We start from the raw sequence: 121779 nt of genomic DNA, 5'->3' as shown, positions 1-121779 counted from the left end.
ATACGTAAAATTTTCAAATGTGCACATCTTTTTAACTATAAGTCTGATTTTAATGATTGAATAGTCGTTGAAAGCATCTTTAAAAGACAAACAAATTTGTTTCATGAAAAATTATTCTTTAATTTGAAATATCAAAGATATTGGTCAAAAGCTAAAAATTTTGGCCAACTTTGGCCTGCGTAACTGAAAAAGTCCTAGTAGTTTTCAAATGAGACTAAATCTAAATATTTTAAAGATTATTCTTTAAGTTTTCAAATGAGCTTGGTCAAATATGCATAGGGCTTTGGATGACAAACAATCTTGGTGAACAAAACCTGTGTAATAATAAACTTGAATTTTCTACCTTTTATTTGCTATATGTTTTACCCATACAATTGCCCATCCATACAGAGATAAACATTTTTTAAAACTATCATTAAAATTTCGATAAATTTTCGATAATTTCGATCGGTATTTTTATAATGGAATGTGCCAAATAATAATATCATAATTTAATAATAATTGTTATATATATATATATATATATATTTAACACGTTAATATATTGTATATAATATATTGTATATATAATAACATATAATAACGTGTATATGGGTCATTTTACGAGGAATCACGGAAAATCACAACTTCGCCAAATCAAAAATCTAAGAAACTTTCCATCTAGAGCATGAAAAAATAAGAAACTTTTGTTCTACCGAAACTCTCTGGCGGTTGATTTTCCAAGTTTTTCTTCAGAAACCAAATTTGAAAAATGGGGTTAAAAACTCACATTTTTGGGTGTCCTGACGCAACGGTTCATTTGCGATCATATGTTTCATGGAGAAAAATGATGTACTCGAGACGACAAACAATCCTAGTGAAAAAAATTTCAAAAAAATTGACATTCAAATTTTGACGATTTGCTCACGTGAAAATCTGACAATTTTCATAGGTTCAGGTCGAATTTTTTCGAAAAAATTTTTTTCACTGGAATTGCTTGTCATGTCGAGTAGATCATTTTTCTTCATGAAACATATGGTCGGAAACGAACCATTGCTCCGAGAAACCCAAAAATGTGTCGATTTTCATACATTTTACTCTACGGTAAAATCGGTTTTTGAAGAAAAACTCGGAAAATCCACTGCCAGAAAATTTCGCTAGAACAAAAGTTTCTTAATTTTTCATGCTCTAGATGGAAAGTTTCTTAGATTTTTGATTTGGCGAAGTTGTGATTTTCTGTGATTCGTCGTGAAATGACCCATATATATATATATATATATATTTTCTTGTTTTTAGAATTCAACTTAAAATTTAAATACTAGTTAAGTATTACAAGTATCAATAATAAAATAATCGTGCAAATTAAATTGAATTGAATAAAATTAAATAAATTTTTAACCAAAATATTTTTAGTACCTATTTTTTAAATATTATTTTATTGAAAAAGAAAATTGAAACAGTAAGTATTGTAATATTTAAACAAATACTGTTTCAATCATGAAACGGTATTTAATTTTTCATTTCCTGGAACATTAGACATTGACATGATTATACAATATTTATGTATATAACCAAAAAAATTACAACATATATGTGAGTCAATAACCTTACTTAACCGCAATATGTACGTTGTCTGATCTGAGTGCTAAAAGATGTAACTTTATTTCAGTACATGTATATTAAACCTTGTATAGTATGACAATACTGAAATTATAACTGGATATAAAGAAAAGAAAACATTTCTACTACTTTTTATTTTTTCTTCATGATTTGTATTGTTACGGACCCAATACACCTTCACAAACTATATGATCTTTTCTTTTCCTGTACAGTTGTTTCTTTCATACTGTTTTTTGTAATACAAGTTACAAAATTCACTGTTATATTACAGTTATGTATGCATTTTTTTCTTTCATTTCCTTTTCTAAGTTTATTTTTTTCACTATATACCTAAATACTGTTGGAAAATAAAATTTGAGTGAATAATAACGTACGTACGTAAGAAAATTTAGTTAAAATAAATATTATTATAGTATTATTATTCTTATTTTTATATAATTATAAATATCTGAATATTATTTTTAAAATTATTTCACTAGGTTGAAAGGTTAGATTTGTAAATTTTTACAAATCTAAATCAATAGTTAAAAATAGTTAATAAATAGTTAAAAAAAATATTGAATACTGATTCGGTACTTTAACAAAAATGCGTTTATTTCTAGAAATGTGTATATTTTTTCCTCAAAAAAAGCTTCATAAAAATTAACCAAATGCCTTCTTTCTAAAGCTTAGGACGAAACTAATGAACCAAAATTACTATGCTTATTGGGAACTACTGAAATACGAATTAAATTTAAAAGATGTTAATATTTTTTAATTACTATTGATTATATTTTGATTACTATTATTAATTATTTCATTTTTAATTGAAATCCCAATGTTTTATGCCTGTCATTCTATCATCTTGTCACGCTCTTAGTTACATTCAAAAAGATGTTTTTTTTTTATGAAGGGCCCTAAAAAGTTAAAAATAAACGAAAATTTTAAGTAAAAGAAAAAGCATGAGAGGCCAAAACCTTTTCATAAAAGTAAGAAGTAATTAAAATAAACTGTTGGACTCGAAGGTTTTTTTATTTTCTTTATTTTTTTTTTACTCAGCCTTTTAGTTTAGGGCCCTTAATAAAAAAAGCATCTTTTTATTTTTTTTTTTATATTTTTTTATTTTCATTATATAAGGCCGCTCCAAATGAAAATCAAAAATAAAGTCCAAAATTTTTGAAAATAAAAAAATAAAAAAAAATTTTTTGAAATACTTATTTTCATACAAAATGACAAAATTTTAGCAATTTTTGACCGTTGATCAACATTTTTGTTGTTTTTTAATAATCTTCTTTGAAATTTTCAAATTAAAAATTGATTTAAGATCATCTTAAGTTAAAAATTTCATAAAAAATAACTGTCAAAAAAATTTGAAAAAAAAATTCAGTAATTTTATGAAAAATTTTTTTAGAGAAGAAAATTCAAGTTAAAATATGCTTTTCAAAACAAAAATTAAAATAATTGAAAATTTTTTATAATTTTTTTGAAAATGTCTTGAAAAAGTATAAAAACGTATAAACGATCAATTTTGATGAAATTTTTAACTTTTTTTTTTATTTTGCACCATTGGATTTTTGACTTTTAAAATGGGGCATCGGACTTTATTTTTGATTTTCGTTTGGAGCGGCCTAAACAATAAAAAAATATAACTCAATGAACGATGGTGAACTTGAGAAAAATCGTGAACTCTTATAAATCGCTTTACATTTCTTATACAGCTTAATTTTGCCGTGTAGAATAAACTAGTAGTATTAGTAATGTTTAAAAGCGAATGTGGTAAACTATTTTTTTCTGTATAAATATACAAGGTATAAATATACATTTGCATCACAAACCATCACATAGTATATTGTATTTAAAGTAATCTTATTAAAACAAATTCGTGTGCTACCAAAACAGGTAGGTACAAAAATTCGGAAGGTGATTGAACTCTACCAACAAAAATGAGCGAAAGAGTTTATAATCGCAGTTTTATAAAATTTTGAAAAAAAACGATACAACTCGAAATATTTTTTCAAAAAAGTTTTGTTACACTTATTTTTATTTTAAAACAAAACAACTTAGTTTTAAATATAATATAATAAGTAAACTAATGTGTTAACACAAATACATAAAAGTTGAGACAAAATGCTGAAGTTCATTTATGATTATTAATTTATTTATTTAAAATGGAAGTGAGTAAGAGTATATTTTTTGTAACGGTATATAAACGAAACTTTTTTGGTATTTTTATATCACACATCTTATTTATTTAATAATATTGTTAATATGTGATGTATACATTTATATTTGTTCCGATTTTATTTTTCGAGGTCGTTGAACTCGTGCTTGGTCAGCAGTGGTCTGTTAAGAAAGAAAGTGATAAGTAAATTAACTTTGTATTAAAATTTGTTTTCAACCATCTTTAAACTGTAACTTGTACTTTAATAAAACCATGTGTAAAACAAATAACTAAATCTTTTCTCTAAAAAGAATTGCATATTATACCACACTTTAAAAATTAGGTCAAACAACTGTTATTCCTTCTAAACTTTTATAGCACATAAGTTGCATTGTGTGCCAATACTTAACGCTGAAATATCATTGAAAGGAACCGGAGGCAAACTGAGATAATTTACCTTAAATTTACATTTTCAAATAGTTGCGATTTAAACTAAAGTTATAGTAAATCATCTCAAACGATGTACTTACAGTAGACATAGGCTGTTGAATCAAAACTTGTTTGTTCTAACACTACAAAACAAAAAGCATATACATTACTCAGAATAATTGCAAAATAAAGTCTAGGTCAAAAGTTCATCTTTAAGTACATATTTTCACAGCATTGATGAGTATAAGTGTAGAAGAAAAATGGTAATTCGAGTAAACTAACATGTTTTTTTAGTGACAAGCGTGACTTTTGTAGTAATAATCAAAACAAATGCATAAATTTTTAAAATTAAATTTCACGTAAAAATATCTACTCAGAAATAAAAGTGAATGATCGCTGTACAGTTAATGAATGGTTTGATTATTACAGAACATGCAATACTTGCATGCTTCATATACAAAAGTGTTATTTTATGATTACTCTAGTATTTACTAGAATTCGACATCAGTGAAAACTTCTTTCTCTTTTGTTACAATTTCACTGCTGCTTTTATAAAAATCACGCAAAAATAATTGCATTTAATTATCCAAACAAGTAATAGGAACCTAGATTTTTTCCATATAATCAGTATATCTGTTACAAGTTTACTAGTGTTGTTTGTAATACCACATTTAATCATAAAGATTTTCTTTTTCCTTATTTATTTTAAAAATGCGATATACTTGTTTCGATACACTTGCTTGATTTTTTCTATGTCTATATCATTATCAATTGACGCTTTAAATACTCAACATTGCAAAAAGCACTATGAAAAAACGTATAAAATATGAGCGTTCAATGAACTTGTATCTAGTCTGCTATACAACATTTATTACTGTGTTTTTCTAGGGCAACAAATAATGAATGAATATTTTACATGTTAAGCAAATTGATTTCTCATTTTTTTTTTGACAAGGGTTGTATGTATATTTTAACAAAAAACAATTCGATAATATTTTTAAAGTTTTATTTAAAGTTTTGAAATAATCAGTTTACATAATCAAATAATACTACATACAAAAACAATCCATTTTACATTGTCAAACATTCATTCCAATTTTCAAGTATTTTATACTCGAATTTCCACAACAAAAAAAAAGTATATCGAAATATTATATACCGAATGAATGAAAGTATTTTCTTTTAGGTTCTAGAAAATGTGCTCACAAAGCACAATTGTAATAAGATACATACATTTACATTATAGAATAGAGTGTTAATGCATAAATGCATTAGGCTGTTTGCACATTTGTTAACAAATTAAATAAAAATGGTTTACTGAACTTTGTAATTAATCATAAATTAAAAAAATAAGGACAGACTTACTAAAAATTATTATATGATTTAAAATACTTTTCATATACTTCACATTGTGGAGCAAAAGTTCATCGAACTTACTTCACCTTGGTCGAGTACCATGATATTCTGCACAAAACTGAACTCTAGTTGCGAGCAACTTGCAACTTTATGGCAAATATAAAGTGTTTGTACATTATAATTTCGTTGGATACGTATATGTACATATTTTTCTATTTCACCCAGGTTTTTATTGTTGTGCTATGAATGAAAAAAGTATTTCATTCTAACGGTTTAATTGTGTGAAATGCAAGATAAAAAATAGATTTTTAACATGTAGATTAAAGAAAAAGTTCAAAATCATGCTAAATGTTTCTTGATTTTTTTATGAAATAAATTGGTAGAATCAGATTTAAATTTAAGTTTCGTTTATGTTGAGAAATATAGAATTTGTAGTAAATAACAAAATACACAACCATATTATACATGCACAAGAGTATAACCAATCGTCAACAATATTTACTTACGTTGCATATATTATGTTACGCGAGAAATTGTTATGTTATATGTATTATGCGGTTGCGTTCACTCGGTCGTCCAAGTTCATTGGCACACTTTACATGATGCAGCCGATTTGTTTATTAAAAACTCATAACAAACTTGACACTTAACATTTGAGGAAAAAGGATTATGTTACAAATATACACATCCTTAACCAGATGGTAAGAAATCTTGCTAAAGGATCCCGTTATTAACAAATCATAATAATAGAGGAACAAAAGTACACATTTATAGTCTATGATATGCAGATGTTATTTTTTCTAACTTTTTATTAATGTTTTATACATATGACGTGTAAACATTATTTTATAGAGTAAGAAAAAAAAATTCCTTAAAAAACTTTTGTCTGAATATTTTCATTATTATCCAGTTTTTAAAAAGTAGCGAAATATAAATACAACACAATTATTTTTTTTACTCAAATATTTTCATTTTAACATTATAAAATTTATACAATATTACAAAAATATTACATTATATACATAAATTATTAGTAAATCACTCTGACACTGAAAATTAAGACATGTATGTGCCCCATTATAATAATGTTATCATAAAATAACAATATTTATAGAAAAATTACCAATTTATAAATAAATGTTATTTAAATAGTTTAAAAAAAATATTACATCTGTCATTTGGTTGTACCAAATTTTTAGAAAGAAATCAAGGACATTAATTTAAGGGATCGTTTTTTATATTTAAAATCCAATAAAAAAAAACGTTTCCTTTAAAAGTTTTTATGTTATCTACTTACCGTTATTATTTTTGCAAATTACAAAACTAATATGATCCTTTGGGACTCAATACAAAAAAATAAAAATAAAACGTGTGATTGATGGTCGAACTGCATGAATAAAAGTAAAAATATGATTTGTCATGTAAGCCGTTAAAAATAAATAATCAAAAAATAATATAAAAATATCAATTATGATGCATGCATTCTGTGTTTAGTACAAAAGTTTGCATCAGTAACAGTAGGTAACTAGTTCACCAAAGTACATTAACCTCGAGCTCATTTCTCTTCAAAACGAATTACGTTCGACATTGAACAGCAGTAACACTATCGCTATATACAAACATATTTGTATTATACTTGTACGTAGTATGACTTTGATACAGCATGGTTTTATTTTTCTAATATTTTCTACATTACGATACAGCATTTTCCTTATATGTCAGCAACTCAAGATTGGTACACATATGCTGATCTCTATTATAAAACAGTAATAATGATAGTCGTTATTTAAATGAAAATATTGCAAGTTGTTAAGTAAGATACCGTCGCTGTACTACTATGAAAATTTCAATATGGGACAAGTAACTGTTACTTCAATTATGCATAATACTATCACTAATAATGGCAGTACTTTTTGTGGTCGTGACTCTCTATATTTGAATATAGAGTAGAGTAGATAGAATTTTGTGTGTAATAGTAATATTTTATTAGTTGTAGGATTTTAATAAGATTTGAAAAAACAGAAAGAGTAAAAAACATATATGTGAAATATACATTATTATATTACGTGTATTGTTATTGTTTTCAAACATTAATTTAAAAAATTGTTTTTTTAAGCTCATGCCAATTATGTATATAGTTTAATTATTATCCTGAGTTTGAATAAATTTAGTTCTAACTTTTTTTTTTATTATTTTTGTTATTACTCAAAATTTTGTATTTAAACTCAATATGCGTTTTTCTCGATTATACATTATTTATACCTACAAATTGTTTCGTAAAAACGCTACGAAGAACATTGACCCGTTTTACGTTTCGATAGTATTTCATGCAAAATACAAAAGTAGTATATAATAATGGTACAACTATATACGTAGAATATTTTATATATGATTCGACTGAGGTGAGTGTACTACTTTACATATGAAAGTCAAAATCGAAAGATTACAACGATTGCATAAGCAACAAACCTGAATAAAACAGGAGTTCGAAAAAAGTAAAGAAACAAAATAATTGAAAATAAAAAAAACTAAATAAATGGCTCTTGAATAAACACGTTAGGCCGCTTCAAATTTATTTCGAACTGTTTGTCCCAAAAACTTTTTTTCAAAATGGGAGGGGAAAAATAAAAAAAAATTTGAAATACTGTTTCATATAAAATGACAAAATTTTAACAGTTTTTTGTGATAAATCAATATTTTAGTTGATTTTATGGTATCTACTTTGAGATTTGATAATTTTAAATTTATCTCAGAGTATTTCAAGTTCAAAATTGAAACAAAAAAAAATTCTTAAAAAAACTGTCAAAAAATTTTAAAAAATATTTTTTTTGAAAAAAAATGTAACGAAGAAAGTTTATGTTAAAATACGATTTACAATACAAAAATTCTTAAAAATTGAAAATTTTTTAAAAAATTTTGTAAAATTCCTTGAAAAAATATGAAAAAAGACCAAAAAACGGTCAATTTTGATGAAGTTTTCAACTTTTTTTATTTTGTCCCATTGGATTTTCGACTTTTGAAATGGGGCATGGGACAAAAAGTTCAAAAAAAATTTGGAGCGGCCTTAATGAAAAAATTATTTACTACTCAAAATAATGTAATATTTTTAAACCAATGTAGATCAGGAAAACTAGCAGGTAGATATTGTTTTGTTATTTACTCACGACTCGAACAAAGAAACATTAAATTCTATCCTTTTTATTATTTTTTTTGTTCATCCTCATATAATTTAAAGGGTTCAATGTTTTAGCCCTCTAACTGTATTTTAAAATAAAAACCTAAAAAAATAATACTTAAAACTATCTTATGTACTAGATATACCAAGTGAGACAGGAAATTAGTTTGTTAAGATATGTAAAGCGTAAGCCTGAGAATTCTTATATTATATTGTTTGATTTGGCAAACTAAGCATATTTGATCACCTTTGATTACCTATGTAATCACAATGATCATATTGTGGTTCATGGTACACGTTCTGTGATATATTATTAATTTACTTTTGAAATATTTACATATACATACTATTAATTGAAAGTTCTGAAAGAAATTGAAAACTTATCACGTTCGTTGCCAAATAAAAAGTTGAATGAACTACATAGGTAGTTCACTAAAATGACGAATTTTAAAAATATTTTTAAGAAAGAGAAATAAGAGTTCAAGAAACTCTTCAACACACGCAAAAATTGATAAAATATCACATTTACTTGTTGCTGTGTTGGATATACCCGAAATAAAACCAAGAACTTGATGGACCCATGACTCAAATTCATACACATTGAAAATAAAACTTACAAATACGCTAAAAAAATTGTAGTTGTTTATTATGTACCTACATAAAGGTATACAAATACTAAAACATCTTGTCTTTTCATATGCCTCGTTTCGGAAAGTAAGTTCATTAACACCGCATATTTTGTGTATGTTTGCATTAGCAAAGTGCTATTTAATACAGTAAGAATTCATATAATTTTACAAAATAAAAAAATTATTCAAAAAATAGAAAAAGGAAAATATCATTTGATTATAAGTTTAATGATTTCTTTTGAGTTATTGATTGTTAATCCTGTATATTAATATTTAAGAAATTACGATGAATTTATATAAAATCATAAAATACACTCTGAAACGCAAATAAATGTACTAAAGTATTATGTAAGTCCCGTTATTTTCTTCTATCTACTATTATACATGTTTCAATAAATAATTCTCGTACGCATTTCAGTCTAAAGCTTATTTTACTTGTTTCATCTCTACTTTATTTCATTAATGTATATCACAAACGTTCACACAAACTCAAAGAGAGCTTTTATGAACAAATGTATATACATATAAAATATAAATACATATATATTTATATAATACACAATACATGCAAGTAAAAACACGAACGTTTCCGATTACCTACCTTGACCGTCAATTTTTTTTATCAGAACTGAAATATTACTCATTTTCTACGCAAGGCTTAACATTGACATTCCCATGCAGTTAATATATATATATATAAATATATATATATGTATGTTAGAACACACACATACTTGGTTAAGTCTACATACGAAGAGACTTAGAAGTGAAGTTAAGTACGTACAATTTTTGTGTAATTCAGGTTTGATAGTTTTATGAAAGACAACGGAAGATACAGACGTTTCGTAATAAGTTCTCAATAGTGTTTTTCATTATTTTAAAACAGAAAAAAAAATTAAATTTAAAAAATAGAAATATTTTAAAAATGTAATTATAAATAATATTTTCAACTTATAAAATAAAAAAAAACTGAAAAATAAAACAATGTATCAAACACTCGAATTTGGTTTAAGTGAGGTTTATTAATCATATTCAAAATTGGATATAAAAAATGAAAAACTATTTTAAAGAAATGTTATAAAATATTGTGCAAAGAATGTTCTTATATTGGCAGATATTTTAAAATAAATTTACGGTAAGATTTCTATAATCTGCGAAAGTATTATTTATTAGAATCAAAACTTATTCATGTTTGACACAAATTTTGACTCCCTTTAAATATATTATAAATATATAAATAAATACACAACATCCCCAAAAAACAAGCAATATGTTATTTTTTTCATTAATGTATATCACAAACGGCAATATTATAGAAGGCAATATTATTTGATTCTCAGGAAATATGTTAATTTCATCACTAATATAAATTTTTAATAAGTATGTATCAACTAAATTCTCAAAACAAATTAATCTGTTTTACTAAGGTAGTTGACCTTACTATAAAATAAAACTAAATTTGATGCTTTTTAATGCATCCATCTTAAGTATTCTTATTTTTACCTGTAACACATACAACAATGTTTCTCACAGTCATGATAAAATGTTGATCATTCTTGTTTTTTATTTATTTTTTATGAATTTTACCTTATTTACAGTTACGTACTTAATATCCTTTGTATTTTATAAATAAATCAAATGATTTCCAAATAAAATAAATAAGAAAGTTTCTACATTTTTTTTATTTATATCCGGTGTCACCTGATATTAACACGAAAATATTGAATCAATTTTTATTTTGAGTGTAAAACACAAGATTATGTATAGAAAAGAGTTATATGAACATTTAATACCGTTACTTTTATAACAAATTATGATTTACTTTTTATAAAAGACAAATATTTTCACATGTAAAAGAAAAGTAACAAATCAATTTTTAATGAAAAAATACTGAAAGAAATTTTATAGTTTTTATCTTCAAAGACTTTTGTAGGTTATAAGTTAATTTATAAGCAACAACAGGTGAACCGGCTTTGAATACTCTATGTATTATTTATATTTTGTTCTATAATATTTTTCTTTATATCTAGTTCTAAAAGAAATCAAAAGCAACTTTTTTCTATTCTGTTTCACACAGTCTTCTTTTTGTAAATATTGAATACAATAAAGCCAACGAATTGAAAATACGTTTTTAAGCCAAGCATAACATGTACGAAACAAAAAAGCAAGAACTCTTACGACGATTGTATATTCATCAGTTCAACATGTAACATAGTAATCATTGTTTAGTAGCTTCTACTTTCATAAGATCATCAACAAGTCATTGAACTTCTTGCTTCTTCTAGAAAATGAGTAGTATTTTATTTTTCCTGCATACGTGGCTTTTTTAACCAGCAAATAACCAGGTAAAAGTTATGAAACGATTGAAATGTTACCAAAGCCACGTGCAAATTCAATTTTTGTAATTTAATGAAGAAAAATTTGTAAATTTTACCTAATATTAAAATCAATTAGTATGTCAAAAAATTAAAAAAAAAACATTAGTAAATATTCTTATTTAAAATATTTTTTGAAATTTTTCAACAAAGTCAATCATTCAATAAAACTAAATAATATAAAAAGCTTAAAGATACATATTACTTGATTATTATATTCTATATATATATGTAGGGAAAACCATATTTATTTTCTATCTCAACTTCTAAACGGTGGTGGAAAAGTGCGAAAACCTAGGAACCAGGTTCCCGGGAAACCTGGTTTTTTACTAAGTAGGGAAAAAATTAGTTCAGTTTGGTTCACGGGAAAAAATAAACTTTTTCCACGTCTGCTTCTATATGAAAAACAGTAGATTTCTAATTAAAAAAATATGTTTTCCATGACCACGAAAAATGCATAGGACGGAAACAAAAAGAAAAAATATTAATTAATAACGCCTTATTAAAAAACATACGAATTTCATTCGTAGAGGCTGATAAATATTTAAAATTATCACAATTTTCATTTTTTTTAAACAATGATCTATATTTATACTTAATAAATACACTCTAATACACATTGATATATACCAAACTATGTACATACAAAATAAATCAATACATAAATATTGTATATTTAAGCTTGTAAAAGCTTAGTTGTAATGGTTTTGTATTAGTTTAAAGCTTCCACTTCCTATATTATACAATGCAATACATATTTTTGCACATATCGTACTTATTGTTCATACAGAATGTCAAATAACAAAATAAAGTCCTAAAGTTCAATGACCGACCTACTCAAACATCGTTTTTGATTTTGTTATGATATTGTAAATTATGTAAATAAAGTGAAGTATATATATTTTATATAGATAAATTACAAGTTGCAGTATAACAATTTTATTCTTTAAATCTTATTATTTTATTTCTGTTAAAAAATTTTATTTGCTTTTTTGAATGTAGTTTATATGTATTAATGGTTTATTTTTTCTGACTTTGATGTGGCGAATAAAATATATTATTTTTATATTATATGTATATCATATGCATATTATATAATTCGTATATTATTTGTATATTAAATATATTATATGTATTTTGTTTTGAAAAGTTTTGGACTTTATTTTTGATTTTCATTTGGACGGGCCTTACTTATTAATAAAAAAAAACAAATTTTTAACAGAACAAATAAATGAACTTCGAAACGCATTTCGAAGAAAAACATGCGGTATTAACCTCGACTTGTCATCCGTGTGTCACCTGTGCCCCATTTTTTTTTAGTATTTCTTAGTTATTTGAGGTCCCTGAAAGTCTGTCGGTAGTCCCTTGATTTGAGGGGAATTGTCAAAGGTTCATGAGGAATACGAAAATGTGTAGTAAGGAGTACACAATTGAGAAATACCTATATGAATTTCAATACGAAAAGTGCACAGATTATAAGGAGTTCGATAAATTAAATTGTGAAGATTACAAAGATTACAAATCGAGGGTTTTGCCAACGAGGCAAACCAGATAAGTATGACGAATTCCATATTGAAACGACCGAGTCCAGAAATCATGTCTTCCGATTTCAATGAAACTTTGGGGGATGAAAGACCTATAAAAAATAAGAACTTTTGCGTTTTTGGATTTTCAGATTTCCCCCCCTATCGGGCGTGGGGGGGAAATAAAGGTTTTTAGTTTTTCAGCCATAACTTTCCAATGGAGTACAGTAGATTCAAAAGTGAGGGCTGAAACGACCCAACGAAAGGTCTCAGCAAGGGCTACAATTTTTCTCCATGAAACATATGCTCGCAAATCAATATTTTCCAAGTTATAGCCGGAAAACTCAAATTTTGGTGAAAAATGGCCTAAAAATCACCGAAATTTGAAAAAAGTTGTTCGGGGGACCTCCAAAATTTAAAAATCGAAATATGCCATCTTATAGTACGTAAAAAGACCTTTCTTTTGAGTATATGGACACCACTGGACACTCCGAGTTCCCCCCTTTACCCCCCCTTTAAAAACTACTTTTGAAAAATTTTCCAACATTTTCCGGGAAAAGTGGAAAAATTTTCTTCTATGATTTGTAGCCCTTGCTGAGACCTTTCCAACAAGCCCTCACTTTTGAATCTACTGTACTCCATTGGAAAGTTATGGCTGAAAAACGAAAAACCTTTATTTCCCCCCCACGCCCGATAGGGGGGGAAATCTGAAAATCCAAAAACGCAAAAGTTCTTATTTTTTATAGGTCTTTCATCCCCCAAAGTTTCATTGAAATCGAAAGACATGATTTTTGGACTCGGTCGTTTCAATATGGAATTCGTCGTATGTAACATCGAAATGCGGCATAGTATGTAGTTCTTTAACGACTAGGTACTTTCTCTATTTTTGTTATTTGTGTTTAAAAATTTTTATAGAAAAACTTTAAAAATGATTTAATAAAAAGGATAAGGGCATATTTTTCCGAAAAATAAGATTTAAGATATTACGCATTTAATGCAATGGCGGACTAACATATAGCTTATTTAGGCATTCTGTGGAATTTAGCATATTTGTAACAAAATACAATTTGTATTTATAAATTAATGTTTATGTGATTATTTTTTGAACATTTTAATTTATATTACAAATAAAGAATAAATTGATTTTCAATAGAATAAAACAAGCTTACTAAGGATTTACCATAAAAATCGATCGAACGAAACATTTTTTGAAGCTTGTCTGTGGTCATGGTAATTTTATACATAAAACTGTAAAAACGTCCGTGACTCTACGTTCTTTAGTTCACACACAAAACAGACTTAATATTTTATTTCATATTTTTAAGATTTAAAATAAACTGATTAACATTTGCATCTCGTAAAAATAAGTATTAATAAGTATCCATTAATATAATTGAACCAGATAAAAAAAACTAGATAATAAGTCAGATAAAAAAAACATCATCGAAAATAATGAAAAATACTTTTGCTTGACTACATTCGAAAATTCAATATTGGGTTCAACTTTGTTGGAGCACTTAACTTGCATTTTCATTTGTACGCGATGATGTACTATACATACATATCCTGCATGTATAAAAAGGGTTAATGACCTCACAGGTGTACATATATAAAGCATTATTACTATGCCGACAAAGTTACACACAAGTGCAGAAATTTAAAGGTATGCAAAGGAGGGCTCCCCCGCTTTTTCTCCCCAGTATTGTGCAACGCTTCTTTGCACGTTTCCGTGCACCAAAACCTTTGGTAGTGAAATCGAATTTGTAATTTCATACACATTTTGTACAAACACTAAAATAGGAATGTTTGCTGGAATATGCGGAGTCCTTGTATGCTATAAGTGTTTTTGTATAGACATAGTGGAGACAGTGTCAGGATGATGAGTTCAATGCACTTCATGTTTAGTTATAGCATGATGTTTTTGTCGTATTTTTTTCAAATACTGTGAATGGTAATGTTAATGTATACATACATATATGTAGTGAAATATTGAATTTTTCCAGGAAGTTGTGTTAATTTATTAATCCTTTACTAATCAAGGAATGCAAAAGTTCTCAAACGCAACTTAGCAAGCTAAAATTTGCTTACTTAGTATTTGTTTTAATATTTATTAGTTTTTGTAAGTCGTTGCGTATTTTTCATTCATCATTTCATGTTGATAATGCACCAACGATGTTGTTGAGACCATAAAAATATCATTATGTATGGATTGGCTCCTGTTTCGTATGATTGTCATATAAAACGTTCAGGACTACAAGTCTAGACCTACGCCAACAAAAACTTACTTGCGCACTGTGTGTATATCCTTCATATACACACTGAAAGTTTATTTTAAAATATTTCAAAAATATGCAAGAAGCAGTCAAATACAAGTTTTCGTAGCGACAAGTGCAGTTTTTTATATTGATACGAACGAAAGTGATTTTGATAAATTAATGATAAAGATACTTAATACTATTTCGTATTTTTGTAACATTTTTCAATAAAATAATCGTTAAGCTTAATGCAAACATACATTAGTTACAAATTCACACAAATTACCTAAAAACATCTGATGCTTCATTCAATATCATGATTTTTAATAGAAAATCAAACCAAACGTGCACATAATTAAAATAATTAACAACTGTCCTTAGATGGTTAATCTGAAAAGATTTGTTAAACGAAGGTAAATAACAACTGAAACTCATATATTACACTAATTTTTATAAAAACAAAATTTCTTTATGGTACACAAAGTCTTTATTTACAAAGACATGCGCTTTTTGCAACTAAGAGTCTGTGTCATCTCGTATTTCTACAATCTGTGTTTATGTTTTTTTTTATTCACCCTCAAATGCACTTTTATAATAAAGCATTGCTGTATTTTATACACATAATCGTGTAATAAATACATGCGATAATTATTGAAAATTATAGATGCATATGCGTGTTTTTGAATGAATTTAAAAAAAAGAAACATTATTTTTTATTATTTTTATTAAATAACATAAAAAATAAAATAAGTGATACTGTTGTAATCCAGCATATGTATTTGAGAGTGAAAATATAGAGTGAAGGCGTTGCTTTTCCTTTTTTTCTTATTTAAAACGGAAATAAATTTGAAACCTTTGGTTGGAAAGGAAACAAAAACATTCGTCACAACCATTTAAAACATGTATTGCAATGAAAAAAAAACCTTATACTTAAAAAAAAATAATACAAATTTTAAGCAAAGTAGTTTGATGGTATCAGTTGAAGAAAAAGTTAATATAAATAATAAAAAAAAACTAATCATTCGATCAATTAGCTATTTATGTTTGCACAATTGTTTTCTGTTATAAACATGAACACACATGAATTTAGCATGCAAACACAGATTATTATGTACATATATATGTATTTGTATACTTACATGCTTACAAATTAGAGACCTTGTACTTGACCTTCTAAAACTTAAATGTTTCTATTAAAAAATAAATCATATAAAATAAATAAAACCTGTTTTTCAAATAGCGGTAAAAACAAAAAAAAAGATCAACTACAAAAGAAAGGAAAATCAAAAATCGAGCAAAAATTATAATGGAATTATCTACCAAGCCAAAATTATATCTTTTGGGAGATATAATCAAATTCAAATCTTATTTTCGCTATTAACATTTAGTACGTCAAAATTAACGAGTTCGGGAACGTAGTCTTAGTTTCAAATATTTGAAGGCAAATACCTTTAATATAAATTATTAAACAAAATAATTAAAAAAATTTAATTTTTCGTCAAAATTACGTAAGAGGAATGAACACGTGACTTTCAAAACACCTGTTTTATTTTTCTTTGCTGTCATATTCACATTTTCTCGAGTAGATAACAATTTATTATTTAATAAAACCAATAGAACATATATCATTCGTACTCTAAAGTCTTGGTATCACTATTACGTATGTATTATGCAACTGTTTTTACTGTATGTATTTTATTTCATTTGACAATGAAAAATTGTGTTTGAGTAGCGCAAAAATTATCAATACACGTGATTCTAGAGTCACACATAAAATCCGTCGTTTGAATTACATTGCATTTAGTAAATGATATTTGCAAAGAACGTGTTGAATATAAATACAAACATTTTGAATATTATATAAAACAATAATACAAATTCAAGATATGAGTATCGTTAAGGGACGTTAGGCTTATCTTGACATGAAAAATTAAAAATATCAAAAATTTTGTTTTACAATTTTACAATTAGAATCAAAAAATGTATCATTCCAAATTGCTAATATTATATATTAATATTTATATATTACAATAATAATTATTTATTGTGATAATAATTACGCGAAGTATGCGCTATGTATGTTTAACGATCTTGCACTTGACTTACATGAATCAACGCTCTCTACAACGCTCGCAGATTCGTTGCACATTTCATTTATAAAAAATATATATTTAACGACACACTATAATACTCAGGTCGATTTCAATTTATATGTATATAAATTATATACACAATATTTTCATGCAAGCTCTCGAGCAAATATAGAAAAATATGATTGTGCGCCCAGTATGTTCTCATCAGTGTTCTAAGTGACAGTGTTCAAGACTTCAAATACAAAAAAAAAATTATATATATTCAAATAAAAGTAAAAATTCAAAACTAATATTGAACCGAAACAATGCTTAAATAATGTTAAGTTATTTTACAAAAATTCAGCTATTTTTGTGCCAAAATTTAAAACTATAGGGAAATAATCAAATAATGGATATAATATTTCAATTAAAAAATAAAATCTAAATCTTCCAAAAAAAGCAACAATTTCTCACATCAAATTAAGTGAGAGTGAAATCAAATCGAAAATAAAAGTAAGTTTTTGTGTTAATGTATGCAAGTAGAAACCTCTGTTTAAAATGATGTCCTTTTTCGTATATTTATTAGTACAATGTTTACCTGTACACATTTTTATAATACACACAAAAGTGAGATGATGTATTTCCTGACTAATGAGTGCGCAACAAATTAAAATTGCCCATTATCACATATTTTAACTATTAGTTAAACGGTTTAATAGTACTTAAAGTATGTACATATGTATATGTTGCAAAAAAATGAAATTTATCATAAATATTATTTAGTAGCTAAAATATAAAATGAATGCATTGAATGATGTCAACACATTAAAAACTGTGCATCGTCACAGAAATGCATAAATGACCTGCGCAATACATCTCACTCAATACATATATATATAGTTGTGCATTGTGTAGTTCAAAAATTTCAAGGTTGATTTCGTTAAAACGCATGCATAATACTAATATCCGCATACACGACAAATTTGTTTAAACAATTGTTCTTCACAGATTTGTTGTAAAGTTTGGAGATTTTTTTTGCAACAGCTTTTACATAGAAAATAGTTAAGAAACAGCTCTTTAAATTTTACTGAAACACCAAAATATTAGGTATAAAAATAAATAAAAAAAAAACATAATTAAGAAAAATAGTTTAAAATAATAAATAAAAATTAGTCAAACTATAATTAAAAACTTTTTTATGATTTGTGGTTGCTTCTGCAAAACTTTAACAATGAATTAACTTAAAAGTATGAAGAACGAAATTGAATTATACTGTATATTATGTTTTTACAGTATAATTGTTGCTTGCAAGTATAATCGATAATTCTTCTATGATAAAATTATGTAATTTGTAAGTCACATTGGTTTTGCACGACTTACATCCTACTAGGAGTAAATAATTCTTTTTAATAATTGATAAAGTGTAACAAAATCGGTCTTTTTTTGAAAATACATACATGACCTTGTACTATATCACAAAAAAAATCGATATTCAATGTCGATCTTGCCAAAATACATTTAAGAAAATGACGGAAAAACCTTGATAATGAAAAATAGATAATTTTCATATATCAGCCGGTAAATTGCTTCATATGATTATAATTAGCATGCAAAAAATCTTTTAAAAATAGAATAATGCGATGCGAATTAATGAGAAAATTTTCAACGTTATTAGGAGGATAAGGTTTTACTTGACCTAGTCTAGTATGGCTTGCACCGCGGTCTCCAAAGAGTCCTATTGTACTTCCTACTGTGAAATCGTAAGCTTTCTTAGTAAACGACCTTACGATCATCAGTCAGATACGCTAACCACTGTACTAATCCTGACGTTATTAGGAATGAAAAGGATACTTAAACATCTTCCGTGATTTTATTTTGGTTATAAAAATCAAACAAATATCATCATGTGAATAGTTGCATTCTAAAAGATTATTTTTGTGTTATTAAAATAGTTAGACGTCCGTGTTTTATTATTAGACACAACGACAAAGTCACACATTATAAAAACATGAAATATTTTGAAGTGTGGGCCAAAGTTTTATTTAAATGAATAGAACTTTTATTTAAAACTGCGGAAATGTAATCTTTAAACTTAACATAAAAAAATATTTATATTCAGTTCAATGTTAATATTAAGTTCAAATTGTAAATCTATTTTGAATCTATTTTTATTCCGTGCGTTCAAGCATATTTTTCCTTTCATGCCTGCTTTATATTTGCTGAGATTTCCAACAAATTATATGAAATAATAATACATATGTATTTTAATTTTAAGCTTCGAGAGATTATTAAATCATAAACATATTTATTAAACACATAATTTGTTGATCTTCATAAATATAAATATTTTGGTGACCTTCATAAATATTAACTTTTTTACTTGCCCAAATTATTTTAAAATTTGATTCTTTCCCCTTTTGCGAGATGCATGCGCTGAAATGCATCAACGCGCATCTTTTTATGGTGGTAATTGTATATACACCGTATACAGAAGTGGGTCAGTAGTAGTTGTAGAATGTGTATGTAGACTTTTCCTTATTGTCATGCTTACATTTTGCTATAATTGAATGTGTTGTATGAACAAAGATGCATTCGGGAATCGATTTTAGAATAATTTTTTTTTATATAAATAAACGGATAAACGATATGTTTTTTCAAGTTTTAAAAATATTCTGAAATCATAATAATTTTTCAATTTTACGTACTTATTCCCATTTTCAAAGTAAAATAATATAATTGAGCTCAAGCCGGTCGTTTTTAAAAAGAATTTTAATATATTTACTTGCAGATCAATATGCCACAACAACAGAATCTGTCAAGAAGTCCTACACCGGGACCACAATTAGAGTATGATATAACAAGGATGCGTGAAGAAGATTTTGAAAGACTAGCTGTATATATAGTTCCTGATGTACCGTGTGATCGTGGCATTATAGGACGTGCGGAAAAAACACTTCCAAGAAGTTTAACTCTCAAGCCATCCTTAGTATTATCAACACCGACTACACTGGTAAGATGAATTACAATTAGTCTAGTACTATCATAAACTATTTTTTGTGTTAGACGGAAGGTGTATGGAGTACTGGTGTTATACCAAAAGGCACACGATTTGGTCCGTTTGAAGGGATTCGAACTCCGAATAAACCAACAGAACAATCTCAATGGAGATATTTTTGGAGGGTATGTCTTTTTTATAGTGTTTAATTTTAGTGTTTTTCTCTACATAACCGTAAGCTGTAGCTAAAGTAAATTTTTTTTCTGTAAAAAAATCTATTTAGATGTACACTTTGTAAATAAAACCTTTATTTCCCTTACAAACAGGTGCAGGAGCTGAGGCACGTTTCTTTTGGCAACATTAAGGTACTATTCTATCTTTCTCTCTGTACCTTCGGGAATATTTTTCATGCTCTTCTTCTTTTATTTTATTTTTTTTTTTTCGAATCAAAACATCTTTTTACCTTTTTAATTATAGATATTCAAAGATACAGATTTCTATTATTTGGACGGTTCTAATACGTCTGAGGCCAACTGGATGCGTTATGTTGCTTCAGCGTATAGTTTTTCGGTCATGAATCTTGTTGCATGTCAACATCAAGAACATATTTATTTTTACACTATTCGAGATATTCTCCCAAATGAAGAATTGATGGTATGGTATTGTCGGGACTTTGCCAAACGTTTAGGATATGATATTGATCCCGAACGAGCAACATATTCAATTTGTAAGGAACAAGCACTTAAAAAGACTTATTCCACGATACCTGTTTTATCAAACCAATCCCAACCGGTAATTAGTTCTGCTGGTTTGTCTAGTGATGCCAAGTATATCATGGGACTAAATATTTCATCTGCAACTCGAGTACCTATATCAGTGGGTGCAACGAAAATGACAAACTCAGCCTCGCCACCACAAATAAATCACCACACTGCAGTTCATCATTTACATAATCAAGGGAGGCATTCGCATCACATGATGAGTTCTTTACATCATCAAAGTGTGTTAAATCTGCGTGAATCACGGATTTCTCAGAGCAATAAACAAAGCTCTTCAGTACAAATAATGGTGAAAAATGAGTCAGTAACTTCCATAGGTAATTTGACAGAAAATCGAGGTGGCATAAAGGAAAAAGACATTCTCTTGCCATTTTCGCACACTGAGCTTGTACCGAATGATGGCTCTGTTAGATCAGATGAGGGATATCAAAGTAATGAATATCACGATGATGGATTTACACCACCCGAAGATTCAAGTGACAGTGAAGAGAGTGAGAACAATTATGTGTTAGATTGTTCCAAGAAAGCAATTGAACCTAAAGAGACTGTAATTATACAACAAAAGAGTGATCTAAACGATGCAAGTAAGAATGAATATCGCAAAGTTAAAATGAAAATGCCCCTTAAGTATGAATTCAAGAATCGAAAACTTACATCTGAAGCATTGCAAAAAGATATAGACGACGGCGATAACATATTGACTACCAAAAATGAAAAAACTCAAGAAAATGTAGTAGATACTGTATCAACAAAACGTATCATCAAAGCAGCTACTAGCACCGTTTTAGTTTTAGATAGCGGTACTACACCGCAAGCAGTTGTTCCTTTAAGAAAAAAATATTATGAGGCTGAGACTGCATCGTCACCACCTTCATCACCACAGAATATTGCATCATGTGCAACATTTATAAGTTATACACCACCAAATTCTAGTATATTAGAAACAATATTAACATCGAATCGTATAGATACAGATTCGTTTAACAATGTGAGAAATTTTCAATCGAATGCTACACCACCACCGTCGTCTCCTACAGAAATGGCGTACTCATATAAGAAATCTCAACGATACGGAAATGTGTGCAGTCCCGACTCTAGTTCAAATTCTCAAGTGAATCTCAATGTGAATCCTAATCAGAATAACATTATTGCCGATAACGAAGTTTGTAGAGAACCTATCAGAATTACAACACAAGTAGTGTCTCCTCGATCCGTTACAGTTGAAACTACTGTACACTCTCTGGAGCACTCAAGTCAAGCAAGTTTCATTTATAACAATCCTCAAACATCTTATGAGCAACAACGAACATCACCTTCTGCATATCCATATTCAGTTTTATCTTCTCCATCTACTGTTAATCTTAACCCGCCTAATTCGGTTTTACCATCAAATTATTCACCACCTCTCAATAATGGACATTACGAACGATTATCGGCTCATACAATACACTCTTCTTCAGGAGGAATAATTAATCTACAAACTGGAAGCCAACTTTCACTGGCTCATCCTTTAATGCAACCTTTATCTCCTTTAACACATCTAACATCACCTAGTGGTCCAATGTCACCATGCAGTCTAAGTCCTGATGGATCAGGTGGTCGTCGCAGTGAAAGTCCATTAAGTCCAAACTCACAAGGTTCTCGTGGATACCGTAGTCTACCATATCCTTTGAAAAAACGTGATGGTAAAATGCATTATGAATGCAATGTTTGCTGTAAAACGTTCGGACAACTCTCCAACTTGAAGGTTCATTTGAGAACGCATTCTGGTGAGCGACCGTTCAAATGTAACGTTTGTACGAAATCATTTACTCAACTTGCCCACTTGCAAAAACATCATTTGGTTCATACAGGTATTAAAATCTAATTATGTCGTCAGCAAATATTTCTTACAAATATTTTTTATCCACAGGAGAAAAACCTCACCAATGTGATATATGTAAGAAACGATTTTCTTCAACATCAAATCTCAAAACGCACTTAAGACTCCATAGTGGGCAGAAACCATATGCTTGTGATTTGTGCCCACAAAAATTTACACAATTTGTGCATTTGAAGCTTCATAAAAGACTGCATACAAATGACAGACCGTATGTTTGTCAGGGTTGTGATAAAAAATATATAAGCGCTTCTGGTTTGCGCACTCATTGGAAAACCACAAGTTGTAAACCAAACAATATTGAGGAAGAATTAGCATTAGCCGCTGCTGCTACTTCAGAGTGTTTAAGTAAGTTAACTAGCGAGACGAATGTAGTTTATGGCGATCATGATTTTCTTATTTGTATATACTTGCAGGTCCTAACGATAAAGAGCATAAAGAACTCGTTGATCATCATCATGAATTTTATCATGAAATACATCAAGGACAACCTTCAGTTGCAACGGAACAATCAAACCCGCATTTAGGATTGAATTCCATTATGAATCTTGTACAACAAACTAATAACACCAACTCACATATAGGACATGTTATCGTACAATCATCCTCTACTTCCTCACAACAACAAAACTTTGACATAAATTCACAACAAAAATCAGTTCGAAAACAACAGTCTCTAATACTACAACCATCAACATCACAACACCATATACCTACAGAAACAGGAAACGAACAAAACTCTATAAATAACGGTCCTCAGCGACCTAGTGTGATTGAATCAAATCAACCTATGATAATAGAGTGCACGTAAAATAAAAGAAAACTCTATGATCTTAAAAGAGTGTAAAGAATTTTAATATTATTATATAATTTAATAATTTTAAGTAATATTTAAATCAAATCAGTTTCGTTTATAATGGAATTCAATTGACTGGATATTTAATAGTATTTTTTTTATTTAATAACACCATTTCATTTGCAGTATAATAGTGTAGTTGATACTCATTGTTAAAAAATAGTTTTAGTAGCAGTGTTTAATAAACTGTTCGCTCAATACTTTATTCATTCACCTTCCTTATTTATTATTTTTTATTATATTTACATTTTAAAAAATTTCTTTGTCCATAAGTTAAAATTTATGTTCTAATTAAATAGTGTTGTTAGTTTCATAAAATAAATTGAATAATAATTTGTAAAGTATGGTATATCATATATATTGGTTTCAATCCTCGCTTCCTTTTATGCTTTCTATTTCTTTCAAATTACCATTTTAAGTATTATTACAACTTAAAAAACAAAATTAGAAAATAACGGTAAAAAACAACTTTTAAAACTAATCGTTTACCATGCATTAAACTAAATAAAGTTTTTTTTTCAATGATAAGTAAAATACTTTTAGGTGACTATATTCAATCACTTGATTTTTGGTCGTACCAGGATTGTAATTGATAATTGTTTACATTTATTATAATACAACAGAATATTCACCTAAATTTTTAATTGTTTTAGTAAAGCAAATTCAGTTATTTTGTGTAAAATATTAATGTAAATTGGAATTTTTTATCATAAAAATATAAAAAAATCAATTCAAATAATTTAATGTAACAAATGTTTGTAACAAACACAATTATCATGTACATGGACGCAGACAAAATGTGTTTTACAATATAAGATCGTTCATACTTATATTTAGTTCTGCTTTGTTTGTTTTCAGTGAATTTTCAGTAAACTTTACCAGACTTACTGATTCAATCTAAGTAGTTAAACAAAATTGAATTTGAAATGAACTAAAAATTTAGAAGATGTGGTACAAAATCTTATATATTAAACTCATTTCTTTTTCAATAGAATATTTACTACTGAATTTGGTCAAAAATAGAAATCTTCAATGACCTTCTATCAATTTGCTAAAAATCAACTGGTTATTGGTTAACTACTTATTTTTAATTTGTTTTTAAAAAAATTTAATTTTTTTCTGCTTATACCTACTAGTACAGATTGTCAAAATTGTTATTGTTATATTTTCTTATTTATAAGCAATACTTGTGTAAGTATGTATGATATATGATAACTTGAAATATCTACATTTTTATAATATACTCAAATAAATAACTAATTTTCCAGTTGTTTAAATAATGTCATGTTTATAAATTGAATAAAATCGGTAAAATAATTGCATTAAGGATATGTATTATAATTGTCGAAAATGTTATCGATATCCTACTCCATTATTATTTTGGAAATTTCCAAGAGTATCTAAGAACCAACAAAATCTTTAAAAACAATTGTTTGTTTTTGAGCAATTTTGAACAAAAAAAAAGTATATACCTATATAATTAAATATCAAAACTTTTGTTGAAATAAGGTTCATAGTAAAAAATGCTTAAATTTGCAAACAAAAATAATAATTATGTAAAAAATCATGCAAACTCAAATCATCTCAAAATTGATGAGACAAATATGCAAAATTTTAGAAACTTTACTGAAAATAGTACTTTTTGTACTGACGATACTCGATATTTGCAATTACTACATTAACCGATATCGCCAAATAAAAAATTAAAATAAGATATTAAATAACTGTAGGAGAAAAAAGTACTGATACTATTAGAATTCATGTAAATACATTCCGACCTAATATTTATAGAATCTACAATTAATTTTGATTTGTATAAAATTTCATAATAAATATTTTAAATTAGGAATACTTGATCAAACTAGTGATAATTACTTTAAATCAATGCATAAATACATACATAAATATGTAATATCAAGTGGCTACAAAAATACTTCCCACAATATAGAAATTCTAATTAATCAAAATTTTGGACAAAAATAATAATGACATCTATTTACACAACTTATCTATTATGCTCATTGTAAATGTTGCAAAAGCACAAGTATAAAAATAAGTCGCTCAGGATACATTAAAATTGGAAGGAAAACCATAAATACAGTTTCTTCATTCAATAACTCATCCTTTTAACTTATAACTGATATCCAATATTATAAAAATAAATGGTTAAAAAATGATCATGTTAAATTTTTTTCTGCGTCTTTTATCTTAATTAACACCACTTCTTTTCTTCTCTAAGTTTCTCTAAAAATCTCTCATTAAATTATGTCGTTATTTATTGTGAAAAGAAATCCCAACAAGAGTTGAAGTAGTTAGTGAGCTAGAGCACTCACAAATTCATTCCATGTTGTAAACTTATTGTTCATGAATAAAGTTTATAATGTAATGTAACTCTACTTCTTTAGCTTTTTTCGATAGAGTATCCATATAATGCACGCATAAAGAATAAAGGGGTGTTTTTCGTGTTTTTAGTAATGTTTGATTAGTGAATTTGCTTATGACCATCATTAAGAAAGTTACGATTTATTAAAATAAGTTATGATTGTGCTCCATATGTATAGCAAATTCATAGTATTGTAAGTACTGACTTTTTCTTGATTTTTTTGTTTGTTGTACCTACACTTTGTTTTTTTTGTCCAGTCCCAAATAGAATTGTAAATTAAAAAAAAAAAAGTAAAAACTCGTAAAAGACGCTAAGTATATACTATGTGGCCAATGACATTGTTTTTACCGTAGATGTCTTTTTATGCTTCTATGATTTGAAATACAAATTAAAAACCAAATCATGGTTAGTGATGCCAAAGCTCGAGTTCGATTGATTGAAGCTCGAGCCTAAGAACAATAAGTATTTTTTATAAAAAAAAAATTCTAGATTTTTTTTTTTTGGTAAAATAACAATTTTTTGTTGACTATTTTTTTGATATTTGGCTCAAAATTTTTTTAATTCTTTAATCCATAAATGTACCTAAATAGGTTGTCAATTTTAATACTTTTGTTTCATATTTTTGCATGATTTCTTCAATTTGACCTAAACTGAAAATAAACGATTATTACGACGGCTCACGTACCGATTTTTGGTAGAGCTAGATCACCGTTCTAAAATTGTAGGTTTGAGGCTTAGAAACAACTTTTGTTCTGGAATTTTTCAAAATTTTGCGTTTTCGATGTACCTACAGGCGCCATTTACCACCATTGATCTAGCTCAATTTTCAATTCAATTTATTCTTTTAAGATCAAATTATCAGAATTTGGCGTCACTAATCATGATCTGTTTTTTTAATGCATCAGATCAAATCTAATCTTCATATTTTAGTAGTACATATATATTCTCAAACAGATTGATTTTTAAATATAAAGTTTTATTCATTTTTTTTTTGTGTTAATAGATAGACAAAAATATACTAAAAATTCAAAATTGTTAAGCGGATTTCTTTATTCTCCCTCGTGGTTTTTTCCAGTTTTTTCTATTCTTGTTCTTCTCTTCTTCGAATCCTTCTAGTTCAGTTGGGTCTTTAAATTGACTGTATGGATGAATACGATATTTTTTTATGGCCTCATCTAAACTTAATCCTTTGATATTCATTCGCTTCATGTAATTGTTAAGTACAGATGTAATTTTCATATGTTCCTTTATGACATTTTGTTGGGTTGAATAACCATCTTCTTTTTCTTTTATTATTTTTGAGCATACATGTTTTATTTTATATATGTTTTTGATTAATATTGGATTAGGTTTGAAGTTATTTTCATCAATGAGTCTCAAAATGTAAGATATATAACATAAATCTTTCGAAAAAATTGCTTTTTTCAACATGCCACCTAATATTTCAATATTTACGGGAATGCACTTGTACTCCATATCATTTATTAAAGTTTGTGCATCTTCTTTTGTCTTGCAAGCTAACGATAATACACCATATGTTACGATATCGGGTCTAAGGCCTGCCGTTTTAATCATATCCAATACAGGGTTAGCAGCTTCGAAATCATTTCTGAACGCTCTTTTTTTTATCAATACATTAAAAAAATCAATATCACAAGAAATATCTCGTTCTTTGATGATTTGTAAGAGTTTGTTTTCGGTTTCAGTTGTTGATGCAATGATATCCAAGAGTTGTGTAAACATCTTGATATCTGGATTCACATTTTGTTTATCCATTTCAGCGAGAAAACCAGTAACACCACCCAGAAGTAGCATCCGTTCTTCTGAATTAGTAACTTCTTTGATACTTATTAAGTTCCCTATTTGCGGAGATTTAGTTAACAAATTCGGAAAATCTACTTTGGCAATTGCTTTTGAGTTATTAGGCATTATTTTTTTTTCAGTTTCTACGGGACGTGTTTCAATTTTGAGAGATATCTTTGAAACAGCACTTAGCTCGGCTATCTCGCGAAGCAAATGTGCTGCTATCTTAACGTTACCTAATCCACAATCTCGAACACACCGGAGCATCAAATTGAAGGAAAAATAGTCAAATTTCATACGTCTTCTATGCATTTTGTGCCAAATGACCAAAGCATGTCTAAATCCCAACTCACGGTCACTGGCACAGGCTTGCAGGAGAAAGTTATATGTTTCTACACGGATTGCAAGTTTTTTTGTCTGCATCTCATCAACTAATCGGAAAGCTGTCTCTAAGTCACCACATCGTCCAAATGCTTTTATCATGGAATTGTAATTCGATTCATTCAATGCTATGCCTTTCAGTAACAATGTTTCTCGCAGATTGAGAGCCTTCTGCAATGCAGTTTTAGGAAATGGAGAGTTTGCACATGCATTGAACAAATTGGTGTACGTCGCTCCCGTGATTTTGAGTTGTCTTTGTTTCATGTTTGCAAACAATTGAAAAGCTTTTTTATCGTAACCTAAATGTGCACATCCACCAATTAAAATGTTGTAAATGTAGTTCGTTGGGGCAATACGATGCTCTTTTAACATTATTTGTTCAAGTACACTTAATGCCTCGTGTATCTTTTTTTGTTTTATATAATTTTTCATCATATCTGCATATGGAAGGATTCCGATTTTTTTCTCGCAAATAATAGAGTTTTGGTTAAGCCTTTCTTCAGTTTTGTCATCATCGTCTAACTCATTCGTTTGTACTTGAGGACCACCCAAATCACCAAACAAGTCAGAATCGCTACGCCGAAGAAGAAAAGATTCATCATCAACTGCTTTTTTTACTGTTCGAATTGGTGTAGTATGGAACTTTTCTTCATTGAGCTTCATTAATTTTACTGATTTTCTTAAAGTTGATATTTGTTGTGCACGATAAAACGAACGAAACATTTTTCTCTACACACGTTTGTTTATTTATTTATTTAATTTTCATTTCGATAAGTCGCCAGATGGCGCTACAAGCACGTTGTCAACATCCTGGTTGGAGCCGCCAAAGCGGATGTGCGGCAAAAATTGGAACTAATTTCGAGACGAATGAAATTGATAAGTCGCCAGATGGCGCTACAAGCACGTTGTCAACATCCTGATTGGAGCCGCCAAAGCGGATGTGCGGCAAAAATTGGAACAAATTTCGAGACTGTAGTTCTCTGTGTGTCAACGTAAATCGAATTTATTATTTTTATGTTAAAATGATACCGAAAATACACAAAACATGGAAAAGCAAGTGAATAGTAGCAGCAACATGGTTTTCCTAGATTATGATGAGCCAAAACCATCTAAAGAGGACAACAGTGAAATAAACAAAGAGGTGAATGAAATTATTAAAAGGTCAACCCTGGTAGAATTATCTCTGGAAATCTGGTGGGCAGAATCCAGTATCTTGCTAAAACTCAGCGTCCATTCAACATTTCGTCGTAACATTTTTTATAACAATAACGGTCTGGAAATTAAATCGTTGCCTCATTTATTTTTATTTTATTCATGCAGTACCAAGTTCAGACAGAAAAGTTATTTAAGAAAAATAATTTGGTTTAATTTAAAATTTATTTTATTTTACTGACGGCCACAATAAGAGTAAGTCGGCGGTGGTGCCCTGTCCTAATTTATTTGGTTTCCCTCTTGAAGAATGATCTACTGTTATCGTAATGCCCCCAAAATTCAGGTAAATGGCTCTGACATGTTAATTTTACTCAAAGAGGGATCATATCAAAATTATATAGTAACTCGTGTCGACTCTTTTACGTCAATACAGTAGTGAAATGAAATAATGTTCTCATTTCTTTTATTACTGAATGTTATTCTTTTGCACCAAGTAAATATTCAATCAAGGTCCCACTGCTACTTGATAAGCAAGATTCTGAATTCTGTCCACAATGGACTTATATGAAATATAAGTATGTAATAATATATCATTAATGATACAGAAAACATATGCAAAGGCAATTTATGATAACAAAGCCGACAATATAGATGAGCTTGCATTTTGTCGTGGAGATATATTGAAAGTATTGGAACAAAACACTGGATTGGAAGGATGGTGGTTTTGTGAGCTAAGAGGGAGACAGGTTTGTTTGTTTTTTTAGGTTTAAATCAAAAAACTTTTTATTAGTCTAGTTTTTTAACTGGAATATCTTGTAGGGAATTTGCCCTAGAAATAGACTAAGAATTCTAAATGATTTGCCACAGCATCAGTCGAATACAGACCCATTCAACCAATTTATATTTGGTACACTAAATTCCAAATTTCAAAATGAAGATACAAATTACACAGAACCACGTCTTACAAAGAAGCATAGTGAGATAGAGACACCCAATAAGGTGAGAGCAATTATTATTAATTCAAATACATCGTACAGACAACTAGGCGGAAAAAAAAGTTTAGTGAAATTTTAGAAAAAAAAAAAAATTTCACTTTTTACTAAATTTTATAATGTAAAAATTTTAAGTTTTAATATTTGAAAAATAACCTTTTTTTGTAGGCAAATTTCGTTTAACTTAAAAGTAACTTCACTGAAATAAATTCAATATAAAAATCATCAGTTTATGATCAAAAACGTAGAAAAATAAAATTAAAATAGTAAACTGCAAAAATTGAAATAATTCAAAAGATTCACCATAATAATTTTTTAACAGACATTCCTTCTTGTTTTTTTTTATTTTGCCCCTCTGTTTATCTTTTCAAAATGTTTTTGGAACATGAAAAAACAATTCGGTATTATAACAGTACTTACATATATGTACTTACTGAAAACTACATATTTGGTACTATTGCGCATGTGTGCGATAAGGTACCAGAACTTTTTAGACAATTATTTCAAACAGTATAGTGGCTGTATTTAATATAGGTGGTTATATAAATATTGATATCTTCCTAAATTTAATTTTAAATTTAAATATTGTGTTTCATTAAAATGTAAATAATACATAAGTTTTAGTAAATCTAGCATTTGTAATTTAATTGCATTTACATTTAATATAATTAATTAAATATTTTAGGTCATAACTCCCAACAAATTTGGTGATGTGAATTTGTATGAATTGCTGCCTAAACAAAGTGAAACATCATCATCTTTTTCATCAATAGTATTAACGTCACCTACTATGTCTTCAGATCAAGAAAATTACGACGTACCAAAGTCTGCTACTGCAGTTAACTATGATATGCCACGTTCTTTAAGTCGTTCAACATCAATTCGTGAAGTACCTTCTCGTGGAGAAGATTCATACGACATTCCACGTCCAATATCGAACCTACTGTTGCAACGTACCTTAACACCAAGTAGTTCAATTTCATCACTTCTTACTTCTGAGAGTTTTAGTTTATCTTCCTCAAATCGTAGCTCCATGGTGATTCCCGAGTATGATATTCCCAAAAAATATTCACAGGCATTTCTTCGACAAACTCCACCGCCTACACAATGTCAAAACACACCAATAAATACTTATGATATGCCTCATACACTTTTATCTGGTCAATGTCCAACAGCTAAAAATGTTGTATGCAGTGCAATAAAAGAGCTACCTCTTGAGCTATCATCTGCTTTGGATACATTAGATCGACTCCAAACTGAAGCTACGTCAACTGTAACACGTCTTCTTTCTTTTGTATCTCCTAACTGGAGAGCTCCTGAAAAACTTGATTCTATTTTAATGGATCTCAAACTTGCGGCAGTTCGCTTGCGTACAGTACTTCATGATCTTTCTCAATTTGGTGAGGGAGCCTTAGGAAATGCTGCAAAAGCTGACGACAAAGCTATAGCAACAAAATTACGTCCTATGGTGAAAGCGCTGAAAGATTCTGACAAACTGATTTATGATGCATCAAATGATTTAGATTCAATGGGATGGTCTTTAGAAGCCCTTCAAAGATCATCTGTATCAATCTCTACGAACCTAAGTCCGCCTGATAGCCTTGATCAATTAATTGCGTGTGCTCAAAATCTTACAGACGATGTACGACAAATGGCTTCGTTCATCCATGGGAACGCAACACTATTATTTATTAGACATGCTCCATCTGCAACAACTTCCACCAGTAACAGTACAAGCGAATGGCTTGATGACTATGACTATGTAAGTTTAGAAACTAAAGATGCGCTTGCAAAAAAAAATGCAGAAATAAGGGATGCATTGCCTCAAGATCTTCAAAAGGGTTTCGAAAATATTGTTAAGAGCGCTGAAAGTTTGTATAATGAAAACTCATCAACAAGACTCGATCAAAATGACAAAACACTTCTCTTATATTACACTGCACAAATAGTAACGCACATGGGTTTTATGACGGAAGCGATTGATGCATTTTTAGAAACCGTAGAGCGAAATCAACCACCAAAAATATTCCTGGCTTACGGTAAATTTGTTATTTTAAGTGCTCACAATTTAGTCAATATTGGAGACATTGTTCATCGAAATGTATCTCCCCTAAATATAAAGACTCAAGTATTATCATGTGCAGACGCTCTTTCTGAGGCATTAAAACAATGCGTTTTAAAGACAAAAAAGGCTGCCCAACACTTCCCGAGTGTTAATGCTGTACAAGAAATGGTAGATTCTGTCGTTGATATATCTCATTTAGCAAGAGACCTCAAATTTGCTATGCTACAAATTTTGTCTCCTGCTATAATCTAATTGATTACTTACTTATATAAATAAAAAAACTTACTGATAATTACTACAATAAAAATACAGATCATTTTTTGTGGTTGTTGAACTACATATTCTTTTCACAAGGTAACATAAGTTTTAGTTGTTTATGAACTGTTACAACTGTCGAAAATGTTTTGAATATCCTTGTTCATAGAGTATCTAAAAATTAAAAAAAATGCAAATTTTTGTATATTTTAGAATAATTTTGAACAAATTATTAGAAAAAGTACCTTGAATTAGCAAAGCAAATTCGAATTGTAGCCGAGTCGATGTTTAGTTCGCATTTTCTGGGCGAAAGTGGATTTTTTGTATTTTATTTAAATTAAAAAATTATATTTTGAACAATTTCTGTTAATAGTTGATGGGCTAATGTGATAAATCGCACATATGCACTTTTTGGACAAATTGAGTTAAAAATGAGAAAATGTGCAGAAAGACGAGTTCTTTCAGATACATTGAGAAAATTTCAAAAAATGTTCGAAAATGTCTGTTTTATCGCAATGTGCCAGATCGCACATATGCATAAAATTTAAAATAATGTGATAAATCGCACATATGCATGCATGAAATTGGGATATGCTTATATTTTACAGATTTAGGATGAAAAATGTATTTTAACAGTCAGCCAAAAGCTCAAAATGTACATTGGGGCGAAATTTCGAATGCTCACTGGGTCAGAAGTCTAAAATTTTTAAAAGGGCTGAAAACTTCAAAATGTGCACTGGGTCAATAATTTAAAATATTTGAAGTTATAAGCTAAATAACGAAATCTTTGTGAAAAATCACCATGCATATGTGTCATTTATCACATTATTCTGTTTTGACCAATGTGCTAAATCGCACAAATGCATTATTTTCCTTTGTATTGGCTATAAAGTTCACAAGAAGAAAAAAATAAAACACAGCAAAACTTAGTAGTCACAATGCTTAACAAATCATGGAAGAACGAAAACTCCCTACGATATTGGAATTCACTTTAATTTTTGGTTTAAACTTTAAATCGATTTTTCTCAGTTTGCGAAAAATGCATGTGTGCGATTTATCACTCACTCAATTTTAATTCATTTTTATGTTTTTTAATAGCCAAGTTGTTTTAATAGTAAATTTATTAATTTTGATAAAAAGACGCCTTTCAAACCACAGAAATTGGCATTATAATAATTGTAAATTTTATGAATCTTCTACGAAAAATTTTTTAGGGAGGGGGCCATTTGCCAAAAAGGCGCAAGATTTCAAGTCACCGCATCCAAATTTTAGAGTCGCTACGCTCCTGATTTTCAGAAAAAAGTTTTATTTGAAAAATTTTAATTTTTTTCAAAAATTTCTCGGCTATAAAAATAAGGATACTTTTTTACCAAAAAAAATGTCATTTTTTCGCCATTTTTCTTAACGATTTTTTTGTGAAATTTTACGCCGGGAAATTTTACGCCCGAATTCGAATTCTTTGGAATTTTTACTGTCGTTTAGCGAATTTTTCGACGTTTTCTCGATAGGGTATCACGAAATAGGCCTTTTTTGTGCACCAAAACAAAGTAGTATATGGAACATATACTACAAATATTAATATTTTTGTTGAAATTAGATTAAATATAATATATTTAGTATAGATTTTAATGTAAAATTTATTTCAAATTTTTAGTCAAAAAAGTTCAATTTTGTAAAAGAAATTATTAATAAAAATAATAATTATGTTCATCGTTTTTAAATTTAAAAATTGATGAGCAAAATATGAAAAAGTATCTATAAGAGGTTCTGTTGAAAATAATATCTTTGTACTGCCGATACTCGATATAATATTTTGGAAATCTATGAAATCCATAATATTTTCGACCGTTGTAACACCATTAATTTTTTCATTTCCTTATTTTCATAAAAATAAGTATATTTATATCAATGTAGCTATTTATAACATAATTTAACATTTGTCAGGTTTTTTTCTCGAAGATGTAAATAACACGAAACATTTAATGTTTTTGGAATTCCCAATTTTGTAATTTTTTCAAACAAAAGTCAAATGTAAATGAGAAGTTATTTACAATGTTTTTTGAATATAATTTTGAAAAACAATTTTCAATTTTTAATTAAAATTCAAATAAATTTAATTTTCCTCTTAAAAGACTTATATCAATGTAGCTATTTATAACATAATTTAACATTTGTCAGGTTTTTTTCTCGAAGATGTAAATAACACGAAACATTTAATGTTTTTGGAATTCCCTTAATATCATATTAAGCAGATTTTTGGTATACTTAGTTTGAACTCATAGAGTATAATAAAATAATTGATGATAAAAATAAACGAAGAGTATTTTATTTTTCATTTAGGAAATCTAAAATGTAGGATTTATGAACAAAAAAAATCATTAAGTATTTAAATAAATAACTTGACATGCGCACTTTTACTTGAATAAAAGCGAAAAAAAATTTGAAATTTGAGCACCATCGATATTTAATGTTAATAAAAAAAAATAATTAAAATGCATAAGGTTGTTCTATACTTCATTGCAAGTGTAATAGCTACTCCAGCTTTAGTCCATGCAGATATTAATGGACCTTTTCTCTTATGGGGCTTATCAGGTTTGAATGGGATTAAAAACACAGCACTGAATAATCTGGATGACACATTGTTGCGAGATTTGTATGCCAAAGCAAGTTCTATTATTGTTTTTCTTAAAAACTCCACAACAAGATTGGATGAAATAAATTTTCCGAGTTTCAAAGGATTAGTCAATGAAAATGAGTACACTTATCTTACTCAATATCAATTGACATCAGATCCCTTAGACTACAATGCAAATACAGAAGTAAGTTTTTTTTTCAATCGGTAACAAAATTAGTTAAGCCAAGTGATAATAAACAAATTATTGTAGATCATTAATTTGTTTGGTGATGGGTTACAACAAGACATTGAATTAACAGCATTGTTTAAAGACGCTATAAAAAATTATGGAGAAGGCAAAGTATTGGGTATTATGGCAACACGAACTAATATTATTCAAGAGCAAATGAGAGTTCGACGAGCTGCTGATGCATCAACAACAGACACACCAACGGAAGAACCAGTTCAAAATAATTATATTTACATTGCAAAAAATCGTAAGTTTTTTTTATAAGGCTGATAACAATAATCAAAAATGTTTCAGGTTTCATAGACCTTCTGAACATATAGTGGGATGTATATCGAGTATCTTATAGTATAAAAAAGTTCATTTTTCTTTTAATGAATATTTATCTTAACAAAATTAATCATTATTCACTAAAAATGTGAACATGTATGAAAATAATGAAGATACTAGATATCCCTTCTGAGGATTTTTCAAAAAATTAGGTGGGAAGAAACCAAAAACATTTTCAATAGTTGTAATAGCCTAACTAAATACATTTTACGGGCCTAAAAGTACGGGAGCCTCGTTCACGGGAATTTTACAAAACTCAAAAAGAAATATTAATTTTTTAAGAAAAAATGGGAAATTTTACAATTAAAAATTTGTCTCTCTGATTTCCAAATGTGTGAAAGTATATATATTATATTTACAGGAGGACTGATATGGACTGCAGAACCGCCTGTATTAAAAATAGGGCCAAATAAATCATACGAATTAACCACACACACCGTTGCTACTACCGATGAACGAAAAGAAGATAATAAGTTTAAAATTCAAGTAGTTTTCGCCTTAGACAACAAACAGAAAGTACTCCTTATAATTCTATTTAATTTTCTTTTTTACTTATTTTATTTTATTCTAACAGGCTGCCCTTAAATTTCAATTTATTCGCAATTTTGGAGGTTGGTGGACAATGAAATCTGTAGATGTTGAGTATAATGACGGCGAAAAGAAAACTTTTGCTTTGCAAGTTGAAGGAAATGAGCCAAGTGCTCCTTTGAACTATTCTTATCACTGTCCGAATCGTATTTTGTTTAAAGGTCGGAATCACTCAGTTACGCTTACTATGAAAGGAATCCAAGTCCAACCTTATTATACAAATGATAAATTCGGAATTGCATATGACTGTGTTACTTTCTTTACCGTTCCTATTTGGTCAGGGATATTTGTCACATTTATCTTATTATTCCTTTTAACTATCGCACTAATAGCTGTCGCTGAAATCAAAACACCAAATAAATTTGAAAGCAAATCAGGTGCGCAACTTACATTTACAGTTCAGGAGTAATAATATTAAGAAATAAACACATAAAGAAATTAATGTTGGTCATAATTATAACATGATTAAAGTGTAAACATCAATATTGATCAATAAAGTATTTGAACAGTATGAAATTAGTTTATAGTGTTCTTGTTAACAATCGTGTTTAATTTGGTTATGTTTTCTTAAGATGCAAACCAAATATGATTTTTCATATTAAATTGATATCAAATTGATATATATTAAATATGAAATTGATATAAAATAGATTTTAAATGGATACAAAATGCAAAAATTACGACTCAAAAGAACCCTTAACACTTTTTTTTTAACTAACTGTGTCAAAATTCATAACATATTTCATGTTTCCCGCATATCATTAGGATAGGAAATTATAAGGATCACATCAAATTTTATCTGAGGGAGAAAAAATGAAAGAAAGTAAGTAACTGAACACTCACTAAACCTTATAGAATCCTCGATACTGTGCAGTATTCAAATTTGTATACATCAGAAAAACGTAACGAATGCAATTTTAGTAGCCAAAAGAACAAACATTTTTTGCTATCTATTTGCCACTTCACAACAAAGTGAGGCAACCTTAATAGGTCGAGGACTGGTCACGGAAGAAGAAATGACAGTTAAATGAGACTCTTGCATTTATGACTATCCTCAACAAACCAGAGTACATATTATAATTGTTCAATTCTCTTAAAGTCTGGTTCAACTAAAAATTGGTTCTACATCCACTAGAATGGGTTTCAGTGTTAGCAAACATTCTACCAGAAAAATATAGAAGAAAGGTCATATTTGATTAGATGAAAAATTAAGGCTTTGTGAAAAACAGGCATTTCATGCAAGAACTACATAGAAGAATGAATAAAATAAGACCAATTATAAATATTCGACCTATTTTATGACTAATCAAAGGATTCGAGGAAAGGAGAAGTGTTTGGGTAAAACTAAATAGAATCAGGATATAGCATGCCGCTATTGTGTTTGCAAATGATTACTGCATGAATGGGTAAAATTAATGATCCTTCATGTGATTGCGGTGCGATAATTCAAACAATGGACCATATTGCACTTGAATGCAAATTGATTGAAATACAGATGAAATATTTATTTTAAAACCGTTCTAATTTTTTTCAACTTTATGTCCCAGCCCCGGCTTTTTTCTGTTTTTAATCTCTTTTCAAGAAATTTTCGATTTTTTTAGATTTTGAGATTGATTAAGACCCTAAAAATTGTTAACTATTACTTGTTTATTTATTTTTCATTTTGAATTTTTGTTTTACCCCCAAAAAAAGTTTGAGAGACAAAAAAAAACTCGGAATAAATTATGAAAAAATACATAAACTAAAATATTTTTTCATGTTATCCTGCATTCATTGATTAATCCTTTACCTTATATGTACTTCCAAAGCATTAAATAAATGAGGTCTAAACAAGGGAAAGTTAATCCTTTTTTGTTTTATAATTTAATATCATATCATAATTTATATCAGCGATAAACTTTATTTCCAAATTATGTATTTTAAATGACATTATGAAAGATGACTTAGGTAATTTTAATCTTTCCATTCAGACTTAGCATAGGTACTTCTGTTTTACGACAAAGTTATTTTCCAGTGTTTTTAATATTTTTTATTAGGTAATGTATTATAGACATTTTTACTGTTTAAGTAAGTAAAATATTGTAGAATTATTTTTAATTATTAAATTAATATAAACATAGCTAACAAAAAGTACGCTTACATAATAGTAAAAATTTATTACAATAGACTTAATTTAGTAATGATCTTTTTACCGCAGTCTTTGGTTATGTTTTTTTCTAGTATGTTTATTATTTGTAATATAAATAGTAATTATTATCATATTTTATAAATAAATAGTGTTAATATAACATATTTTCTAATTGTAAATAATAATAATTATTATTTTTTTTTGTTTATTTAGTGCACTACATAATAAAATTGTTAATATTTTTAGTTGTTTTCATTTTGTATTGCGTTGAAATAATAACTTTAATAATCTGAATTTGAATCGAGTAGTCTTTTCTCTTGCCTAAGGTTTTGAAAAATTCGTAAATTTTTGTCAGTCTCTGCTGAACACTGGCATCCATGTCGTGAGTATTTTGCATAACACTTAGCACATATATTTACGCAACCTTTTAATGGCCAGTAACAGAAAAGACACGGTAATACCAGAGAAAGTGTTCCAAGGCACGCCCATCGTGTTAATAAATTATAAGGTGCACATGAACATGGATTGTCAGCACAAACTATAGTCTCGTCTTCTTGCTCAATCTCATGATCCTTAGAACAGTGATAGTATAAAGCTTTGACACAACACAAGCATGATGTGTAATCAATTATTGTCTCTGAACTACATAAACAAGTGTTACCGCAAATCCACTTCGAGGGCAACTGTCTGGGACGTTGGCATTCCTCGCAGCGACACTTTTTGCATGTTGGACAGGTAATAGAACTAGGCAAATCATCCTGGTGATCTATTAGAGTTCCGTCGCTAAGCGTATTACTGACACCATCTTTTGTGAATGATAACGGTTGTTTAATTATAGCACTTGAAGATAAATTTTCGGAAGGTACTGTCACGCAATTATTACTGCTAACATCATTAGAATCTACGGGGCAAAGTTTCCTCATTTGATTGCAACTTCCCGTTTCTTTTAATGGAATAATTGATGGTCTGAAACTTTCTTGATCCTCAGACACATGGCTGAATAAAATTCTATTTGATTGCTGGCTTCCCACTGTTGTGTGAATAACTGAATCTAATACCCCTCGAGGAAATACAGAAGAATGTTGGGTTCCAGTAAAAGGTGTATCAACATACTCGTTAGTGAGGCGCTCGTTCTCGGGTCTTGGTTGTGACAGCGTTACGGCCGTGGGAATCGATTCAGAGTTTTGGACAGTTTGAGACACCGTTTGAATTGAAGTTACTGATAATGGTGATCGCCTCCTTGTAAATGTTGTAGATAAATTCGGAGAAACACTCAAAGGTCTGGGACTTCGAATACTACTTAAATTATTATTATTGTAAGAACTATTTACAATTGGTGATAACCTTGCTATCGCCAATTGCGATCTCTCTGTTTCATTGATATTGGATATATTATTATTGTTGTTGTTGTGGATGATATTGCCTTGAAAGTGTTTAGGCTTTGGCGATAATTGAGGCATATTTTCATTTATTATAAAAGGATCAGGTGCTCTGGGACGATGAACCCGCGCAATGATAGATTTTGGAGGCCTTGGGGGGACCTTGGGATCGCCGCCATTATTGCGATCCATGTATTCTACACTAATAGTTTTGGCTGTTTACCAGTTTTCTGATCTTCATAACTTCAATACAAGTGCACATATATCTGAAAATAATGAATAAAAATAAATTAGTTATTTTTATAAAAATAAAACTTTTAAATACGACAAAAAAAAATTATAATAAATCCTTAAATGAAACTCTTTAGTTTAATTATACCTGTATGAAATGATAGACTGTGTAGATCCGTTTCAAAAGCAAATAAGGTAAGCTCAATATAAAAAAATGTTTCACAGTCAAAGCACACTGACATAAGAACATCTAATGTAGGTTAGAAACGTTTATATAAATATGTTTTTTTTTGTTAAAAATTGCCCAAATTCTTTCATATATTTCCTCTATTATTTTTTTTTAAGAACTCAATAACGTCAAAAATTGACAAAAATGACAAAATTAAAAAAAAAACTTTAATAAAAAATTATTTTAATTCATTAATTTTAATAAATTTAAATCAAACACATTAATTAAAAATAAGTTGACTTATTTTTCAAATAATTTATTTGTTTTTTCACAAAATATATTTTTTTTTTGTATTTTTCTTTAATCATATATGTGACATTATCAATTCAAAACATACAGCAGATGAAAACAAGAAAATTTTGTTCTAGCGAAATTAGCGACTTTTTTGATCAGAAATCGTCTTCAACATAAAAGAAAAATTATGAAAAAACGGTACATTTTTGCACTTTGTGACTTAATGGTCTGTTTCCGACCAAATGTTCAATGGAGAAGAAAAAAATTGAGTAAACTAAACAAGACTTTATTCTGCTCGATTTTTACCGCATTTCGAAAAAAACTACCATGTGTTGTTGTTGGTGTGCCCAAAAACGTAGGGGTTGTAATTGTAGGAATCGTAGTTTTAAGTCCTGCTTCTAATATTTATTTTTAGCAGATTCGAACATGTTTTAGAATTCTAATAATTGATTTTTTTATTGAAGTTTCATATCAGGAGGCTTTGAAAGGTGCCAATAATGGTATAATCAGGCAACATTTCAAGTATTATGATTCATGAAATATTTATTCGAAATAAATAGTTGGTTAAATAAGAGTCTATAAAATCCACGAACCCCAAAATATTTCAGCGGCGTAATAATATAAGGATAATATTAGAAAAATATTATCAAATATTAATTACCTTATTATATTGAATTTAAAAAGGAATATTTCATATTGTTTCATTTTACTTTCATATTTTAAATAAAAGTATCTACTATAAAAAATCTGTGACTCAATTAAGAAAAATATAAAAAATAAAAAGCTAAGGTTACATAAAACCTTAAATTGATCAAACCATTCAGGACGACAGCTATTTTAATCTCTTCTAAATATTATTTTTGGAATATAATCGTGTGTATTTGTTATATACATACATATATTCACAACTTACTAAATATTAATCAACATAAAGATTATATTTAACACATATATGAATGAAAGAAAATTAGTAATTATGAACTTACACTTTTGTTGTCACTGTCAAGTTTTTCGACTTTCAAAGCTGTAGTTTTATGGAAATGTACTTGCTTGCTCAACAATATCCACGTCAAATGATGTTTGCTATATGATATTTATGATCATTTTACTTTTCTATATTTTTTTCGATCGATTTGAACTGAACGAACTTTAATGTCAAAATTAATATTTTTTCGCTTTATTTCTGTCTTGTTTTTTTGTTTTCTTTGTTTTTTTTTTAAAAATATTTTCTTAGAGCCCATTTAACTGCATATTATAATAGTTGTTTTGAATTGTGTTAATCTTGATAGTTATGGTTCCAACAAGTAATACTTTAAGGTTGATATTAAATACTCATTTTGATAATCAGTTATCAATTTTTTAATAAATATAGGTCTTAAATGTTTTTTTTTTATTTTTCCATAACTAATCAAGCTTAATTTATCAAAAAATTTGCATTAGTTTTACTGTATGGCATCAACAGTTTTGGTTCCATTTTTTTTTACCAAAGGATAGGCTCAAGTACAAAAAATTTCGATTTGTGTGTCAGAGCGAACTTCATTAACCTCTGGAGATCAGTTTTTTCCTTTACTCAAATATATGTGTTTTTTTTTTTGTTGTACTTTTAATATTATTCGTTTACTTTTCTATACTTGTGTTAGTAAAATGTTAGATTAACGTCACACTCGTTCACTTTTTCCTTCATAGTTTGTTTGATTTTATTGTATATGTTTTTATAAAGTATTAAAAATGTTGTTTTCTCTAATGATGTTGTATTTTTTTATTGTTTGGTATTTATTTTTTTTTTTCAGTAAATAACTTTAAAGTTTTCCACCAGTCTTTAATTTTAATGAAATTAAATTTTGCAGGAAAATATAATCATATATAGTATATATATATATCAAATATATGGCTCTCTATTCTGTCGAAAGTTTTTTTTTTTGTATTTATAGCCCTTGTACTCACATTAATATATTTATTTTGAGTATAGGTAATATTGTGTCTGTATTTTTGTGATATATATACACATACAGTATTATACGTACGAGTACAATAAAAAATATGAAATTGGTGTGCACTAAAAAACGTCCGTTCAAAACAACAGTTCTCCGACGACTGATGTGTATGAAATTTTTGAACCATTTCGTTTGATTTTCTACGTAAATGTATCAATGATTTATATGTATATAAACTAACACATATGAAACTATGGAGGAGAGTGTAACAAATTATTCATAAAAAAAACTATGGTGTATAGGTTGATTTTTAAGCGAGAGTTTAAAAGAGGACCAAATAATATATATATATATATATCTCAACAAACGTCGCTTAGGTACATGATTTTATGAAATTTGAATGTGCGTGTCTTTAGACAATATATTGAGAGAATTAAGCAAAGAATAACTTCAATGCTGATATTTTCATTCTGTTTTTATTAAATTATATTCATAAATTGTTATTCATTATTTTGCTTCTCATATACATAGGTCGCACATGCTCAGAGTACTGTTGTCTTTATTGTATGGGTGTGTGAGTATGATTTTGTGAATCAAATGGGTGTATTAGTACAAAAATCAAGTTTTATTTTATTTACGGTGGCGACACTATCGTTCAAGATCTGAAGGTTTTTTTTATGAATGAAGCAAATATATTTAATGAATGGAGTATTTTTTGTGAGTATTCTATACAACTTTGTGTACATATACAAAATAAAAAAAAAAACGTAGTTGTGGGCTCAGTGGGCGTACATGTTACAACCAGTATGATTTTATATCATTATAATTCATAAGAAATACTTGAATAAAATACGGTTTAACTAATATAATTTGACCACATGCTAATTAGTTTTTTGATTTTTACATCTAAGAAGACTTTCATTCATCTCAAAGTTTTCAAAGAGCAAAAATAATTTTACACAAAATTGTATAAAAGTACAAAGTCACTTGGTTATATAACTCGACTAAAATCTATAAAATAGTTTCATTCATAAAAGTTACTAACTTTAAGTAATGTGCCTATTCGTATTTTGTAGTTGTTCGTTGAAAGAAACACATACGTGTAAAGTTTTATATGTGTGTTTATGTATATATATATGTATATTTATATAAATTATAAGCTCATCGTATATTGTGCATGTATTAAAAAAGGTTGAAAACAACATTCTTAAAAATTAGCAAAAAAATATAACCATGTCTACGTCTTTTAATCTTTGTGATTTATACGAGAAATACATAAAAATATAGAATGTACCTATGTGTGTAAGTATACAGAAGTTGTCGTTTGTATTTAATATAGATATTCTTTTATTTCCGGCCAATAATGGCCTGTTTTTATATTTTCATTCAATAAAAAGAAAAGTGCACACACAATAAATGAGTACTCTTGTTTATTGAAAAGTAAAAAAATGATAAAACCAAAGAACCATGTTGGCTATATTTATTTTTAATTTATACGATTTACATATATAGACCATTATACGACTGTTTTATTTCATTCATTATCTTCAAAAACCAACGCGCGATTATTTGAGTAGTCGAAGTAAATTGTACACTAATATTCATAATATTAAACTGTATCAGAAAAATAAACCTAAAGAAATATAAAGGTAATAACACATATAAATACTTCAATAACTTTATATGATGTTTCCTTTAATTGTATGCTTACCAACGTTTTTTTCATGAATTTTCAATTGAAAAGAAAACGAAATTTGTAACTTCATTCACTCGAGTATTTGAAAAAAAATACTCTGTTTATCAACGGTCTCGTAAGCCGACATCAGCATACCCATATGCTCTTCTTTATAAAAAAAATGGTTCTAAGTTACTCTCTCGCTGGTCCCTTAACGTTTTCAATCTTTACTTATACGGAAATATAAGACATAGTTTAGTAAAATAAATATTTATCATATCCAATTCAAACATATTTTGTTCTTCTGATACGTAAAAAAAAAGTTAAAAGCGTATAAATGTAAATGAAATTTCATATCCGCTTCTATAAAGCATACCTACTATAAAATGTCATCAGCACACTTTTTGTTGCTTATTCGTTTTGTATTCTATGTTTTTACGCAATATATGAAAGCCCTGTTTATTGAAACTCACTTTATTCATTCATTCATAAATGCCAGTTCTTGTGTGAGTGTGTGTATGTTTGTGAAAATATGCCGTATGTTCAATTGAACATCTGTGTTAGTAAGCTGTATTTGTACAATTACGTATGATCATCAGGGTTTCAGTGTAGCAAGTATCCGGTATTAACATTCTATAAATGTTAAAAAAAAAAAAACTGAAAAAATCAAAGAGTTTATAAAAAAAATATATGAAATTGAATATTTATTTTAAATAATTTTTTAAAAAATAATGATAAAGAAATATCAGTTGGTGTCAGTTTGTGAAATTTACACCAATGCCTCACCACATGTATGTATTTCATAACATTCATGAAAAATTATGCTTGGCTTTCATTAGAATTCAGATAACAATTATAAAATCACATAGGTACATGAGTATACTATAGTATTAGTACTACATATGAATATTAACAAGTTTTGCGCCAAAATTACCGGATATCCGCTATAATATTAGGTAATAGCAAATAGATTTAATCGTACAAAGTTTGTTTCTTCATGACACAATGCACGATTTGTTTGAATGTTTATTTTAAGATAGGAAGTATTTACATCATGTATTTATTTTTCAAATTATCAATATTTAAATAATATACACAGTAGACTGAATAGAATAATTACACTTTAAATAACACAAAAGTATGTTTTGTTTTTAATGTATTTAAATATAATTGTATGCTAGAAAAGATATCTGAAATTTATGATTTTTTAATTATTTCAAGGGTATGTAACTTTACAACTTCTTATTTCAATTTTACATAAAAATACATTATTGAATTCGTATGCACCTACCTTTTTATGTATTATGTCAAGGAGAGGAAAATACTTTTGAAATTCAAACATAATATGTATTTTGTTTTCCTGGAAAAGTTTTATAAAAAAGCAAATAGATAAAACAAATGTGTAAATTACTACAAAATCTGAAAAGTTTTCTTCAATTCTACCATTAAAGCCCAATCTGATTTCAAAAGTTCATCACGGAAGTAATCTTTACATGCATCAATGCTCTGACGGGATATCTAAAGAAAATTATATAAGAAGGTATGAAAATATAAAAAGCTGGTGCATTCCATTCTAAAAAATACCAAAATCACGGTTTTGATTTTTTCCCGATTTTTCCATAAAACATTAATAGAAATGAAAAACTCATCGTGATGTCCATCAAAAGAGAAGAAACTTTTCCTTTTGCGAAATTTTTGCTCCTTATTTTTTTTTTAAATTTTATGAAAAATGTTTTATCGCAAAATATGTGAAAAATCCGTGTAACAAAAAAAAAGTTCAAGTTTAGTATTTCAAAATTTTTGTTCACCAGGATTATTTGTCATCTCGAGTACATCAATTTTTACCATGAATCATATAGTTGGAAACGAACCATTTAATCAACAAGGCTAAAAATGTGATATTTTTGTGTTTTTAAAAAATTTAAACCATTGATAAAAATTATTAAAATAAGGCGAAAATAAATGTCGCCAAAGCAAAACTTTATTATTTTCGGATGGACAATCAGATCTGGACTTTTATAAGTAAATTTAAAATCCGGGATTTCGGTATTTTTTAGAGAGGAATGCTACAGGTATATTATAAATAAAATTTACCTTACTGACAAGCATATCTGTTTCATCAAAATGTCGACCATACATTTTTGGAGCATCCCCAGTTGATTCAATTTTTATGCAAACCTCTTGTCCTTTTCTAGCATAATCAATTTGTTTATGATTACATTCAACCGAAGTTATTACACCAATATCAATGAACTGAAAGAACGATTTTATTAAACTGAATTGCAGCAAAAGTTAAAGGTACTTTTACATTCACAAACGTTATTGTTTTTTTTATCTTTGTTCAATATTCAAACCAACATAATCACGTCATATACAGGAAATTTATTTCCTTTTCTATTGGACGAAGAAAGAATATTGATTATTTTTTAAATACTAAACTTTCCAAATTATATATTCATTGAATATTAATTAATTTATTACAGTTATAGATAAAGGTTGTAAAAATTGTACTCAATTATCATGCAGTAGTAATATACTACATATTTTTTATTTACTTACGTCTTTACTAGGCACACAAATAGGAGTACCTTCTCTGACTATACCAGCTTCTACCATAACTCCCATCACAATTGGATCTCTGGAGTTAAATATAAATTGTGGTAAAATCTGTAGAAAATGCAAAAGTCGACATGTAAAAATGCAAAAATCAACATAGAAATCTTTCAACCTTACTTTAAGTTTACATGGAAAAACAGCAATATGTTTAAACTCATTCTTTTTGCGTAATTTGAGTTCTTCTCTGTATGCTGTGAATTTATCGAACAAGTGATAAATAATATCAGCTTGAAAAATTTTTACACCTAAGTGATCGGCTAAATCCTGTGCATCACGTTCTATTTTGACATCGAATGCTAGTATCGTAGCGTATCTAAATAAGAATAGGTATATTAGGATTTATGTAAACATCGTTATGATTATACTTACTGACTATCATGCTCAAGCATGATTGATGCTTTCATAACATCCTTTTTTACAACTGGACCAATTCGTATACCTGAGTACTGAAACATATTTGAAGTATTTATAAAACAAATAAAGATACTATTTTATTTTTATCTATAAAATATTTTATGTTTCTAAATTACTGTTAAGTTTTTTTAGGATTGATGTATGAAGTTTCGATGTGTCACACGGCTCAAATGTCTCGTAGAAACCAATAACATTCATTTTCATATAATTAAATGGAAAATAAAATTTACGAAATAAAAATAATATGGGAAATAAATTATTGACGAATTTTTGTTTCGCCCATAAAAAATGACATTGATCCAAGGATTAAACTAGAAAAATAAATTTAAATAGGGCAATGAAATCGAAAACTTTGAATATTATTTTTTTTTACTTATTAGGGTCCCTAATAATGTGCAACACTTATCATCAAGTCAAATAATTTTTTAATTGTGTATAGTTTTGTGAAGTTTTTTGAAAGAATTGAATACATATCTTGTAATGTAAGAAAATAAATATTTATAATTTAGTAGGTATTGTAGGTATAATTTTGTAGGTATGAATAATCATAATGTCATTTTTATTATTTAACGTAGTGTTAATACATATGTTGATGTTCAATCGAAAATTATCCGTCTTTTTGATAAAGCACTATTTGTTTTCTTAAATTTAAAAAGCACCCTTGATTGTGTTACACCTTTTAGAGATCTTTTATTTTCAAAAATTTCAAATAAGAACATATTTTTTCTCATTAAAAAAAAATTACTTAGTTAGGAACACATTTACTGTAACATGCAACAATATGTGTTCAATTTTTAATAAAAAAAAAAACTACTTTTGTATATATTTGATTTGAATTTGTGTGAGTTTGAATATATTGTGAATGTGTCCGTTTATTGTGTCTCTCAACACATATACCTATTTATAATTCAAAATTTACAATTATGAATGAATTTTTTTCTCGTTATATTTTAGTGTTGTATTTACATATATATGAAGTACCCATGGAGTACAGAAATTATTCTATTGGAATATGGAATAATGTACCAAAAATTAGCTATAAACTTAGTATGAAATTTGGAATGCTATGTTTGAGTACTCAATTTCATTACTAAAATTTATTTTAACATTTGAGTTTCATATGATTTAATCGATTTTCGACTATCATACACCTAATTCAAATTCGTATTAGAAGAGATATAAACTCTTATTTAAACTTTGAGACTTTGGTTTTTTATACGCGTTATATACGTTTCGAAGCATTATTGTAGTATTAATTAGATTCGTTTGGCAATATTTGCATAAAAAATAGGTAGATTCAATGCAGTTGTTCGTTTATTACAACACATATAAGAATAACCATCATACAATAACACATAGACATAAGTATAAACCGGAAACGATTCCGCCTACTTAGCATCTATTGACTGTAGTCTTTTATATTTTAAAATGGCGTAACTCAAATTCATGTGTCTACATTATATGGTTTCCAATCATCCATAATAATTATTTAAAAAAAATAATTTTGTAAGGAAAACATTTTTGTCATGATTTTTTTTTTGTTTTGTTTTCAAATAATAAAAGAAACAAAATATTCTTTTGAGCCTATCTTACGCTTAATAAAACTTGAACTTTATTATTCTTACCGGTATTTTCGAATCTTTGAGGAACTGTAACAAAGCCTCAAGTGATCCTAGAGTAGAAGCCTGTACAAAGACCCCACGATCACTCAATTTGATACTACTCAAAACACTTCGAAGATCTTTAGCTACTATTTCCCTTTAAACAAAAAATGTTGAAAATTAATGGTTTTTAGTTGTTTATACGATTGTCACTCACTTATATATTTCGACTTCATCAGGTTTCTGTGCAATTTGAAGATTTAGCCCAGCGATAGCTTTTTCCAACTCTTTTGCAGCTATTTTAACACCTTGTGCTGCCATTACTTCTTTGTGTTCCAAAAAAGCATTTTTGACTCTAAGTTCTTTCATTGGCTGAGGCATTAGCAATGCTTTTATTTGGGTTTGAATAGGACCTTCGGTGCCAGCCAGTATCATTGTTTGTCCCTCTCGTAGACGACCATTAACCAAAATTACATCAATTGTAGTTCCTAAACCTGCAACTGCTTTTACTTCCAAAACACTAGCTTGTAGGGCTTCACTAAACATTAAACGTTTTGGCAATTGTGATTGACAGAATTGACATATCAAAAATAACAAATTTCCCATTCCTTCACCAGTAACGGCACTAGTTGGTACCAAAGATATATAACTCTTTGGATCGGGGTTGTTATAAAAGAGAGAAGCATTTAAGCCTTGTTCTGCAAATTGAACTATGATATCGTTAGTGCGTTTTTGAAACTCTTGTTGTGTATTCGTTCCTTGAGATTTAATGATGTCACGAATATCTTTGCGATTATACGTTTCCCAGTCATACAAACGGTCAATTTTGTTTAAGGCAACTACAAATGGTGTTTTCCTTTGTTTAAGTAAGTTTATTGATTCAATTGTTTGTGGTTCTAAACCATGCATTATATCAACAACGAGAATAGCAATATCACATAAAGATGAACCTCTGCTTCGCAAATTGCTAAAAGACTCGTGACCTGGTGTATCGATTATTAGAAGACCGGGAAGTTTAAAATCCATTTTAATAAACTGTATTAGATAATAAAAAAATCAATTCAATGAAATCAATTTAAAAAAAAAATAAACTTACATCATGTACAAATTTCGTTTGTTCTTTTATATTTTCAATAGGTACATTGGTGGCTCCAATTTGTTGCGTTATTCCACCTGCTTCACCATCCTGAACATTTGTTCTCCTGAGTTTATCCAAAATTTTGGTTTTCCCAGTGTCGACATGGCCCAGCACACATACAATAGCTGCTCTCAAATTGTCTAAAGAACGCGAGTTTTCCGCTTCAGTAGCACGTTTCTACAGAAAAAGAAAAAAAACTTTTGAATATAACATCTATCGAAAGTAAACTCATAAATTTAATATTTTTGTAAATTTACAAACTTTTATTCTAGCCAAAGCTCTTTCCCGTGCAGCTTCAGCGTGAGATTTTCCATCTTCTTTAGATTCCTCTTCACTCTCACTTTCTTCTTTAGATTCCATATCAGAATCAGAACCGTCTGATTCTTCACTTTGTTCTTCTCCTTCACATTTTTCTTCATCATTTATAAGGGGTGTTTCTACTTTGACGAAATCATCTTCTGACTCTGAATCAGCATCCCAGGAATCTATTAAGATAATTTTATAGTTTCTAAATATATATGTAGTTTGATTTTAAACGATATTCACCTTTGACAGTTTCTTCTACTGGAATTTTGTTTAATTGATGTAGTTCCGTTTGATTTGTTATTTTACTGTCTTTATTTTCAGATATTTCTGAAGACAAACATTTTTCTTGAAGATCGTTCTTTTTTGATTTTGAGAGACGTACACGAGTTCCAGGACGAGTTCTTTTTTCTCCTATTTCAGGCAAGTCTAGTCCTTGAGCCTTTAGAGACTCAATCATAGCAGCTAAAATCATAATAAGGAAATGTAATATCATTATCGGTTAACATGTATCGGTTAATGTGTCAATACCAGCTCTGGCTTTTTCGCGTTTTTGTTTATCTGACAAGAGTTTCCCTTCGGCTTTAAGTCGCTCCTTACGTTCTTTGTCCTTTAATTTCTTTTTCTCTTTTTTCTCCGCTTCAACACGCTTCTTTTCTGCACGTACTCTTTCAGCTTCCTCTTCTGCTCTAAGTTTTTCTTCCTCTTCTTTCTGAATATAACAAAATATTTTTTATCTGAATAAATATTTGAACTTTGTTATATGTACTCACTTTAAGTCGTTCTTCTTCTTCCTTCACTAATTTTAGTCGCTCTTGCATAATAGCAACCATTGCTTTGTTCGGTCCTTTTTTCTTCTTGCCATCCCCTGCAAGTTCTTGTTCCTTTTTTACATCGTCTTTCACTTTACCATCATTTTCCTTTTCAGATGCTTTTGTTGATTTGTTAGTCAGCGTACTTTCAACTTTTGTTACTTCAGCTTGTTTGGATTTTGCCTTTTTGTCTTTTTTATTTGACATAGCATTGGGCTCATTATATTCTAGTTTGAGCTCGGCAATCATTCTGTCTAAATCGTCATCTTCTTCCTTTGTTGCTTTTTTTTCCTTCTTCTTATTTAATTTTTTGTTTACCTTTTGTGCATCTATTGGTTTTTTTGTACCAATGGCTTTTTTTGAAACAACTTTTGGTGACTCTTCCACGTCGTCACTTTCGTCTGCCCCAGACTCAATATCCAACAAGGCAAACGCTGATTTAGCTGGTGCAATATAATTATCTTCATCTTCACCTTCATCCTCAACTAAACTTCTCGACGGTTGATTTGGCTTGGCTTTGATCTCAATCAACACCTTTGATTTCTCAAGTTTTACACTATTTTTTTCTATCTCAATGTTTTCGCTAAAATATTTCACGAAAAGAAAAGCAAAGGAAACATTACGAATTTCTTATAATAGTTGAACTAACCTTTGCTCCACAGCCTCAACTTGATCAGTCTTGGTCTTTTTAGATTTTCCCATCGTTCTTTGATTTTCAAATTTCTTTTAAATTGATTTTTGAACTTTAAAATAGATAGGTAGGAATAAAAGTCTATTGAATTAGAAATGTGCAATTTTTAACAATGTGTTCTGAGTAGGTCGGCCAGACGTCTTTGAAATCCCAATGTTATCACTGGAATATCTCTACTTAAGATTTGAAAAATTTAAATAAGTTCAAAGTTTTTAATAAACAGGTGTGTAAATATTTAAAATTTTTATAGTTTTTACAAAATACTAAAGAATTCTAAAGAGCTTTCTTTTCTAAAAAAAAAAAAATCAGATATACCTAACTGTTAAACTTGCTTTGGAAAGGCCTATGAAGTATTTAAATAAATACATGTTTTCGAATTACATATTTTATTTGATATTCATTTAAATATTTATTTGTTTTGAAATTCAACTTGAACCACCTTTCTTGATAGAAAATATCACACATCAATCGATACCAGAATTCAATATATAATCAAATTTATTGTTTAAGTAGACAATTATGGCGAAATTTATTGAATTGAACGACGAGACCGCGCACATTCTTGAAGAATGCATAAAACACAACGTCATTAACTTGAAAACTTGGGGACTAAACACCAAAGCTCTTCATATAAATCTGCTTTTGGACGTTTATTTGTCACAAGTGGGAGCAACAATGAGCATGCTAGAGGGAAAAATAGAAAAAGAGAAAGTGGAGATTGGAGAATTGAAAGGTGTTCTAGACAACTATGAGTGTGAAAGGGCAGACCTGAAAACGGTTAAGATGATTGAAAAGTTGGGAAATGTAAATAAAGAGCTTAGGACTTCGTGTGATGTAAACTTAAAAGATTTATTGAATAAAATCAAAAATTTACAAAAATAAATCTGAATTAATGCATTTTTATATAATATTTATATTTAAATAAAATCGTTATTTATTATTAAAATACCACTGACAGCACATTCCAACTTCAACTGAAATGTCCACCAGAGGGCAAAAACGTCAAAGTCTAAGTTGCAAAGACAGCACGCGAAAAAATCGACTCTACAAAAAAAATATATAAAAAGCTTTTTACCTAGTTTAAATAAAATTTCAAATTTTCGCGAGTTTCCCGAGTGTTTTCGTGATATTTTGTGCATCTTTTCAGGTGCCTATAAATGCAGTAGAGCCAGAAAATTAAATAAAAATTGAGGTGGGTACGCCGAACTTGTACACACGCTGATTGGATACATTTACGAAAAATCAGCCAATCAAAATTTTGTATGAATCTTAGCGAATGAGAGAGCAATATTTTGATGTACTGAAAATCATGGCGTCGAAGATGAAATGTGCGGCAAAAATTAATTTTGTAGTTTTAAATTTTGAAATTTGTTTACAATGCCAATAATATTTCAGTAAAATACATTATTTATTGTTGATGGTTTCAATTTAATATAATGCTCTTCTCATCTTTGCCATCGTTTTAAAATTACTTAGTTTAACTTCATAATTTGTTTTATATAAACTAGATGATATACTACATCGATAATGAATGAAGAAATATCGGCAACTGGGCCACCGTCAACTTCACAAGCACTGCTATTTGTTGATCAGCAGCAGCAAGAGCAGTTCACACCATTAATTCAAGCGTCTTCGTCTTCACTGCCATCCATTTCCAACTCTCCCTCATTACGTTATCAATCGACTCTTCGTACATCACCATCAATGTCCCGATTGACCAGTGAGCGACCCCTAATAGTACCTTTAAATAATAGTAACTCTGCAAATCACGTCGTAGCAGAATCAACAACTTCCCAACACCAATCTTTGACTAATGATATTCATTCCGTTACGACGACAGTATTGAGCACATCGGAGAACAAAGAAGATGATGCCACTTTAGAGCAAGATCGCAAGCGTATTAAGTTAGAAAGTGATATCAGCTCGTGTAATGATTTGGCGGCTCTCAAACGACGAATACTCGAACACAAATATATGAGATTAAAGTCAGTAAAGGAAAAATATTCTGAACATGTCGCGGAACTCTATTTTCTTCAGTCTAATATGAATATGATGGAATACCCAACGTGGCGGAAAAAGCCACAAACTCCAGAGTTTATCAATTTTGTAAGAGCGCATCGGTTAGATCAATCACCGTTAGATGAATTGGCGGTAAGGATGGTTGATTTCTTAGCTAATCTCCTTTTTACATTTTTTTTTTATCTTTGCAGATATCGTCGAAGTCTCACTTAAATGTAGCATTAGGAACAGAAGTTAAAATACCAGGAGTAGGAGCGACTCCAGTTGCAGTTTCCACTAGATTGCCAGCCGCTGTTGCTCAACTTAATCAGCAAGGTATGTTTTGCTTTATTATTTAAATTGTTTACTATGGTTTTACTTGCACACAACATAAACATAAAATGCATTTATTTATTGAAAAATTTTTTTTGTTTACACTGTTAATAAATAAATATTTTTTTATAAATAATTTAAATCCTACACTATTTGAAAAGGTTTTATTTTTGTTTTAAAACCACACACTCGCAAACAATATTGGCAATCATTTTTTTTTAACTTTTGGTTCATAAAGGAGGTCTTGTTGTGGAAACCGGATCTCCGACAAGCAAAAAATTAAAACTTCGTAAAATAAGGATCAAAATTTTTCAATAGGTCAAATACCGGGACGACCGATTGGTGGTCGTCATGGCATGGTGTTTGGTCATGTAACACCTGTTGTTGCACCTAAAATTGGAAAAGCTTCCCTGGTGCCAGGTAGGCACCTTTCTCCTTTTAGTTACATCTTTCATAAAAGAAAACCATTGATTTTTTTTTCATCCAACATCAAATTTAAAAATCTTTTCTTTCGAATTTTTCAAATACACAGAAAAAATCGTTAAAACTTCATTTTTGTGTTTTCATTGTTTCACTTTGGTTTTGCATGTGTAAACTTAGATAGCATGTAAATACGGTCTGGTTGATTAATTAGTAATTAATTATTTTACATTTTGAAAAGTGCTGCAAAAACCAAACTAAGGCCGTTTCAAATTTTTTCCGATGTTTTTGTCCCAAAACATTTTTTTGAAATACTTTTTCATACAAAATGAAAAAATATTAACCAATTATTGGACCCTTATTGAATATTTTAGTAGTTTTTGTGGTATTTTCATTGAGATTTGATGATTTAAAATTGATCTCAGAGTATTTCAAGTTAAAAATTTAAACAAAAAAATTTCATAAAAATAACTGTCAAAAAATTTTGAAAAATATTTTAGAGAACAAAATTCATGTTAAATTTTAATTTAACTTTTTTTTTTGCCCCATTGGATTTTCGGCTTTTAAAGTGGGGCAGGGGACAAAAACAAAGAAAAAATTTGGAGCGGCCTAAATAATTTTATAAAAACGTAAAAGATCACCAGACATTTTTTGATTTAAATTGATTTTTTAAAATTTATTTTTAGAGTTTTTCCTAATACTATGTTACTTTTTATTATTAGGCGGAGTACCAATCATACCTGACTCGGATCAAAGATGTCGTCCATCACTAAACTCTTCGGTTGGCAATACTGATGTAGGTGGAATAAATAATAGTCGAAATTTAGCAAATGGCACTGATCAATTCTCTGTAAAAGCTAAACAAGAAGTTTATGTAATGCAGCGAATTAGTGAATTACAACGAGAAGGTTTATGGTCTGAAAAACGTTTGCCAAAGGTTCAGGAACCATCAAGGCCCAAAGCACACTGGGATTATTTACTTGAAGAGATGGTGTGGTTGGCTGCAGATTTTGCACAAGAACGTAAATGGAAAAAAGCTGCTGCAAAAAAATGTGCTCGCATGGTACAAAAGCATTTCCAAGATAAAGCAATAGCTGTCCAAAAGGCCGAAAAAGCCCAAGAAGCTCAATTAAAACGAATTGCTGCATTTATTGCAAAAGAAGTCAAAGTTTTTTGGTCGAATGTAGAGAAACTGGTTGAGTTTAAACAACAGACGCGATTAGATGAAAAAAGGAAAAAAGCTTTGGATCAACAACTTAGTTTTATTGTAGATCAAACAGAGCGATACTCAAAACAATTAGCTGTGGGACTTAATCAACCAAATCCTAGCACTAGCAAAGCTAATAGTCTTCAATCTAGTCGAATTTCATCGCCACATCATTCTGCGGCATCAGATCATGAATTTCGTCCAAATGAGAGTGAAAGTGATGATGAAACGACAATTGCTCTTGCCGAGAATACTGATCAATGCGCAATAAATGAAGAAATTTCCGCATTAAAAAGAGAATCGGAAATGGATTTAGAAGACTTTTTGCAACAACTTCCAACAGATTATCTGGCTAATAGGCATACAATTGAACTTTCTGATAATTCATCAAATGAATCTGACGATGGAGATAAAGATTTTAAAGTAGATGAACCGTCAACGGATGATGAAGATACTATTATGGAGCAAGAACGCAAAGAACGAGGGACCAATCATAAGCAAGAGATTAAAGATCTTCAAGTAAGTAAATAAATTGACTTTTTTATAAAGTATAATCTATCCAAATGAAAATCAAGAATATTTTCGAAATATTTTGAAAAAGAGGAGGCTTAAAATAAAAATTTAAATAACTTTTGACCATTTTGGCCTTAAAAATTTTTCTAGTTCTCAGGTTTTTACATTGAGCACCTTTTAAATTAAAATAAGGCTGCTACAAATTTATTTCGCATGGTACAAAAGCATTTGGTGGGTCAAAAAAAGGTTTGAAATACTTTTTCATACAAAATGAGAAATTTTCAACAATTTTTGGTCATTAATCAATATGTAAACTGTTTTTAAAGTTTCTACATAAAGGTTTACTAATTTTAAATTGTTTTCAGAACATTTCAAGTTAAAAATTTAAACAAAAAATTTTCATTAAAATAAGGCCGCTCCAATTTTTTTTTGAACTTTTTGTCCCATGCCCCATTTCAAAAGTCGAAAATCCAATGGGGCAAAATAAAAAAAAAGTTAAAAATTTCATCAAAAATTACCAAAAATTTATTAAAAATTTTTGGTCTTTTTTTATATTTTTTTTTTAAGAAAATTTTCAATTTTTAAGAATTTTTGTATTAAAAATCGTATTTTAACAAGAATTTTCTCCTTTAAAAACTTTTCGACAGTTTTTTTTACGAAATTTTTGTGATAAAATTTTTAACTTGAAATACTCTGAGATCAATTTGAAATTATCATATCTCAATGTAGATACCACATAAACAACTAGAAGATTAAGTATTTACCAAAATTTGTTAAAATTTTGTCATTTTGTATGAAAAAGTAATTCAATTTTTTTTTTATTTTGCCCCCCCCCAATTTTGAAAAAAAGTTTTTGGGACAAAAAGTTTGAAATAAATTTGGAGCGGCCTAACTTTCAAAAAATTTTGAAACTATTTTTAAGGAAGAAAATTCATGCTACAAAAATTAAATTTTTTTCGAAGAATTTTTATTTATTTTTTTCCATTGGATTTTCGACATTTTGAAAGTTTACAAAAAATTTGGAGCGGCCATTTTTTTTAAATTTAAACTTTTGATTTTTTTTTTTTGTTTTAGGCGGACAATGATTTAACTATTGAAGAATTAATGGCAAAATATAATAAAACAGCTACACAGCCAATGGAAGTATCAGATGATGAAGAATGTAAGACTAATTACTAATAATCTTTGTTTTGTTTTTTTTTTACAAAATATTTGCTTTTAGCAACTCCTGATGAGCTCGAATCTGAGAAAGGAAAGAACTCAGACAAGAACTCAGAGGTTAATGATCAGGGAACTTCTGATGATGACACCAGTTCTCTTTTAAGTGGAAACGAAAACGTTGATTTAAAGATTCTTTTCGATGAAAAAGTGGAAGATAATGATGAGCTTTTAAATGATGCAGCAGCAATTGCAGAAAGTATTCAACCTAAGGGAAATACACTCTCATCTACAAGTGTTGTAACACCAATCCCATTCCTTCTCAAACATTCGTTGCGTGAGTATCAACACATCGGCTTGGATTGGCTTGTAACGATGCATGATCGAAAATTGAATGGCATTCTAGCTGATGAAATGGGTTTAGGAAAAACAATTCAAACTATTGCTTTATTAGCTCATTTAGCGTGTGTTAAAGGAAATTGGGGACCGCACTTAATCATCGTTCCATCCTCTGTAATGTTAAATTGGGAAATGGAATTCATGAAATGGTGTCCAGGTTTTAAAATTCTTGTCTATTATGGCTCTCAAAAAGAACGAAAGCTGAAAAGAATCGGATGGACAAAAGCAAATGCGTTTCATGTGTGTATAACGAGTTACAAGTTAGTAATACAAGATCACCAGAGTTTTCGTAGGAAAAAATGGAAATACTTGATTTTAGACGAGGCACAAAATATTAAAAATTTCAAATCACAACGATGGCAACTGCTTCTTAATTTCCAAACAGAACAAAGACTGCTCTTAACAGGAACTCCACTACAAAATAATTTAATGGAACTATGGTCACTTATGCATTTTTTAATGCCACATGTATTTCAATCACATCGTGAATTCAAGGAATGGTTCTCAAACCCTATGACAGGTATGATTGAGGGTAATTCGGAATACAATGAGTCCATTATTAAACGGTTACATAAAGTCTTACGGCCATTTTTGTTAAGACGTTTAAAGTGCGAAGTGGAAAAGCAAATGCCCAAAAAGTACGAGCATATTGTTATGTGTCGTTTATCAAAAAGACAGCGCTATTTGTATGATGATTTCATGAGTCGCACAAAAACAAAAGAAACACTTGCTTCTGGAAATTTACTAAGTGTTATAAATATTTTGATGCAATTACGAAAAGTTTGTAATCATCCAAATTTATTTGAAACTCGTCCTACAATATCGCCTTTTCGTATGGATAAAATTATTATTCGGGTCCCATCATTGGTGTGCGATTTGTTAGACTACAATCCAATGAGTCATGTTGATTTATACAGTTTGAATCTGCTTTTACTTGAATTAGAATTGTGTCTTACCGCATATGTTTCGCACAAAATAAAGAAAACACAAACTCCCCGAAAACTAATAGAAGAAATTGATGCAGCAGCTGATTCACCACCTATTTGTCCCAGAATGGAAATGCGTATGCGTGTTAGAATCAGGAATGACGAAGTAGCTAGGCGTATCGCAACATCAACACTGGAAAATGTTAAAGTTGGTACAAGTCCTGTTATGAAAATTGATGGTTCAAAATTAGTTGCAAAATTTGTAAAAAAGTCAGATCAAAAAATTCTGAGAGAACAGCCAATGAATATTGATACTCCATCTTCAATAAATTATACGCAACAACCATCTACTAATATACTACATAATCGTCGAAAACAATTACTCCGCAGTGTTCAGCATTCAAATTCTAAACAACTACATGAATTGACACAACCATTAGCAAATGCTTTAGTTGATCAATTAAAACACCATTCGTATTCGAGTCCTCTCGTCGATAATCCCGAGGAAGAAAAATTTAAACAAACAAACTCTGAATATTATCTTGCAAAAATAGATCAAATTCGAAAAGAACGACGGAAACACGTTCTAGAAATGTTAGCAAACTTCAATAAACGTAAGTGTTCCGCTCAGCCAATCCTTGGTTCTGACTTGCGAACCACTCTCTCAAATGTTGATGATTTTTCAATGAATCCATCTACACCCTTCATTACCGCAAGTTATGTGAATTGTAAAAAATTTATTGGTAAACAATGGAGTCTCTCGAAGTCACTGAAAACAGTTCAGAAACGGGCCAAAGAATTAGAACCATTATTCAACAATTTTGTGTTATTCGTACCGGCTGTTTGCGCACCCACTCCTGATATTTATATAACCCATCAGAAACCATCAAAAGTGAATGAGGAAAAAATTATCAACGATGTGATTAAGAGTGAACTAGGAGAAAAAATGCAGTTACTGCATCCTATTGTATCTGCAATGAGTACACAGGTTAGTCTAAGTTTTATTTATTACTGATTGCTTTTTAGATTTACTTTACAATTTTTTGTCATTTTCCGTATCTTTGTATTACTTGTAGACAATACTTAAACCATCGATTTAAATATAATTGGGTCATTCCATTCTAAACGGAGACAAAATCACAAAGTATATAATTTCAAATTGAGTACTAGATGTCCATCTTTATCATGCAAAAATAAGAACTTTTTGTTCCAGCGATTTTTTTTTACCTGTAAAAAAAGCTCGAGTTGGCTTCCCGAAAATTTAAATTTTCCATAAATTTTACTTGAAAATTAACATTTTTGGCTTTTCCGACGAAATTGTCGGTTTGCGACCATATGTTTCATGGAGAAAAATGATCTACTCGAGCTTACAATCAATCTGGATGAAGCAAAAAATTTGAAAAAAATTTAAAAATTTTCACTCTATTTTAGATTTTTGATGATTTTAAGGCAATTTTGTATGGAAAATATCATTCGGGAAGCCGGCTCGAGCTTATTTTACAGGTAAAAAAAATTTCGCTAGAACAAAAAGTTCTTATTTTTGCATGATAAAGATGGACATCTAGTACCCATTTCGAAATTATATACTTTGTGATTTCGTCTCCGTTTAGAATGGAATGACCCAATTATACTAAATATATTAGTTACATTATATTATGAAAGATATTATTAGATTTTATTTATAAGTTCTTTAATACAAATATATGCTTACTTTAAATAAAATAAAAATATAAAAAAAAACTGGCAGCGGTGGGATTCGAACCCACGCCACCGAAGTGACTGGTGCCTTAAACCAGCGCCTTAGACCGCTCGGCCACGCTACCATACTATATGTGGTTCGCTTATCTACAATATGTAATATTTGTCTTTATATTTGTATTTGTACGTGTATTTATAATCTTGTTTGTACTAGATTTATAATTATTTGTACATAATCAATCGACGAAAGATTTTCCATTATTCAAAACAAAATCTTATGGCATCTACAACTTATCTACAATATTACAAATATTGCAAGATTGAAATTTATATTAACTTGAATTTCTTACACATATATGTATTTGTATCGAAAATGGTTTCATTATCTTAGATGTATCTAAAATTATTTTCAATAAATTAATTTGTTTTTTTTACAAATATAAATAAAGCAAATTTCACTGTTTCACAAATTCCAAAATCTCGTTAATTAATTATCGATCAGCAAAAATTCGTTTTGAAATAAAAAAAAATAAATGAAATTTCTCAGTTTTCTCAGAAAGCTTTTTTTTTTATATAAAAAAAAGAACAAAAAATTGACTTCCTCAATTTTGAAAGAAATAAAAAAAAATAAAAAAAAGAAAAAAAATCCATGTGACACAATGTTAACCGAAGCTCTTAAATATAGAGTAACTGTATGTTTTTCATCGAATACAAAAACTTACCAAAAATGTTTTTTTCTTTCAGTTCCCTGACCCACGTTTAATTCAATATGACTGTGGCAAACTTCAAACCCTCAACAAACTGTTGCGTGATTTGAAAAGTGGTAATCATCGAGTCCTTATCTTTACGCAAATGACACGAATGCTTGACGTGTTGGAATCATTCCTTAATTATCATGGTCACATATATTTAAGATTAGATGGAACAACGCGGGTCGAACAACGCCAAGTTTACATGGAAAGATTCAATAATGACAAACGAATATTTGCTTTTATTTTATCTACGCGATCTGGTGGCGTTGGCATAAACTTAACAGGAGCTGATACTGTGATATTTTACGATTCCGATTGGAATCCCACAATGGATGCACAGGCTCAAGACAGATGTCATAGAATTGGCCAAACGCGCGATGTACACATTTATAGACTAGTAAGCGAAAAAACCATCGAGGAAAATATCTTAAAAAAAGCAAATCAAAAACGTTTGTTAGGTGACTTAGCAATTGAAGGGGGCAACTTTACAACCGCTTATTTCAAAAGTTCAACAATTCAAGATCTGTTCTCAGTAGATACAACAGAAGATGTATCAGCAAGACTAGCTGATGTTGTCGATCGTGATCGCGAACGGAAAGATCAATTTAATAAGAATTTAAAAGAGAATAGCGATACAGAAGAAAACATTACCAATGTTATGTCTACAACAAACGTTGGCATGTTTGAATCTGCATTAGCTACAGCAGAAGATGACCAAGATGTTGAAGCAGCAAAAATGGCAAGAGATGAAGAAGCTGCTGAACTTAATGAATTCGATGAAAATATACCAATTACTGAAGAAGGAAATAATGCAAACCAAAAAGATGTAGAAATAAGCAAAGCAGAGAGAGAAATTCAAGTCATAATTAATCAGGTAAAGAAATTTATAGATGAACCAGTGTAACTATAATAGCTTTTTCCTATCAATTTTTGCCATAGTACAAGAAAAACTTAAAATCTTATTATTAAATCAACAAAAAACTACTTAATATGATATTCCTTTTAAGTTCCTTTTAGAGCACTGTTAAGTACCTATATGTGCTCCATCTTCATCTATCCAAATATGATTTAAATAAATATAAACTGATAATAATAATTTTTTAAAATTGTATACAGCTTAATCCTGTGGAGAAGTATGCGATGCGATTCGTTGAAGATACTAAGGAAACTTGGACAGCTATACAACTAGAAGCAGTAGAAAAGGAAATAGAACAACAAAAACGTGAATGGGAAGCTAATCGTTTAGCTGAATTACAACGTGAAGAAGAAGAGAGAAGAGAAAAAGAAAATGAAGATAACACAATGCTTACGTACTCATTGGAAGATTCAAGAAATCAGGTTAATAATAAAAAAATTAATAATAATACTTTTAACAGAAAAAGTGTCAAAAGTAGTGTTGTAGATAAGAAAGGGGGGTCCGATTTTAACTTAACTAATAGGAAAGAACGTAATGTAAAGAAAAATAAGAAAATAAGAAAAAGTAATAATTCAAGTAGTATGCTAAAAAATACTACGGTAACAAAAAAAGTTCCTCTAACAAAATATTTCAAAAATGAAAATTCTTCAAAGTCTGAGACTAAGTTTACAAACAACTATAAAAAGAATCTACTCAAACCAAATCGAAAATTTTCAAAAAATACCATACGACGTAAAAATCTTATATCATCATGTAAGAGACGTTCATTACGTGATTCTTCTGTAACAGATAATGATAATATTTCCGACGGTGAATCTGAAGACGAACGTCCATTTATGAGAAACGACATCAGTGACGATAGTGAATGCAGTTTAGATGTCATGATAAATACGACAGATGATCAAGACTCAGATTCAAATCAGACAAACACTTATGCAGCTCTGGATAACAGTATTAGGTCTGAAGCGGATGCGACAGTTGAATCTGAGAAAAGTATGCGTCGAACTAGATCTCGTGGAACTGTAAAAATTAATCTTTGGTCACTAGATTCAAACCCCGAACCAACTAGACGACTAGTAAGGAAAGCATCTCCATGTAATAATAAAATATCAATAAAACATGTGAAGATGGAAGATGGAGCAACTTCAAGTGAATCCGATACCTGCAGTCGTGCAAATACACCTAAATTAAAAAACTTGCAAATTCTTCTGCAAAAACACGTAGATCAGTCTTCGGATAAAGAAACTCGCAAATCTATTGGTAGATGTGGAAACATGAAAAAAAAAACTCAGAAAATAAGTTTGAACTCCGAAATTATAAAGGGTAATAATGAAAACTAAATTGAGTTCTAAAAGTGTAACGTTCTGTTAAAAAAGAGAAACGACAAAATGCTTATTGAGTATCTTAAGAAAATATTTCTTACTTATTAAATTTTCGATCAAAAAATTCATTCTGTTGCGAAAGTCTCTTCGTGTATTAAAAACTGATTGAAATTATATTGATTTAGCTAAATCCTAATTAATTTTGAGAATGTTTAATTAAGCTGTAAGTAAAGTATTGTCAATATTTAAAAAAACTTACAAAAGAAAAAATAATTATAATTAAAAAAAAAATGGTCATAAAAATTAGTCCTTTTCTCTTTTCATTCTACATATACTCCTTTATAATATCTCACGTTTAAATGGAATTGTGCTGGAAACTATTTTAGAAATGTTTTGGTGTCATTTTAAATGTATAGATGTAAAAATGCCAATCCGAATAGAATTCAAAATACATTACGCTTGTTTGGTAATGGCAAAGGTTGAGCCATTAAAAGTACATCAGATTTTACATAAATTACCTACGTTAAGAAAATGTATGTATATATATATATATATTTGGCACCAAAACAGCCTAAGCCATTCCAAACATTCGTAGATATTTTAGAGGTTTTCTTGAAAGGCACTAAAAGATTTTATTTTATGTACGACATAAAATACACATATATCTTTTTGTACCTACCGTTTGGAATGAATTGAAAAAAACACTAAGATTCGTCGACACCAAAATGTTTTAATATAAATAGTCTTGTATTTTGGTAAAATGTAAGTACAGGTCGAACTCCCTTTTCTATATTTTATCAAATAGAAATCTCAACTTTAAGATTAAGATATTAAGATTTAAGATATTAATTTTATAAACAAAATAAAATTATTTTTTTTTTACATTTCATTTTCAGATTTGGATTTCATCTAATACCGGAGAACTAATGCCAATGTGGTGTCCACCGACCCCACCACAAGATGACAACGATATTTATGTAGATTATTCATTAGGGTTTCTGTATGAAACAGAAGTAATTCCAGAACATGAGCTTCCACCTATATATACAAAGAAAGATTGTAAACGGTTGCGTCTCGAATCAAATTTCTATAGTGATGGCCGCCGTTCAGTCAAAATGCGGAAAGAGGATCATTTTTATGCTCCACGTTCGCTGTTTGATCGCCCGCCTCCTGCATTAGCAAAGATGCGACGTGAACTACAACGAAATCGTGGAATATTTCGTTCTATTCAGGTTCCAGGACTTAAGACACAAATCTCACTTAAATCATTAACAGAACCTGAAGGAATGTCTGAATGGAGTATATATGAAGATAATGCTATTTTAAGCGTGATTCAGAATTTGCAAGGACTACCCTTGAGCTTAATTCTAATATCTCCCGGACATACGCCCAATTGGGATTTGGTTGCAGACATTGTAAATCAATCATCTCGCACATATAGATCACCAAAACAATGTCGATATAGATACGAAGCTGTGATTGTTCCTCGCGAAGAAGGAAAAACCATAGAATCACCAAAAAAACAAAAGAAAAATAAAAGCGGTTTGAAAAACTCACCCTTAAAAGGTGCAAAAACTATGCGTACTTCCCAATTATATTCTTCCGACAACAATACTTCTTTTACTAAATATTCTCGTCAAAAATTTGATGTTATAAAAGCTACATTTTTGAAAAAAGGTCCTCAGCCTAAACAAATTTTGGTCAATCCCCAATTTAAAAATCCAAAACATGCACAGCTTCTAGCTGACTTTGGAATAACCAGTTATGATGTACCTTTGAAACCGCAAGAGATTGCGGCTAAACGCATAGAAAGGATATCTAAAGAAAAACAAAAGGCTGCAATGCATCAGAGTCCAGATAACATGCTACAGCAAACGAATCCTCACCAAGTACATTCACCACAACCACAGACACAAATGATTCAAGTACAGCCAGGAACCCCTATACAAGCTTCTACTCAATCACCAATGACTCCTGTACCGCAACTAGTCGTTCAACAAGCCAATACAACTTCACCAGTTACAACACTTATGTCAACTAGTGCCATACAGGTGAGCCGAGGACAACCGGCAAATATGACTAACACCGCTCATACGTCACAAATAGTCAAAGCGATAGTTGCTAGTGGACAGCAAGGCCAACAGCTTATGCAACAAATTACCATAGCTGATCGTTCTCAGAGTGGAACACAACCACTTACAGGTCAGGGAAATCAGATTTTAAATCCGAGTAGCGTATCTGTTGTTCTTTCGTCCCCTGTTTCAACTGTAACTACTGGTCCGATTCCTCAACCGCAAATTGTTTCCATACAACAAGGTAGCGTTGGTATACAAAGCCCGACAATTGTATCTCAAGCACAAATCATGCAATCTGTTGCATCACAATCATCGCAAGTTGTTTCAGTTTCTTCACCCTCTGTGGCAACACTTACGACTCAATCGTTGCGCACACAAAGAATCGTAGCTTCAGGGTTACAAGACATTGTTTTACATCAACGACAGCCTGGTACACAGTCTTCTCCCACGGTCGTTTCCGTTTCAAGTCTTACACCGAGTCAACTTTCTGCCATGAGACTGTCAATGAGTGGTACTCAACAAGTTTCGAATGTTGCAGTTGCAAAGAGTATTCCCGTAGGAACTGTTGTGACTTCTGGAAAACCTGGAAGCTCCCAAATACAATTTTATCGGCAACCAATACGACAACAAGTTAAAGTAGTTCACGCAAATACCGGACAACCTACGGGTCAAACTGCATTGGTAGCTGGACCAGGTGGACTAGTTACAAATATACAAGGTGGTATTCAAGTACAAGGCGGAACACAAAAAGTCCAAGGAATTGCATCTGCTGGTGTTACTACGGGAGGCACCCAAGTTCAAACCGTAGCAACAGTACAAATGACTCCGTCACAATCTCGTGCTCAGTTCGTCAAACCCGTAAATGCTGGAAAACAAATAACGCGACAAATTTCCGAAGGTGACATGCAAGCTGTAATGGTGAAACGTCCGGTAGTAGGACAACATAAAACACAGTTAATGCCACAAACACAAATTTTTTCGTCGGGTGTCCAAGTTCAACAAGCTAGCACCTCTACACAAGGGCAAATCGCTACTTTGGTGAAAACTTCATCGGGCCTCGCCACAAGTATCCCATTATCACAAGTAAAGGCAGGTCAAATAAAAACTGGAAATGTAAACGCAACACAAGTTCGGCAAATTCAATTACACCAACCTACATTACTCACACAGCAAAGGAAAACTGGAAAAGTTACACAAATTGCTCAAGTTGGCAAAACGACCTCGCTTCCTACACAATTAATTGTACAAAATGCAAAAAATATACCGGGAACGGTTACTGTTCAACAAATTCAGCCTGTTTTCAGACATGCACAGCCTGGACAAACACTACAAACAAGCCAAATAATGCTCGGAAAAAATGTAGGACGAATGATTCCAGTCTCTGTTGGGCCACAATCTAGTACACGACAAACAATTCAGGTAAAATATCAATGAATGCAGTTTAAAAGTAAACTTTAACTATGTTTGGTAATAAACAGGTGGTGACAGGATCTCCTGGAACAAGTAATTTACGAGCCCATCAAAATTTCCTACAGGGTGCAATAAAGGTATCCAATGCAAGTCCACAACAAGCCATAATAACAGCTTTGCAAAATCCAGGACAGCGCTCAAATCAAAGCCCTGTTAGACTTCAAACCAGTGGGTCATTGGTCGCTGTAACTGTTCAACAATCTCCCAATTCGCAGCAATCTCAAATGCAAAGTGTTGGAACATCTGGACCTTTAGCCAGTGAAGAAAATCAAGTTCCAACAGGCCATCATATTAGTACACAAGGTCAAGCTCAACAAATTGGCAAATCACTATCAGGACCAGCGTCTTTTCCTGGGCAGCAACAGGTAATGAAAATTTTTTCTACATTCTAAAATTCTTGCATTCTTAAATAAAAATTTTTCAGGGGAAGTAAAAGTTTGGCAAATAAGTAAGCAGCTGCTAAAAACTTCATACTAACTTAAAATTTATTAGATAAAATTAAGAAATTCGTAAAATAAAGTAAAACTCTTAAAATTTCTGGCTAAGTTGATTTTTAATAAGAAGAGGGTTCATATTTTGTAGTTTTTATTTAAATACATATAAGCATAGCTATTTTGCTAATTTAATTTATAAAGCAAGTATTAGAGTTAAAATAAACTCAAGAATATTTTGTGATCATATATATATTATATATGTATATATGTATAGATATGAATAAATAGGCAACATAATATTTAGATTCGTAAATTATAAGTTGAATATATATTATAAATAAATATTTTAGTAAAATGTATTTTGTTTCACTACAAATATTCTTCTGAAAAAAAATTAACTCATATGGGGGCATTTCTTTCTTAAAAATATCAAAATTCCGGATTTTAAAATAACTTCCATCCAAATCTAAAAAAATTTGGTATAAAAATTTGGTTTGGAACAATCCTATATGCAGGATAAGATTATCAAAAAATGTATAACAACGTAATCATAAAGATACTTATAAAGTAAAGATTTTCACATCCTTTCGCATTTATTTATAAGGGTTTTCCAACAATTTATTTTGTTTCCCATCATTTTTGTCTGAACAATGCTAAAGAGCATAAAGTATATTAAAATACTTTATCCTATTAAAACGTATTTTGCTTCTTAGGGATTTGGCAAAAATATGTAATTGCATTTTTTTTTCACTCGTCCTATGGAAAAAACAAATATAAGGAAATCCGTTTCATGCAATTTCCAGTCTTTTGCGCATATTTTATTAATAAATTCATATTTTGAGCATATTGTTAATTTTTTTACAGATTTTTAAGCCAAATAATATTTACAAAAATTTCAATTTTAGTTTCAATTTTTAACCATTTTTTTGACATTTGCATTTGACATTTAAAAATTTTTGATATTTGAAATATTTTTAAAGTCCGCATTTTTAAAAATATTTAAAAAAATCTTTTGATGATTTTCTGTCAATATTTAGGGATTTGTAGAATAAATAATGAATTGCTAGTAAGGGATTTGCAAAACCGTTTTCTGTTTCGCGTTTCATCTTTAAAATAAAAACCATGGGGATGGGGGATATAGAAATTTTATATAGATTTTCGTTTTTAGTACTCTTTTATGTGGAAAAGTAATAAAATTGTTCAATTTTGAGTTATTTTCTATGATAATGTTATAAAATAAGCGTTTTGACTTAATTTTTCCTTTCTAAAAATTATTTTGAAAAATTTTTCTAAAAAAATAATTTTCAAATTTTTGATCGTTATTTTTTGTAAAAAATTAATTCTTAATTTCTTAATCGAAATCTTCATTAATAACCTTTTAAATAATGTAAAATGTCAAACTTGTTGAAAAACAGCTAAAATATCGCTAAAAAAGCTAGCAAAAATTGATTTCTTAAGTCATTTAGTATAAAAAATTATTTCAAAATCTATATAAAATTTCTATATCCCCCATGGTAATTGTTGACGAGTGAGAGAGGTTTTTATGCCCAGGCAAGAGTCGCGTAACAGTTTTCGAATTCGAATCTAAACTCTTGCCCGGGCTTTTCCTCTCTCACTCCGTCTTTCTCTCTCTAAGATAAGCAAGAAACAACTACAAACAAACAAGAATGATATAAAAGACAGAACAAAGAAAGCACATGGGTCATTAATAATCAAATCGCCGTAAAATAAAAAAGTTTCTTGCATTCATCGAAAAATTCAAGTGTTTTTAATTTTTAAAACTTTTAAGTGTTTTAACATTGGTAGCAGAGCGAAAAATAAATCATCTACGGAATCTGGATTTTAGCACGTGGATGGAAAGTCGTCGTCGTTTGAATTTTTATTAAGGAATTTTATCAAAATGATGGGGGCGGAAACGGAAACAGAAAACGGTCTTGGAACACCTTAACATAAGTTTCATTTTTAAATGTCAAAATGCTCAAATTTTGATTTTTGAAAAAAAAAACTTAAAAAAATGTTTATTTTGAACCAAAATAGCATTTTATTTCCCGGGCGAAAAGGATAAATCGCACAACTAACATTTTTAACAAACTGAGAAAAATCGATTTAAAGTTTTTTACGGTTTTTGAGCTGTAAAAATTTTTAAAAAACTATTTCTTCATTTTTAAACTTACAAAAGTAAATAATTGGCTTTAAAATTAAACTTTTAGAAAAAAGAGATTATAATTATCAAAGGGAGATTTTTTTATGTTAGAAAAAGCCGTATTTTTCAGTTGAATAACAATTATAAAATTCTCTGTGAATAAGTATGTAAGTATCTTTGTAATATATTTTTCTTGAAACCAAAATATTCTTTGCCATACTTTGAATACTTCTTCAATCTTACAAAAATTAAATATTGTCTTTACTCTTCTCATATTTTTTAAATTTCAATTTATTAAAATAGTTTCTTTTCAAGTTCTAGTTAATATAAATTATAGCTAATTATATTATATTATTGAAAAGCAATACAAAGTTTCAGTTCACTAAATACCAATATAATATTTAATTACATATTTATCGAAAATTTTTAGATTTTACGCATGAACTTTGTTTTAAGCTTTCTAATTTTAAATTTTCAAACATTTATTTAGGCCATTAAATTTAATTATTTCTAGGGTTCGTCCCATGCACATGTCGACATGCATATATGGTGCATGAAAATACCATGTCGACATGTAAAATTGACATGGAAAAAATTTAAACCAAAAATTGAATATTTTCAATCGAATTAGTTTTTTCATGAACGCGGTCTTATTTCATTTTTATTTTTCGAATTCGTCTTATTTTTTACTTTAATTTCGAGTTCAAAAATTCAATTTTATTTTAATTTTAATTCAATTTAAGTGACATTTAATCATATTTTTGAATATCGTTATTAAAAAATTATTTTTTATTGACAGAAAATTAAGATATTGAAAAAAAAATGTTTAAATGGTTAACAAATTAAATTTAAAAATTTATTTTATCATATTTTGTTTTTTAACTGATAAAAAATAAATTTTCTACAAAATACTAAATTTTCGAAAGTCTAAGAAAGTGCTGCATGCATGCCGGCATATGTTGGCATATTTCGACATATTTGCATGTCGACCTGCATGGTTTTTTCTATGCAGCATATTCCGAACACAAATTATTTCATGTCAAACACGCCTTCTAGTTTTTTCGAAAAAAAAATTAAATGTTAACAAAATAAAGCTGTATTTGTACTGTAACTGTACCGCATTTCAGATGCATAATTTTGATTGATGTATTATTTAATATGGGGATTATAATTGTTTTTTTTTTTAATTTTATATTATTATTTTATTTTTTTAATTAATTTTTCTTTCATGAAATTTTAATATAATTTTAATGTACTTTATTTTAAATAAATTTAATTATAAATAAGTGAATTTTAATATTTAAAGTTAAATTTTTTTTAATTATAACAAAATAAATTTGCAAATGTGACTTGATATTTTTTTTTTGTTTTGTATAATTTGTCATTTCAATATTTTTTGTTTCACATATATTGGTTATAATAAATAATAGTATTTTAACTCTTATTAAGTAAGATTGAATAAGTAAGTAAGTGTGAATTTCGCGTAAGTTCAAATGTATTACTATTCTTCCAGTAGAAATCGCAGTGAATTCCGAACGAATTCCGGATGCATTCTAATTAGGCTACAATTGACATACAACAACTCTAGCATCACCGCGGTCCAAAGATTTATTGTGATCTAAAACAATATATATTGTATTTTTAAACTTAAATTTTCTAACGCAAACAAACATTGTTTGATGTACGAAAATGTTAAACATGTCTTAAAAATTCTAATGCGACATGAAGTGAAATAATTGAATTTAATGGTCTTATTATTTAATCAACAAGTATTTAATTTTAAGCTTCTGGTACAAAAAGTTAAAATTTTAAAACGACCAATATTTTTTTTAAATTCTATCTAAAATTTGATATGTTTTAGTTTCATATTTTGTATAATTTTCCATTTCGATCGATGTTGTACATTTATTTCTATAATTTGTTACAGACAAAATGATTTTTGGAATACATTATTGAAATATTTTTTTTATTCTTCAGGCCAACCTAAATCTTCCCCTATCAATTCATAGAATTTTTGATTATGTTCTGCAAAATATTTTCTTAGTTTCGAAATTACATTTGGATCAATATGGGGATGCTTTCTTCCTTTGGTCTCCCTTAAACATTTGTCACCTGTTTCATTTCTCAAACAGTAAAAACCTTTCGTCTCGTTAAAATAAAAATTACTAGATTTGATATGTGGCTCGATCTCTGAAATAAAATTTGAGAGTGAAAAAAATATTTGTTTAGATAATAATTAAACATCTGACCCAAAAAAGACTCGATTCTCCGAATTTGTGATATTGGATCTTCAATTAGGTGATCACCATTTACTATCAATATTTGCTCACGTGGAAAAACTTCTAGCCATCTATGTACATGCAAGTGATACATTGATAATGTTAGTGGACGATATAATCCGTTAACGCTACCATTAGGAAGAATTGCTAAGTCTTCGAAAGTTCTGAAAAACATAATATGTACTTAGAAAAAAATTATTTTTAAATTTCACTAAAAAAAGCTCTTTTTTTCACACCATACCTTTACAAGTAAATTATTACATTATAATTTTTCAATTTTTGTAGTATATGTTTGACATTGTTTTTACCGCACAAAAAGGGCCCATTTTGTGAAACGCCGGCCTAAAAACATCGAAAAATTGTCAGAATCAAAGGCGGTAAGGTGCTAAACGACAGTAAACTTTCCAAAGAATTCGAATTCAGGCATAAAATTTCTCGGCTTGAACAAAAAAATCTAGAGCCTCAAAGTTGGGAAAAATGGCGAAAAAAATGACTTTTTTTGGGCAAAAAAGTATCCTTATTTTTATAGCCGAGAAATTTTTGAAAAAAAATAAAATTTTTCAAAAAAAATTTTTTTTTCTGGATTTCAACGGAGACATGTTAGAGCATCTCAAAAATGATAATTTTGGCCATTTTTTCAATTTTTCTGAAAATTTCCCCCATAATATGGGCGGATCCAGAGAGCTATCAGAGGACTCTGAGAGGGGGGGCAAATCAATAAAAAATCGGCTTTTTTGTTCATTTTCTGGTCTTTTATGTAATTTTTAGTACATTTTAAGTCGGAAAGGGGGGGGGGGCAAATGCCCCCTTTGCCCCCCTTCTGGATCCGCCCTATGTTTGTCTAGCTTACGGAGAATGAACAATAATTTTTTCTTAAACTAAACATTGACTCGGTACACAAACGGGTTGTATAACAAACATATACTACAATTCGAATTTGCTTAGCTAATTCAAGGTACTTAATTAATGTTTTTTTTTGAAATAAATACTTATATCCACTAACTTTATGACAGGTGGTAATGCATTTTGTGGTAATGCAGCAGTGGCATGAGCTTTCAGTTGAGTGAAATCAGAAATCGCACGAGTCACTGGCTCACGGACAATTATTAATAGCTTAACACTAGAATTCATGGCACGCACTCTTTCTGGTACCTGTTACAATTAAAAACACCGAATTTGACTTTTAATTTAATTTACCTATTGGATAAATTTTATATATAGTTACTTCCGGTGTTACAAAATAACTCGGACTTTTTTCTATTGTTATTTGACCTCGAACTGAATGTGGCATCTTTTTTCTATACCAGTCTAATCCTTTTAAGTAATTATCATCACGATCGAAAAAATGTACTTCACCAGCAGCTTTTTGAATACTCGGATGCAAGTAAAGCATTTCTAAAAGTGCTCTCGTTCCACATTTTCGAACGCCAATAATTAAGCACTGTAATAAATAATAAAAATAACGGGAATGAAAATTTTCATTTTCATAACAATTAATAAAAATAGACCTGTGGTAATCTCCTATTGGTTTTAGAAAAGTGTATCCTATTGTTGCTATTATATTCGTTGTTTAAGCTATTTGATGCTATCAATGGTGGAGATACGTGAGCTAAAATTGAAAAATACGACTCAGAGTCCGAATCGTTTTTCCGAAAATTTTGTATGTTGTGTTGTTTCAAAAATGAATGACCATTGACATTATTTCTCGAAAATATTTTTTCAGGTATTGTAGATGTCTGTAAAAAAAAATATTTAGCAAAAACAAGAGGTAATTTTTATAAAGTTAAAATTTTTATTCAAAAAAAATTTCATACTCACTTGAAGACTTATAATAGCACTGTCATATAGTATATGAAATGTTAAAAATAAAGAAACAAGCATCACAGAAATAAACACAGCTGTCAATTTAGGACGCGAGAAACCTATTACTAAAATAAAGTCTTGGTGGTTTAGGTCGTGATACCCCGATTTGGGGTTCATTGCTGTTTTAGGTAACCATCTAAAAACAGAATATTGTTTTTTGTTTTATTAAATTTTTATAAAGAACATTTATTTAATGTTCTATTTACATATATGTAAGTAATAATATAATTACTAATATAATAATTATAAATATTTAATTTTACTCGTATTTAATTTTTACTTACAGAATATCTAACGGTAGCTTGAATGAACAAGTTCTTTGTGTCTTACTGCGAATAGGCATTAATTTATTTTCTTGGCGAAAGTACGTTAGGATATTAGGATAAATACTATTGAATCATTATATTTTATGTATATATTATGTATTTTTATTGTACCTACTGATATGTATTTAGGTTGCAGCATCATAATTAAGGCGAATAAATTTTTTATATCTATTTTTATCGCCCCCCTCTGATTTTGTAGAAAAAATTCAAGGGGTAAACAAAAATTAAATATAAAATGGAGATATTTTTTGACATTTTTTGGATATAAAATCATAATAAAATGACTGCTTATCGTAAGTTAAATCATACAATTAAACAAAGAAATTCCTTTTAAAATGTAGAAGAAAATTTAAACCAAAATAATTTTTTTTCGAAATTTTTTTATTTTATTGGTTTTTTTTCTATAATTTTAAATTCCAATTTGAAAACAATAGAAATTAAAATAAATAAATGTTAAATATCAACGTTTACCTTCCAAACACGTTAAAAAATTACAAACAAAAAATTCAAAAATATTTATTTATTTATTCCAACGGATATATTTATTTTAATGAAACAATTTCGATGTACCTGTAATTGCTTTTCAATTGTTTATATTGTATATTTTTTCACTCTTCACATTAATTATTTTTCATAATGTTAAAATTTTCTTTACTATTAAAACATTTTTATTCTCTATTATCATTTATATTCCCTATTATTATTTTTCATAATAATACTACAAGAATGGATAATTTTGGAAAAAACTTTATTAAAATTTGTCTTCACAAGTCTTTCAAAAATTATTTAAGTAAAAAGTTTTCCTATGAAAATAGATTTTTTTTATTTCAACGATAGTTTTGTTTGTTGTGTAACAAATTGTATTAATTTAATTTTTTATCACATGAATTTTATGATTCGCAATTTCACATTCCTAATGAAAAAAAATAAATAAACTAAACACGTATCGTACTTTTTTAATTTAATATCAAACATTAACATTATTGACGAATTATTAAACAAATATAAACAGAAGTTTCACGGTGCAGGGAACGAATATCGATTTCTGTATTTGTATTTTTTATTTTACAATAATTTGTGTGAAAGACACTCATCCTACACAAAAAGGGGAAAAAGGTTTATGTTTAGCGCATGTCATATAATAAAGCAAATACTTCCAATAAATTTCCATGCTTTATTCTGATAACACGGTCCAACAAATTATTATTAAATTTTTAAAAATGGATGGCGCCATACGCACTTTTTGAAAAGCCGAGAAAAGCGATTTAAAGTTTTTCTTGACAATTGAGCTTATAATTTCTAATAAATGGTCAATATAAACGATTTTCATACCAAAAATTTTCTTCCTCAACAATATGGAAGCGCTTTGGCCAATTTTTTGTCGAAAAAAGGATAAATCGCACATAACATACATTTTAAGGTCTTCTAATTTTAATGTTTTCTTGAAATGACTTTTTATGCCTTAAAAAAGTATAAAGAACAAAAAAAAATTATTTTTTAAGCAATTTGAAAATTTGGTTTAACTCGTTTATATAGCTATTTATTCTTTCTATTTATCTTTTTAATAAGTTATATAAACGAAACTGAAACATTTATCACCAAAGTTAAAAAAAAGCAAATATTTAACTGGGTTTAACCGAAAGTTTGATCTCTTTGAAATTTGATCAGTTTTCATTTTAAAAAACTAATTTTTTAATGGATTTCATTTTGATTTTCATTTGATTATGCTTTCATAAAATAAACTGTTGCTTTGGTAACGTTTTAAAATAAACAAATCGTGTTTACAAATGTTTCTCTGCTGTATTTATTAAGCTTAAAAACTTATTATTTATAATCCAAAATGTCAGAAGAATTAGAAAAGGCTGGATTATATATAGATGAATCTTGTCTTTTACGAGTCTTACAACCAGAAATCACAAATGAAACTAAGGATCTAAGAAATGAATGTTTGAAGTTTAACGAAAGTAATTGTATATTTTTTTTTAATAATCTTTTTTTATATCTAAATGCTATATTTTGTGTTGTAGAGCTCTCAGAATTCAAAAAAATAGCTGATGTATTCATTGCTTTAGCTGACAATTATGCTAAACTGGTGGAAGTTGCTAAATTAAAAGCCTTGTCAACTTTAAACACATTTAACTCTATGACCAAGAAAAGAGAACAAGAGCAACAAAAAATTCAAAGCCTTCTAATAGAACTAATGATTGAATTAGATCGACTCAAAATAAATTATCAATTTTTGTCAAAAATTGAAGCAGAACAAGGTGAAATATTAGAGAATTTTCTTATTCAATAATATTTATTACAGGACTAATAATAAATACAAACAAAAAATAATCCCATTTCTATTGTGTTCTAGCTTAAAAACTCTTCTAATACTAGTTATATAAGTTTTATTTGTATCATATCTTTGTTATATAGAAATTAGTTATCCTAATTAATTTGAATTATCGTACTTCATTATCTTTGAATAATTCTAAATAAAATGTAAAAGTGGAAAAACTTGAAACATGAAAACTTGAAAATAGCAAGTTTATTGTATACTAATCATATTAAAATCTTAGCAAATTAGTTCAGCATTAATAACACATTTTCTATCAAAATTTAGATATAAAAATTTTTTCACATAAAATTTTTGTCTTTTTTTTGCTTACTTGGATTTGCATATCATTAAAATTATTACTATATATTTTTTTTTTCTTTGGTGAAAACCTAAAGAAACAAAAATGCAAAACTTACCAAGGTAAAGCGCTTCAAAGTCTGATAAAATGATTGTTCTGAATGAAAAATTTCTTTTACTTTTTAAAAATAATACCATTTTCAAAATTTCTTAGATGTGTATGAACAATAAACATATTTTATTTAGGTTGACATTGAGACAAAGGAAAATTTATATATATTGCCATTTTTGTAAGGTGTTAAACTACATTTTCAATAAAGCTTTGTTATTTATAATTAAAATCAGATCAGTTGAACAAAAAATAATTCATATAACTTAACAAAAATCGCAAACTGAACAGAATTTTATAGAACTATATTAATCTTAGTTCTTCGTTATTTCCATGGAGCCGGCTTCAATTTCCATATCTTCGTTCTTGTCTAAGTATTCATCGATTTCAGGAAATTCTTTTTTATTTGATTTAGGGCTCATAAGTCTTGTATTAATTAGAGACAAAGTCATTCGTCCGCTTAAAATAACAGCGGTATCTGCTAATTCGTTATGTTCCAATAATTCTTCTGATGTTTGATTTGTGTCAGCTACCAAAATCTGCGCGTCAGGCTCCACAGAGGCTTGTATGAAAATCATATTTGGATCATCCGTTACTGCTTCAACATTTGAGTTTTCATGCTAAAATAACAAAAAATTATATAAATATATAATAAATAATATACAAATCATTATTTATTTATTTCTTATTTATTTAGATATAGAATTCTCGATTCTTATTCCTGACACGATTTTGTATCAAAGTACAATTAATTAAGAAAAGTCATGACATAATGTTATATGACACGATGTACGATTCTTATATGATAGTTGTCTCGTAACTAAAAATAGGTATTTCGTTCTACCAATTTCCCGTTTCAAGAATCATCATCTCAAAATTGCCGGAAACTGTAAGTCCATTGAACTTTGTTTGATATGCATGAGGCTTTAACAGTTTTTTTTTTGTGGAAAAATGGAAAAAAGTGTACCGAAAAATGTTTTTTTTTTAGTTAGGTATTCGATATTTTTTCTCGATATTCAAAACTTACGTGATATCTATGTGACAATAATGGGCTTATAGGTGACAAAGGACGATTCCACCTTTTATTATCTTGGCAAACGGCAGTAAGCTCTAAACCAACTACCTATTTCATATAATTTTTAAAATGTATTGTCCCTTATATCAACTCTAAGTTAATTTTTCATTAACAATTTTTCAAATAAAATAGTACTATATAATTTATAATCTTTCATTCCTAACATGTTATACAATCTTAGACAAAAATAAGTTATAAATAGATGAAAACTCCTTACTTTTACTTGAGCTGTTCCATTATCTTTATTCTCTTGATTTTGTGACTGCACTACGGCTGGCGGTCCACCTCTATATAATATTTCGGTGACCGATTGTACGTCCTATATTAATATTGGAAATTACCATAAATATATAACAACACTTGACTAATCCTTTGAAGCTTTGAAAAATTATAAAAATAATGACATTCACTCGCAATCTAACCTGACTTGATTTGATAAAAGGTTCATTATTTTCTATTTGATGTAATTCTTCTTTATCTTTTAAATTATGTTCTAGAATGTGTTCATTAGCAGCGTCAATTATTCCTTGAATGGCAGTGACAACTAAAGAAAAATGTAACAAATGTTTTTTTATTATTTCTTGGATTCCATTCATTTTTAATGTATCCAACAAGATAGATATAATGATGCTAAAAATATACATATGTTCTATTTCGTTTCCGTAGTATGTCAACCATTTTAATTATTAATTTTTCATTATACAAAACAGTCTTCATTGTCTCAAATTAAAAAATCATGTCAAAAATATTATTTTTTTTTACTTGAATTTTTAACAACTCATAAACATGTTTTGACAAAATAAAGCCTGTTTAAATTTTAATCATTATTTTATGCTAATTTTGTTTTGATTTTAAAACTGCTAGATTATTATCATCAAAAGAAAATCTTAATTATATAAGGGTTGGTTGGTGTTAAATAGAATAGCGTCCAAAAACTTAATTTGTTTTCTATGATTCATATCAAAAATGACCATGAGAAATATAGAAATTATATGTATTTATATAGATTTTGAAATACTATTTCATATTAATTGACTGATGTTTAAAGTTTTGTTAGTCTTTTTAGCGATACGTTTGTTTAAAACAATATCGTTTCTTGAAACTAAATATTTTTAAGGTTATTTGAAAATTATTTTTTTAAATATTTATAAAATAAAATTTTTTTCGATGTTTTTGTCCCGAAAAATTTTTTCAAGTTTTGAAATATTTTTTTTTTATACAAAATGACAAATTTTAACAAATTTTGGTCCTTAATGAATAATTTAGTTGCTTTTATGGTACCTACATTGAAATTTGATAGTTTAAAATTGATCTCAATGTATTTTAAGTAATTCATGTTTAATTTCGTTTTTCAAAAAAAAAAAAAAATTGTTAAAAATTTAGAAACAGTTTTGAAAATTTCTTGAAAGACCAAAAAATGGTCAATTTTGATAAAATTTTTTACTTTTTTTTTATTCTACTCCATTGTATTTTTGACTTACAAAATGAAGCAGGAGACAAAAACATTAAAAAAATTTAGAGCGGCTTAACAATATAATAATAATACATTATAAATATAGAATAAATTTAATATTTTCATTTTTTGTCCCATGAGCATTTTCATGATGGGGGAAGGGAAAGAAAAAAATAAATATTTTTGAATTTTTTGTTTGAAATTTTTTAACCTTAATTAACGTTAACGTTGATTCTTAACATTTATTTATTTCCAAATTTGAACTCAAAAGTGAAGAAAAATCAAACAAAATCTACCAAAATAAAAATTTTTGAAAAAAAATATTTTTGGGCAAATATTTATTAATATAAATATTTATAAATATTTTTTTAAAAATATTATAATAAAATATTTATAAATGTTGAGTTTATATTGAGTTTTATACAACCATTTTATATTGAGTTTTTATTTTTCCCCCTAAATTTTTTCGACAAAATCGGAGGGGATATGACAAAAAATGGGTATATTAAATTTGTTCGCCTTACTACTAATATATATATAATAATAATTTAATAACAATAGTATAACAGAAAAAAAATCAAAATCTAATCAAACAATTTTATAATTTATACATATCTATAGTATCCCCCATACCGTAACACGAAACAGAAACACAGAACCAAATAGCATTTCAATAAAAAATTGTTAAAGTTAATGAAAGCAATAACTATTGGTTTGCTCGTCAAAGCTACGATCTCTTATAGTTTTGATTTATGTTGTTGACAAATCATAATATTACAAACAAAAAAAAATACAAAAATAACTGAAATGTTGAATAAAATACATATATATAAAAAGTCAGGAAACTTTAATTTAATAATATAGGTATGATTTGTTATTCATGAAGTACAAAGTTTTAACATCCTGAGCAAAACCCAACCGTTCATTATTGCTCATCGTTGACCAGCGAGATGTTTTTGTCAGCGTTAAATTAAAAATATGTGTGATTCTGGAACTATGTATCCGCTTTTCATGATTTAAGAAATGAAGGGCGAAAATGATAAATCGCAAAACTTTGAAAAAAATTGAGTTAAGAATGACTGTTAAAAGACGAGTATTTAACATACATACATTGAGAAATTTTCAAAAATATTTAACGTATTTAAGTAAGTTATCTTTAGACGGCAAAAAGGATTGCTTTATTCCGGTACACTAACAATTCAAACTTAAGGGACATTGCTATTAAATTTTTCTAATAGAATGAGAAAACCTGCTGAAAATGGTTTTTAATTGACAAAATGCCCCTTAGTTTCTCTCACCTGGGATGTACATGTTTTAAATTTCACTTTTTTTATTGGTTGTTGATATAAAGAATTTTAACATTTCATGCTAAAACGGTCAATTGAAAATATGTCGATTAAAGTAAAGAAAAATTTGTATTTAAAAAAAAATGACAAACAGATTTTGCAACGCCCTAAAATAAAATAAATAACTCTTAAACATAAAACTATACAAATAAATTGAAATAATAAATATATTTAATTTTATTCATAAAATTTTCTTAACCTTTTGTAGATTTGTAGGAATCATATCCATTTTTGAAATAATATTTGCCATTGCACTTTCAGTTTCTGCAAGTTTTTTTCGTAGCATATCAATCTCCAATAATTGTTGTTTTTCTTTTGTGTTGTATGCATACTCAGTTTCAGATTTAGTATTTGTTTCATTTTTTTTGTTTTTAACTTTTACTACTTTCGAGTCTTTTTGTGAACACACGTTGTGTTCATTTAAAAGTAGAGAGTCATAAACTTTTTCACTAGAGTTTTTTTCACAAATTGCACTTTGTTTTTCGGGAAACGTTTTTTTAACAATTTTTGATGAATCTATATTAGCAATAAAAGGTGAACATTGATGTATATGCTGACAACTTTCGTACAAATATTCTTCAGGATGATATGTACCTAAAAGAATATGTATATAATTGTTCTCTTAACGAAACGTTAAGCATGTTTATTAAAAATTAGATCAGGGTAAAATTATTCTTTAATATATTTGAATGCATTTTCCTAAGAAACTCTTCTTTTTTTATTTTTAAATGACAGACCGACTGTATTTTATATATCTAACTTGTTGGAAATACATATTTGAAGTGTTTAAATCATTCTTACTTGCATCATGATCCTTCCAAGCTTACAAAATTGTGTTGAAAAAATAAAAAAAAAATAATGTATGATTAAAAGAAAATTCATACACGATATTTACCTAATTTAGTTGTACCATCTTCTGGGCGCTTTAACAATTGTTGTTCAACATTTTCAAAAACCTTTTCTCTGAACTTTGGATTGGACTGGATTGGCTCATAAGGAGTTGTTGGTGACTTTTTACAAACTAGTTTCATTATTGTGTAAAGAAAAAATGCCACTATTCCTACTGTATACAATGGCATAATGAGTCCCATTGAGGATGTTTTTGTTGATTGTGGATGCGACCCAGCACCCATTGGAGGACGCATTCCAGGTATCGGTCCAGGCTAAATTAACAATAAAATAAAACTTTTTTCACAGTATAGGTACTTTTCTCGCACTTTTAACTAATAAAATTCATCTAAGATTTCGTAGAAAGAAAGCTCTGTATTACATTTTATATTTACACGCACAAACTTAAATTTGAGAATCTTGGGAAAACAATGGAAAATTTTATTGACATTGAAATGAAGATTGAATCAAGATTAAAAAGTCGAAATAATTTTTAAGAAACAAAATCATATTTTAATACCCGGCCTTCCACGAATTTTGGTTTAATGGGTGGAACATGTGGTCGATCAGTTGTAATGGGAATCGTAGGCAATGATGGATGAAATGCACGGCCTCGTTCTTTCATCGCTGGATGAATTACATCAGCCCTTAAATGCGGAGGACGTTCTTGTCGAATACCTTAATTTAAATAAAATGTAAAATTCAAAATATTGTTTTAAAAATGTAAGGAGCATTCTATTCTAAAAAATATCGAAATCCCGGATTTTAAATTTACTCATATAAGTCCAGATCTGATTACCTTAAAGTGATGTCCATCCAAAAATAAGAAACTTTTGCTTTGGAGACATTTATTTCCAACTTATTTTTAAAAATTTTATCAATGGTTCAATTTTTTTTAAAAACAGAAATATTACATTTTTAGCCTTTCTGACTAAACGGTTCGTTTCCGACCAAACAATCTTGGTAAACAAAAAATTTGAAATAATAAACTTGAAATTTTTACGTTTTTTTCGCTATACGGATTTTTTCCATATTTTGCGATAAAAAATTTTTAAAACTATCGTAAAATTTTGAAAAATAAGGAGAAAAAAATTTCGCCAAAGCAAAAGTTTCTTCTTTTTTGATGGAGATAAACTATTCCGTTTTTTTATTTCTATTATTGTTGATTTCCGTGATTTTGGTATTTTTTTAGAATGGAATGCACCAAATATTAATTTAGATCGCTACATATATAAATAAAACATAAAGTCCAAAGTTTTTAAAAATAAAAAGAGGCGGTTGTAAAATTTAAAAAAAATGAAATACGCACATACTTCTTGCGTAAGAAAAAAAAAGTCAAAATAAATGAAATAAAAAAAAAACTTTTTTTCATACAAAATGATAACATTTTTACAAGACCGTTTTATATTATTGTTGTTTTTTGATTATCTTAAAGTTAACTAAAAATGTTTGTAAAAATTTCATAAAAAATAAAAGTCAAAAAATTTGCAAAAATAAATTCAGTTATTTTTATAAAAATAATTTTTAGAGTAGAAATTCATGTTAAAATTCAATTTTTAATACAAAAATTACTAAGAATTTAAAAAAAATTCTTGAAGAGAAAATAGAGCAAAAAACCTAGATTTTTTATGCTTTTTACCGCATTTCGAAGAAAAAATGCGGTATTATGCTGGAGATGTCGTACGTCATGTGTGGCCTAATTGGAATGCACCCGGAATGCACCCGGAATGCAACCGGAATGTCAATCGGAATGTCGGAATGCAGCCGGAATGCAACCGGAATGCAGCCGGAATGCAATCGGAATATCGGAATGCAGCCGGAATGCAGCCGGAATGCAGCCGGAATGCGGAATGCAGCCGGAATGCGGAATGTAGCTGGAATGCGGAATGCAGCCGGAATGCAGTCGGAATGCAGTCGGAATGCAGCCGGAATGCAGTCGGAATGCAGCCGGAATGTAGCCGGAATGCAGTCGGAATACAGACGGAATGCAGTCGGAATGTGGATGTAATACAGCTGAAATGTCGGAATGTAGCTATAATTCAGTCGGAATTAATATTGAAATGTATTTAAAATATGTAATTTAAGAAAGTTAGTAATTTAATTTTGGTTCAATATTATTTTATCAAATACTACTTTTTAATAAAGAAAATTAAATTAAAATATCCTATTTTTTATACCACCCTTAACTTATACATCTGAAATGCGGTACCGTTGAACGTACGCTGTACGGATACAGCTTGATCTGGTTTTTATTTTGCCCTTTGAATTTTCGACTTTTAGAATAAAGCATCCAATTTAATTTTGTATTCTGATTTAGTGTGGCCTTAAATCAGCAGATATAAAAAAAAATACAAAGAGTTGAAACTATTATGTTAATTAATTTCAAGTATATAAGAAGTCAGTTGTAAACATACTAGTATTTTCAGTAAGCAGTTTTAAATGCTTTCTAAATGATGGCTTTTCAGAAGAATTTTGCATTAAAACTGAGGTATTCACGAACTCATCTTGGTCGAGTACAACATCACAGCAACCTAATATTGGATTTTTGCAAAATAATAATTAATTTTTATCCACTAAAAATTATAAAATAATATTTATACAAACTAAAATACACACATACAATTAAAAATAAAACTGAAAAAAAAAATGATTTTAGAATCATGACATATAAATACTAAACCTGTTCCTCGTTGATCTATTACATTAGCTTTCATGGTTGTACTAAACAACATTGGATGAAATATTTTTGGCCATAAAATAGCAATACAGCCTACGACGGTTACCTAATCGGTCAATTTTGATGATGAAATAAATATTTATAAATAATATAATATTTTTCTTACCATTACAAAAAAAGTCTTTTTTGGTCCTAATGGCTGAGGATCTACTGGTTGAGCCATTGTAATTTTCATACCCTTTGACGCTTCGAAGTAGATATCCTTAAAAAGTACAATGATGAAATATTTTGAAATTTTGTTCAAAATAATTTTCAATCGTTATTTCCTTTTTAACCTTTGTTAAATGTTTTTCTGTAGGTATATTTATTTTTTTTACTTTTCCGTTTATTCATAAATAATTAATGATGTATACAAACTTTTTCCCAATTTCCTCAGACAGATTCAGCATGTTTTTCTGAATTTCTCAATAAACCATTAAATTTATTTCTTTCTCAAACTATCTATATCTCTAATTCAAAAATTATTCATCTTCAATTTTTACCAAAAATGATACCAAAAAATGATTAGGTACATACATTAATTAATATACAGTGCACCATAATTTCAAAATAAGCATACAACCACTTTCGTAGACATTCTACAGTCGACAGTCTAAATCACTATAATTTTACGCAGTATTTCATAGATTATTACTATATTATACCTATTACATACTTTATACCTATTATAGACATGGAAAGATAATTTTAAACAGTTTTTTTTATTTATAATTTTTCACAAAAAATACTTTTTATTACACTATTACACTAAACTTTACAGAAACAATAGATAAAAAAAATCAAAAATTATATCAATCAAAATATAAATATATATCTTATTTTAAATAATCATTCAAAGAAAATTCAATAAATAAAAAACGTACATACAGAACTATTTTAAAAGCCGAAAAATAGATTGAAATTGTATGTACTACGAATTTATAAAATTAATTGAACAAATTCTACAAAGAACTAATAATTTTATTTTTTTTACCTTACTTAAAGTATTGTGCAATCGCCCTTTGAACACTTTTAAAGTAAAGAAAATCTAAATGTTTACTACATAGAGTATAAGGTATTCGATGGAAAATTCAGGTTTATGTGTATATGTGTTTAAGTGATATTAAATTTGCTTCGTTAATTCAACAATTTCTAGGGTTCGGGAAAAATTTTATCAAAATTTTATTTTCTTTTAGAAAAAGTTTTATTTTCTTTCAAATAAATTTGAATGATAAATGTGTTTTATAGTACACTATAAAGAAAATAATCATGATGGAAATTTACAAATTGTAATTTATTTATTTATTAAAATTATTAAACTGTTTATTTTTAAAACAGATAAAAGCATCGCAAAAAACAATAACAATTTAATGCTAAAAGTAGAAACTGCATTACATCAATACAAAAATTACTATAAATTGAAAAATTTTAATATAAAAACTTTTTTGAAAATTTCTTGAAATAGTATAATTAGACCAAAATCCGTAATTTTTGATTAAATTCCGCTAGGACAAAAAATTCTGAGTTTTTCATGATGAAGATAGACATCTATATCCTTTTTCAAAATTTTATACGTTGTGATTTTTAATCCGTTTAGAATGGATTGACCCAAATAAATAAATAATAAAATAATCTTTATTAATCAAGTTGAATTGGTTATATTTAATTTATATGTATTTTTAATTGAATCTTCATGACCTATTTCAATATTTGTTTATATAAATATTTTTTGGGTAATTATTTAAATTTGTATTATTTAAGTATTTAAATAAATAAATATTTATTTAAATAAATACTATTAATGTTTACATTAAAGTACTAAAAACACGGTAGCCATCGAATCAAATTTAAAGAACCAATATTTCTAAGACGAACATTTGTCGCCTTATTAAAAAAAAAGCAAAACAGCATAGCTTTTAATTCACATTTTTTTTTGTATTTCCAATAATATAAAGTACAAAAACCGAAATAATTTATTTATATTCAAATATATTAATGAATTATTAAAGTGGACCTGCATTCTCAAAAATCAAAATCTTCTTCGGTGTGTTAATATATGAAACTATTTTACTGATTATTTTTTTAACTATTATATATTTTTAAAAATTATTTCTGTATAATTTTAGGATGTAAAGGCAATGCCAGCAACTTCCAAACCCAGAGCAAATCCCAGTTCGTCAAGAAGTGGAGTGCCAGCAGCTCCAATGTCTGAACGACAGCAAATGGCATTAGTGATGCAGATGACATCTACATCGCAAGGTGGTACGGTTTTTTAAATAATACTGTTTGAAACACAATAAAAAAAAAACAACCATTGAATTCTAGAGTTAAGTCCAGGATCACATGCACCAGCTAGATCTCGTGATAGAAATGAACGCGGTGAAACTGCTCTTCATGTAGCAGCAATTAAGGGAGATCATGAAAGTGTTAGAAAACTATTGGACCAAGGAATGGATGCAAATGTTACTGACTTTGCAGGTTAGTCTCATTTAAAAACTTATAAATAGCTAGCATTACCTATATTCTTTGTTCTAATTGTTTTTTTTTCAAAGAAGAACTCACTCCCGAAATTATAAGATCAAATAATTAAAACTTTATCAACTGCAATACATTTTGTTTTATAAAGAACTATCGTTTGTTACTAAGTTTTTTTTTATTTCTTTGGGATTATGAAGGAATTATTATTTAGTAATTAGTGTTTTTCACAATTTAATGGTGGATATAATGGCAATTGGGCTTTTTTTTTAACAATTTGCTTTACTGAATTATAGGAGCCTACGCTGCAGCGTTATTAGACTTCCTGTAAATCCGCCACTGCAAATCAGTTAAAAATAAAAAAAAATTAAATTACTCAATTTATTATATATACTATATATACATCCACACATTTTAGGATGGACTCCTTTACATGAAGCTTGTAATCACTCACACTATAGTGTGGCTAATATATTAATCAAAGGAGGTGCTGATGTCAATGCTAAAGCTTTTGAAGATACTACACCACTACATGATGCTGCCTTAGTAGGGAATCTTAAATTAGTGAAATTGTTGATTGAAAAAGGTGCAGATCTACTTGCGAAAAATCGCAAGGGCAAAACTCCTTGCGATATGGCATCATCAGCTGTTTATAGTTACATGAATCAAGCTAAGGGTAAGTAAAATATGTATCTATTTTCTTCAAAATTCATTAAAACATAAACAAGTTTTATTGTATGTACTTTATTATAAATGTATGGAAACAAGCAATATTGTTGACTAACATTTTATTTATATAAATCTTAAATTTTTATTTAAAAAATTAAAGCAAGACACAACATTGTGTCCCAAATGGACAGTCATCTACAAAACGAGTTGGTCCATTATCACAGTTTTTTTGACACGTATCATGTAGAGCCTCACAACTTTCAATTTTAAATTTGGCTGTAAATACATAGGTACCATAAGATGGAAAGTTAAATAATGTTTCTAAAATTATGCTTACGATTTTTACAACAAATAATTTCATTTTCTTGTATGCTTGAGCACGAGATATTTTTTGAAAAACTTTCTATACATCCTTTTTTGTTTACACAAATGCCTCCATTGCTTGAACATACACCATCGTAATCATAAAATATATCAATACCATTTTCGCCTAAAACAAATTACTGTCATTAACATATTTTAATAAATAACATCTTCTAATCCTCTAAATGTACTTTTAACTGGTTTAATGCCAACGATGCTTTTTGGAAAACATAATTCTGCTCTTGCTATTAATAACATCGAATAAATGAAAACTTGGTATTTCATTTTTATTTAATATATATACCATATTATTACTACTTCAACAACACCTGCAACTATTTAATTTGTTTAAACACTTAACAGTGAAAAATTTGAAAAACTTCATAGTTATTACCCAAGTACCTCACACAAATTATTATTTAAATACCAAATACTTGATCCTGACGATGACAGTTGAATGCCAAAATATTTCAAAAGAAAATGTCTCTTTTAAGTAAATAAATATTAATTTATATTTATTTATGCAAATAATTTACGAAAAATTCAATATGAGAAAGATTGTACGTATTCGAGTTAGTGCGACGTATTACTTTATATTTTATATTCTTATGATGAATGCATTTATGTATAAGTGAAATAAAGAAATTTTTTCTTACCTAAATATGTAACTGTTTATGTGTTTATAGCTCTTATCATTGCAATATAATTAGAAAGGCTTTCATTTTGCGGCTTTTGATTTTCTAAAAGGTCTAATGAAAGAGAACTCTATACACATGTTGCTAATGCAATTTTTTTGACACCACTTTGACATACGTAAGCAATAAATAAATATAAATTAAGAGATATGGCAAAATTGTTCATATTTGAAAAATATATTGGCGAGAAATTGAAAGTTGATATGATGGAAAGCATTTAATGGTCTATATTTTTTAAGAACAAACTTTAAGTAAGTATGTTAAACAATAACATGTTTTAAATCAAAAGTTGTAAGCTTAAACATTATCAGAAAAACTGAATACTTATTTAAATTAAATATTTTGTCAAGTAATACTGTTATGCATTAGAAAAAATAATTGAGAAAAATATAAAAAAAAATAAACTATTTTTCTCTTTAAACCTTTCACTCTATATTATGAAAAGTAACAAAATATCATGTTGGTATACATGCAATGAAAATAAATATACCTGTATAAATTTATGTTTTCTGTAGATTATGTATTTATCAAATTCATATATACGATTTCAGAAACTGCGATGAATCGTTGTGGTCAACAATTAAAAAAGGTAGCTGCTGCTACATCCAATTCTGATACAACAAAAAAGTCTTCAAATACATCTGCCAGTGTCTCCGATGCAACGGAAAACAACGTTAATATTATCGGTATAAACAATACCTTTGCTAATACTGCTGCAAAAGAAGACAATGATGTATATGAGTTTGACACAACTAAAGATTTAATAAATCAAAATCAGGATGAAAATATTGAAGAAAAATCTGAACACTTAATTGCAGCATTTAATAAAATCTCTGATGATCAAAAACATATAGAAAATGAAACTGCAGGAACAATGACTAATGCAAATTCAAATCCGGACTCTTGTTCAAAACGCACGTATATAGAAATAGAGGGAAATGAAGATCAATTGAGTTTAAACGAAAGCGATGATATTAAAAAAAAGAGGCGAAAAGAAATAGAATCATGTGGAAACAATAAAGAAATTCTAGGAACGTCGGCAAAGGTAGGTTGTACTGTACGAGTCCCTGTAAAACAAGAAAAAGTCGGAAAAACTCCAGGTCCAGCTTGTAAAACGATTCATTCAAGTGGCAAAACTACAATAACAAATGACGTAAAAAAGAGTCCATGTTCAAGTCCTAAGTTAACAACAACATCAAAGTCTTCGGACAGCGACAATGAACTAGAAGATGGAAGTATTAATGATGGACCAAAGGTACCACCTCTGAAAATTGTCATACCGCAACATGCAGGAGATACTGGAGATTTAGGAAATTTGAGAAATGGAAAAAATTCTTCAACGAGGAATCATCCATATGTGGTAGCTTCAAACAGGTAAAAGAACATAATTAAGGTCACACATGCCAGTGCAAATCAATAAAAATTATTAAGTCTTATTATCAAATAAGTTAACATTACCAACCTTTTTTACATATATTTGTTTTATTGGTAATATTTTTTTTTTCAGCAATGAATCGACAGCCGACAAAGAAAGTTCGAGCTCTCGGTGTAATAGTCCTGTTGACCCTTTAAAAAATGATGAAAAATCTGACAAAAATTTGACAGAACGTCCGCCACGTGTGCTTCGAAGTTCACATCGCACTGGTGGACAAAGTAGTTCTTCAGCAGATCGCAGTTCTAATAATTCTTCGCCACAACCTCATAACAACAGCTCTACTCCTTCACCCGCACCACAAATTAATGATGAAAAAGGCAGCAATAGTCAGCAAATTGCAAGTCCAACGACACAATCCAATAATGTAGAAAATGAGAAAGAACTAAATACGCATTCCCTAATTACTTTGAACAACACGATGCATCAATCAACAGTGAATTCTAACGAATTGCATCCACGTAAGAGAAAAATTAAAGCTAGTAAAGAACAGCAACAAACTATGGCATCTATTCAAGATACGAAATTCGAAGAAAAAGCTTCGGATATGGAAGTTCATCCGCATGATCAACCCATTACGAACTGCTATCAAATGTACATAAACTTGCGAAAACAAATTGATCGTAGGCTTCGTTCTCTATTCCCTGTTCAACCAAAACCTCCGCAAGGATTTAAGGACTATTTGCTAAATCGTAGAACTTATGTTTTGCACGGTAAAACTACAGATCAAGTAATTACAATTCCATCTTCAATTCATACATCAATGAAAGAACTCTTTGTGACACAAGAAAAAGAGCGCTATAAATTGAAAATGCAACACATCGTGGAAAAAGAAAAATTGGTCTTAGCCGTGGAACAAGAGATTTTGAGAGTGCACGGAAGAGCTGCCAGAGCACTAGCAAACCAATCATTACCATTTTCAGTATGTTCTATATTAAAAGAGGAAGAAGTTTATAATGTAATTACTCCAGAACAAGAGCAAAAAGATTTGAACGCACGATCTCGATACAATGGAAGATTGTTCTTAAGTTGGTTGCAAGATGTCGACGATAAATGGGAAAAGATAAAGGTATTTATAGACTCAATGTTTTTAATCATGAGTAAAATATTTATACCGAATCTCAAATTTATGTATGTGTGTAAGTACAAGTTTTAATTAAGAGAGATTCATGGTTGTTAGTTCATGGGCAGGGTAATAAAAGATTTTGCAAATTTTCGATTTAGCTGTAATTTCGTATGCTAATCATTATCCAAACAAAATTGACTTTGGTCGAAAATGACTAATCATTAAACCCGCGAGCTAATAACTTTTTTTTTATTTCAAATCAAAATCAATTCTTTTATGAGACAATATTATTAGTTATTTTTATGTAATTAACAGGAAGCTATGCTATTACGGCATCATAATGAAGCAGAAAGCCTTCATGCAGTTCAAAGGATGGATTGGGAATGGAAATTAAAAGAATTATCACTGTGTGAATGGAAAACTAAGCCAGAAATTGATGAAATCATTGTTCCTCAGGTACACGTTAGTGACGACTTCGATCTGCTACCCGCTTAAGAACTGATGCGATGTAATTTTTACATACCTTTCTGAAGATTGATAAAAAAAAAATACAGAAAATTGTCATAGACAATTAAGCAAATAAAATAAAAATAAAACAAAAACATTTTAGTACATATTCTAGATTTTTTTTCCTGATTCAAGGCTCTATATTATATGATGTATTCCAAGCTTTAGCATTTACTTGTTTTAATATTGCCCTTAAACCTTGACCAGGACCACATTCAAATGTCCTTGGAAAACTTTCTCCATCTCTTCGTTCATATAATATATGTAAAGTTTGTTCCCACTTGACAGGTTTGATTATTTGCATTGGTAATTGATTTTTTATATGATCTGCATTCTTATATGGCATACCATCAATATTTGAATGAACAGCTATTGCGGGGTCATCTAATTTTATTTTATTTAGAGCTGCTCGAAATGGTTCAACGGCTGCTTTCATTAATGTACTATGAAAAGCACCAGAAACTGGAAGCCGCTTTACTCGTTTTATATTAAATACATTTGCGTTTTTTTCTATAAAGCTTAGTGCTTCTTCACTTCCAGCAACAACCTTGCAATGTGGATAAAGATAATTAGCAATAACACAATCTGGCTGTTGAGTTCCTTTTTGTGCACACCATTCTCTAGCTGCTTTGATGGCAAAATTCAGTTTAGAATCAGGTCCATAAAGAATCATAGCCATTCCACCCTGATTCAAATCGCTAGCATATTGCATAGCCTCAGCCCGTATTTGAACTAAACGAACAGCTTGATCAAAAGGTATGACACCAGCAAAGACCAAAGCGGAAATCTCTCCTAAACTAAAACCAGCTGTTGAAATGCATGATTCAATTGCATTTGGACGTTCCTCTTTCAGTCGCTCTAAGCACGCTAATGAAGTTACTAAAATAGCCGGTTGCGAGAAAACTGTTCTGTCTAAATCCTTTTTTGGACCTTTAAGACATATTTCTAGTAAATTGTATTTTAGAATATCACTTGCTATTTCATACATATCCAAAACCTCTGGAATTTGTACCAGTTGTGCGCCCATTCCAACAAATTGACTTCCTTGTCCGGGGAATAATATTATAGAAGTTTCTCTTGGATTAATGTTGGGTCTTAAAACTTTTAATCCTTGGTCGCGTCTTTGAAATACAGTTCCCTCTGGATATGGAAGTGTCGACCATTCTTTAAGAGGTTGTTTTTGTCTTCGTTCTGGAAATACCAATGCATCATCTAGAAGATTTGATATATTTTTAGATGGCCTCTCGTCCTTTCTGATACTCTTATTAAGACTAAATTTTCGAATAAAATGCCGGATCATCGTGAGATTTAAGAATATTTACAAAAATAATGATTTTGAGCCACCGTTTTATTTATTTAATTCTCGCGTTTAAATAAGTATTTGATTTGTTTGAACGCAACGCAAATAAATATAAATAACTGTTTAGAATTACCTAAATACTTTCAAATCGTTATTCTCCAAAACTTTGACGTTCATTGTCAATCAAAATTTCATCATCAAGTTTTACATTAATTAAAAAGTAAGTTCTTTGATTTAGTATAAGCAAATATGTTTCTTCTTATTTATTTACTTTATTTTATTAATTTGTTTAACAATTTTGACAATTAAGACTTTTTTTTATAAAATTCATACACGTCAACAAAAGACAAAATCAGGCAAAAACTGCATGTCATTTATTTAATAATAATATTTGAATAACTATTAGGAGGGTACATTAAGATGACCGCAGAAATTAAATTATTTACATTGGCTGAGGTTGCCAAACACAATACAAATCGGAGCACTTGGCTTTGTATTCATAATAATGTTTATGATGTTACGGAATTCTTAAACGAAGTAAGTAAAATAAAGATTTCAAAATTATTCAGTATTTACCAGAAATGGGAGTTCAAAGTCCAATTACGTAACAAAAAAAAATCATTTATATATTTTTACAACTAAGGCTATTAAATTTAATTATTTCACTTTATGTCGCCCCCCCCCCTCCGATTTTACCGAAAAAATTCAGGGGGAAAAATAAAAATAATTAAAAACGAGTTTATTTTTTCTTCGAAATGCGGTAAAAAAGGAAATTTTTGGACATTTTTTGGTAATTTTTGATCGAAATACGATAATAATGTCCAGTGAACATTAAAATTGAACTTATTATGAACTTAACTTGCTTTAAAAACGCATCATCTATCGAAAATTTGATGAAAAAAATTTTGAGTCACGTGACCAATTTTTTTATTTTTTCTTAAATTTTTATTTTGTGAAATTTTAATAAAGTTTTGACTTAAAAACTTAAATAAAAAAAGTAAAAATTTTTTTAATGTGTTCAATCAACGATTAACGTTCAAAAACGTAAAAAAAATAAATTCATGCGACATAAAGTGAAATAATTAAATTTAATGGCCTAAGTTGCTAATTTTAAACTTTATTTACTAAAAATATTTTTAAACTGGTTAAGCATCCAGGTGGCGAAGAAGTCTTGTTAGAGCAAGCAGGTAAGGAAGCAACTGAAGCGTTTGAGGATGTGGGTCATAGTACAGACGCACGCGATTTGATGAAAAAGTACAAAATTGGTGAATTAATCGAATCAGAACGAAAAATAATTCCAGAAAAGTCCCAGCCGGACTGGAATAGCTCTGAGAGCAAAGAAGAAAAGTAAGCTTTCGAAAAAGTGTTTTTGTTTTTGTATCAATTGCATATTTATTATGTTTTAGTTCTTTCAAATCTTGGCTGCTCCCGTTGTTACTCGGCGTCTTTGCTACATTTGTATACAGATATTATTTTATTCAATCTAAATAATTGGTTTTATATTCATTCCTTCACACAGTTTAAATAAATTATATTAGAAGAGTTGTATGTGAAATTGTCAATCGTTGATTGCTGTATTTTAACTGCATTTGGGGAAAATAATCTATTGAATTCTTTAATATGATTTCGGGATAGGCATTTTTATATAAAATACGAATAATAAAAACAATTTTTAAAATGAGACATTGTGTTTTTGTTGTTTGAATAATGACATCATTAAATATTTCAATATCGTCTGTGATATTACGATTCGTTTGATTTGAAAGGGCAATTTCATATTTATTTTAAACTATTATCAATGTTGTATTTTTTAAAAATACTAAGGGCTCTAGTACAAATTTTCACACCGTTTCAAATCGTTTATGGGCCTACAAACAGCTTTTATTCTTAACTTTTGAAAGCATTACCGAAGCCATTTAAGGTTTCAATTAAAAAAAAAACCATTCATAGTCAGCGTGGCCAGATCTCCAGTTTTTTCCTGGAATCTCCAGGATTGTTGTAAACTCTCCAGTCTCCAGGATTGTAGTCAAAATCTCCAGGATTTTTAATTTTTTTGAAAATTTTTAGAAAAGAGGATAGAAAAATTTCAATTTTTTGTACCGTGTTTGATAATGTAGTTATAAAAATGTCTTTGTTTGCTTCTATATTTTTTACAATTTTAATTATTTGGTATTTTTGCAGACATAAATCCAATTTGAACGATTTGATTATTTTTTTTCCAAAAAATGCAAAAAAAAATAATTTTTGTTTTTCTTGTTTTGATATTCTTGAAATTTTAAGTAAGTAAGAAATATTGCTAATAAATATACGATTTTTTGAAGATATTTTAATGAATATTAACAAATTGTCAGATATTGAAAATTTTCTTGAAATCTTGAAATTAGACATTGCAAAAGCTCGAGCTTTGAGCTTGAAGCTCGATGAATTTTAAAGCTTGAGCTCGAGTTTCGAGCTTCAAAACTGGAAAAAGCTTAAGATAATTTGGAAACATTTTTTTTTCTTTTACTTTTGTGTTTTAAAATGTAAAAATACTTAATAAACTTTAAAAAATGAAAATTTTTTAATGAAATATTTCTTAAGTGGACAAAAAGCGAGAAAAATTCAAAACTACAAAATTTTTAGAAAAATTTGATTGCAAATTTTCAAATGATATTTTTAGATAAAAAAAATCAAAAGTTGGAAAAAAAATAATTTTTTTAGTGGATTTATTTACGATTTTTTAATTTTTTTTTAAATTTATACGTTTTTTCTCGAAGGCTCAAGCTTGAGCTTCAAGCACTCATAAAAGCTCGAGCTTCAAGCACTCATAAAAGCTCGAGCTTCAAGCACTCATAAAAGCTCGAGTTTGCAATGTCTACTTGAAATATTTACAACTTGTAAAATATTTAGAAAAAAAATTATAAAAATTTTTAGATTTCGGTTTCACGAAAGAGTTTTGCAGATAAAAATGTAACAAAATAGCATAAAAATTATATAGAGCAAGATTTATTTTTAACTTTTAGAAAAAAAATTCAATTTTTTTTTTAATTTTTTTGTGGAAGAACACCAAATTTAAAAAAAAAATCCATCAATTTTTGGATTGTTCAAAACTTTCATGGTGCTCCATGGTTTTAAAATTTTCTCCAGGATACCTTAAACACAAAACTGGCCCCGCTGGTCACTACAATGAATTTTCTGTGGGTCATTTTTTTAGTTTTTAGAAATCTTATGATTAAATAAATGTTAAAAACTACTTCTGTACAACACTAAAAAGTAATAAATAAAAAAAATATATTAAAAAAATATATTAAAAAAAATATATATAAAAAAATCTGTTATACAAGAAGTTTTCAACTTCAAAAATAGATCATTTATATTCGTCAAGTAAAAAAAAAGTAAAAAAAGCGAACTAAAAAGGAATAAACAAGAGCCCTGTGGTAACAAAGTCGGAAAAATTGCCAAGTAAATAAAGTTAAAAAATTTTTGAGAACAAAAACTTGAATATAAAGGATTTATTTCAGAATAAATATCAATACTGACGTAGACTGAAATAAATCCTTTATATTCAAGTTTTTGTTCTCAAAAATTTTGTAACTTTATTTACTTGGCAATTTTTCCGACTTTGTTACCACAGGGCTCTTGTTTATTCCTTTTTAGTTCGCTTTTTTTTATATTTTTTTTTACTTGACGAATATAAATGATCTATTTTTGAAGTTGAAAACTTCTTGTATAACAGATTTTTTTATATATATTTTTTTTAATATATTTTTTAAATATATTTTTTTTTAATATTTATTTTTTTTATTTATTACTTTTTTATTTCCTACTCCACCCCCCCCCCCATTCATGTTCCAAATGATGATGAAAAAAAAAATGGAAAGCTCATCCTTGCAATTAAGAATTATGTTACATACAATTTGTTTATAGATTATACGAAAGTAATATGCGAAATGAACTATGAATTATTTTTGTTCTTTCTTTCGTCGTTTGTTTAATAATGGATTGTTAGATTTGTCTAAATTTTTAATATGCATTTGATCATAATCCACTCGCATTGTAGCCAAAGAACGAGTCAACTCTTCTTGTACTTCAGGCCATGTCTCTTCACCTTCCTTTAACATTCGACCAGTATGTAAAGGAGTTTGCGGAACGCTCGTATATTGCTATCAAAACAGTAAGATTCAGAAAATGTATTCAGAATATGTTCATATAGTAAACTTACAGCTATCCACGAATTTTTCATTACATCATCAATTGTTAGACGCTTGGCTGGATCCACATTCAACATACCTTTAATTAATTTCTTAGCAGCATCGCTTACATTTTTCCACTCAGGGTCTGGAAAATCATACTGTCCAGTACGAATTCTCGTTTTCATTCCAGGTGAGATTGCTAGGCCATGGTTTGAATAAAATGGAGGAAATCCACATAATAAAATATACATAATAACACCAAGTGACCAAATATCACAGCTTTTGTCATACTTTTCTGGTCCAAGTACTTCAGGTGCAACATAATAAGGTGTATAACATGGTGTTTGAAGTTGCTTTACACTTTCAAAAGTCTCTTTTGCAAAACCAAAATCTGTCAATTTTAAAATTGAATTAGGATCATTTGAAACCAGAAGTAAATTTTCAGGTTTCAGATCGCGATGTGCAATATTCATATCATGTAAAAATTTGACAGCCAGACAAATTTCATGCATTATTTGTGCAGCTTCTCGTTCAGTAAAGGCTCCATCTTGTCTATCCTGTATTCTCTGAAAGAGCTCTCCTCCTGAACATTTTTCCATTACAACCAATAAACAACGATTGCCACTATATGAGTTTTCATAAACATCAATAATATTCACAATGTGTTTACATCCCGATGCTTGCCAATGAAGTTCTATTTCTCTGTATAAAAAATATTCATTTTTCATATTTAAAAATTATCGTATTTTAGAAAGCTAACATACCGTCTTGATTTTGAATTGTCGTGCAAAACTTTCAAGGCATGTTTTTGCATTGATTTCTTATTTATACACTCTACCACTTTTCCATTAATACCAAGTCCTATAAATGTAGTAAATTGTACTGAATGTAATAAAATTCTGAAAAATTAACCACCTAATACATTATTAGATATTTCGTAGTCGTCTGTGATATTATGTGACTTAGTTTCAAATTTATTTTTTGCCATTAACAATGTTTTATTTTTTGACATTTTTAATAAAATTAACGTGATAATATGTTATGAGATAACAATAAATAATAAAAAATATAATTTTAATACTCTATACCAAATTATTGATAAATTTTGGTTTGCTGTTTTTTTAATATTTACTGTTAGTAGATATATTCATATATAATAAATAGTAAATACTTAAACAAATAAATACTTTTTTCAAGTCAAAAAAGTGACATATTTTGTCAACCCTTAGAGTTTCCGATTTAAGTAAATAATAAAGTATTTGTTTCATTATTACATAAATCTTTATAAAAACTAAACTTCATGTCACCCCCTCCGATTTTGTCGAAAAAGTTAAGGGGGGAAATAAAAATTATTTGAAAAAAATAGAAATTTTTACTTTTTGATTAAAAATTAAAAACGATAAAAATAGCAAATTGACATTAAAAATCTAGGTATTAAACATGAACTTATTTTGTTCGAATTCAAACACATTTTATATCGAAATTAAGATGAAACAATTTTAAGTGACCAAAATTATTATAAAAATCTAAAGAAATTAATTATAAGTAGATTGTTTTTTATTCATTCCATACACATATTTACATTGAATCATTTTGCTGTTTTTTACTGCGAAAAGATCGACAAACTTTAAATATAAACAAAAAATATCAAAAATGTAAAGACAATCTAATCAGCATTTACTTTGCAAAAATTGTGTAACAGCAATTCACTGGCATTTGGTCGTTCTTTGGGATCATGTTTTAAACATAAATCAACAAATTCTTTCCCTTCTTGGCTTAGATTCTCTGGAATTTCAGCATTTTCCCCCATTCCTACTTTGAACATAATTTGAAAACTAGAATCAAATTGATGCCATGGGCGCTAAAATACGTTAAACAAATCTATTACATCTATTTATTTAAATAATCTAGAGAGACAAACCTTTCCTGATGACATTTCAATCACACAACATCCCAAACTATAAATATCAGCAGCTCGTCCATGACCATCAGTATTTGTTTTAGTAAATACTTCTGGAGCCATGTATGCCTGAGTACCAACATATCCTTTTAGTTCACCTGGCATGGTTGTATGTGCCTCGATTTTCACAGCCGAACCAAAATCTCCTAACTTCAAACAACCTCGATCATTAGTTAAAAAAATGTTTGCTGGCTTTATATCTCTATGCGCTATACCATTTTGATGCAATACTTGACATGCTTGAGATTAAAATTTAGAGAATTTTTCTTATTATTATTCTTACATATTTCATTTCTTGAAAAATATATACCTAGCAGCAATTGTGCTGTATAACGCCGTGTCATACTCTCATGAAGGCCTCCAGATAGCTCTATAATTGACTCAAGTGTTCCTTCTGAACATAGTTCCATGAATATTAAAAGCTCTTCCTGTGATTCGATAAAATAAAATTTGAAAAAAAAACGTAGCAAAACAACTGCTTTCCGATATGAAAAGCAGTTTTCTAACAATCCTTAAAATAAAAAAGATTACAAAGCGATTTTTTATTTTGTTTTTAGCCAAAATATGTACAACTAGCGTTAGCCTGCTAAATTTGAATTTTTTTTTTTTTTTTTTTTTTTTAAACAACTGATTTTTTTATTGAACTCTTTTTTTTTTCGTTTTGTGTTGCGACAATTTTTATATGTGTTGCGCATGAAGTCAAGTACTTTGGGCAGACCTAGTCGATACTATCACTGCCGTCCTACCATTCTCTGATGGGATATCGTCCTAATACTAACCATACATCTCTGGATAAATCCGAACGTGGTGACTTTAGTCTTTGCTATTTCAGAGTGTAATGTGCGGAAAAGCATGAAACCGCACAGAAAAAGTTGCTTCAACCAAAAAAAAAAAAAAATAAAAATATTCTACACTTAAAACTACTCAACAAATAAAATACAAAATAAATAAAAACGACAAAAGACAATAGAAGAGGAAGTCATTAGTGCTCCGGGAGCCCAAAAAGGGAGCGAATCAGCGGATTAGACTGATGCTCGGCTCTGTCACGCATCAGATTGAGGATGCGAGTGCCAAAGTCGCAAATCGACTCAATCTGTGCCATTTCGTGAAGTTCGTTTGTTGTGACTTGCGAGAACGTGACTGGATCGGGACGGAGGTTGAAAGCTGCTCTGAGAAACTTGTTCTGGACCACTTGGATCCTTCGAAGATTCGTCAAGCTAGCTCCTCGCCATACGGGAATACCGTAGGTCAGTACAGATCTCACAAAGACCTTGTAGATCGTGAGTCTGTTTTTCAGTCCGAGTCCACTGTCCGACTTGAGGAGACCTAGGAGCTTCCTCGTCACTAATGTTGACTTAGCAACGGCTTTTTCAATGTGACGTGAAAACGTCAAGCGCTTGTCAATGAAGATCCCGAGGATCTTCATTTCATCAACACGTTTGATGCGCTCGTCACCAAAAAAGAGTTGGGCGTTCGTCGTGTCACGTCTGTTGCGCGTCAGAATCATAAATTCTGTTTTCGTCGCATTCACGCTCATCCTCCAGCGGTCAAAATACACCTTAAGTGCATTCAAGTGCGTCTGCATACGAGCAAGGGCAACACTGGGATAGATAGATGAGGCGAGAACAGCGGTATCATCCGCGAACATCTGTAATCTCGTAAAATCAAGCCTTGGAATGTCGGAAACAAAAATGTTAAAGAAGATCGGTCCCAATTTCGATCCTTCCGGGAGTCCGTCAGGCGCACTTGCCACCTCAGATGTGCATCCGTTCACAAACACTCTAAATTTCCGATCCTTGAGATACGTGGCAGTCAAGCGAATGACATACTTGGGGAATTCGAGGATCGACATTTTATACAAAAGTCCCTTCAGCCAAACGGCGTCAAAAGCCTTTTGTATGTCCAAGCTAGTCAGTACATCCGTTCTTTTCTTTGTAATGTCACTTTTAATGTCATTAGTCAAGTTCATGAGTGCATGATTTGTACTGTGTCCTTCGCGAAAACCAAACTGAAAGTTTGGCAACACCCCTTTGTCTCGCATCACTTGCTTCACTGTCGTTGCGACAATCTCTTCAACCACTTTGCTGCAGCCAGCAAGCAAACTGATTGGTCTATAGCTCGAGGGATTGCTAGCTGGTTTTCCAGCCTTACACAAAGCAATCACTTTTGCTGTCTTCCAATCCGTTGGAAAGTACTCGAGCTTAAATAGAGCGTTGATGAGACAGGTAAGGAACATGATTCCAACTTGACTCAAGTTCTTCAGTGCAACATTTCGCACAGAGTCGAAACCGGGAGATTTCCGGTTCTTCAATCCACGAACAATTCGCGTCACCTGAGACTCGTCGGTGCAAAAAAGATCATCATCAGTTGACATGACAACCTCATCGACCGCTTGATCAACTTCCTCAGAAAAGAAGCGATCACCCAAAGAGGGATCCAAATGATGCACGCTAGAAAAGTGCGACGCAAGGCAATTTGCCTTCTCAGTTGAGGTGTACGACACCTCACCATCCTGCGAGACAAGCGGGGGAATTGTCTCCCTCGTGTTCGTAATTTGATTCACATGTTTGAACAGCATATTGTCATGAGGGCGAAGGTCACGCAACTTGGTTCGAATCTTCTCATTTTGGTAAGCGGACAGCGATTCACCAATTTGCCTCTGAAGTCCATTCAGAACAGTCCTGTTCTCTCTTGTATTGTTCCGTGGTGTTTGAACAAAACGTCTAAACCGATTTTTCCGTCTAATCATTGATAGAATGTCTCGTGGGAGCTTCTCGGATTTCTCGTTGAAACGTGGTATCGAGCGCGACATTGCATTCAACATGGCGTCATTCAATTGTTCAAAGCCTGCATCAATTTCAGATGCACTTGTAAAGTCAGTGTTCACTGAAAGCAATTCAGCGTCAAGATAATCCCGATACTCATTCCATCGCGCTCGACGGAAGTCGAAATGTCGTTGAGGGACGTCGTAGGACTGAAAGTCCAACAAAACAGGCAAGATAACCGCGTTATGATCGGAGCTTAGCTCCCTAGGAGCTATTGGTCTCTCGTGTGCAGCAAGGTTTTTCAATAGAAAACCGTCGATCGTGCTCGGATTCCGTGATGGATCACCAGGAAAACAAGTCGGTGAGTCAGGAAAATTTGAATTAAATTTACAATGACTTCTACCCACAAGCAAACCAGACATATCTTAACTAGACATAGCCTTGCGAGAATTCCCGGCGAGAAATCCCGATTTCTCGATCCCGATTTCCCGACAAAAAATCAGTCGGGAACGGGAATTGAAAGATTAGAGATTTAAGCCTTCCTCTGCATTAATTTTTCAAAAAATTATGGTTTTTAAAATTACAATTTTCAGTTGTTTATGCTTCTTTTTACATTTTTTAAATGTTACTCTGTCTAGAAAATTCTCAAGTTTTGTAAAAAAGAAGTCAATTCTTAAATTTTTAATAGTTTTTTATTGTCAGTTTTACTTAAGTTTACTTAAGTTTATTCTTTCTATAAACAGAAATTTTTGAGAAAAAGTTACTTTTTTTACTTTTGATTTTTTTTACTTTTCAAATCTACCCAATTTTATAAAAAAAAAATTTTAAATTTTTAAAAAGGTTTTGGATTTCATAGACCTTAAAACATTAAGAGCGAAGAATAGAGTTCATAAAGAATTTTCTTCAATTTTGTAGCATTCGAAGGATGATTGCTAAAATTTTTTTCTCAAAATTTAAGAAAAGTTAAAAAGTTTTCTTATGAACCTGATTTTAATAAAAAAAAATAAAATTTAAAAAATTAGATTGGTACTCGTTGGTGTTCTTGAGAATTTTCAAAATAATTAAGATGAAGAATGTTTTTATTTGTACTATTGGAAATAATTGGATTCCTTAAAGTAAAAAACTAAAAAATTACGTTAACCGAAGAAAAAATATAAGAATTTTTAATTTTCATTTTTAATTGCTATTCAAAACAGCAATTATTTCAAAATATTATCGGAAAGCTATAAAAAATTCTTTGAACTTGCAAATCATGTTACTATATAGTTATTTATGCATTTTCCGAGTCCCGACCCGAAATTCCGACTTTTTGAAAAATCCCGTCTCGATTTTCAAAAAAATCGGGAAAAAGGCTATGTCTAATCTCAACTAAGAAACAAAGTCCAATGTTCCATTTTAAATACCGAAATTCAATGGGGCAAAATTTAACAAAAAAATTTCAAAATATCTTTAAAAACTTACCGTTTTTGGTCTATTTTCACAATTTTTAATTTTTAAAAATTTTTGTAAAGAAAATCGGTTTTCAACATGAATATTTTTATATAAAAATAAATTTCATGAAATTATTGAACTTATTTTTCAAAAATTATTTTACAGTTATTTTTTTTAAATTTTTTGAAAATGTTTAAATGTTTTTAAAAAATAAATTAAAATAAAATTTTGTCAATTTGTTCGGAAAAAGTATTTTAAAACTTTTTTATTTTGTCTCCCCATTGATTTCATAAATTTTTGACCTTGTTTTTAATTTCACTAGGAGTGCTCTAAATAATTTTTTTACCCTATGTATCTCGACTCCGTAATATTTAACAAGATGTTTGTGTTGAATTCCTTCAAATATTTTAAGTTCTTCAGCAACCCGTTTAATAGCTCTTGTTTCGCCGGGTGTTATGGGTATTTCTTTCATAGCCATAAGTTCCCCAGTCACATTGTTAACAGCAGTATATACGGCTAAAGGGAAGAATTAAAATGAGAAAATTTAAATAAAAATAACTCTTGATATAATTGCTAGTTACTTCCGAATCGGCCTTGACCAATCTTCATTCCCCGATGCCATGAAAAGTTTACACTGCGAGCACGGATGGTCAACTTATCTGCAGTTCTTATCACCTTCACTGTTCCTATTAGACTCTTTTCTCGTAACTTGTGATCAATTGTAAAATCTAATCGTCTTATTGCGTCTCGAATACGGATTTGCTTACATTCTCTTGAATTTTTTTCGATTTTAAAACTCGTATCAACAGTGGTCATACTCAATGGTTCGATATTTGTTGAGCATTGTGGACTTGATTCTGTCAAAGAACTGCTGCTCTTCGTACTAAGTTGAGAAGCGTAACGATTTAATTGAGGTGTGGTTGGTGTTAATGGTGTGCGTGGCCGAGGTAGAGGTGAATTTCGATGAGATCGTGCGGATTTTCGAATATCTGGCTCACCAACAACGTGAGATATAGTACTAGAGATTTCCTCTTTTAGTACTTCAAATTCAGTTTCACTCAAAAAGCTTGTATTGTGGGGATCGCACATCGCGATTAAAAATTCAAATGCTTGATTCGCCCACGTGGGTCGTACTCCTCGACCGCGATCTGTTCGTTCAGTGACAAATTTCATCCATAGTTTTCCAAAATTTATCGTCATTAGAGCGAAGTTTTGTTCACATTTACTATCCTTACAACTGGCAACCTTCATTTCATGTATACGTTGCATTTCTTTTAGAAACTCAAAGCCAAATTTAAATCCTTCATGCATTATTTCACGAGATCTTGTAATAACAGCTAATTTGTCCTGTTCTTCCATTTCTGTTAAGTTTTTTACGTCACATCTCCTTTGTACAAGTGAAATTATATTTATCAATACATCATTGAATTCTAAGGCTTCCTTTTTAATGAGAGTAACTGATTGTCTAACTTCTCTACAAAGAAATTTGTCTAAATCTGATATCAAATCTTCATTGTGCTCACGATGAAATTCTGGTTTTTCAATATCTTTACACATATTCTTCACAAACACAAGAATTTTTAACATATTTTCACGTTCTTTTGTAAATAATTGCTGTGTTTCTCTACAAATTGTAAAAAGCTGCCATTTGATTGATATAGAATGCTCTGCTTGGTTATCCAAATAAGTTATTTTTGTAACTAGCGTATTTCCAATCTCTTTAAATAATTGTTGGATAATACTAGAAAATCGTTGACACACTTGAATATGTTGACCTGTCATCATAGGACTGATTAATTTGACGAAACGCCATTCTTCATCCAAACGCCGACAAGTATCAGAAGGTCCTTTTACTATCCAATCTTCAGCATAAGTTAAATATAATTCAAATACATGTTGACAAGTTTTGTTAAACTCTTTCAAAATAGACATGTGTTTCTCATAACCTTCTATTTCTTCATTTAATGCAGTACTTATATGTCGTTTATACCTTTCCCGGTGTATCATTGCAAGAGACAAGCCTTCTCGTAATTCCTTTAAAATTTGCTCTAAACTTAATAGGTTTGGTTTCGAAACTTTTGAAACCGTTTCCAATCTCATGCGTAGAAACTCATGGATTACTTCTAGGGGAATTAAAGACAAAAAAAGGAACGCCGGTACATATGAAGGCAAAGACAAATCTTTTGCTTCCTTACTCCATATACCATACTTTCTTAATTCTTCAATTTGATCACAATCCATTGGTGGTTCAATTAGTTCAATGACCGAAGTATCTTCGTCGAATAGATCAGAGTCTTCAAAGAGATCAGATTCACCTGGTTTCTCCAATGTTATTCGTGCTTTTCTTAGAACAACATTGTGTAATCGATGCAAAAACGATAAAGATTTCCCTAAACCACGTGATTTAAGTACATTTTCAATGTACTTTCTGTATGGTGATTTACCTTTAGTGATTTCTTCAGGTGTACTTGTGTCACAAACAAAGGAACTTTCAGGACCTTTTGTGACAGACCTGATAGCAGGACATAAGACTTGATTAGCCGGAAAACCAACGTCACATGTAAGTCTAAAAATAATGATGATACATTCATATTATCTTCTATTTATAATTCCATATTACTAACTCATGGATATTGTCCTCCATTGAAGCAGACACTTGTTCATCTGAGGTGTCAATATGGGTTTCATATACTTCTGTAGCATCTGTTATAGGCCAAGGATGCTGTTTTCCTGAGTGCAATCTAAAAACATAAGTATGATTGTAAATTGCTGTATATATGTATTTATAAATTGATGGATGTATTAACATACCTTGCCAATAATTTTCCGAGAATTAACAGCTTAAGTCTATGATGTCTTGTCATATTGTACCATAAACAAAGTGCTTTAATTCTTCCAGTAAATGCTTCACTTTTGTAAAGCGGATAAGAAGAACCAAATGCTTTAGTTGACTGAAATAAACTTTCAGCTTGTTCCAAACGTGATAAAAGTGATTCTACTTGAGTCAAAGCTGAAGTTTGAAAAGCTAAACAATCTTTACAATACATAGAAATGCACCCAGAGCAAACAGATGTACCATCATTAATTGACACTCCACTATCAACTGATGCATATATATTCGATTTTGTTCTATCAAATTTGTAAATCATAATTTCTCTTAGTAGATCACCTATTGATTGACGTGCGGAGTATAAATATTGATCTTCGTCCTCTACATTCCTATCTGCATGCCAAGCTTGCAATTCTAACCAAATTAAATCCTTTGCTTCAGTTTGCCACAATTTTTCTTCTTGTGATATCTGTAAAATTAATAAATGTACATTAAAAATTATCTAGGTATAAGAATCTTTTTAGCACACATTTACTTTTGAACTTTTATCAATACTGCCCAGTTTAATTAAATTTGAAAATTTGTCATAAAAAATATTTCTTTTGTTCCATAGATCTTCACTTGTTTTAGGTTTTTTTTCATTGCTTGTAATCGCCAATGAAGGTAATTTTATGTTTACATTTGTAAAAGAAGTTGCAGGTGCAGAAGTTCGGCAACCAATTGGACGAGATCTAACGCTCATGAAACGATTACATGACTCAATTAATTTAGGCACTATATGAGCTTTTTTGGTGATAGGAAGACTTTCAGCTCTTTCCTCAGATGCTGCTGAGTTCCATTTATTTAAAATATTTGGAACTAAATATGATGAAATCATTGATGATGTTAGCAACTTTGAATCTCGTTCCTCATTTCGAGCTAGTTGAATGGTTTTTTTATCAATCCGCTTTGAATCAATTGTTGGTTCTATTATCATTTGATTAAGAATAGCACAATCCACTGTATTTCTTCTTTCTGCACGAGCACGTCGAGTTTTATTTGTTTTTGGACTTACGTCTCTAAAATAATATAGGTGGTTAATATACTACATATATTACCTATTTCAAATTAAATGTTAGACTAATGTTTAGTTCAGAAACAAAAAATCACTAACTGTTGTTTTCGATTCCATTCTCGGTTTTTTATCTTAATCCTAGTGCGAGGAGGAGTACTTCCATAAACTTCTTCAAAATTAGAAAAATCTATTGTGTCCAGTGATTCAGTAGTTACATTTGATTTTTTACGAAACTCTACAACACTGTAAAATATTAAAATTCATATATTTTTATCTTTATTATTTAAAGTAGAACTTCTAGATATAAAAGAGTCTTTGAATTTCTAATTAGAAAAAGTGACCAATCATTAAATATTTTATTATTAAAAAAGTATTCAACATACTCATCTTCATCACTTGAATAATTTATTAAAATGCCTACGCGGTTTTTCCAATTATCATCAGCCATTTTTAGTAATTTTTATTTCATAATTTATTATTTATTAATATAAATAAATCTAATTGAACAGTTAAATAAATAATATTTTCTGAAATGTAAAAATGTACAGAACAAATTGAATGAGCTGACACCTGTAAGACGTTTAAGTGATTATAGAGACTCCAGTCCCGGTTCGAGATTTCCCGGGTACCTGGTTCAGAAGAAGGAACCGATTTCGAAAGAACCGCCCCATATCAAACAATTATTTGCCAGAAAGTTTTTTTTTTAATTTGCCAAAAATAATTTTTTATTTACCACAAAAAATCGAGCCAAAATAAATGTGTTTAGTTTTTAATATTATAAATTTTATATGACAGAACCTTTTCCAATATTTTATAATTTTAATATTCATCAGTCAAAAAATCACAAAAATCGATTTTTTATCACATTTACATTATATTTATTTACCTAAATTAATTTTGAAATCACAAAAAAAAATCATTATATTACTATGATATTTATCGTTTAAGATAGATTTTCATCGTCAAATAAAATTTAAAATTAATAAAATAATCTAAATAGTCAATATTTGGGTAATGCCTTTCATCAAATAACTCAAAAGCTTAAAAAAAAAATATTTTGTTCTTTGAATTTCTTCATTTCAAGACCTAAGTCTTGGAACCGAGTACCCGGTTCTCTCCATTTCCCGTCCCGAGAACCGCCTTCAAAAAACACCCGGGAAATTCGAGTCTCTAGCTGTCAAACTGATATTTATATACATACTTAGTTATAATCAACTACTGTATTTAGAGATTCAAATTCACAATAGTTCATTCAAACTTTGATTTATTACTTTAATCTTGTAAACACTGCATTTTCAGAATTTATGTCTAAGCAGGGATCACTGTTTTTTTTATGTCTTTTAACCCAGTACAAATTGTGAGCAAAGGTTCTATTTTGCAAGTACGTTGTTGTTTATGTTTCGAAGACTCTGAAACTACGAAGTTGGTTAAATCGTTGAAAAGTCGAATTTTGAAAAGTTTAAAATTTTTTTCGACGTGCAAATCGATATTTTTTTTTTCTTTAATCGAATGTTACGGATTGCATTCTTCTCAAAAAAACGTCTTTTATACAGTAGCCAGCTACAATAATATTCTCATTTTTTATTGAATAGGTATAATTTTGTTGTATTTTGAACAGGAATTGTTATTGCACCAAGTAATTAAGAGTCTGATGTTCCATTTTATAAATTTTCATGCCATCAGTGTCATCATGACAAATCAAGATTTGTTGAGACAGGTCATTGATGAAAATGATGAAAAAAATATAAATAATACATAATTAATTTAACATAATCTTGCACCCAACTACTTTGCAATGAATTTGACATTCTCCAAGGTAACTTTTATATGTTGCGTTATAACTTCAAAATTTCTGCTACGAGAAGATTCAGCTGAAAATTTTACGCATATTTAAAAAAAATTTATTGATTTTGGTGAATTGAATTTTTCCAAAAAAAAAATGTGATATTTTTGACTTTTGAGGTCTGATGCGCCAGGCAAATCGAAAAATCATGTAGCACATTTGAAAGGGCATAAAATTTACTACAATTTCAAAAAAAAAAACAACCAAGCGGTTTGGTTGATTTTTACGGAGTTCATCATAGGAAAACGAATGACAGGTCAGCAATTTTCTTCATCAAAAATGTACATTTTTTTCAAATTTTGAGGTCCGATTTGTTGTTTAATGTTCCAAGTGTTTTATATCGTTGGAAAGGGCATAAAATTTGCAACATTTTAGAAAAAATCCGATTCAAGTTTGACTGATTTTTTCGGGAGTTAAGTCCAAAATTGTTCACAAAATTTCTTGTCTAACTGCCTGAACGTTGTATATTTTTAAAAACTTTGTAAAATTTACTGTCTCATTTAAACACTCCCGATGACAATAGGTTGATTTTTTTGGAAAATGTTGTACAAAAACGAGCTAAAATGAGTTATATAAACATAAAATCCACATTTTCAATTGATATACCTTGTTTCTAAATTTTCCACAATATATTTGGCTTTTTTACTTGCAAAATGGTGCAATTTAAGCCAACTCCCAAAAAACTCAGTCAAACTTGAATCGGATTTTTTTCCAAAATGTTGCTAATTTTATGCCCTTTCCAACGATATATAACACTTGGTACATTAAACAACGAATTGGACCTCAAAATTTGAAAAAATGTACATTTTTGATGAAAAAAATTGCTGACCTTTCATTCGTTTTTCTATCATAAAATCCGTAAAAATCAACCAAACCGCTTGGTTGTTTTTTTGAAATTGTAGTAAATTTTATGCCCTTTTTAATAACTACATGAATTTTAGATTTATCGGGCGCAACAGACCTAAAAGAAAAAAATGTCTCAATTTTTTGGGTGAAATTCCCATTTTTCTGACTTTGAACTACCATAACTCCCTTAAAAATTGACCAAATTCAAAAAAAATTTTTTGTAAATATGCGTAAAATTTTCCGCTGAATCTTTTCGTATCAAGAATTTTGAAGTTGTAGTGCAAATTATGAAAGTTACATTGGAAAATGTCAATGAAAACCCTTAAAAACTACAAATGGCCATAACTTTAAAAACGTCCAAAGCACCAGAGGAGATCGAGCCCGTTTTGTTAACAGCTCGAGACCTACTTTAAGCCAGCCACAGGCAGAACCCAGGCAATGGGTACTTTTTTTTTGTTGTACAGTGTAAGGCTTTTAGGCTGTACATCACCCCTAAAAATGTTAACTTTTCTTTGAACTGCTTTTTTATGATTTTTTAGCTAAAAATAAGCAGTTTTGGCTAAGAACTCTACTTTTTCATTAAGGCGAATAAATTTAATATATCTATTTTTTGTCACCCCCCCCCCCCTCCGATTTTGTCCTATTCAATTCCTAACAATGTTATTCAAATAAAGAAAAAAAAATATAAGAAATTTAATGTAAATAAGTATGTATTTATATTCAAAAAAAAACATCATTAAAAGAATTCGATCCCAATTTTTTTCGTTTAAGTTTTCAGATCAACAGAGGGAGGTGACTGCATTTCTATTTCAGTCGGAATATTGGCTGGGTCCTCTGAACCTAAAAATACGCGACGTTCTACGCCATCTTTTGTGATGATTCCAATGCGACAAACCCCACCCGAACTTCCATCAAAATGCATGGCATGAAAAACAGCTAAAGTAATCAAAAGAATATACATCACATAAAAAAAAATGTATTCCAAAAAAAACTTACTTTTCTTTACAAATTCAACACATTCTTCTCTTTCCATCCCTTCACGATAATTTTCTCTTATAAAACCATACACAAATGATGACCCTGAGCCTCCAATCGTACATGCTTGCCGAATACACATTCCTCCTAAGGGGATGGAATAAACTTGTCCCCCATATCTTTTGTCATATCCAGCAACAATAATTCCTGCCATTAATGAGTCACGATAATCATAACAATATTTTCGCATTTCTGTTGCTGCTTCAGAAACAAGGGCCTCTTCTCCGGATTGATTTTCTTGAAAGTTAAGTGCGTAGGCAACAATACCAGCAATCGCTTGAGTATCAGCTGCTGATCCTGACCGACAACAATATATCTTATCTGTTATTTTTGTCAGCTTGTCGGTGACCCTATTAGCAACATAGTTTCCCATACTTGTTCGTGAATCTGCTCCAATAATGACGCCATCCTTGAACTCGACGGCCATAATTGTTGTCTGGAAAACAATTTCTTAAAGTTTTTATTTGATATTTGATATTTAACTACTTACACCCGTGCTAACTTCGGTATTAATAAAATCTAATGCTCCATACATGTTTGAAATTTTCAGTCCAAAAGTTTGGTTATAATTGAAGTCGATTTCGATGTCGATAAATGACTTTGCAAAAATTACTCACTAAATCGACCTGTCAAGTCATTTTATTATGTCTCAAAATATGTCCCAGTGTAAAATTTTACGGAAAAAATTGAGTTGGAATAGTTTAAACATAAATTGTTAAAGTTACAGTTATTTTAAACTAGAGAGTTTATCATTAAATTAAGTCAGTTTAACGTTAACATTCGAACAAAATTAAAAAAACAACTTTTATTAGCTAAATAAAAGGCTCCGTCAAACATTTTTTTATTTTGAAAATTTTTCTGTCCTAATTTTAATATTTTCCCGTGTAGCGAAAAAAGGTCAAAATTTCAAGTTTATAATTTCAAAATTTTTGTTCACCAGGATTGTTTGAAGTCTCAAGTATATCAATTTTTACTATATGGTTGGAAACAAATTTTTGTGTTTTTTTTTTATTTTAAAATAAGGCTAAAATAAATGTCGCCAAAGCAAAACTTTATCATTTTCGGATGGATATCAAGATAAAACAACCAGATTCGGAGTTTTATAAATAAATTTAAAGTCCGTAATTTTGGTATTTTTAGAATGAAGTGCTCCAAATAAATGTGTATACTGAAGGATCAAACATAAAAACAATTTAAAGCTTTTTTTTACTTCAATCATATATTTAAATGCGCTAAAGAATTATTTGACGTTAATAAGCATGTAGTAGTAGGTATGTAAATATTTATCAATAAACATATGGCAAACTCAGCTGATATTAAGTAGATTAAGTATTTAGCAATAAAGAATAATAAACGTTATATAGGTATATAATGTAATTATTATTAGAGATAATTTTAGTTGAAAAATATAAAAGCTCGAAACAAGACGTATCTCTTTCAAAATCCTTAATTTTATTACAAATTAATAATTAATAATATTTAAAATATTTGTAAAAATAGAAGAATTTTGATGATGATCATTTATATTTTGTACTAAGAATATTATTTATTACCTTGATAATTAAAAATTAAAAACAAAATCACGAAATAACAATGTCATACACATTGACACAACAAATTCATTTTCACGGTCCTTTATTAGAAGATTATGTGATACTTTTTAATAAATTGAAAAAGAGACTTAGCGTAAGTGTATATAATTAAACAATAAAAAAAATATACAAAAAAGAATGAAGATTGTTATTATTTTATATTAATTTACATATTGTAAACTTCTCCCACAAATACGTTGAAATATTTAGCATAGCAACAGCTGAGATTTTTTGAGAGTAACACATGTTTTATCAACGTGTTTTATTTTTTTAACGCGGCATTTTATAATTTCTATTATTTTTTATCTATATAGTATCAAATTATGTAATATGAAAAAGGTCTTGTTTTGTACCTAAATGGAAAGCACCTAAGTTAAAATATGTTCTTCTTGATGTTTGCTATACAACTTATTTTTAACTAACATATGTAAATACAGTGTATATGAAACTCATTTCAGAAGTTCTTATGCAATATTTTTGATTTTGTTATTGAAAAAAATCTTTTTGCTCGATGATGTTTAAATTTTATGAATAGACATAAGAATTGATCACCTTAATATAAATAGGGCCGATGGATATGTTGGACAGTGATTTTTATGTTGAAATAGTTATAAGAGTTAGTAACTTTTTGATTGGATTAAAAAATAAATACAAATTTAATAAAGATGTGATAATAGATATAAATATTTTTAAAGGACATATTTTCTTAACCTAAATGTACTGATATCAAGAATAAGTATTCAACATAATTTTTAAATTTTCAGTACTTGGATGGTGACGACAATTTGGAGCTTGTGAGTGATTTATCTAAAACAGAAATACAAACTGGAGTGTGGTGGAAACATCTTGTAGCAGGTGGATTTGCTGGAGCTATTAGCCGTAGCTGCACAGCTCCATTAGATCGTCTAAAAGTTTTTTTACAAGTATGTTATGAAACTTATTAAAATACATTGATTAATTTATCAATCCAAATACTACGTAGGTCCAAACTTCAAAACGGAGAATCTTTGAATGCTTCGGTTACATGTATAAGGAAGGAGGAATAAAAAGTTTTTGGCGTGGAAATGGCATAAATGTGTTAAAAATAGCACCAGAAAGTGCGATAAAATTTTCGATTTATGAACATATGAAACGTTTGATACGTGGAGATCAAAACAGATATATGAATATGTCAGAACGTTTTTTAGCAGGTTCAATTGCAGGTGGAGTCAGTCAAACTATAATTTATCCGTTAGAGGTTCTGAAAACCAGATTAACACTTAGTAAAACCGGACAATACTCAAGCATAATTGATGCAGTGATAAAAATGTATACCCAAGAAGGCTTTTTGAGTTTTTACAGAGGTTATATTCCAAATATGCTAGGCATATTACCGTACGCTGGCATTGATTTATGTGTTTATGAAACATTGAAACGTAAATATGTCCATAACACTAAGACCGAACCGAGGATTTGGGTTCTATTACTTTGTGGAGGCACATCCAGTACTTTAGCAATAATGGGTACTTATCCTCTAGCCTTGGTCCGAACACGTTTACAAGCTCGTTTTTTTTCATCTTCACCTCAAATTTCAAACGGAAATCTTTCAGATAGTAAAATGACAGCTGCATTTAAGCATATCATTAAGACAGAAGGAATAACAGGTCTTTATCGAGGGATATTGCCGAATTTCATCAAAGTTTTGCCAGCAGTTTCTATTAGTTATGTTGTGTACGAATATTTATCTAAATCATTAGGAATAAAAATGACGTAATGTTGAGATATTATTTATAAACATATGTGTGAAATTAATTGGAGATCTTCGCGATTTATCACATTGACCCTTTAATTGGGAACACATAAGTAAATTATTTACTTATGTAGTATTAATATTTTGTGTACACTAATTATTAAAATTTGTTTATTAATCAATCTATTGAAAAAAAAGATGTAAGAAAATTCGTATAAATATAAATAAGAATATAAAATGTTAGCACACTTTAATATCATTTTAAAACTTATAAAAAAAAATAGAATAATGATAAATAAAAAAATGCGCATGATTTCAGAAGCCGGTGCTTTGAAACAAATACGTATGTATTCCATTTTCGTCAAGTTTGTATAGCATAACATACAAATATAATCATACTCAATGTCGATTATAACAATATATACAAATATGCACATAGTTTACATGCTTACAACTTTAGTATTTGTTTGGTCGTTATTCTGAAAGGAACTTCGAAAATTATTAAAAACGAAGATTATAAAAATTTAAAGTTTGGTTTGCTGTGTAAAAGACTCCTTTAAATATTTTAAATAAAAAGTGAAAAAAAATCAAAAAGGCAAGAAAAAGATATTTCAGTTCACGATATAACAAAAAAAGGAAAATTATCAATTATTTCATAGGTAATTTGAACGTATATAATTAAACTATTTTAATAAATAAAAACTTATTTTTATCATTCAAATTTACATTTACTTTCAAATTATTTACTCGTACTGTATGTAAATATTAAATTATTCTTAGAGGTATTCTTTAAACATTTGTTTAAATTTTTTTGTCTAACTAAATTGACAGTTAAAGGATAAAATGACGCCATTATTGTGCGTGCGCTCATACTCGTTGAATTAAATTTTATAAACGTTGTAAATACTATCTTGAAATTTGTTTTAGATAAAATTAAATTAACTATTTATCTGTTATTTTTATTTTAAAAAAAGAATAAATAAAAATGTAAGTATAAATGTATAAATAAAAGTTTAAGTAAAAAAAGTTTAGCTAGTGAAGTTTAGCTATAAAAAATTATTAGAAGAATGATTAAAACTTTGATTTAAAAATTAAATTGAAAACAAAACAAATTATATCAGAAATTATTAATATTTTTATTGGTTTAATTCCAATTCGTATTTTTTATGTTTTACTTTGTATCAACGCAACTGATGCTCAATTGTTCGTTAAGTTTCGTTAACAAATACCATTACACATGAAACAATATTACAACCCCTACTAAATCACTAAGAAAACTGCATTTAACATAGAAAACTATGTTTTTTTTGTTATTTAAATCTTCTAGATTTGTTTACCCTATGCTGAATATATTTTTCTTTTGATATATGAATCTTTTTATTGATGCGTGGTTGATAACGGTTTTGGCGTTATTCAAATAATTGCATTAATCAACGACTTTTACTCGAGAATAATTGAAATATTTTAAAACATAAAATAAACTTGAAACATAATTTTGAATCATAAAATAAATTCTCATGATTAAAAATATAAGTATTGAATTATGATCAGTATATAAATAATACAAATAAAACATAATTCGAAGTTATCACAAAATCACGAAGTTATAAAAAAATAATATTAAAAAAATATTGATTTAATACATCAATTATCAGCAAAGAATTATTTATTATCATACTAACATGCTGGTATTCAAATATTTTAGTGATATAAGGCAAAAACAAGTGTCCTAAATGTTTCAGGTTTCCTCCCACCTAAATTTTTCTGAAAATCCCAGGTGGTATCGAATATCTATAATGTAAGAAATATTTCAAATTTCAGTACATTTTTGACCTAAATTTTTTGAAAATAGTCAAAATTTCCGTTAGAATCAGTTTAAAATTCAATTTTTCATACATTTTTAATTTTTTTTTTGTGAAAAATTATCAATTTTGAGAAAAAAAAAATATTCATCCCTCCTTATTTTAAAAATTGATTGAAAAAAATATAGAATCCTTAAGAAAATTATACTTTTTTGCTCTGTAAGATACTCGATATACATCCTACCTAATGTTCAGAAGGTCTATGAAACCTGAAACATTTAGAATTATTGTATCTGCCTAAGTAATTGAATTATTTTCTTCGTTTGGTTTCAATTTGTATTGAATAATATTTCATTTTAGAACAAAATGGGAGAAACTGGTGATAAAGAAACAAATTTGAAACAATCTGCAACAGTAGAATCAAATGAAACTGATCAATTACTAAATAATGATGAAATACATAAATCGATTTCACTTGATAAAAAAAATGAAGCTTTGGTACAACAAATAGAAAATGAAGAGATTGTTAGTGAAGAGATTGACGAAAAAACTGACGCATGTGAACCAAAGACAAAGTTGAGGGTTGCGGAACGAGAGGTGAAACCGAAAAAGATACCTGTAGGAGGCATCAAAATACCAGGTTTTTTTACTAAGAGCAAGGATAAAAATAAAACCGATGAGATTGGTACCGAAAATGAATTATTATCTAAAGACATACAAAGAAATATCGGTAGTGACTGCACAGAAGTAAGAAAAAAATGTTTTTTTGATAATATCAAATATAGATTTGACAACATGTTCACAAAAAATGCGAAAAACAGTGAAACTAATGAAAACAAATTAGACGTAGAAAAAATTGGAGGTAAATTGAATTTCTTTATCATGTTTATATATTAGATTACATCATATTTATATATTAGAAAATATCAAAATCCAGGACTTTAAAAATCAAAATCTGATTATCTTATCGTGATCTGATTTTGATATCCATCAAAAAATAAGAAAATTTTGGTATGCCGAAATTTTTTTTCACTTCATTTTCATATGTTTCATGGACAAATTGATGTACTGGAGACGACAATTAATCCTGTCGGGAAAAAGAAAATTAAAATTAAAATGTTACGCGCTACACGTATTTTGCCTATATTTTGCGATCAAAAAATTTTAAAACTATCATAATACTTTAAAGCCTAATAAGAAAAAAAAAATGCGAAAGCAAAAGTTTCTTGTTTTTTGATGGGCCTAACAATTCAGTTTTAAAAAGCTCAAACCGTTATTTTGATATTTTTTTAGAATGGAATGCACTATGTAGAATAACTTTCAAGTAAATACATATATGTATATTTATCTTCATGAAATTTCAGAAGAAAACAAATTAAATGATTCTAAGAGCAAGCAAAGTTTATTGGAAACAATGAAGCTTTCTACCTTGGGAAATTTAATACCAAAAAGACTGAAAAAATCAAACCAAAATGATATCGAATTAGGGGACGGGCTAAACAACAAAGCTGGACTTGCTTCTATGGAAACATTAGACGATTCGCAAAAGGATAACAGTAACGGTGATGCATTGAACAAGGATACCAATATATCTTGCGCTAAAGACGGAAGGAAAATGGATACAATTATGTTGAAGGAAGCGGAAAAGGCAGCTGAAGCAGAGCAAGATAGACCAAAACGAACAGTTCTCGAACGAGTCCAAAATTATCGATGCTCAATGGGTACGAATAGTGAGATGTTTTAGATATTCCATGTTTTAATTATCTTTGTTTTCATAACAGATGATCTTGCCATCGTAGGTGGAATTTTATTGTTTCTCTCATTAGTTATGTTCATCCTTATTTTCGCGTTGTCTGGAAAACTGGCAAGTAAAGCTGCACCAATTAGAGATGGAAAGTACGTTGAGGCCGTCACTGGTTGTGGTAATGTAGAAGGCTTGCTGGAAGATAGTTCATTTGCTTTCCGCGGGATACCGTATGCTATTCCTCCTTTGTTAGATAATAGGTGGCGCCATGCTGAGCTTATTGATAATATAGATTACTGCTGGAATGGAACATTCAAGGCTCACAATGCAACGCCAACTTGTTGGCAAATATATTCAAACAATTCATTGGATGGTATCGAAGACTGTTTAACATTAGATATAATCACTCCCCATGTTCGTTATGATAACCCACTTCCGGTGATAGTCCTTATTGGAGCAGATTCATATACGGGAGACTCTCCGGGAAAGTTGAGGCCATCTGCCCGATATGCAAGGGCACGTGATGTAGTATTTGTAAGACCAAACTTCCGACTTGGTATTTTTGGATTTTTATCTTTAAAACAATTATCTGAAAGTACCCATCCACCAACTTCCGGAAACTACGCTTTGTCTGATATAATAGTGGCACTTAAATGGATTTCAATGAATATTGTCCATTTTGGGGGTGATCCAAACTCGGTTACTTTATTTGGTTATAAGACGGGTGCTACTTTAGTAACTGCATTGATGTCTTCAAATAAGACTAAAGGATTGTATAACCGTGTTTGGATTTCATCAGGTGCTGTCAAATTTCCTGGTAAATCTTTGTCAGAGAGCGAAAAAGACAATGCTCAGTACCTCAATAAGATAAACTGCTCGGATACTGAATGTCTCCGAAGAAAAGATGACGAAGATCTACTTGAAGCAACACCTGATGAATGGCGATACGTCGCTACGGACCTGCCTTTTCCCTCTGAATCTGTTGATTCTCAGCATGAGTGGCTTGTTTTGGATGGTGATATCTTATCTCAACATCCATCTGATGTTTGGAAATCATCAGATTTTCGTCAACCGAAAGTTGTTATAGGAACTACCATTCACGAGAGCCATTCAAATACTCTTTTTGAAAAATATACAAATTGGACTTCTGCTCAAGTACGAAAACATGTTGCAGAAAGTCAAATAGGAGCAAAAGGTTTAACAGAAGAGGTTTTTAAACGATACAATGATACGTACCAAGGTCTTGTTTCAATTATTTCTGATATTCGTACTGTTTGTCCATTACTACAACTTCATCGTGCCCTTCCCCAATCAACCTTTTATGTAGTTACTCAAACTGGAGGACCAATTAATATAGCTGATGATAAGGCTGATATTGAAGCTATTTTGGGTCGATACGAGCCAATTACTGTAGAGCAACGGCGTTATATGTCAAGTATTCAGCAAGTATTTTATTACTTTGTATCTCATGGTTCTGTACCCCAAACTGACGGTCGCAAAAAAATATTAGACATAGGACAAGATCCATTATTAAAAGAAAATTGGGCTGTATGTGACTTTTGGATTGCAAATGACTTTGTTCCAAGATATGCTAAAATAGGATAAATGGTAAAAGGTATTTGTGTATCGTATTTATTACCTTTATAAATTACATTAAACATATAAGACTATCGAAATAAGCAACAAAAATATAAATATATTTATGATATTTTAAAACGTATTACATTTTTTTTCATTTTTTCGCCACTCTAAATGAAAATCAAAAACAAAGTCCAAAATTAAAAAAAAAAAAACAAAAGGAACAAAATAAAAAATGTTTAGAAATACTATTTTCATACAAAATGACATAATTTAAACAATTTTCGAACGTTAAATAGGTAATTTTTTTCGATACTTCGTAACTACTTCGAACATCGAGATTTTTTAATTAAAAATAAATTTAATTTAAAATAGATTTCAAAATATTTCATACTAATTTGTTGATTGCCCACGGCGATACATTAACATGTAAAAAAATAGAATACGCCAATAAAGAAATTATTATTAAATTAAAAAAAATATAAATAATATTTCATATTAGAAATTAAAAAAAGAAAACAAAATTTGAAAAATATTTTTACAGGAGAAAATTAGTAAAGATTAAAAATTCAAAATTTCTTGAAAAATTATTAAAATACACAAAAACGGTAATTTTTCATGAAATTTTAAACTTCTTTTGGGGCATCGGACTTTGTTTTTGATTTTCATTTGGAGCAGTCTTACTAATTTTTTTATAATATAATAATATTGATATGTACAAGTAAAAACTAAAAAAAAAATATATATAATAAAATATAATAATCATAAAAAAATTAGTATGTAATTATTAATTAATGGATTTATTTTTGAATCAATCCAGTTGCCAAAAAAAAGTAAATAAATACGTTAAGAATACTTAATATAAAAGAAAATTTTTCCTCTGAATGTGTTTAATCAATAAATTTATTTTTCCATTATATAAAAATTATCTGTATTGTCTATAACAATAAATAAATATAAAAATTAATTGTACTAATATTTTTTTTTTCAAATTATTAGTTGCGAAATTTCAATAACAAAACAGCCTGATATAACATGGATAATGACATATTTTACAAACAACTGGTCTAATAGAGGTTTTACATTTACTTTTTACTTTTATTTGTATTTCATTTATAATTTTATAATATATTATTCTAATTTATAAAAATAAATTTAATTTAAAGACTAACGTATGTATTTTTATAAATTTAACTATTTCAAAAATCGTATATTGTAAGAAATTATTCAAGATGTAAAATAAACTTTAAATGATTTTAAAAGGTCGTTGCGTGTTCATCTATCCTAAATTATTTTATTTTTGTTAGTTTTGGCAATTACTTATATGTCTTTTCAGATGATATGACGTTGTATGTCCTTTGCCACAATTGTGGCAAGCATATTGAAGTGTGTGGATCTTTTTATGTTGCTTAACATTTTGTTTTTTTGCATTTTGATATGGACAGTCTGAACAAAAAAAGATTTTCTTTCCATCATTTTCGACAAAATATTGGATTTCATTTTTCAAACTAGTTTCAAAATAATTTTTTGGTGAAAAATATCGTTCATTTTTTTTTATTGAAATAGAATTTTTGTGTTGTACAAAAACTTGATGTTTTTCATTTTCATAGTCAGAATTTGGTTCAAGTTTGATAGTACCATTAATGTCTTCAGTTGCTTCAACAGTCATTAAATGTGTTAGATTGAACGGAAGACTATATTCATATTGTTTATTGATATCAATTTCCTTAGTACGTTCAGTAAAATTTTCTACAGAACCTCCAAAATGCACTAATCGAATATGACGGTTCAAGTGATATAAAGTTGGATGACGCTTTGAACAAGTATTGCATTTAAATTTGTCTGTGTGATAAACCATGTGTGAATCCAAATTTCTTTTTTTCTTACCGCGATATGAGCAAAATGGGCAAGAATAAGGATTTTCAATTTCAGAGGGCAATTCTGTTTGAATATTGAAATCTGGCGGAAATATATTTGGAGAGTTGGTAATTGCATTTTGCTCTATTTCATCGTTAAGTACTATGGCATCTATACCAAAATCACTTAAATCAAAACCCCATAAGCTTGTCAGAGATTTTTTTTGTAAGACACTTTCACTTTTCTCTAATATTTCCTTCGAATGAATACGCTCCACATGTAATTGTAGTCTTTTTGAACACGGAAATGCTTTTTTACAAATTTCACAAAGGTGTTTT

General features: G+C 29.0%; 19 protein-coding genes, 1 long non-coding RNA gene and 1 other non-coding gene across 45 annotated transcripts in view; 10 read left to right on the top strand and 11 right to left on the bottom strand.

The window, feature by feature from the left end:
• The first annotated feature begins 15757 nt into the window (after positions 1 to 15757).
• On the top strand, positions 15758 to 24182 carry LOC134829770 (uncharacterized). 4 transcript variants are annotated; one of them, XM_063843019.1, is made up of 7 exons: positions 15758 to 15894; positions 20342 to 20563; positions 20617 to 20733; positions 20875 to 20913; positions 21026 to 23180; positions 23240 to 23554; positions 23623 to 24182. In XM_063843019.1, exons 2-7 carry the CDS (start codon positions 20348 to 20350, stop codon positions 24015 to 24017), a joined length of 3237 nt encoding a protein of 1078 aa, XP_063699089.1. In that variant the 5' UTR covers positions 15758 to 15894; positions 20342 to 20347; the 3' UTR covers positions 24018 to 24182. The 4 variants fall into 4 exon arrangements, with proteins under 4 accessions (XP_063699089.1, XP_063699087.1, XP_063699090.1 ...); XM_063843017.1 differs by lacking the exon at positions 15758 to 15894 and adding an exon at positions 17874 to 18066; XM_063843020.1 differs by lacking the exon at positions 15758 to 15894 and adding an exon at positions 20195 to 20275.
• Positions 24183 to 27400: 3218 nt separating this feature from the next.
• Positions 27401 to 29393, bottom strand: LOC134830206 (pentatricopeptide repeat-containing protein 1, mitochondrial). Its single transcript, XM_063843611.1, has one exon. The coding sequence runs from the start codon at positions 29350 to 29352 to the stop codon at positions 27481 to 27483; it is 1872 nt and encodes a 623-aa protein (XP_063699681.1). The 5' UTR covers positions 29353 to 29393; the 3' UTR covers positions 27401 to 27480.
• Positions 29394 to 29582: 189 nt separating this feature from the next.
• On the top strand, positions 29583 to 33167 carry LOC134831095 (breast cancer anti-estrogen resistance protein 1). 2 transcript variants are annotated; one of them, XM_063844741.1, is made up of 4 exons: positions 29583 to 29770; positions 30387 to 30527; positions 30601 to 30780; positions 31459 to 33167. In XM_063844741.1, exons 1-4 carry the CDS (start codon positions 29675 to 29677, stop codon positions 33088 to 33090), a joined length of 2049 nt encoding a protein of 682 aa, XP_063700811.1. In that variant the 5' UTR covers positions 29583 to 29674; the 3' UTR covers positions 33091 to 33167. The 2 variants fall into 2 exon arrangements, with proteins under 2 accessions (XP_063700811.1, XP_063700812.1); XM_063844742.1 differs by lacking the exon at positions 30601 to 30780.
• A 2363-nt stretch (positions 33168 to 35530) lies between these two features.
• LOC134831393 (uncharacterized) lies at positions 35531 to 37370 on the top strand. Its single transcript, XM_063845113.1, has 4 exons — positions 35531 to 35912; positions 35979 to 36204; positions 36646 to 36800; positions 36859 to 37370. Exons 1-4 carry the CDS (start codon positions 35586 to 35588, stop codon positions 37279 to 37281), a joined length of 1131 nt encoding a protein of 376 aa, XP_063701183.1. The 5' UTR covers positions 35531 to 35585; the 3' UTR covers positions 37282 to 37370.
• Positions 37371 to 38824: 1454 nt separating this feature from the next.
• Positions 38825 to 42800, bottom strand: LOC134830591 (protein sprouty). Its single transcript, XM_063844127.1, has 2 exons — positions 42060 to 42800; positions 38825 to 40645 (listed from the first exon to the last, which is right to left on the bottom strand). The coding sequence occupies exon 2, from the start codon at positions 40569 to 40571 to the stop codon at positions 39282 to 39284; it is 1290 nt and encodes a 429-aa protein (XP_063700197.1). The 5' UTR covers positions 40572 to 40645; positions 42060 to 42800; the 3' UTR covers positions 38825 to 39281.
• Positions 42801 to 46013: 3213 nt separating this feature from the next.
• On the bottom strand, positions 46014 to 52410 carry LOC134830423 (eukaryotic translation initiation factor 5B). The gene is made up of 13 exons (XM_063843904.1): positions 52216 to 52410; positions 51528 to 52149; positions 51286 to 51466; positions 50998 to 51219; positions 50713 to 50936; positions 50410 to 50628; positions 49531 to 50348; positions 49338 to 49470; positions 47668 to 47744; positions 47416 to 47611; positions 47242 to 47349; positions 46777 to 46935; positions 46014 to 46200 (listed from the first exon to the last, which is right to left on the bottom strand). Exons 1-13 carry the CDS (start codon positions 52266 to 52268, stop codon positions 46093 to 46095), a joined length of 3120 nt encoding a protein of 1039 aa, XP_063699974.1. The 5' UTR covers positions 52269 to 52410; the 3' UTR covers positions 46014 to 46092.
• Positions 52411 to 53148: 738 nt separating this feature from the next.
• Positions 53149 to 68165, top strand: LOC134830422 (helicase domino). 2 transcript variants are annotated; one of them, XM_063843903.1, is made up of 12 exons: positions 53149 to 53449; positions 53766 to 53977; positions 54038 to 54408; positions 54468 to 54591; positions 55731 to 56734; positions 57803 to 57890; positions 57951 to 60199; positions 61654 to 62535; positions 62778 to 62999; positions 64796 to 67393; positions 67453 to 67809; positions 67869 to 68165. In XM_063843903.1, exons 2-12 carry the CDS (start codon positions 53785 to 53787, stop codon positions 67875 to 67877), a joined length of 8097 nt encoding a protein of 2698 aa, XP_063699973.1. In that variant the 5' UTR covers positions 53149 to 53449; positions 53766 to 53784; the 3' UTR covers positions 67878 to 68165. The 2 variants fall into 2 exon arrangements, with proteins under 2 accessions (XP_063699973.1, XP_063699972.1); XM_063843902.1 differs by having other exon boundaries at positions 53766 to 54408.
• On the bottom strand, positions 60953 to 61034 carry Trnal-aag (transfer RNA leucine (anticodon AAG)). The gene has a single exon. It is a non-coding gene; the product is annotated as a tRNA-Leu (tRNA).
• Positions 68166 to 69378: 1213 nt separating the features above from the next.
• LOC134831588 (ankyrin repeat domain-containing protein 12) lies at positions 69379 to 92010 on the top strand. 3 transcript variants are annotated; one of them, XM_063845347.1, is made up of 7 exons: positions 69379 to 70188; positions 86823 to 86958; positions 87022 to 87174; positions 87590 to 87847; positions 89450 to 90272; positions 90406 to 91399; positions 91712 to 92010. In XM_063845347.1, the coding sequence occupies exons 2-7, from the start codon at positions 86835 to 86837 to the stop codon at positions 91889 to 91891; spliced, it is 2532 nt and encodes an 843-aa protein (XP_063701417.1). In that variant the 5' UTR covers positions 69379 to 70188; positions 86823 to 86834; the 3' UTR covers positions 91892 to 92010. The 3 variants fall into 3 exon arrangements, with proteins under 3 accessions (XP_063701417.1, XP_063701418.1, XP_063701416.1); XM_063845348.1 differs by lacking the exon at positions 69379 to 70188 and adding an exon at positions 86595 to 86740 and having other exon boundaries at positions 86823 to 86955; XM_063845346.1 differs by lacking the exon at positions 69379 to 70188 and adding an exon at positions 86595 to 86740.
• Positions 71405 to 74586, bottom strand: LOC134830180 (heparan sulfate glucosamine 3-O-sulfotransferase 1). Of its 2 annotated transcripts, XM_063843572.1 has the most exons (8): positions 74448 to 74586; positions 74119 to 74299; positions 73809 to 74036; positions 73526 to 73741; positions 73304 to 73452; positions 72271 to 72464; positions 72078 to 72211; positions 71405 to 71639 (listed from the first exon to the last, which is right to left on the bottom strand). In XM_063843572.1, exons 1-8 carry the CDS (start codon positions 74504 to 74506, stop codon positions 71523 to 71525), a joined length of 1278 nt encoding a protein of 425 aa, XP_063699642.1. In that variant the 5' UTR covers positions 74507 to 74586; the 3' UTR covers positions 71405 to 71522. The 2 variants fall into 2 exon arrangements, with proteins under 2 accessions (XP_063699642.1, XP_063699643.1); XM_063843573.1 differs by having other exon boundaries at positions 71499 to 72211.
• On the top strand, positions 73679 to 74586 carry LOC134830181 (uncharacterized). Its single transcript, XR_010161952.1, has 4 exons — positions 73679 to 73960; positions 74024 to 74068; positions 74136 to 74375; positions 74450 to 74586. It is a non-coding gene; the product is annotated as an uncharacterized LOC134830181 (long non-coding RNA).
• On the top strand, positions 76330 to 76942 carry LOC134832051 (intraflagellar transport protein 20 homolog). The gene is made up of 2 exons (XM_063845939.1): positions 76330 to 76753; positions 76849 to 76942. Exons 1-2 carry the CDS (start codon positions 76330 to 76332, stop codon positions 76851 to 76853), a joined length of 429 nt encoding a protein of 142 aa, XP_063702009.1. The 3' UTR covers positions 76854 to 76942.
• LOC134831590 (uncharacterized) lies at positions 77300 to 89005 on the bottom strand. Of its 12 annotated transcripts, XM_063845355.1 has the most exons (13): positions 85234 to 85294; positions 85075 to 85166; positions 84993 to 85009; positions 84824 to 84919; positions 84661 to 84763; positions 84395 to 84511; positions 82501 to 82658; positions 81988 to 82255; positions 81894 to 81914; positions 81292 to 81686; positions 78511 to 78612; positions 78246 to 78341; positions 77301 to 77838 (listed from the first exon to the last, which is right to left on the bottom strand). In XM_063845355.1, exons 4-13 carry the CDS (start codon positions 84890 to 84892, stop codon positions 77533 to 77535), a joined length of 1635 nt encoding a protein of 544 aa, XP_063701425.1. In that variant the 5' UTR covers positions 84893 to 84919; positions 84993 to 85009; positions 85075 to 85166; positions 85234 to 85294; the 3' UTR covers positions 77301 to 77532. The 12 variants fall into 12 exon arrangements, with proteins under 12 accessions (XP_063701428.1, XP_063701425.1, XP_063701422.1 ...); XM_063845352.1 differs by lacking the exons at positions 84993 to 85009; positions 85075 to 85166; positions 85234 to 85294 and adding an exon at positions 88860 to 89005; XM_063845351.1 differs by lacking the exons at positions 84993 to 85009; positions 85075 to 85166; positions 85234 to 85294 and adding an exon at positions 85691 to 85808.
• Positions 91785 to 93313, bottom strand: LOC134831591 (probable malonyl-CoA-acyl carrier protein transacylase, mitochondrial). The gene is made up of 2 exons (XM_063845363.1): positions 92010 to 93313; positions 91785 to 91923 (listed from the first exon to the last, which is right to left on the bottom strand). The coding sequence occupies exon 1, from the start codon at positions 93201 to 93203 to the stop codon at positions 92034 to 92036; it is 1170 nt and encodes a 389-aa protein (XP_063701433.1). The 5' UTR covers positions 93204 to 93313; the 3' UTR covers positions 91785 to 91923; positions 92010 to 92033.
• On the top strand, positions 93283 to 94886 carry LOC134831592 (cytochrome b5). Its single transcript, XM_063845365.1, has 4 exons — positions 93283 to 93423; positions 93610 to 93740; positions 94354 to 94550; positions 94610 to 94886. Exons 2-4 carry the CDS (start codon positions 93624 to 93626, stop codon positions 94692 to 94694), a joined length of 399 nt encoding a protein of 132 aa, XP_063701435.1. The 5' UTR covers positions 93283 to 93423; positions 93610 to 93623; the 3' UTR covers positions 94695 to 94886.
• Positions 94887 to 96732: 1846 nt separating this feature from the next.
• On the bottom strand, positions 96733 to 98507 carry LOC134830783 (MAP kinase-activated protein kinase 2). Of its 2 annotated transcripts, none has more exons than XM_063844363.1 (4): positions 98291 to 98478; positions 98140 to 98236; positions 97405 to 98077; positions 96733 to 97345 (listed from the first exon to the last, which is right to left on the bottom strand). In XM_063844363.1, the coding sequence occupies exons 1-4, from the start codon at positions 98385 to 98387 to the stop codon at positions 97145 to 97147; spliced, it is 1068 nt and encodes a 355-aa protein (XP_063700433.1). In that variant the 5' UTR covers positions 98388 to 98478; the 3' UTR covers positions 96733 to 97144. The 2 variants fall into 2 exon arrangements, with proteins under 2 accessions (XP_063700433.1, XP_063700435.1); XM_063844365.1 differs by having other exon boundaries at positions 96735 to 97345; positions 98464 to 98507.
• A 210-nt stretch (positions 98508 to 98717) lies between these two features.
• LOC134832529 (mitogen-activated protein kinase kinase kinase 4) lies at positions 98718 to 108367 on the bottom strand. Of its 2 annotated transcripts, XM_063846590.1 has the most exons (10): positions 107799 to 108367; positions 107515 to 107658; positions 106897 to 107419; positions 106343 to 106830; positions 106156 to 106272; positions 104113 to 106097; positions 103878 to 104047; positions 99646 to 99763; positions 99297 to 99574; positions 98718 to 99236 (listed from the first exon to the last, which is right to left on the bottom strand). In XM_063846590.1, exons 1-10 carry the CDS (start codon positions 107861 to 107863, stop codon positions 99042 to 99044), a joined length of 4083 nt encoding a protein of 1360 aa, XP_063702660.1. In that variant the 5' UTR covers positions 107864 to 108367; the 3' UTR covers positions 98718 to 99041. The 2 variants fall into 2 exon arrangements, with proteins under 2 accessions (XP_063702660.1, XP_063702661.1); XM_063846591.1 differs by lacking the exon at positions 107799 to 108367 and having other exon boundaries at positions 106897 to 107458; positions 107515 to 107649.
• Positions 108368 to 110796: 2429 nt separating this feature from the next.
• LOC134832530 (proteasome subunit beta type-6) lies at positions 110797 to 111789 on the bottom strand. Its single transcript, XM_063846592.1, has 3 exons — positions 111630 to 111789; positions 111101 to 111575; positions 110797 to 111040 (listed from the first exon to the last, which is right to left on the bottom strand). Exons 1-3 carry the CDS (start codon positions 111672 to 111674, stop codon positions 110871 to 110873), a joined length of 690 nt encoding a protein of 229 aa, XP_063702662.1. The 5' UTR covers positions 111675 to 111789; the 3' UTR covers positions 110797 to 110870.
• An 891-nt stretch (positions 111790 to 112680) lies between these two features.
• LOC134830017 (mitochondrial adenyl nucleotide antiporter SLC25A25-like) lies at positions 112681 to 115390 on the top strand. 2 transcript variants are annotated; one of them, XM_063843360.1, is made up of 3 exons: positions 112681 to 112825; positions 113496 to 113654; positions 113714 to 115389. In XM_063843360.1, exons 1-3 carry the CDS (start codon positions 112733 to 112735, stop codon positions 114482 to 114484), a joined length of 1023 nt encoding a protein of 340 aa, XP_063699430.1. In that variant the 5' UTR covers positions 112681 to 112732; the 3' UTR covers positions 114485 to 115389. The 2 variants fall into 2 exon arrangements, with proteins under 2 accessions (XP_063699430.1, XP_063699431.1); XM_063843361.1 differs by lacking the exon at positions 112681 to 112825 and adding an exon at positions 112867 to 113347 and having other exon boundaries at positions 113714 to 115390.
• LOC134830016 (neurotactin) lies at positions 115104 to 119879 on the top strand. 3 transcript variants are annotated; one of them, XM_063843359.1, is made up of 4 exons: positions 115104 to 115119; positions 116623 to 117124; positions 117750 to 117983; positions 118044 to 119879. In XM_063843359.1, exons 2-4 carry the CDS (start codon positions 116629 to 116631, stop codon positions 119609 to 119611), a joined length of 2298 nt encoding a protein of 765 aa, XP_063699429.1. In that variant the 5' UTR covers positions 115104 to 115119; positions 116623 to 116628; the 3' UTR covers positions 119612 to 119879. The 3 variants fall into 3 exon arrangements, with proteins under 3 accessions (XP_063699429.1, XP_063699428.1, XP_063699427.1); XM_063843358.1 differs by having other exon boundaries at positions 117627 to 117983; positions 118062 to 119879; XM_063843357.1 differs by having other exon boundaries at positions 117627 to 117983.
• A 712-nt stretch (positions 119880 to 120591) lies between these two features.
• Positions 120592 to 121779, bottom strand: part of LOC134830897 (zinc finger protein 845-like) — a 2098-nt gene continuing 910 nt past the window's right edge. Inside the window, exon 2 of the mRNA XM_063844508.1 lies at positions 120592 to 121779. This exon is cut by the window's right edge and continues 161 nt beyond it. Coding sequence (XP_063700578.1) covers positions 120888 to 121779 — 892 coding nt within the window. The 3' untranslated portion in view covers positions 120592 to 120887.

This window comes from Culicoides brevitarsis, chromosome 2, assembly GCF_036172545.1.
Source record: "Culicoides brevitarsis isolate CSIRO-B50_1 chromosome 2, AGI_CSIRO_Cbre_v1, whole genome shotgun sequence".
NCBI classification, from domain to species: domain Eukaryota; kingdom Metazoa; phylum Arthropoda; class Insecta; order Diptera; family Ceratopogonidae; genus Culicoides; species Culicoides brevitarsis.
This window is presented reverse-complemented; position numbering and strand designations above follow the sequence as displayed.

Bases quoted from the DNA above. Each gene is read 5' to 3' on its own strand.
- LOC134831393 (XM_063845113.1), top strand. From the start codon at position 35,586: ATGCATAAGGTTGTTCTATACTTCATTGCAAGTGTAATAGCTACTCCA. The intron at 35,913-35,978 runs GTAAGTTTTTTT...AAATTATTGTAG, and splicing joins ACTACAATGCAAATACAGAA to ATCATTAATTTGTTTGGTGA. The intron at 36,205-36,645 runs GTAAGTTTTTTT...TTATATTTACAG, and splicing joins TATTTACATTGCAAAAAATC to GAGGACTGATATGGACTGCA.
- LOC134830016 (XM_063843357.1), top strand. From the start codon at position 116,629: ATGGGAGAAACTGGTGATAAAGAAACAAATTTGAAACAATCTGCAACA. The intron at 117,125-117,626 runs GTAAATTGAATT...ATGAAATTTCAG, and splicing joins AGACGTAGAAAAAATTGGAG to AAGAAAACAAATTAAATGAT. The intron at 117,984-118,043 runs GTACGAATAGTG...TTTTCATAACAG, and splicing joins AAATTATCGATGCTCAATGG to ATGATCTTGCCATCGTAGGT.
- LOC134831590 (XM_063845349.1), bottom strand. From the start codon at position 85,257: ATGGTGCACTGTATATTAATTAAT. The intron at 82,256-82,500 runs GTATTAAAATAT...TTGTTAATTTAG, and splicing joins CAAAATTCGTGGAAGGCCGG to CCTGGACCGATACCTGGAAT. The intron at 78,342-78,510 runs GTAAGGAGTTTT...TATATGAAATAG, and splicing joins ATGGAACAGCTCAAGTAAAA to GTAGTTGGTTTAGAGCTTAC.
- LOC134830423 (XM_063843904.1), bottom strand. From the start codon at position 52,268: ATGGGAAAATCTAAAAAGACCAAGACTGATCAAGTTGAGGCTGTGGAG. The intron at 51,467-51,527 runs GTGAGTACATAT...TGTTATATTCAG, and splicing joins AAGAAGAAGAACGACTTAAA to AAAGAAGAGGAAGAAAAACT. The intron at 47,350-47,415 runs GTAAGGTTGAAA...CATTTTCTACAG, and splicing joins TTTTTCCATGTAAACTTAAA to ATTTTACCACAATTTATATT.
- LOC134829770 (XM_063843019.1), top strand. From the start codon at position 20,348: ATGCCACAACAACAGAATCTGTCAAGAAGTCCTACACCGGGACCACAA. The intron at 20,734-20,874 runs GTATGTCTTTTT...CCTTACAAACAG, and splicing joins AATGGAGATATTTTTGGAGG to GTGCAGGAGCTGAGGCACGT. The intron at 23,181-23,239 runs GTATTAAAATCT...TTTTATCCACAG, and splicing joins ACATCATTTGGTTCATACAG to GAGAAAAACCTCACCAATGT.
- LOC134830206 (XM_063843611.1), bottom strand. From the start codon at position 29,352: ATGTTTCGTTCGTTTTATCGTGCACAACAAATATCAACTTTAAGAAAA.
- LOC134832529 (XM_063846590.1), bottom strand. From the start codon at position 107,863: ATGGCTGATGATAATTGGAAAAACCGCGTAGGCATTTTAATAAATTAT. The intron at 106,831-106,896 runs GTAAATGTGTGC...TTAATTTTACAG, and splicing joins GTATTGATAAAAGTTCAAAA to ATATCACAAGAAGAAAAATT. The intron at 99,237-99,296 runs GTTTGTCTCTCT...AACGTATTTTAG, and splicing joins TTGAAATGTCATCAGGAAAG to CGCCCATGGCATCAATTTGA.
- LOC134831095 (XM_063844741.1), top strand. From the start codon at position 29,675: ATGGAAAAGCAAGTGAATAGTAGCAGCAACATGGTTTTCCTAGATTAT. The intron at 29,771-30,386 runs GTGAATGAAATT...TTAATGATACAG, and splicing joins ACAGTGAAATAAACAAAGAG to AAAACATATGCAAAGGCAAT. The intron at 30,781-31,458 runs GTGAGAGCAATT...TAAATATTTTAG, and splicing joins AGATAGAGACACCCAATAAG to GTCATAACTCCCAACAAATT.
- LOC134832051 (XM_063845939.1), top strand. From the start codon at position 76,330: ATGTCAGAAGAATTAGAAAAGGCTGGATTATATATAGATGAATCTTGT.
- LOC134830422 (XM_063843902.1), top strand. From the start codon at position 53,785: ATGAATGAAGAAATATCGGCAACTGGGCCACCGTCAACTTCACAAGCA. The intron at 54,409-54,467 runs GTAAGGATGGTT...TTATCTTTGCAG, and splicing joins CACCGTTAGATGAATTGGCG to ATATCGTCGAAGTCTCACTT. The intron at 60,200-61,653 runs GTTAGTCTAAGT...TTTTTCTTTCAG, and splicing joins TATCTGCAATGAGTACACAG to TTCCCTGACCCACGTTTAAT.
- LOC134831592 (XM_063845365.1), top strand. From the start codon at position 93,624: ATGACCGCAGAAATTAAATTATTTACATTGGCTGAGGTTGCCAAACAC. The intron at 93,741-94,353 runs GTAAGTAAAATA...AAACTGGTTAAG, and splicing joins TTACGGAATTCTTAAACGAA to CATCCAGGTGGCGAAGAAGT. The intron at 94,551-94,609 runs GTAAGCTTTCGA...ATTATGTTTTAG, and splicing joins TCTGAGAGCAAAGAAGAAAA to TTCTTTCAAATCTTGGCTGC.
- LOC134830180 (XM_063843572.1), bottom strand. From the start codon at position 74,506: ATGCCTATTCGCAGTAAGACACAAAGAACTTGTTCATTCAAGCTACCG. The intron at 74,037-74,118 runs GTGAGTATGAAA...TTTTTTTTACAG, and splicing joins GTGCTATTATAAGTCTTCAA to ACATCTACAATACCTGAAAA. The intron at 72,465-73,303 runs GTTAGTGGATAT...TATGTTTTTCAG, and splicing joins GCATTACCACCTGTCATAAA to AACTTTCGAAGACTTAGCAA.
- LOC134830591 (XM_063844127.1), bottom strand. From the start codon at position 40,571: ATGGATCGCAATAATGGCGGCGATCCCAAGGTCCCCCCAAGGCCTCCA.
- LOC134830783 (XM_063844363.1), bottom strand. From the start codon at position 98,387: ATGTCAAAAAATAAAACATTGTTAATGGCAAAAAATAAATTTGAAACT. The intron at 98,078-98,139 runs GTATGTTAGCTT...TTTTTTATACAG, and splicing joins GACAATTCAAAATCAAGACG to AGAAATAGAACTTCATTGGC. The intron at 97,346-97,404 runs GTAAGTTTACTA...CTGTTTTGATAG, and splicing joins TGAAAAATTCGTGGATAGCT to CAATATACGAGCGTTCCGCA.
- LOC134831588 (XM_063845347.1), top strand. From the start codon at position 86,835: ATGCCAGCAACTTCCAAACCCAGAGCAAATCCCAGTTCGTCAAGAAGT. The intron at 90,273-90,405 runs GTAAAAGAACAT...TTTTTTTTTCAG, and splicing joins TATGTGGTAGCTTCAAACAG to CAATGAATCGACAGCCGACA. The intron at 91,400-91,711 runs GTATTTATAGAC...TGTAATTAACAG, and splicing joins ATAAATGGGAAAAGATAAAG to GAAGCTATGCTATTACGGCA.
- LOC134832530 (XM_063846592.1), bottom strand. From the start codon at position 111,674: ATGTATGGAGCATTAGATTTTATTAATACCGAAGTTAGCACGGGT. The intron at 111,576-111,629 runs GTAAGTAGTTAA...ATTGTTTTCCAG, and splicing joins ATACCGAAGTTAGCACGGGT to ACAACAATTATGGCCGTCGA. The intron at 111,041-111,100 runs GTAAGTTTTTTT...TGATTACTTTAG, and splicing joins TGTTGAATTTGTAAAGAAAA to CTGTTTTTCATGCCATGCAT.
- LOC134831591 (XM_063845363.1), bottom strand. From the start codon at position 93,203: ATGATCCGGCATTTTATTCGAAAATTTAGTCTTAATAAGAGTATCAGA.
- LOC134830017 (XM_063843360.1), top strand. From the start codon at position 112,733: ATGTCATACACATTGACACAACAAATTCATTTTCACGGTCCTTTATTA. The intron at 112,826-113,495 runs GTAAGTGTATAT...TTAAATTTTCAG, and splicing joins AATTGAAAAAGAGACTTAGC to TACTTGGATGGTGACGACAA. The intron at 113,655-113,713 runs GTATGTTATGAA...AATACTACGTAG, and splicing joins GTCTAAAAGTTTTTTTACAA to GTCCAAACTTCAAAACGGAG.